Below are 125532 nucleotides of genomic sequence, written 5' to 3'. Positions count from 1 at the left end.
AGTGGTTGTTAGTCTTTCGCGTGGCTCTGCGATGCGCTGGCACTGTGCCCAGAGCATCTCCATGCCTCATGCACGGAAGTCCACTGGGATAGACTCCAGCAACCTCCGTGACCCACGAAGGTGGAAAAGCAGTACGGAAAATCAATGAATGTTCATCAGACGACACCGAGTACCGACCAAATGTTAATGAATTAAATATACCGTATGGATTTACTATTATCATCATGGTGAGTCTCATCAGCTTTGGCCTCTAGACCTGAATGCATCTTAAATCATTATTTAATATCATGTGTAGTGTTGTTGTACCAATTCATTGACTCGAGTAGCAGCAGATGTTCAGTCTAGCTTTTCAGGTAGTCGTGGAGGCGTTTTCATTTGAGCAGCTCATGTTATTGATTACATCTAGAGAATAATATAAATCACAGCATATTGTCATCCACAGTGTTCCTTCACTGTAAAATAGAGTATCTAAAATACAACACAAAAACATATACACACTGAATTTGTGGAGAAAGTGACCTCTTACAGGCTGCAGTAGACTAGTATATAGAAAAACCTACTGTAACAGTTAACTTACTGCTGCAAGGTATTTATCACTAGTCCACTATGGTGCCAAGCCTCTATTGAAGAACAAATATACCACATTAAAAACCTTTAGACTAGACTTTAGTCTCTAAAGGAACTGTGACTGGCATCGTGTTTCTTTTGTATGATTAAGCCACACTGAGCTCCCTGTAACACGATACAGGAAAATTATCATGCAAATACGCTGTGAGCAAAATGGTCATGTTTACATCCGTGAAACCAACTTAAAACAGCCCTATTATCATTTAATAAAAGCAACAACAACCTCAGGGGAAATTTGTGCTAAATCATTTCTTACAGCTGAATAAGTTCACGTACTGTACCATAATATATATAAATATATATAGCATATCCAAAAGAACAACCACGGGAGAATGAGCTCAGACAAGGACAAAGTGTCAGCAAACACCAAAGAGAAGAAAATGAGGTGATCTGACAAAAAATAACATTTGAGTATACAGTATACTGTAATGATTTTTTCATCCATATATATACAGACTGTAACACACACACACACACACACACACACACACACACACACACACACACACACACACACACACACACAAGGGACCAGTAAGTACCCACGAGCAGCTTGTGGTAATCAGTGCCTTGCTCAAAGGCAGCTACATAATTTTTGGTTCATGCTGGTTTTGAATCAGCCACCCTCTGGTCCCCAAGCCAAGACCCGGAGGACTGAGGTGCTGCTGCCCCATATACTCACAATTCATTTATTAACTTTTAATTCTTTCATTGGAGAAATGTCTTTTGACATTTTTAACTCGTTTTTTTTTTTTTAAATTTGATGCATTTAATGTTATTCAGATTGTTGAAATAAATTTGATGCCTTGATCAATGTTATTTTTGAGCCATGACATTAAAAAGTACATACAGTAGTTAAAAAATAAACAATGCAGATAATTTGAAAACTACTAACAGAATACTGCGTATGTGTCTTTGGATATATCATCATCTATCATTAAAATGTCTTGCGCACAAGGTCCCATGTGACCTTTAGCTCTGTGGCCCCCTAGTGGGACAGTGTGGACATGTATAGAGGATTGTGGGACGCCAGGTAATAAACCTGCGATGTGGCTCACACTCGTCTGTTATTCCCACCAGCAGACAGAAGCTGTCAGAGGAACCTTACAGCTGTGCTCCTTTAATGAAACCCTAAGGGAGGGGGTGTCATTTGTCCAGTTGTTCATTTGCACAAAAGCACTCCAGATATCTCAGACTCCAGGGATCAGATTTTGAAAGTGAAGACACCGGGTGTCATTGATTCTGGAGAAACGTTTTCCCAGGACATTAAACACTGATGACCTCTGAATGAGACTTAATCACATATCTGAATTACTGCAGCGCAGAAAGAAAGATGTGTTGCAGACAGCAGGTGACAAATTATACCTTAGAGCATCTTTTAAGATTGTTAAAATGCTGTGTTTGCTTGTGACCAATAGAAGTTGGACAGGTGGCATTGACAGTATTCACATGAACGTCCCATCAACAGGTAAACAGCTGCTGATGACAGTGTTAGGAAACAATGTTAGCCGTATTCGTACTCTGAAGTACAGCTATAGACACACAGAGGACAGACCATGTGTGGAAATAGTCTTGTGTGCGAGCTGTCGTACAGAGCAGATACGATGCATCCCTTCAGATTGTGTTCGACACGTGATCGATGAAATGCACCGGTTTTTGTCACTTTTGACAATAGCAATAAAAAGTTGGGACACAGTGAGAGCCTTGATATAATAAACAGTCATACTTTATTCATGCAAAGATCCCCGGAGAACTTTTAACGACAGGTCTTGAAAAGTGAAAGAATTTTTCTATAATGAATGCCTCTGCAAGGAAAGTCATATTTGACTTGTGTGCGTTCTTAATTTCCCTTTGGGGATCAAACCAGTATATTTAAAAATAAATAAATAAAAAAATAAAAAAATATTTGAATTGATGTAAAAGGAAAGATTGAATCCTGTCAAATGAAGGCAGCACAATCCACACGGCTGAGTTCATACCTCATACTCCTTCTGAGTCATTTTGTTGAATATTGAATGCTAGAAGTCCACAGAGAAACTGTATAATACTGCGAATGACGCCAACGGTCACTCATTCATGTGTTGTAGTTTGCACGATGAGTTAAGGGCTGCAGATCCTCACAGCTTTCATGAACCTTTTAAGTTGCATCACCACTTATGTTATTTCTCCATTGTGCTGCTCTCATCATTTTATGTATAAAAATCCCTTTTCTGCAAAGCATTCATCCACTTGTGCAGCTTGTTCTCTCCGAATTCCAGAGATTTTTATTATCAGACGTGAAAGTTTTTTCAATAAAAGACATAACTTCACCGTTATATATGACCCTGATTCTTACTTTTCAACATTTTATTCAGGTTTTTCAAAGAATCCTGCAGAACATTAAACACATTTCATTGCAACCATTTATTTAACGTTTAGACATGTTCAGTCAGATGTAAGAGCAGTTCAACCTCCCACCAGTCATAGTTTGTGAATTTGTCTGTCATGCATGTCGAAGGACATGCTGTACATTCCTTTCAATTCAGTGTTGAAGGAGAAAAGACCATAACATTCTCTGAGGTTTGATATCAGGAACAATTTTAATATTCGTGAATTTGACTGATTGTACTGTGTTTTTAGGAAAACAGAGTGGCTCAAATCTTCTTACATTACATTACTCTGTGCAGTTTTGCTAAAAGCCTCAGTTACTTTATGATGAAAAGCTCATCTTTCCAGAAGTCACTCAGTAATTCCAGTTCATTTGATGGAGAACTAGAAGGAAGCACTTTCTTGTAGAGTGAAGCATTTTCTTGTCACGACTGAAACGTCGTCTCTGCTTTCGAGTCAGTCTGCCCTTGTTGAAATGGGAAAGGCACAGGAATACAGGTTGCTTTCTTCAATCACAGTAGTAGAGCTGCAGGGTGGGACATATATTCTGTTTTTCATTATTCCTTGTTCTCTTTTCACATCTACATGTATGAATACAGATTAGATAATCTGTCTCATTGACTTTTTACCTCTGTGTGCCTCAGTCTTTTATAAAAGTATCAGTATGTTCATTCCTGTGTGTGTGTGTGTGTTCCTGTGTGTGTGTGTGTGTGTGTGTGTGTGTGTGTGTGTGTGTGTGTGTGTGTGTGTGTGTGTGTGTGTGTGTGTGTGTCTGCATATGTTTGCATGCATGTACGTGAGAGAATGCTTTTGTGTATTTGCAGTCTGCGTCCTCAGATACGTCAGTGCCGTCCATGTCTGCGCCAGCAACAGGCTCCTCCCACCTATTGAGGCCCATCCCACTTCCTGTGTGTCAGTATAAAGCATGGTGTCATCTCTCACACACTCACTCACAGCCTGAATTCTGCAGGAGTGCCACTCAATATCTTCAGACTCGTCCTGTCCTGATCCACAACAAACACTGCAGGTAAGAACAAAAAACTGATTCTGAAATCTGACCTCGTAGACTCGTTGAAAAGGAGGAGAAAACATCAGTAGTATGTTGAAATGAAATGTTTTGTGTGTGAAATTGATGTTAAAGTATTTTTTAAAGGGTGGATTATTATTATTATTATTATTATTATTATTATTATTATTACATTTAAAAGTTGTTTAAAAGAGAAGGCATTATATACATTTTATTTTCGCATGCCCAAACTCTACTTCATTAAAATTTAATTGACCGTTATGATTCAGAAAAAATATTTTAGATAAATGAGACACAGCTGACAGCATATTAGGAAATTTATATTCCAAGAATTTATTTAGTGAATATTGAATGATGGCTGAGTTACAACTAATTTAATGCTATAGGCTGTTGAGAAGCATAATATTTCACTTCATGCCTGTGTAAATAACCAGAATTTGTGACTCCTCGTTTCGATTTGAAGACAAAATTGTATGTAGATGATAAACAGAAACAGGAAAAATTGTAAATCAGTGTTGACAAAGGCCAAAATTCATGTCTACACAGCAAGTGATAATAAAGGTGTTTAAAATAAATGGGTTTTTTTTCCCTTCTGTAGTTATTTTCTTTTTGGAGGAGAGGAAAAGAGGGGAGAGGAGATGAGAGGAGAGGAGAGGAGAGGAGAGGAGAGGAGAGGAGAGGAGAGGAGAGGAGAGGAGAGGAGAGGAGAGGAGAAAAGGAGAGGCTTTCACATACTTTACTGTACCACATCATTACCAGCCCATTGCATAATGAATCAGATTCATTGACCAGCTGATAATTGAATTATATTAGCATCAAGAGAATGACTATTTACGCCAACACTGGGTCAATTTAAAGACAATTATTCAGAGGGACGGTGTTGGGGCTCACATGATTACGTGTGTAGATTCTAGATGTCTCCTTTCTAAACTTGCAGAGCTACGAGGTTTCTCTGAACGTGTGATCCTGAAGAGAGAGATGTTTTTTGTATTTTGTGTTTGGTGAGGGAACACTTCCTAATGTAGTCCAGGCTGCTGAAGGATGAACACACGCTGTTCGGATTCTGCATTTTGCTTTGAGATTGATTCTTTGTGAAGAAAAGGTCAGTTTTTAAAATAGTCTATGCGAGCCCTCCTGTTGGAGCGCAGCGCAGCAAAGCGTCATTCCAAGAAACACCGAGGCAGTCGCAGAGACAGGGGTTGAAATATTGGAGACTGACTTGTTGGTGGTTTTACATAACTGGATGATTTTCTGTGAAAAAATGTTCCAGCCCAAAACATTCATCACAGCTAATAAGTTGAAAGCCTCCAAGATCAATCCGGTGTAAGAAAATTAAGTAATCCCTGTGACAAATGCTGCAGTGTGTAAAGTCTATTTTCTTCTATCACGTACATCGTTGTTCATCACACTTGTGCTGTGCTGATCTTTTCATCTTTTGAGATCTATTGATGATGATATAATAGAGAGACGCAAAGAAGATACAGATTATTATTTGGGATTCACATCCTGTAAATTTAAGTTTCCAGTATGTTCACATTTAGGAGAATTAAAGTGTTATTTTCTCTCTGAGGGTTCTAATGGCAGTAATGAGTCAGAATCTCTAAAGATTATCCGCATGTCCTTGGGGGTGCTCCTAATGCTGACTGTGTACATTTATTATCTTCAACACAAATCAATTCTTCATATATGTGTCATATGGAATTAAATTCTTCTACCACCCAGAAGCAAAGTAATTTTTCAGACAGGCAAAATGAGCTTTGCTTGAGGCCCAGCAGTCAAAGGTTAATCTTGCTTACTACCCACTTTATTGATTTAACATTACTTTGTGCTAAACCTTCATTGTGATTTTTATCCCTGCCAGACGCACACATTTATCACAAGGACGTGAGACGATTAAAAAAAAATTAACAGAGGAAAGAGAGGCGATGAACAGCCGTGGACCAACGAGATACCGTGGAAAATGAAAAAATATATATGTTTTGAAGTTTGTGACATGTTGTATTTCTCCCCTTTTGTCTTGCCAGTCATGAACGTAGTGATCTGTGTGTGTGTTCTATTGGCTGCTTTGTCCAGTGGTTCCTTGAGTCTGCCTTCACTTGTCATGGTGAGACACAAACACATAAACACAAAGCCAAATGATCTTAAATTATATTCACCCCATGTGTAACAGAATGAGTTTAAACTGAACATCTACTTTATACATTTCATGTTATTGAGACGAAAGTTTGTTTCTAATAATATTTAAATGTTCAAAACTTCATACTTTGAGTTTGTTCTCCCTCCTCGCCTTCTTTTTCCTCCCAGTCACAGAGAGCTGAGGGTGAGGCAGGCTCGCCCGACAGCCTGCCCCCCCACCATACGCGCCAGGCCCGCTCAGCTCCAGTGCCCCCCTCAGGAAATCTAGTCAACTACAACCAACCCCAGGAAGCTGTAGATGCTCAGAGCAGCCTGAGTCAGCTGCTGGCCAGACTCATCTCCAGGAAAGGTGAGGATGGAGGTGGAGAGGACCCGAAGCAGGAATCTGGTCTCGTTTGTCACGTTCCTCTTACGTCTTATTTTGCTCCGGGTCGTGTTTTTTCCCCTCCCCTCTCTGACGCCCAGCCTTCTGTAATCAGCCATCACTCGTGCTGCGTCTTCATCCCACCATATGGCATTTCCCACCTCCCTCTAGACTTCTCTTTCCTCTCTGTCTTTCCATGCCTCCTCATTATTCCCCCCTCCACTCGTGTCCTTCCCTCCTGACCTCACCCTCTGCTCTCTCTGCGTGTCACCGTGTATCTCTGTTTCTTTTACGACTGAACACTGTCTGACCGGGACACCAGCTGAGCTCACTGGTCTTACAGGACACACAGACTGGAACAGAAACAGACATGAACACGACTCACCTCAACAGCCTCATTCAGACAGACACCTTTTCATTATTCAGTCAGCTAGAAAAATGGATATCTGATTTATACAAGCAGAAAAAAAAAAGCATCCTTCTGTCCTCATTACATGATAAATGTCATTGTGTACTTTCCAACGTCTCCTCCAGGTTCACCCTACCAGACCAGATCCTCGCTCAGCAGCAGAGCCAGCGGTCTGGCCCCTGGCCACAGGATAAAGGACAGAGATTATGCTGGCTGGATGGACTTTGGCCGACGCAGTGCAGAAGAGTACGAGTACTCCTCCTAGAGGCACTGCTCACATTCACTGAAACCTGAGTTGTAAGCCCTAACCAATAAAAGCCCCTGACAGGATGAGCCCTTTTCACACAGCACTTGCTGTAACTACATCTTGACTTTATCCTAGGATGAGTTTAGCATCTTTAAAGCAGAAGATTACCCTAAAAAATAAATTGAGCTCAGAGCATGACATTAAACCACTGCTCACCTTCTCAAATATAGAACGAAAATTTGAGGGAAAGGAAAAATGCTACATTGTTGCTAATATCAGGAAATCCCATTGAAAATTAACAGTATGTTTGAAACTCTACATCTTACTTCTTTATCTGTGGCGCTCAGTGTCATGATCATGTGGTTCCATTGAAGACATGAATCATAAAATAAAGCTCATAAATATGTAGTATCATTTTTACAAATGATTTGGGATTTAGTTTCAACTGTACGGTTTAGAAACTCAAACAAAAGTTCATTTCTGGGGAACTATTTTCAGCTGAGGACTGACACAGATTATAGTGTTGCTCTAGTGAAGATGTCTTGCAGCAGGATGTGGGATTGGGTCCACATTTATTTGTTATTGAGGAGTAACTGATGTGTGCAAACATGTTGGAGAGCAGTGAAGTGTCCAGAGAAGGTGATCGACGATGATTGGGTGATTTTCATTGGCTAAGTCAATACTTGTGTGTTCATGAGGTTTGTTGATATGAAAATAATAGAAAATGTCAACAAATTTAATAGAAAAAAATAATAGAAAAAAATAATAGAAAATATCAACAAATTTCAAATGAATTTACCGTTTATAGTTTAATGATGTTACGATGGGCTGATCCCAAACACCTTGTGCAACAGCTTCCTGCTTCAACTGCACTAGAAACAGAGAAATAAAAGGCATCCATTCCATCCTTATATTTGAGCGTTTGGTGTCACTCTGCAAACATAAATCAGGATATTTTAGGATTAGCACTTGAAATATTGAGCCTGTCATGTTGCTGTACAAGTGTCATCAAATAATATTGAATTTTAATTAAGTTATACAAAGCAGAAATGATTAATCATTATTAGTACTCTGCTGTTGTTAGTTTCCACAGAAGGTGTTGTAAAGACCAAGGTGATGGGCAATGGGGACACGCCATGACCATTTTTTAACACAATATATGAATTTGGTCCTCCAGGTTAATTAAATTGAATACTGATGAGGAGCAAAGACCAAAATTTTTGACATCAAGTCAAGTGAGGGCTGTTTTAGTTTGAAAATACAGTTTGTCCCTATAAACATAGTTGATCATGTAACTGATGTGATTTTGTAAATTAAATAATGTGTGTGTGATGTCTGATGATCACAGGATAAGAAGACAAAAGTCTTTTCTGTTGTGTTTTCTTTGTGATTTATCGATAACTCTGACTGGGAATGAATAAAATATTATATGAACTAATGAATAAACTGTCTTCACAGACGTTTATATACTGTCAGATTAGCTGTGCTCCACTCTATGCTTAGAAACAGAAACAAATGAACATAGAACTACATATTTCTAATGTTTACAGTGACATGAAATCTGAAATTAAATATGTCTCACTTGGAAGCAAAAGTACCTAACTGTATATTAGCTTATTAGGTAAAATGAATAATTTAACAGCTTCAATAACCTCATCAAAAAAGAACATTCGAAATACATCAGTATAGGAATGACAACTATTTATCTAAACTATAATGGAAACCATCCTTCTATTTTCAAGAAAATGGATGAATGGAAAATGGAAAACCTGCATTTTGTAAAGAGTAAGGAGGATTCCATCAAAATCAAGAAATCCTAAAAAAAAATGACATCTTGTCATCTGAGGAAGATGAACCCGGTGCATCATTCGACATTCTAAGAGGACAATGATCCCAAATTTATCGTAAAGACTTTGTTTCAGAAACAGACTCTGATCATTCTGAAAATGTTATCACCTTTTGTGTTGGAAGTTATAAAAGGTAGTAAACTGGGAACATTCCAGAGCGGGAAGCCTTTGTCCATGCTGCCAGGAGCTGTCGTCTGAATGTGCATCACGTTTGCAGCTGAAGGGTCTCCACTAACAACTACAGGTGATGGTCATTCAGGGGCGAGTAATCTTCAGACTGCAACAATCAGTAAATAATGATTTAGTTGAATTTGGGATAAATAGTTGATGTGTGTTATGTTAATAACTTTAAAGTGAACTTTGATTTGATAGTTGCAGATGACAAATAATATTTTATCAATAACTGTAATATATGATGGGGAATCAGTGTAATCTTTCTTCCAACTGTTTAAACATGTGGATGCAGAATGTCTCTGAGGCATGTGAGTAGACACAACACTGTACACTATTCTCTGGCCATTCCAAATTGCCCGTAGTGTGTGTGTGTGTGTGTGTGTGTGTGTGTGTGTGTGCGCGTCTGTCTCTGTGTGGCTCCGCGGTGCACTGGCCTCACACCCTAAGACACGCGGGATAGGCTCCAGCCGCTCGTGACCCACTACAGTGGATAAAGCAATTTGGAAGATGAATGAATGAATGAATGTCAGCAAGTGTGAATATTACACAAGCACGTTGGTTCATATTTACTCTGCTGATGTTAGAGCGAACAGAGAGGAATAATAGTAAATTTCCACTTCTTCATCTTGTTCACGCTTTGTTCAGGGCAGATCCAGACAGATGGAGCAGACACTACCTAAGGCTGTCAGAGACTGCAACATGAGACACCCCTGAATTCAACATTTTACCCTGACTTACAAATTTTTGTGGGTCTGGTTTCCTGAAAATGTTGCTTTTTGTTTTGTGATTAAATCTCATCAGGTTTCAGACATGTGTGCCTAAAAAGGCATGCAGTGCGAACTCGTTCCTCAGGGGTAATACGTTTCAGGAATCACACGGGATTAACGAATTCCACGATAGAGTGACAAACTATTTATCTTATTATTTACAGTAATTTAAAGGTTTATGAACCCTCCCCATAATGATATTAAACCACCTTCTATCTGTATTACCTTTTCCCACACTCTTATCGACTGTTTAAAGCACTTTTGTGTCTCACAGAAGTCAGACTCACAGAACGTGGAGCACTTCCGGATGCCGTCAGCCAATAGAATGCGATACGGTGTCACGTGACTGCCTACCAAAAATCTGCAATGAGGTGAAGTCGCGAGCGTTGATGCACGAATTCGCACTGTAGGTGAAAAGTAGTAAGGCTGTGTAGTGTGTTTATTAGACGAGAAGAACTTTATTGTCACTATACAATTTTACAACAAAATTGCAAGGTCAGAGTGAGGGTTGGTCGGGCCGCTACACCCCGAGTGCGTTTGCCACTGTCGGCCAACATGGCCTAAGGGTCCTTAGACGCATGTTTTATTGGGGGAAACCAGAGTACCCGGACAAAACACATTGGAAAGGCTGGGGTTTGAACCCATGACCTTCTTGCTGTGAGGTAACAGTGCTAACCACTACGCCATCGTGCTGCAACATTCTATTGCTGCATTCCGACAGACAGGGACGCTGTGACATCAAGCTGAAACACAGGTTGGTCATTCTGGCCTCCAAAAACAGGAACTCCATGCGTTTCATTGTATGATCACACAATTTGCACTTGATTGCACTCATATCTGCAGAAATAAATATCAGGTTTGTATAAAATATTCAATTTTATAAAACATATAAACACAATATTCTGATGTATTAGTTTATTCATTCATTTTAAATACACCGATTGCCATCGTCCACTCACTCTTGGTCCAGTAACACAGGAAAAGAGACATGCAGACAATCACACACACAGTCGAACCCCATGTGTCAAACACATTAAAAAATATACAGGTAGATGACACGACACAACATATCCATGGTATAAAGTTTATAATAGTTTTTAAACATTAAACAATGGTACCGTTTACCCCAAAGCAATCCAAATGTTTGAAAGTGCTAGATGTCAAGAGTCCCTGCTAACAGAACATTCACACACCCCCACTGATACCGGCTCAGCCTTTCTAGTAGACTAGTTGTTAAATATACCAGACGTGTGCAGCTCCTGGTTTACTTTCCAGCTCTTCAATCAGGGATGTGACGGAGCTTGAAAGTGCAACAGAAATATAGACAAGAACAAACATGTATTGCTTTCACCCGACTGGAAGATCTGGGACATCACGTGAATTCAGTACACCCCCACCTGCTGGCATCTCAGTTAAAATACAAACACAACAGTCACACATATATTTACATCAAACCCCCCCAACTGTACTCTAAAACTGTACAAACTCCATCTGTTTAACGTCACAATGACACTTCATTTAGTGCATTCAAAGTGAAGAGGAGCACATCAGTAACAGCATGTCTGCAGTCCTGTTTGAATCATTTGTGTTCAACTGATGTTTGTCACGAATCATATTCACACTGGCTACGCCGCTCTGTTCCACCTGACAACACTGACGGCTTGGTATGGTCTGATTGGCTGATTCAGAGTTAGATCATCTCAAGTTCATCCAGACCAACACAAAATAATGCTCATTTCTACATGGAAGTGACCTAAAAAGTGACTATGAAAAGTAAACACATTGACATGAACTATTGTTTGGTGTTTTCTGACGGCTGCTAAGGGACGGCAGGGAATGTTCCTGCTACAGTTAATGTTCATGAAGAACATGGATCAACACTCGTGGCCTGAAACACAATCTCAGCTTCTGACTGTTGTTGCTGGATAATGAACGCTCTGCACAGGAACGAGACTGACTCCATCCTCTCGTCCTTCAGCTACATCCTTCACACTCCTCTAGAAATCTTAAAATAAACTAAAATCCTGCTCTAGTTTTTGTGACCTCCAATCACACACTTTTAACTGACTTCTCGTGTCTCAATGGATATTTGTAGACGGCAGAGATGAAGCTCAGAGTTGATATATTAATTCGCAGGAGATTTTTAGGAAAATAAAGCACTGAACTGTCTCTAGAGACTAAAACACTGTCACAAAATGCTGGTATGACTGCACACGCATGAACACACTGACAGACACACACATCTACAGTCATGCGAAATGCTCATATTTTAAATGTGCAGTATTGATATCAAATGAAAAGAAATGTGTGTTCTGTTAGCACAGAATACATCCGGTGATTTCACACTGATGCAACGCTAACTGCTACAGACATCTGTGAAGGAAAACAGTTTTTGGTCATTAAAATATTAACACTTCCTTTCAAGTACCATAAGTGAGGATCAAAAGAAGAGAAATAAAGCTGTAAAGGCTCCATTAACCACTGTAAAAGTTGTTCGTATTGATGTGTATGGATGTGTATTATCAGAGTTCACTGTGTTTAGTTTAGGAAGAAAAATAAATCAGGTTCACTTGTAGCTCCAACTCCTTCCTGTTTTGGTCCGTGTTTTGGGTTTAGCCATTATAGCGACTATTAAAAGATGGGCTCAAAACGTTTTGTATACTGTACGTTAATCACAAATGTTACTAATTCCATCACGTTTGGCCTGTAGCGGTGACTTGTGACTAAAGGAAGCACTGACATGTGCATGTGTAGGTGTCTATGTCAGTGGAAATGTCCCATGGCCTCAGCAGCCTTCGCTCTCACTGCAGGATCTGGATCTTGCAGCAGCATCACCAAACCTGAGGAACAGCAGCGACAGTCAAACAAGCAGACAGACAACAAGCCGACACATCTGAAGGAGAGCTGACGTGAATCACCTTTGGTGATGGTCCCCATGTTCAGGTGGGAGAGCTGCTCCTCTGGAAGATTCCCCAGCAAAAATCCTGATTACACACACAGACACACACCTTATAAACAGGTCCCAGACTATAGCTCCACACTGCTTGTTACACAGTTATTAATTCAGTCATCACTGTTTGACTAGTTGTGTGCTTTAAAAGTCAAAGATCACATAAAGGCATCTTAACCCTCTGTCTACTCTTAAGGGATTTACACATTTATGTTCAAAACATGGAACAACGATGCAGTTTGGTCATACCTATAAACATGGCAGCACCTGCTCTGACCTCGGGCCAGTTGCTCTTGAAGAACTGCGTGACTGAGATGTGATAAAAGTTCAACATCCCAGGAAAGTCCTGAATCTGTGAAAGACAAACAATAAATGTCTTTTTTTTTAACTTTTATTCTTAATAAACATATCAAATGTACTCGTGGAAAATAATACATTTCGAACTGAAAACAAGGCAGTCGGCCACGCTAATGTTTGTGCATCTTTACCAGGTACTTTGTGAGGTCATTGATGAACTCTCCGTAATGCAAGCTCTTGTCTTCATGGAGATGGTTCTGGAACATGGTTGTGATCTGTTCCGAACCAACAACAGGGGCACACACTCGCATTGCATACTTACAGGCCTTGATGGAAACAGCGACAAAACACATATCATGACAGTGTAGGGGGCCCGGAGGTGTATCTATGATGGAAAGTACATTGCGTTTGCTTCTATACCTTGACGACCTGTGGATTAGGGTCGACCAGGTGTAACAGCAGGCTGACCAGAACATTGTGGATCTGGTCTTTGAAGACCGGCTCACCGGAGCCAAACTTGGACAGGTTCCCCATCAGATAGATGGAAGCACAACGGATTTCATCGTTCTCCTGTATGAAAGCAGACGGTACTGTTAATGCTATATTTATCTGTGTGCTTCTTCCTTCATCCTCTCACTGAGCTACAGAACAATAACCAATCCACCCTCTGAAAGACATTACATGATCTTTGTGCATGTTTCAATAAGCATCCTGGAATAAGAGGCAGAAGAATCCAGCACAGGCAACATAAAACACATGTTTGGATATCATATAATGTATATAATCATAGTACATCTTTAAAAATCTAAAAGTGAACTCACACTTTCTAAGAATGGTTTAATTCTCATGAAGATGTAGACCACCAGCAAGTGGACATTCTTCTTGTCCAAGTAGAGGAGGACTTTAGAGAGACCTGACATGGCTTCAAGGGTGATCAGCTTACCTGCAGGAAGACCAGAGGAAAGATGTGACAAAGACAGTTTCTGCTAATGACAGCTGACCCAAGAAGAGTGCTGAACACGTGATATGATAAGTGTGATAGATGTGGTGATGGAGAGTGAACCAGTAGACTGTAAGAAATTACTGCAATAAATCAGAAGTCAAACTATTTTAACTTTTCTTCTCTCCACACAGAACTACCTGGATCATCTTTCTCCTCCATTCCTGAGCTCATGGCTGCTAGCAGCTCCTTCGCATATTTATTCACCTGATGGGAGGAAAATGAGGGAGAAGATGTGTCCAAAGAGCCTCCTAAAAGCTTGAGCTATCAGTGATGTTCTACTCATGTGTGTGAGCTTTGTACCTTTTCCGGTGATCCTACAGCTATGTTCCCCAGCCCCCGCACGGCCAACATGCGGACGGTGCAGGATGGCTCTGATATCCTCTCCATCATGTTGTTCATGAGCACATCTATCAACATCAACTCTGTCGCAACGTGATGGTTTAAGAGCTGAGGAGAGAGACACAAGATCATGATGAAGCTGATCTACTTTCAAAAAAGCTGTGACACATATGACAGTTCTTAGACATTTAGATGTGATGGCAGCAGATGGGAATTTTTACTGTTATTTCACTTAGAATGAAAACGGATAAAACGCTGCGCCCTTCTGATAACATTCCACGGTGCTTCACCTCAGAGAAGAAGGCCGTAACAGTGATTCTCTGGGATTCATAGATGTTATTCAAGGAGGGACACAGACACTCCACAATGGCAGGCAACCTTGGACCAGCATGTTTAGACATGGCCCTACAGACAAGACAAACATGTTGAAAATTACAGAATGTACTTTTAGAATAAGTTATTTCCAGCATAAACTGTTATAAGAGGACAAAAGAGGAGATCACATTTAATTATCAAGACAAAAAATAGTGCAAAAAGAAAATTTAGTGGTGTTTGAGTTTAATTTAGTTTTAAACTCCCAGTTTTGGACTCCCAGCCGATGAACACAGAGCCAGTATTTACCCAACCTTCAACCTACATTTCACTGGACTGCACCAAAAATGACCTCATGCAACCTTATGAACAAAATCTCAAAACTGAACCCTCCTGTTTGGCTATGATCTCCCATTCAGGGTTTACCTTTACGGTGCTCTTTATTTTTGCAGTAAAGTGAGATTTTATTTTTAAAGCAGTGGACTCTTTCTTTATCATTCTCTTTATGTATATGTTAGAGACAGAAAAGTCAAAACTAACTCTGAGAGCTGCTTCCTCTATTATGGACTAGTCTATCCAAAGTCACAATATTTTCTCGTCAGCTGAATCAACTCCTCGTCTTCTAAGTTAATCTGTGCGTCACTGTAGCAGAGCGTACCTGGCCAGTAGTGTAACTCCAGCGATGTGTGTATTTGGTTCTTTTATTGCTTCCCAGACCTTATCTTCATCCAGTCTTTTCATCACCTCGTCTAACTGGGCGCGTGCTAGCAATATTCGCAGGGCATCAGCTGCTACCCTAAAACACAAAAACCAATTACATCAAAATTGTGAGTCAACACAGACCTTCAATTTCTGTCTAAAGTAACTACAGAGAGTAAAAGATGCCAACCCTGCCACATGGGTGGGGGCAGCATGTTTATTGTTGTTGCCCTTTGGTGCCGAGACCCCAACACTGGCTCCCAGTCTGACAGTGAGACACGAGAAGAGCTTTGGAAAAAGACTGACTGCCACCTCCTGACTATGACCGTTTAGTAACAGTTCTTTGAGGCCACACGTCATCTGCAACAACAGAAGACAGATAAATGATGTTAACACAGGAGTTGTACCCTGTGTAGTTCACTATTGAGCTGCAACAGAATTAGAGCACTGTGCACGATGTTTACAATCTGCACTTTATGCTTCCATAGTTCTCCTGATGAAATTGCAAAAGACGGAAATAGATTCAACATGTGACTATCTTAAGGGTTACGCTGCACTCAGTGACACGTTTGCCTTTGTGACTCACAGCCAGGGGCTGACTGGTGGCCACTTTCGTTGTTCCTCCTCTGATCATTGACTCCTTCTTGTCTACATAGGGTGCAAGTATGGTAAGCTTCTCAATCACAATCTCAATGATCTCATTGGCTACGATGGGGTCTGCTCCCAGAGCCATCCACATCTCACAGGTCCAGCTGGATAGAAAAAATATGGCAGGTTTCAGCATTTTCAATTGAAAAGAAAAACTGTTGTGAGGAATTCATTAGTCAGTGTTACATAAGTATTTCAGTATTTCGTGTTCATGCAAAGGTAGAATAATATCTACGATTCTAAATTTGAAATACATACCTATCAAAAGGAAGTGGTTGGTTAACTAGAGTGTTGACAACAGTCTGTAGGTGCTGAGAAGCCAGAATCAGGACAGTCTGACACGCTGCCACTCTCACCTAAACACAGGTACAGCAATACAGTTCTTACAGCATCACATGCTAAGTAGGCATACAGTAGATCACAGAGAGATGGATGTAAAATCAGAATCCTTCAGTGATCCCTAGTCTCTATTTCTTCATTATTCAAAAAAATAAAAGAAATATTAAGATGTGTTAAATGATGTAACTATGAATATGACCTGCTCTTCTGTGATGCTCTGTAGACGCACATGTAGGACCTCCAGCATCTCTGGGACCTAACACACATGCACACGCACACGCACACACACACACCATGTTTGTTAATCAGTGCAGTCTTATACATGATGCTTACATAATTATGCACATCAGCAGATGCTACAAAAACTGTGTGTGTGTGTGTGTGTGTGTGTGTGTGTGTGTGTGTGTGTGTGTGTGTGTGTGTGTGTGTGTGTGTGTGTGTGTGTGTGTGTGTGTGTGTGTGTGTGTGTGTGTGTGTGTGTGTGTGTGTGTGTGTGTGTGTGTGTGTGTGTGTGTGTGTGTGTGTGTGTGTGTGTGTGTGTGTGTGTGTGTGTTACCAGCTCTTGTAGTCCCCCTCCTCTGCTCTTGAGCAAAGTATTTAAGATGACAGATGAGGCTCTGCAGCAGTTTGTCTGACTGTCAACAAGCCCTTCAAACAACATGAACACCAAAGTTGTCATCTGTTGCTGAGGGAGACGTTTACTCATCACCTGAAAAAACACAAGTGAGTTTTATAGAAGAGGTCTACAGTATGTCTTCATAAAAGTAACTTCATGTAAACCTTAAAAAACACTGACTGTGTGGCAGCGGCTCAGCGCTAGAGCGGGTTGCCACTCTATCTCCCACTGCATGCTTACAGGCACCCTTGTGTATGTGTGCGGGCTTGTACATACCAATATACATGCATGTGTTCGATTGGCGAAAGAGTAGAGTGTGCTCTTAATTTCCCTTCAGGGATCACACTAGTATATAAAATAAAATAAATAAAAATAACGTTTAAAACAGACTTGATGAGTGATATTAAATGTACCTTTGTAAGGTCAGAGCAGGCTTTATACAGAGCAGAGTGGTCAGGATTTTCTAGTTGGTCTTTCAGGGGAATCAGACTGTCCACAGCTTCATCCTTATGATCAAGGGAAAAACCTATAAACACAGAAAATGACAAATACATGAAAACATAGAAAATTTAAACTTTGTTCGGACTAAATAGGATATGGGATATATTCATGTTGTATAATGCAATAATCACTTGTTATTTGTGGTTAATGCTTTCCAGGACCACCCATGAAAAACGAAACTGCGATATAGCAACAAACTACAGTATTTATTTTGTTAGTTACACTAATTTAAGCGTTTATGAAGCCCCCCCATGCTGATGTTGAACTATCTTATATCTGTATTACCTCTTCCACACTTTTATTGATGTTTAAAGCACTTTTGTATTAAAGACAAGTGTTTCTTTAATACACGGATGTGTGCTGCGTTACGTCAGTCTCAGAACGCAGCACACACACGGAGGCTGTCAGCCAATAGCATGTGCGTACGATATCACATGACTTCTTCTTCTTCTCCTTTCGGCGTTTCCCTTCAGGGGTCGCCACAGTGAATCAGTTGCCTCCATCTAACCCTGTCTTCTGAATCCTCTCCTCTCACACCAACTACCTTCATGTCCTCTTTCACTACATCCATAAACCTCCTCTTTGGTCTTCCTCTAGGCCTCCTGCCTGGCAGTTCAAAACTCAGCATCCTTCTACCAATATATTGACTATCTCTCCTCTGGACATGTCCAAACCATCTCAGTCTTGCCTCTCTGACTTTATCTCCAAAACCTCTAACATGTGCTGTCCCTCTGATGTACTCATTCCTGATCCTATCCTTCCTGGTCACTCCCAGAGAGAACCTCAGCATCTTCATCTCTGCTACCTCCAGCTCTGTCTCCTGTCTTTTCCTCAGTGACACTGTCTCTAGACCAAACTACATCGCTGGTCTCACCACAGTTTTGTACACCTTTCCTTTCATTTTAGCTGAAACTCTTCTATCACACATCACACCTGACACTTTCCTCCACCTGTTCCATCCTGCCTGGACACGCTTCTTCACCTCTTTTCCACACTCTCCATTGCTCTGGACTGTTGACCCTAAGTACTTAAAATCCTCCACCTTCTTGATCTCTTCTCCCTGTAACCTCACTCTTCCACTTGGGTCCCTCTCATTCACACACATGTACTCTGTATTACATCGGCTAACCTTCATTCCTCTCCTTTCCAGGACAAACCTCCACTTCTCTAGCTTCTCCTCCACCTGTTCCCTGCTCTCACTACAGATCACAATGTCATCTGCAAACATCATAGTCCATGGAGATTCCTCTCTAACCTCGTCTGTCAGCCTGTCCATCACCATAGCGAACAAGAAGGGGCTCAGAGCTGATCCCTGATGCAGTCCCACCTCCACCTTGAACTCCTGTCACACCTACAGCACACCTCACCACTGTCTTACAGTCCTCATACATGTCCTGCACCGCTCTAACATACTTCTCTGCCACTCCAGACTTCCTCATACAATACCACAGTTCCTCTCTGGGCACCCTGTCATAAGCTTTCTCCAGATCTACAAAAACACAATGCAGCTCCCTCTGGCTTTCTTACTTCTCTATCAACATCCTCAAAGCAAATACTGCATCTTTAGTACTCTTTTTTGGCATGAAACCATACTGCTGCTAAAAAATGCTCACTTCTGCCCTTAGTCTAGCTTCAACTACTCTTTCCCATAACTTCATTGTATGGCTCATCAGCTTTATTCCTCTGTAGTTGCCACAGCTCTGCACATCTCCCTTCTTCTTAAAAATGGGCACCAGCACACTTCTCCTCCATTCCTCAGGCATCTTCTCACTATCTAAGATCCTATTGAACAACCCAGTCAGAAACTCTACTGCCACCTCTCCTAGACACTTCCATATCTACTTTCCTTTGAGATGACATACCAAGTACTCTCCTACCTGTCTCCCTGATCACATTAGCTGTAGTTGTCCAGTCATCTGGAAGCACCTCCTGACCACCCAGAGCCTGTCTTAACCCCTTCCTAAAAGTCATGCAACACTCTTCCTTTTTCAGCTTCAACCATTTCGTCTTCTGCTCTGCCTTTGCCCTCTTCCTCTTCCTCACCACCAGAGTCTTCCTACACACCACCATCCTATGCTGTTTGGCTACACTCTCACCTACCACTACTTTGCAGTTACCTATCTCCTTCAGATTACACCATCTACACAAGATGTAGTCTACCTGTGTGCTTCTACCACCACTCTTATAGTTCACCCTATGTTTCTGCCTCTTCTGGAAGAAAGTATTCACTACAGCCATTTCCATCCTTTTTGCAAAGTCAACTACCATCTGTCCTTCTGCGTTCCTCTCCTGGATACCAAACCTGCCCATCACCTCCTCATCACCTCTGTTTCCTGCACCAACATGTCCATTGAAGTCTGCACCAATGACAACTCTCTCACTTCTAGGTGTGCTCTGCATCCCATCATCAAAGTCCAACCAGAATTTCTCCTTCTCCTCCAGCTCACATCCTACCTGTGGAGCATACCCACTAACAACATTGAACATCACGCCTTCTATTTCTAGCTTCAGACTCATCATTCTATCCGACACACTTTTTACCTCGAGGACATTCCTAACAAACTCCTCCTTCAAGATAACTCCTACTCCATTTCTCTTCCCATCTACACCATGATAGAACAACTTGAACCCTGCTCCTAAACTTCTAGCCTTGCTACCTTTCCACCTGGTCTCCTGGACACACAGTATGTCTACCTTCCTTCTCTGCATCATGTCAACCAACTCTCTACCTTTTCCTGTCATAGTTCCAACATTCAATCCCTACTCTCAGTCCTATACTCTTGGCGTTCCTCTTTTCTCTCTTCCTACAAGCACAGCTTCCTTCTCTCCTTCTTTGACCAATAGTAATCCAATTTCCACCGGCACCCTGTAGGTCAACAGCACCGATGGTGGTCATCGTTAACGCGGGCCTCGACCGATCCAGTATGGAAGTCGTAGGTTTGATTCGAATGTTTGATTTGGCAAAAGTTTTACGTCGGATGCCCCTCCTGACACAACCCTCTGTATTTATCCGGGCTTGAGACCGGCACAATAACACACTGACTTGTGTCCTCCTGAGGCTACATTACGATATCACATGACAACGTACGTAAATATCTGCAATGTAGTGAAGCCGTGCATCTTGAAGCGCAAATAAACGAGGGATTACTGTAGTTACTAAATAATAAAATGAAATGTCCAAAGTAAAAGGTCTGGGGCTGCATACCTTCATAGCGTAGCTGTATATAAAGCAGTGTATATATACAGTCAACAGCAGCAGGGCGCACAGGAGGATGAGGGTCAGAACAGCGTGGAGACAGTCGACCAAGCAGCGCTCCAAGGTTGTGGAAAGAAACCATGTTCTGAACAAAGACGCACAAAATTTAAAGACAGACACAAGTTGTGATCAGAGTGAAGAAGCAGGAAGGACAGTAACACTGATTCATGAAGACACAACAAAGTGAAGCAAAAACACTAAACTTTAAAAGGCACCGAGTTCCACAGAGGGCACAATTGCATGATGAAAACCACAAGACACCACAAGATGCAGGCGGTTTTCCTTTGTGTGTGTGTGTGTGTGTGTGTGTGTGTGTACCTTGACTGTCAGGTTATCCATGTAGTATGTCAGTATGTTAGCAGTGGCGCTGACTGCTCTCTGCCTCTCGTGGTCCTGTCCAGAACTCAACCATGGTTCAATGTGCTTCAGAGGAAAAGAACAATAGGAGAGTCTCTTAATGAATGTCATATCAGTGAAGCTAATTATTCATAACCAGTCAACTGAATTAACACATGGTGGTGTTCAGATACAGCCTTTTAAAACTTCTCAGGTAGAATAGAAAAAAGCATATACTTATTTGGTAGGGATATCAAAATGATTCATTTTTGGATTGTTTGAAAAGTTCTTTTTTGTAATTCACCTTGAAGACCGTCTGCAGGCCATCAGGCGTTGGATCCTTGGCTAAAACACTTTCCAGAAGTTCCTGCAGTGCAGCTAACGTGTTTCTGTACAGTGCCTGTATATATTTACAACAACATTCAAAAAGTGCCGCTCAAGGATTTCAATGAGAAAAGATATGTGAAATATATAAACAGAAGAGCTGTGATAAACAACTACTGTCAGTAAGTGAATATTCCTGCTTTACTCACCTTTCTTTGCTCAGGTTCCATGATCTCCTCTTCCTTAGTTTTCTCTGGAGTGTGTGTCTCCGGTGGGAGAGAGAACACACTGTTCACACACACCTTTAGCAAGTCAAAGGTGTCATTCTCACTCATAGCAGGATCTAAAGGCCTGAATGATTCAGAGTCAAAGATAAACATGTGTAAACATGTAAACAGAATCTCCAGCTCTCTTCGGTTTGACAGTTATTGTTTGCATTTTTAAACTTTGTTCAGTTTCAAATTACATGTATTTTATTCTGGGTGTCTTTCAGCTATATTTCTGTGATTTACATTAGTTTCATGCGTTGCCATTATTTTTTAAATTTCTAATCCAATTAGGTCCATTTGTTTTCTTTTGCTTTCTTCGGCTGAAGGATACACTAGGTTGGCACAGGTGGTCATCACTAGATGGCGCACTGGAGTCCTCAATGAGTCTGCTGGCTCCGTTTTAATAAAATCCTGAGGAGGGCAGACATACAGGTAGTCATATCAGCTAATAGACATTCATCATTATAATAGAATTTATTTCTGAAAGTTAAAAAAACAAAAAAAACATACTAATGAGTCACTACTCACTAGCATAACGGTAATGAGTTCTTGCTTGCGAGAGAAAAAGTACCCTTGCTTCTTCACACACTCACGGATGGCTTTGGCTATAAGACCGACACTCTGGATCAAACTGAGCTTCATGGTCAGATCCTGAAAGGTGGAAGGACGCAAAATATATCTAAATAACATACTCACATAAGAGGCAATATTCTCAGAAAATTAGGAGAATGAAACTTTCCAGTTTTTCAGGAAGGCAAACGAGACAAACTGCAACCTCATTTAGCAAACGCGACTGTAAGCGAGTGAGCATAAACAAATACAATCCAAAATCATTCCAGAAATATGACAAGCGATCAATCAATGCGCCCCATCATTCAATCAATCCCACAGAGCTATTGAAGATTGATCCTTCATGCCTATGATGGCAAGATGTTTGAAATCAGAGTCTGGTGTTAAAAGGAGATTGGTTCTTCAGCAAATCAGCTGCAAGCTCTAAGAAAAGACAGAAAAGCTCAAGACCTGGAGACACAAAGAGCTGTTAAGATTGAGAAAGAGATTCTAGAGCTCTTTAAAATGGCGAGTCATTAAAGAGTAACCCACAATCAAGAAGTAAGAGAAGGATTGAAGAAGAGGAGTGCAAAATGGTTCTGTGGTCGAAACTCAAACCTTCCCTACCATAAAGCGTTTAAGATGAAACCTCATATTTTAGGAGAGCATCTGTGTCTTTTCTTTCAGGGGCAAACAGGCTACGGTTTCGTGGTGAAACCCATGAGTGTGTTCCACCTCCCCAGTTATGTAACTGCTCTATCAAAATATTGATGCGTTTTGTGTTTATCATCCGGAGGCACAAAAGAATCTTTGGCCTCTGGATGATAAAAATATACCAAAAGGACAATATCTGACAGCCTGGGAACTACAGGGGATGAATCTGAAAAGGAAGGAAATATTTAATTTTATTTGAACATTTTCTCTTAAGCACATTTAACAAAGTGGCAGAAGTAGTTGGCTTTTTGGAATTTTATTTGCATTACATTTAGTTTCAGTGTTAAGCAGCAAAATCTCAGCTGCTTTAAAAAGAGTACATTCATCTAGTATTCATGTCGTTTTTTATTAGTGCACTCGACACGAGTAATAACTCAGCCCTGATCTGGTGTCAAACTCTCACACCCTGCAAAGATGATTGTAAAGCGATTCTAATTTGATCTGAATGCCTTACTTTTCCTCTCAGGACATTCACAGTACAACACGCGATATGGGATATCAGGCTCTCACATGACCTAACTGAAGACACCTTCATTCAAACCTTAAAGGCAGACCGGCTGATGTATGAGAACCTTTTCCATTCATACAGGTCAGCAATAGTTCTCGCCTTGATCTCTGTTAAGCAGGCGGGTGACCTTCATACATTATGTTTCTCACTCCTGCATCCATTGAGGTAAATTCTGTTCCCTGAAGGAGAGAAACGAGGGACATGTCGGGCTGAGCTCAGTGAAGAGTGGCTACTGAACCAAAGGATGATGGTGACGCAGGTATGTACAGTATGTGCAGGTGGGACTTCATATACGCGCGTAACCACAGGTGACCTGCAGGTGAGCCATGAATAGAGGTGTCTCCAGTCATACAGTATGTTGTATCTCGTTATTGTCCAATCAAGGAACAGAAGTTAAAATCATTACATTTTGTTTCGACAGTTTTAATTGGTAAAAAAAAAACAGTCAAAACAAAATAAATAATTAGATTCAAGCCAAGTTCTGCTAAATACCAGCACAGCTCTCATGAAATTGGAAATTTTGACTTACAATCACCTTTTAAGCCTAAATTAGGTCAGCGTTTGAAACAAGAGTTCAAAGGGTGTATCACTTGAAGCTAGATTTCACTGGGAGAGAGCACTTTCACTTCAGTTTAGTGGTTATCTGATTTTATTTCTTACAAGTGTTCCCATTTGATCAAGTTCAAAATTATCTCCCTCCCACGTTGGTCCAGAAGATATTTCCTGCACGTGTTTGAGAAATGCAGTTTTAGTTCATAACTGTCTGCCTTCAGACATGGCCATATTTCTGGTGCTACGCCCCTGTGAAATATAACTGAGATACAATGAAGTAAAAGCTTGAAGAAAAAGTAGTTGCTCTGCTGTATCAAGCTAAAAACAATCATTTAAGATTTTAGTGCCTAAATCCCAACACCAGTGCAGAACAGATGGAAAGATACAGTAAAGAAGGGTCCCTGCTATTCCTGTGAAAATACCTTTGTCTCTACTTTAATCCCCAGAACCTGCATGAAATAAAGGCAAAAGTCATGAGTGTGCATACAAACATAACCTTCTCACCTGTTAGAGTTAGTTTAAGGGCCTAATTTTAATTGTTCAAGTCTGTGTGTGTGTGTGTGGGGGGGGGGTTTCTTGCAGAATTCTGATTTCTCTCATATGTGATTTAAGTAAGGTTAACATAATGGATGTCTTGAGTTTATCAGCGCTGCGGTCTTGCATGCAGTATGACCTGTTTGTGCCTCCTCTTTCTTTTCTGTGCACCATGTGTTCACTGCTGAGCACCAAATTATCACAACCAGACAAGGGAAATTCCCAGAACAGTATTTCAACATTGGTAAGTGGGTTTCTAAGACGGTAAAAGTCAGTTCTGGGCGGAGACCCAGACAGATATCAGTGGGCCCATTTGCTCTTGGTAATGTTGCATAAAACCTACTTTATATAAAAATGAATATAATTTACCTGGAAATATTCAAACAGTGAACTACTAGATGCTAACTGTGATGGATGTAAGTCTGTTGTATATCTTAGTTAAAAAAAACACACTTGTTTCCCCTTTTCATCAGTGTCATTTTTATTTTAAACCTTACCTTCAGTAACAAAGTCACGTTACCTTAGTATTTACTTTACCTTCGTGCTGAAGTGTTTGCTGATGCAGCGAAGGATGTCTTGATCAATGCGGTTCAGAATCTTCTCTGGAGGAGCGTTTAGAGCCACTTGACCATAACACAGGATTAATGTGCTTTTCACCTTCTCCACCTCCACATCATTTCGATCCTCAGAAAAGGAAACAAAAGAAACATCAGGGAACTGAAGCGGAACATTAGTCGTACCTGTCAGAAGAACACCAAGTCATATCATAAATGTTTGTTGTACTTTGAGAAGGTTGAAAATGCTGGGTGACTTCTTGAAGGCATCTGATTTCCCAAACTCATCCAGTTTAGCCAGAGTTCCCTCTAAGTGGCTGTTAGCACACAGACCGACGCCCATTGCAACTCCCTGATTGAGAGAATCAACACAAACCAGATGTTAGTCCATAAGCTAACGTAATGATCAGGTTTAAATCTACACCATTGTGGTCACTGAGAAATGTTTTCAGGTGTTTAAGGTACCTCTCTTTCAATGGCATCATTGTGTCGCGCTGCAAGAAGGATTTCCTGCAGCTGTTTTTTGACCACCTCCTTATTGAAACACTGTTGGAGAGTCACTCCTATGAATCGATAGAGGAAGCTCTAAAAAGGGACAAATACAAATTGCATCATTATCAACTGTTCTCTAAATATGTACTTCTAATATGCACTAAGGACATGGAACACTTTACAAAAGGATATACATTTAGCTGTCCTTGTATCATCTGACAATTTTAAAGTTACAGTCAACCATCGGTTTTCGAACATAATCCGTTCCAGAAGGCCGTTCGAAAAGTGAGATGTTCGAAATCCGAAAGTATTTTTCCCATTATAATTAATGTAAATAATTTTAATCAAAGTCTAAAAAACAACTTTTTCTAAGGTTTTTTTTTTGTACTATTTTACACCATAAACTGCACTGTATACTGTTTACCATAAATAAAAAGGGGTAGAAATAGACACTGTGTTTTATTTTAATAAAAGATATCCAATCGAACTTTGAACACGAATGCGCTACGGAGGAAGCATCCTGGGCATTCGAGTTCGCTCGGCTCCCGCGTGAGTCGCGTTCAGGTACGCTCGGCTTCTTTCGGTTTGGTCGAGAGCCGAATTTTGGTCGAGTTCAGAGACGTAAAATTCTCTGATTTTCTGGTCGAAAACCGATTTGGTCGAGAAGCGTTCGAAAACCGAGGTTTGACTGTATCATGAAAAATGTGGTGAAGGAGAAATGTGCATGTTTTTCTTGAGAGGCCACTATTAATGAATAATCTATTTTTTTATGTGAATGTTTATATAGGATTTGATGCCTTTTAATTCGTGTGATTGGTTGAACAATGGTAAAATGAGTCTATATTGAAGCCAAAACACGTTGCCAGTGTCTGGTGGCTGCTAGCACCATGAGTCATACGCGTAGTTGTAGGGGTGGGTTTAAGCATTTGCCCCTCCATGTGTTTGTTGGCATGGTTGTGAGAGACTAATAACAGCTTGAAACAGCTGCTTGAGTTTAATTCTGAGTATTACGGATCTCTCTGACAGACTTGTTGTAAAAGGGCTCAACAGGTGAACAAACCACAAACCTCTTTTTTTGCCTACTTAACATCACAGGAGTTAATCTACAGTAGCGAAAACAAACACTGCTGTTAGAACTTACCTTCTCCTCTAAGGCGTTGTTGTACGTGGAGAGGTACCTTGTGGCCTCGGCTGCTAACTGACACACCCACTTGTCATCATCCAGAGTAGCCAGGGTTTTAGATAAGAACTGAGGGACAATTTAACAATATTTAGAATGACATCTCACAATATGATGTTCAATTTGAAAATTTCCTACTTTTCATAATACCTCTTTTTTCTATAATTCCTTTACGTTTGTTTTATTTGCATGCAAAATAGTGACAACTTATGTTTAAAATGAAAAACATAAAACCTTCAGTAGCTTTTCAATCCAGATCTTCTTATCGAGACTCTCTGCTGTTGATTCTGGAAACAGAAACAGACATTTAGACCACTCGGCTATTGATAGTTCACAAAATGAGGACCAAACTACTGTAGGTGAGCACTGACAGGAAGGAGAACCAGATATGAAGGTGAAATCTGGAGTCAATAGAGAAAATTATATCCCTTCAGACAAATATATAAAAACATCATGCCATACCTTCTAACATTGAAATCAGAGGAGGAATCTCTTTCTCCCACAGAATCTCTGCATTGGGATGGATGTTGACACTGAGGACTTGAAGCAGAGAGAGAGAAGGAGCTCCATGATTTCTGTGGTTGAATGGGAATGCTGCGTTCACCTGGGTGACAAACACATGCAGACAATCACATACCAGTCATGTCTTGAAGTTCAAGCCCTGTGACTTATTTGAGGACAAGAACATTAGAACTCTTAGATTCGTGCTTAGATGGAGACGAATCAGCACAAAATAATAAACAGATCACAGACTGTGACTGAACCATTAAAGGAAAAACCAGACTTGATATCTGATAAGGATTATTTAACATGACAGACAACTTCATTAACAGTCATTAATTATATCTAATTACCATCTGTTGTTGCTCAAAGTTATTAGACAGGAGCTTTTGTGTCATATTTTAGTTCCACAGTTTGAAGACGTGTTGTAGAGTTGAACTGACTTACCAGTAGTCTGGCCATTAGTGTTTGAGGAGAGGGCAGATTGACTGGTGGAAAGAGATAACACACTTGAGCTGTTGCTACTTATACAGATGATAGAATACACCATGCTAGGAACCACAAGACAGAGACATGGTCAGTTCATATATAGCCTACCCTCCTGTGTAAAATCTATTTTAAAGCTGGGCTCCTGGTTATTCTTCTTCTTGTTGCCCAGATCTATCAGACTCTTGCACAGAGGAGTGGTGGCATTGCTGTACTGTGACTGCGTTAAATAGTAAAGAAGTTTGGGCCACAGCACCTAAAACCAACAAACATTTGTGTGAAGTTTCTGAACAATGTTTAACAGAAAAATGAACCATCAAGCAAACATGGAGTTGCATATCGATGAATCATCAACAGTATAGCACGGCGGATGAGTTAGCAGATAGTCAACACACATCAGCAAGCCGTCCAACAGTGGTGGTCAGGAGATGAAGGGTATTGTCGCACATCTTCCTCAGGGACTCATTGGTCACTTCCTCTGACTCTGAGGGCTTCTCCCCTTTCTGGACGCACACAGACACAGTAACACATTATTCATATTTCACCACCTCAGACATTCTGCTGTAATATGAAATGTTTTATTTTGGAAGTAGTCATGATTCCTTATGAGCTTCTTTCTGTGACTAGCTTTGTTCATCACAATGATGGGATCAATAAAACTAGGCAATACATTGTGTTATAAGCTTCTATACAATCCATTTCTATATAAACGAAGCACGACAGAAGGTGGACCTGATATGTGTCGTGTAAGGCACAGTTTTGGACGATGAATCGAACCAGTAGCTCTCCTCCTTCTAACTCCAGGTAGCCGTGATGAGCCATCGCACTGATCACCTGGACCACACGTTTCTTGACCTGGAGAGTTCACACAGCATTACACAAAACTGGTAAAGATATACTAAACATAAAAAAATTGTTGTGTAGGTATTGTGTGTTTACATGTGTGCTACCTTATTGCTGTGGTCAGCCATCGGTTGTCTGATGCTGGCCAGAATCAGCAGCTTCCTACTTTCCATTATGGAAGCTGCAGCACAACAATTAACACAAATGCTTTGCTCACACATGAATCAATTATTACATTTAAATCACAGAACATTGTATGACTGAGAACTGGCAAATGCCCTCTTTGGGCCAAATGACTCACTGACACATGGACTAAGAGCTCAACATGTATGAGATGTGTAACAATGTTTTGTTTTCTCACTGGTGGAGTTGAGGAGGTGACGAAGGACACCCAGTGAGCCCGCCCTACTGCGTTCATTACCGTTCTCCAATTTCTGCAGTACAAACAAAACCAGCCTGTCTGGGAAGGAGTTTGCTAGAGGGAGAGAAGCAGAAGAAAATAAAATAGGAAACATGTGAACTGGCAGGAAAGTACAAAAACAAGCAAAACAAGTGCTTCTGAAAAAAGCTGGCATTTCAGTCAGGTTTCATAAATGCTGTCAGGGTGTGATATGTCAAAAAATACAGAAGGAGATTTTTGTTTTTTAAATCATAAAAAAATAAGAAGTCAACAAGCCTAACTCTTGTTAGGTTAATGGTAGATCCCATGAACCAAATTATAAACAGTTAAATGTTTATATTTTGTAAAAAAAATTTTTAAAAATGAAACAATTAATTTTCTGTGCCACAATGTGGAAGATTAAGATGGTGAAGATGACCCAATCAGGCTTCAGGACCATGGATAAGGGCCGATCACACAAACATGGCGAGAGGATTTAGCCTAATGAGAACAGTCTGTAAAACATAACATTAAGATTTCATGTTTTGTCAAAATAACTCAGCAAACATAAGAATAAGTGAATAGTGTGTTCTGATGTTGGACTTCATGTATAATTTCCATGTGAACAAATCAATTGACCAATCAGGGAACCAAATTCCAAGGTTCGACTTCATTTCAACTTATTAGAGACCGGCCCCAATGCAAAGTAAAACAAGAAGGTGGAAGGGGAGAAGAAAAACTATTACAGACAAAATGATTATCTTGTGGCAGACAAGATAATCACTAGTGAGTGATCTCATTACTGCTCTTGCAACTACCCCATATTTATTTTAGTCAACACAATTTTTCTCATATGACTGAAAATCAACGTAATGTAATGAGGAGGCAGCAGTAGTCACTTTAACTCTACACCCATAAGCACAAGCAGCAAACGAAGAACTTGAGTACCCAGTAAGCTGAAGCACCGCAGAGCCTCGTTGTGGTTCTTGGCCGTAGGAAGGTTGTTGTAATCAACAGGAGCAGATACCTGAGGGAATAAGAAAACATTACTGAGCACTAACGTGTTCCTCACATGAAAAAATAATACAATCACAGGTCAGGTTCACTGAAACTTCAGAAAAATACTGCCCTTAACATAAGATTGTTGTCCCTTGTTGACTTGAGGTGAGTTTCTGAACTAAAACTAAATAAATGAATCAATCAATAAGAATGTTCTTTAACCACGTTTTTAGTTGCTGCTGATTTAAATCACATGAAATGTTTGCTGTCCATGTCAGGCGATCGCTCTAAAACACACACACACACACACACACACACACACACACACAAAACTAATTTGGTTATGTTGCAATAGCATCAGACAAAACCTTAACTGTGTCACGAGGTTTTGAAAACATGAGACCAAAAAGACTGACAGTCACTTGACACAACCAGGAAACAGCTGAACAGCAGGCGTGTCCTTTCACTGCAGTGAGCTATTTTTCCACAGGTGCTACTGAAAATAATTAAGTGAATTACCTCAAACAGAACTGTGGATTGAGATGTTGTATGTCTTTTAATAGTGTAAATGGAGAATGTTTTAAGGCATCTACAGTACACAAGAAAGTTTATAGAAAAATTAACTCTTTAGACAACTGAATAAATCCAATAGTAACCAATATAATATAATAGTGAGGAAGACTTTTGTTCCAGTTTGTAGTTCTAGTAGTTGTTCAATGCTCTCCAGGACCAAATATAAGCATTTCTGAAGCCTGAAAGAGATTCTTATGATATTTACTTACTACACTCACTACTTATTTAACAGTGCAAAGGAACAAAAACGTAGAAAAAACAGATAAATAATGGACATAAATCAGAGTATTGTACTCAGTAAAGGTGTCTTGATCTACTTGTTGATCCTTATATGCAATATATGCATATGATTTATCTTATTAAACATTAAACAGACCAAAGTGAATAACCCCATGTTTTGAGGTTTTTTTACCAATTATATCAACCAAGGTTATTCAAGGTTCAAGACAAAAACATAAGAAAATAGCTGTATATTATCATATTTTGTGAGTTTACTATCAGATTTTAAAAAATTATAATCTCCTAAATTAAACAATCATAAAATAATATCTAAAAGCCAGGTCAATAATTTCATGATTGGATGGATAGATGGGGATGGAGAACAATTTCTATGACCATACCTATTTCCCACTTCCACTTCTGTATGGGCATCTTTATCATGTGATAGAGGTAAAAGCTGTCGTATTTACTTCAGCCTGTACTTGATGCCTACCTGATGATGTAGTGCATTGAGTAGGCTGTCCAGTTGTGTCTCCAGCACTCTGCTGCCCATGTTGATAGAAGCATCAATGACTTGGCACAGACTCTGCGTGAAGGGAGATGGAAATATATAATATCATCCTGGTGCAGTCTGATCTTTTTTCATTGAAATTACAACTGGTATTAAATCTATAATGAACAACTCACTGCTCTAAGCCCATACTGACCTTACTTATGATATAGTGCTCATTGTTTTTCTTGTACAATGATAACATGGCAGGAATGAGTTTAGGGATGTTCTCCTCCAGCTTATCACTGGCCATTAGATGACACATAGAGCCCAGCGCCTCAGCTACTGTTAGCCTCAACTGGAACACACAGAGAGCAACACAGGCTGTCAGGTGATGGATCAGACAGATTAGTTGACTTTCACTAACACACATCATCAAATTCTGACTATGTGTGGAGAGATCCGTCTAAAGATAATAATGAAAACAACTATGCCTGGTTATGTAGACTGTACTTTATGGCCATGGCATCACTGTTCTCTTCATGTCAGAATTTTGATCCACTAACTTAAATGTTAGTGCATGGATTACACCTTTTGGACTGCACCATCATCATCATCATCATCATCATCATCATCATCTTTGTATCAAAACCCCAAACCAGCAAACTCAATGTAGCTGACCCCAGCTTTCCTTCTTCAATACAACTGTCTTTTAAATATACAGCTTCTCTGTATATTTGGTAAGTTACATACAGTGAAGGACAACTTCACCTTAGACTCCCTGCTTTGTAACCAACTGTTGAAGAGGATGTCAAAAGCAGTAGAGATTTCACTGGAGAATGTGTCTTTTCTGACTGTGGGATCTGGAGCCTTGTCGAGGTTGGCGAGATACTCCAGGATGCTCTCGCTGAAATGACACAGGGCTGGAGGGGCAGAAACAAAGTTTAAAGGACATCAGAGGGAGGAGGAAAATGAAATGACAAATATATCGGAAAACTGTTTGAAAGATGAATAGCTGGAGATTAGGAGATGAGATTAGGAGAGATATCTGCATTACGACAAATATGAGAATGGAAAAAATGCACAATATGGAGGTTCTTACCGGAAGAGAAGACCCACTTCATGTTGTCCTGTTTGGCCATACTCAGCATGGGCAACATAGTGCCCAGAATAGCATTCAGGAAGGGTACCATGCCATAAACTAGAGAAAGGGGGGGATACAGCATGAATGGCATGCTATAAGTTAAAGGTATAAGGTAATGTAAAAAATTAGCACCAATGAAATTTAGAATTAATAATATAGCAAAGAATACGGTCATTTCATCGTATGCATCAAAGAAAATTTTAGTCTGATATGACATGCAGATGTTAAAACGGAGTTCAGTTTGTGCTGCCCTTTAAAACTATATTATATGTGACAATCATGTGTTTTGTTTGCCAATGCAAACCCAAAAAAGCAAACTCAGTGCAGATGTGTCGAGCAGCAGGATAAAGAATTGGCAGGCCCAAACTAATCAATATCAGTTCAGTGGCTCTAGATTTATCAATACAGCAGGTGTAGCTGCTGCAGGTTGACAGCCAACATGACAACAACTTATATTTTCCAAACCACAAAGACTCCTCAACTGGGATGTCAAATAATTTATTGGCCAAATGAAGAATTATTTAACACAAGTGAGGCCAGTACGGAAACTGTAGCAGTAAACACATCCTATGAACAAGTTGCTTATATTGATTGAACATATCCTCTCCAGCAAGAAGAGGAAGGAGGAAGTTGCCAGTGAGTTGCAAGTGAATGACACTAATTTTGTGTCTTGTCCTACCATTGGCGTTTGACAGATTGGCCAGTGTCTGGACAATGAAGAAGTGAGGCAGGAGTCCTGGCTGAAACTTGCTCAGTATCTCTTCCATTATTTCATTGATGTGCTTGTTACCAACGGCAACCAATATGTTACTGGCTGCCTGCTGCCAATCAGGGATGACCTCCTGAGTAAACCAGGAAGAGGGGATTTTAAAAAAAATGAGGATCATTTCTAATTTGCCTTCTGGAAGAATAGAATGGAAGATTAACAGCTAATATTTTACCTTTGATCGTGTCATCTCATCTGAAGCCAAGGAGATGATGCTCTTAATCCTGGGATAACTGACTTTCTCTATCCTGCATTCAATAATCAGCTCAATAGTCTGAAGAATCACAACTCTATGGGTCACCATCAACTTAGAAGAGGAAAAGGAAGAGAGGAAGAACAAGAGAATGAGAAGATGCAAAATAGTAAAAGATACATCTGGTGTATATCAAGACAATTCCTCAGTGCAATGATGTCATCATCTAATAATCACCATCAAGACTCAAGCTGATTCAAAGAAATGTCTCAGGACAAAATGAAAGTGCGCAAAGGATGAAAAATGACATGTCATGAACTTTGTTCAAATCAATTTTCCCATTTAAACACTAATGGTTGTTTGTAAGTACACTGGTTTTACTGTATAAGCTCCTGCTGTAAAAAAGCAGCAGAGATTAAAGTATTTCAAGTAAATACTTCAACAATACTGTAATATAAACATGTTTCAATTCATCTCTCAATACAATGAAATTACATTTAAAAGTAATTCAGCAAAATGTTTACAGGGGGAATAAAATAAATGGGAATATTTGTTGCTAATCAATTACTGTAATTACTATAATTGTTGATAGCTAACAATTATAGTAATTTTACTAATTATACATTCTACATTTCGGAGAAATTGCATTGATTCCCCATTTGCTCACATTAGTAGGCAAATTCATAATTGAGTAATTAATAAATTTATTACTGGTTTACTCATTGCCAATTCATGTTCCTCAAATTTCAAATTCCTGAAGGGCCTCTATAGTGTGAATGGGTCTGACAAATACTGTAGTTGCAGTCTATGTCTGTGTAGGTTCTCAGTTATCCAGGTCATGGTTATCCAAAGCTGTTTAAACCAATCCGCTGGACTTTAGAAAGTTTCTTGAAGACATTTGGTGAAGAACTGAAGAAGCCTCTTGGATGAGAGGCGAAACGCCTTGACTTGGATTGATTTAAACAGCTTTGCATAAGTTGCAGACTACTATTAGAAGGGTTACAGGAGATAAGACGGATGTCTAATACAATCACAGACATTTCCATCATGCATACTGTATCTGCTTTTTAATGATCACTGCACTCTGGCTTAATGTTTAACAGTTTTAAAGGACATTTTCTCCTAATCAGATAAAGGAATGAGACCTATCCCTTCAGCATCAAGTTTACCTTGGTATGATTTGTTAAGTAAACTTCATGCTGGCACTTAGAGAGCTGATTTATAAAATGGATGTGTGTAATTTACCTTTGCATTTTTCAGAAGGTAGTCCTGACACATGGCTAACACTTTGTCAGGCTGTTGTTTTCCCAGGGTTAGTATTGACTTTCTGACCTGCTCCTGGACTTCCAAATCTTTATCAGTAGCAGCATCTAGGAGCGCCAGGGTTACCTCTGAAAGGGGAATCACAGCCGAGCAGAGATTGAGGAGGGTTAAAAGTATAGGCAGCGAGAATGAGACAAAACACAAATAACAAGACAACAAGAAATATGTCCTGGAGAACATAGTTACCCACATAAAGGGGGGAAATTCTGCATGTTAGCAAGCCAGCAAGAAATAAACTTAAGTATTATAAATGTATAATTAAATGCTTAAATATTTATGAGAATTACGCATTCAGGCCATTTGTGAACTTTCATTGAATAATGTCCAGCAGACATGTGGATAGACTACTCCCTGCTATGAACAGACATATGGATACGTAGCCTTACATGCCTACTCTGGCAGAGACTGAACAAACACTGCTAGCTTTGAGACTACTGTATCACTGGAAAGAGATGAGTTTTATGCACAAATGAAAGAAACTGTAACTTGGAATTGGTTGGAAAGTAACTTTGTTTACATACAGTAACTGCATCAGGAGAAATTTATCATGGTTCTGTGTGTACAAAGAGATTCTAAGCATCACAATTTCAACTGTCTTTATTTAGATAATAAAATGTTTTTAAAACATGGACATTTAAAACAGAGCAAAGGCTGAAAAACATGAGAAGAGGCTCACGCTCCACATCTGTCTCCTCCATGGTGGGTAGAGGGATGGTGTCCTGCAGACTGGGGATCAGAATGGAGCTTCCCTCCTAGCGTACAGATACCTGGGGCTAAAGAATAGTCAATATAAATACATAAAAATAAATAAATGCCAACTGTGTTTCAGGATTGTGCAAACTGTCATGATCTCATCCACAGTCAAAACACTTGGAAGACACAAATCGCGCCTGCATACATCAGCCAAAATTAACAAGAAGACAGTCTTTCATATTTCTGCATTCATTCACAAAACTGACACAAGAGCCAATGCGTGAAAACGACGATACCAACATGATGGTTTCCAGCTGACAGTGACAGCTTCACTGCACTGAATAACACCCACACCACGTCGACCGACTTGTGCAATAACTTTTAAAATTACAAAGCCATCTAAAGGTAGCATTGAAACAGTCACAGCACGGAAGGTTAACTGAGTCAAAGCTTTACCTCTGAGCATTTACCAACCAGTGACTCTCTGTCCGTGTAGTTTTAACCTGGATGGAGGGTGATGCTTGAGCAGATATAAAACTACGTTAGCATGCTAACCTAGCAGCTGCTGCTACGGAAGAGCCGCCGCGTTCTCACATCACAGCCTGACAGAAACAAATGCAGCCGCGGTAAGAACGTTACTTACCGGTTTTCAGTCCGGGTAAATAGTAACGACAACGCTGCGTGTTTTCTTGGCTTAAATAAAACACTTCCCTGTCGGTAGCATACTGTGTGTTAGCGCTGCTCGTCACTGCAGGTGTAAACACCCTCGGTCATGTGCTTCTAGTCAGGCAAGGGGCGCGGCTACAACCCACTGACAGCACGTGACCCGCAGAGTTGCTCCTCAGCTGCTGTCGGGTTGACCAGAAACTACATTTCCCACAATGCAGTAATTAAACCCATTTTAATTCTGACAAAAAAAGTTTTGAACAAAGTTAACGTCCTAACTTGCGTTTGATGTTATCTTTCTTTATTCACTTGGATAGTTTGATCCTTAATTGATGGAGTTCTGTGGGTTTAATAACATGACAAATTAAAAGGATTTATGTTATAACAGAGCAACAAACAATTTTTTTTTTCTGTGTAACTGTAATGTTTGTTACTTGAATAATTCTATTATTTGACATTACTCAGTAGTTACATTTATTTTACATTACATTGACTTACATTTAGTTACATTTTTAACTTACATCCGATCCTTTGAGGACAGCTCGCTGAAAATAACACCCCTGCCCTAAGGGGTCAACGATAGTTAGTTAAAGAACGGATCTACTTCACTAATGTGTAACCTCAATGAATGAGCACATATTCAGTTTCAATTCTGGATTTTGATCATCAACAACATACATAGATTAAATTAAATTGAATTAAATCATAACAGACTGGCAGGCAGGTATGTAGGTAGAGACAGGCACAAGACAGACAGATAGATGCTCTTTCTGAATGGAGTTACTGGTTATTATGTATGACTGATGATTGTAAACAATTCACTAAACATAGCGTGAATAGATTTGGTAACTCTTTAAGACTGTCTTGTCTACATCTGTGTCATATTGTGTTGTTTTGTCTGTGTATACTTCCAACCTAGTTATATTCCAGCAGTTAATTTCCACCCATTTTTCAGTCTTCCCCTCATCTGTCTAATGAAAACTGTCTCCACTCTTTACATTTCCACACAAATATTCTGTTATCAATCCTCCCTTCTCCAAGGCATGCTGTCACCTTTCTAAATGTTCCTCCACCTGCTCCCTGGTTTTTCACTGCAGATCACAGTGTCATCTGAAAACATCATGGTTTTGGGGTTGATTCCAGTCTAACTTCATCTGTCAGCCTGTCCATCACCACTGCAAACAGGAAGGGGCTCAGAGCTGATCTCTGATCAGTCCCACCTCCACCTTGAACCCCTCTGTGACACCTGTATTACACCTCACCGCTGTTCTGTTGCCCTCGTGCATATCCTGTATTATTCTATTATACTTCTCTGCCACTCCACACTTCCTCATGCTTTAATACAGTATCTCTCTGGGTACCTTTTCATAGATTTTCTCTATAGCTACAAAGACACAATGAAGCTCCTTCTGACCTTTTCTGCACTGCTCCGTCAACATCCTCAAGGCAAATAATGCATCTACTGTATTGTGTGGCTCTGTGATATGCTGGCGATGTGTCCAGGGTGTACCCCACCTCTTGCCCGTAGCCAGCTGGGATGGGCTCCAGTAACATTTGTAACCCACAAAGTAGATGTGTGACTCTAGATGAGACGATTATGGTCATCATCTACAAGCTACAAGCTTGAATGAACAGTTATGAGGATGGAACACGTAATGCGGATGTATGGTCCATGTATTTATAAAACAAAAAAGTATAACAACAGCATTACGTACAATCATGTTCAATGGTACAACAGTATTAATAAAATTTATTAATATGATCAGGTAAATTGCAAGCACTACAACACTGACCATTGGTCAGTTTTGTTACTTTATACATGTCTTACACCTATTGAAGGAGGATGGTAATAGCAGGTCTATGTGGTCAGTGTAAGTTGCAGATCATATAAAACCTTTTTAACACAAAAAAAGGGAAATCTTTTATAGCCTCGATTTGAAAGCCTCTCAAGATGAATATCACACACATTGTTTAAAAACAATAAATATCAGTGCCTAGTTATTACTGTAGGGAAATTATTAATTTTCATTTAAGTGAAAATTCCCTCTAAATGGTTCAAAATACTGGCTGGTTTCAGGATGTAGTTCTATTTAAACCACAGACACACACACACACACACACACACACACACACACACACACACACACACACACACATACACACACAAATTTTTAACACTATGTAACACACACAAGAGCAGCCGCAATGCAATATTAAAAAAGATAATACAAATAAAACCCTACATGAAATGACGATTAGCAGAGGAAAAATCATTGTAAAAGTCTCTGCATTACACATGATTTTAAATATGAATTCAAAAAGTGTGAAGATAAAATAAGATCTTCTGTGTACAGGAATCAAAATGCAGTAAACATTTGTTGTGAAATATAACAAGCATATAGAACAATTATTTTACCCTGTGAAACGCAGATGTCAAGATTTCCTGCTAGAAGGACAAAAGTCACTGATAAGGTGAATTAATCAAACTGAGGGCAGACAGAGCAACGAAAAGAAGACAATATGACATCATGACCAGCCAGTGGCCTCTGCAGCCCCCGTGTCAAATAGAAGCTGGGTAATGTTCACACTGAGGAGAGAATAGGAGAGGCTCAACATGTGCTTCAGCAGCACAAAACATCTGAACCAGCCCAGTTTGAGCAAACATTGGTGACTTCAGTGTTTTCCTATGCAATTCCCATGGCAGTAGTATCCCTTGCATAGATCACTGCCTGGTATGAGGAAGCAACTGATGAATTTAATATTCTTTTCTTCTCTATACACTAATCACGTGTTGATTCACATGCCAACTTTGTTGTGTCTTCTTTCGCCATTTTTTCTGGAATCATGCATTTGGCACATCTCTACCTGGTTGCATTTTCCTGTGGGAAAAAAAATAACTCAATATAAAAGCATATAATTGTACACTAAGACACAATAGCACTTAAATGATAATTTACTCTGCAGGATATCATGGAACTTCATTTTGATTATATTGCTACGAAGGAAAAGCCATCGTTTTCCTCAATTTTTGGGTCGAATTTATACAAGTGTAAGACTGAAATGGCCAGCATCTTGTGTTTAAGTGGTGTAGGTAAGATAGTTTAATTGCATGGTAATTAATGAACATACTCATGTTTAGTAAGGGAGACTTTGTCGCAGGTGACCTCTGTGAGCTGTCCACCCTCCTTAGCTGGGACCCCCGCCATCTGTATACTGCCCTCCTTTGCTTTCAATTCTCTACAAAAACAAAAATTTAAGACATGATAAATAAAAGCTTGACAATAAATGTCTCCCATTTTTGAAGGTATTTCCACTGCCAACTCACCCATTAGTGGTTCCTTCCACTTCCTCAAGCATTTTCATGCCTGGTATTTTCTTTCCAAAGACTTTCACAGCAATATACATGAGAAGGCCACAGTGATTTCTGTAGCAGCAGGTCAAGTCGACCACAAAGAATACCAGCAAGAAGATGACGATGACGATAGCAGCCACACTGCCTTTGGTCATTTTGCGGCTGGACACTTTGAATGGAGCAGAAAATGAGAAGAAGAAAAAAAAAGACATCCTGTTTGACATGAATGCTCCACTGTGGGTACAACATTTTTTATTTTTTTTATTTTTTTTTGGAGGGGGGTGGACATACCTGGCTGTTCTCCTATGGTGAAATTGAGCATAGCAGGAAGAGAGGAGCCATTAGCATTGACTGCCGTGACCTCTAGTTGGTAGCCTAAGCTGAAAGACAGGTCTTCAAGGGAGATAAAGTTGGCATCGGATGGCAGCTGTGTCTCCTCCCACTTAGTTCCCTCCTTATCCTGAGGAGGCACAGAGGAACGCTGGAGGTCACAAAGGAGCGATCGATTCCCATATAGAAGCAGATTGGCAGCGTTGCCTACCTGTCTGTATTTCAGCTTGTATTGCTGCAGAGGACTTCCACCATTATTCATCAGTTTAAGAGGCACAGAGAAGGAGTTCTTCTCCACTTTCATCTTGTCAACTGACAAAATGGGCCTGTCTGGTTCTCCTGCCATCAGAAGGCAGAGAGGGAGGAAAGAACTGGTGACCACACATTCATGTTCAAAAATTAACTCGTCATGTTTGGATTGAGATACTTGTCTTGGTTACGTATGGATTTATAAGACAAAGCAATGATTCATTGTTTAGAAAGTAACCGTGTCTACTTTACCATCTGAGGATGGATGACAATGTAAACACACGGTGTCATCAGTAGCCAAAGATGCCGAAGATGATGATGTCATCAGACGGATTGGAGGATAAAAGATGGAAGAGAAAAAAAGTAGTACAAAAGTGGGGGTCTTGCTCAGACACACCGCATTTACCAAACAGACTGGAACACACACTCATTCATTATCTATGAGTTTGGTGTGTTGTCAGGTTGTCAGTGTGTGTGTGTGTGTGTGTGTGTGTGTGTGTGTGTGTGTGTGTGTGTGTGTGTGTGTGTGTGTGTGTGTGTGTGTGTGTGTGTGTGTGTGTGTGTGTGTGTGTGTGTGTGGTACTTACATTTTGCCCGAGTGCGGACAGCGCTTGTATCTGAGAACTGTCCCACTCCCACTGCATTCAAGGCAGCCATACGCACTGTGTACATCGTGTATGGCTCCAGGCCAGTGATAGATAGAGGATCTACAAATCAATTGCACACACAGAGAGAAAGAGTCAGCGGTAGTTCTTTGCTTGACTAAATGTTATTAGTGATTTTAGAATGAAGTTAATTATAAATCCAATAAATAAAAAGAACAGAATCACCAAACTGAAGAGGTAAAACCTCTCCAAAAAACTTTCTTGAAGTCCCGTGGACTTAAACAACTCTGGATAACAGAATCACAGGTTTTCTCCTCAGTCAAGTTTTACAACTGTAAAGAGCCCATAAAGAGTATTTTACCTGATGATGGGATTGTGATCTCTTCCCACTGCTCTGCAGGACATCGCCTCCACTGCAGGACAAAACTTGTGACTGGCGTTCCTCCATTGATGGGTAGCGTTTTGAGGGAGAAGATGACTGAGGTGGGGCCAGGCAAGACCGACAGGTAGAGGGGCAAACCGGGCTGGGCTGTGGGTCAGGAGGGAGTCAGGGAGGCGGAATTTAAAATTAAAAAATATTGGGATTGTAAAAAGTTGATTATGATTATGAGTAAAGGTCAAATGTTAAGAAGACCTCTTACTGTATATTGCAACATCTCTTGATGCATTTCCAGAGGGGCTAACAGCCATGCAGGAATACAGACCACCATCAGAGGGCATCATCTCCTCAATCACCAATGCACCATCAGCAACATGGACTCGGCCAGAGGTAGAGTCCTGTATGGGGGGGGGGCATATAAATGTAGACATTGAGGCTGTTGGAGCAGCTGGACAACGAAGCATCAACAGGTGACTGGAGCCATGGCCTTCACATCACGTGTGTGTATCCACCCTCTCACCAGTGTCTGGCCGTTGTGCTTGTTGAGCCAGTGTAACTGAGGATGAGGATGACCAGAAACATTACAGGATACGGATACTCTCTCATTCAGCAATACACTCTGCTGCTCTGCCGATACAAAAACCTCTGGGGCTTCTGAAATAAATAAAATAGAACCCCATTAAGATTTAGAGAAATCCTGAAAACGAAACATGCTAATGTGTAATTATAGCAGAACTGGATGCATTAATGTGTTATGATGCAACAATGTGATAATAAAGAACCCATAACATTATGGTGTGGATCAGGATCGAGGGACAGATCCAGGAATTATTTTACCCTTTCTTTAACGTTGAGAGATGCACATTTATACAAATATTTCATAACCATGTATGCTTTGTAACAGCAATTCTATGTTGAACGAACCGAAAACATGTAGCATGATGGTAGCACTGCTCTCAGAGATCTTGTTGATAGCGGTGCAGATGTATTCTCCATAGTCGGCCCGGGCAACAGACTTGATAGTGAGCTGACTACGGTCGGAGTTAAACAGATGATGTGAAGGGTCGAATCTCATCGGCCTAGAAATTAGAGAACAACATATAGACTGGTAATGTTAGGATTAATGTCCATCTAAAATAAAGGCAAACCATCCCAACATTTGCAAACACAACTTAGAAAAAGTTCAAACAGTGCAGAAAATATTATGTTTTAATAATGTATTATTTATGATAAACATCTCAATCAAACAAAATAAAGGAAACAATGAACATCCTAATTAATTACATTTTTCGAAATATTGAAAAACTGATGCATAATATGTCTAAACTGAATTCATGGAGATACAAAACAGATGCACCCGTCTCCTCAGATCAGGACTTACATGGTCCAGTTGATGCTGGGCTTTGGAAGTCCATCCACCAAACAAAGAAAAGTAACGTGGGTTTGTGGTCCGGCCAACACTGTTTTCTCCTCTTGTTTCAGTTGCACAGTCGGAGGAGCTGCAATGAAATAACCACATTTCAAACTATATTTAATAAATTTAACAAATTTATTATTAAGACTACAGTATGCTATGAAAGGGACCTAGCAAAAATGACATCCATGGTAACAGTCACTGGTAATGATCAGACACTGAATAAAGTTTTGCTTGAATTACAATGATCTTTGTGCCATTCAGATCACAAAGCACTCTTTAATGTTAATACAAAAATACTGACCATTTACAACCACAGAGATGGAGAGTTCCTGATAGATGGGTCGTCCTCTGATCTGGGCCCGACACAGGTAGATCCCAGCATCTTCTCTTTTCACTTTTTCAATAATGACTGTGTTATCAACAAGCTGACGCACACGCATACCCTCTGGAGTGAAAAAAAAGCAGACACATAATGAAAGACAGGGTGATGCTGAGGCACAGTGAATAATGGGAAGAGGTTTCATTGTTATCTTTCAAAAGCAGACAAACTTGCATTAATGTTAAGATGACCAGATGACACAAGTGACAGATGCTTGAGCCAAAGACCAAGTACTGGCCCCGGTTGTTGGTCCTACCATTAGCTGGGATTGCTTGCTTGTCTCTGATCCAGTGAACTTCCACCGCTGGCTGGCCGGTCACCACACAAGGCACTGCACCATCGGTGCCCTCCAGAAACTCGTGGTAGGTGGAGGTCTGACCGAATGATGGACCCTCTGAAGGCAGTTAAGATGCGGAATTATAAATGATCTGTAATTAATTGAAAGACCTGTCTCTGTAAACAAGCTAAATGTTAACATACCATAAACATACAGCTGCTTCGCAGTGTTGTCACTGTGTCCGCTGTCGAACTCACACAGGCAGATGTACCTGCCTGCATCCTCCATGGCAGCATTCTTAATGTACAGTTTGGAGGAGGTCTCATCCACCTTTGATACCTTATCTTCATCATAGATTTCTTCGTCATCCTTTTTCCATGTTATATCTCCGTCTCCCCCAGCTAGGACAAGAGATATGGAGAAAGAAGGAAGAGACGGAGGGGAAATAATCATGCAGACCGGTGCTGTGGTTCAGAATCAGTCGTTTACAGCCAAGAATTTGAATTGCCTCACCTTTACACAGCAGCAAAATCTCTTCTCCCACCAGCACATCTTGTTTACTTGTAATGATCTCCATTTTTGCATCTATAGGAGGACAAGAAGAGTCTTTTTTAGCACTGCTTTTTACAACATGTCCAGGAAACAACACCTGAACTTTAATGAAGAAAAATGTTTTCTTATGATAATCCTAATTCCAATCTAAGAAGACACATTATACGTAGTGATAAAGGTATTTATTGAAGAGAATTAACAGTTTTATTTATTTAGTTATTTTCCCAGTTAGATTTAGCATCACAGCAAAAAATATATATATTTAGATAAAACAGATAAATATATTTAGATGAATGATTATTAAATTGTAAACATAAAAAAACATTATAAATGTTCAAGGTTTTTATTATACAGTTTTATATGTCAGATTTTTACAGGTTTTATTTTTATTTTATAGGTCAGACTTTCCAACATTTTATGGTCCATCATATTACTTAATAACCTTTTATAGCCCATAAAAATTTACCTCATCTTTAGCTTTTACAGTAAAATCCTGCTGAAAGGTGTTGTCTGCAATTCATTGGATTCAATGTTATTGATTTAAAGAGGCGTAAACTTAATCTAAAGCTTATTCTCATATTTTTGACAACAAATGTCAGTTTGATTTGAAGATACACAAGACTTACTTTTCTTTAGTTTCAGCCATGTGATAATTATCAAAACATTACTTAACATTGCTAAAACTGAATAATATCTTACCTGTCCTGCATATCATCATCACCATCAGCAGCAGCAGCAGAGCCATTCTGAGACTGTCTTGGTTCATGTTCACCAAGCTGCTGTCGGTCCTATATCACTTAAATCAAACTTCTATAGGCTTTATTTTCAGTGTTATGGCTTTCTAGTCCTCATACAACGCTGAGCAGAATGTCAAAATAAGTTTTCAAGATTAAATGACAATAAGCTGCAAACAACAAAATGTCCAATATTTATGACTCTAAGTCACATAACTTTGTTAAGATAAGTGTCTGTGTCAGGGGTTATATAGAGGCTCATTTGTGATGAGAGGAAATGAGAAAGGGGTGGAGGGAAAGACAGAGCGAGAGTATCACTCTCATCCCTGTTTTAGCCACCCCAGAGTTACTGTGAGTCATTAAAGAAGACAAATGTAGGATGTTGAGGGATGGACATCGTCCCGCTCTCACGTCTTACATGACTCCGTCAAACCGCATTCGTCCATACCTATCCCATGTTTGTTTTTCTTTTTCTTGGCTATTATTTCTCTCTACCCCCCCCCCCCCCTCCAGGCTACCAGATGAAAGCAGGACAGGACGTGTCCCAGGGGAATAAGAGATGCAGGAAGCTGTTTTTATCTATCCATCCTTTCCTCCTCTTACAGTTTGCAAGAGTTGCACTCATCTCGAGCACATGGATTGTGAATATTGAAAAGAAATGGTTGTGGAGGGAAGTGTTCTTAGTAAAAAAAATTGCCACAATATCACACTGGTGAAGTCCTGCATGAAGAAAAGTTCTATTGTAAAAACAGATTATTAGAGCATATCCTCCGTCTATTTTGTTGACGATGAGATGACCGTAGCTATCTGGATTCTCAGGTGTCACTGGAGACTATCCCAGCCTGCTACAGGTGGGTACACCCCAGGTGGGAGGCCACATGAAGGAAAAACACACTTACTTACACTCACACCTACAGAAAATTTGGAACTGATCAGTTCACCTAAACTGCATGTTTTTGGAGGTGGGAGGAAACCAGAGGACCCAGAGAGAACCCAATGCTGAGGGCATTTTATTATTAAATAAGTTCTTCTTCTTTTTTTTAAAACTAAAATCAGGAAAGCAGAAGTAGCTACTGAGAAATAAGATTTCCTGTTGTTTGTGGTTGTCAATAGGAAAGAAAAATGTAAAAGTATTTTATATGCAATGAAATGAGTAAATATAGCTGTTTTGCATAAGTTTTGATTTTAAAGAAATTGTAACACTCAAGTAATGAACAAAACCAGGGCAGTGGTGAAAGTGAAACCCATGTACAGAAGCTGTGGTCTTCACATAATGGCTGTGGGCCCAGGTCTGGCTGACATCCACATGTCTACCACTCACTCTCTCCCACATCGTGTCACACATTGTCTGTTGTTCTGTCCTTTAAAGATGAAATGCCCCAAAAAATAATGTTTATAAAAAGTGATGAACACATACATGAGGTTTTTATTTATTAAGAACTGAACTTTCTTTTCCTTATTTCCTGTCCCTGACAGTGTTCACATAGGCTGAAACAAATTCCTTCAATTCAAATGCATAACCTCAATGTACCTCAACAGACCTCCGTTGGAGCAGTTCTTCTGTTAAAACAGCCATTTCCTTCACTTTGAAGCTGTTTGTCTGTGATTGCAAAAGGAACCAAATTAGACAGTCTTTAACTACATCTCGTGCATTTAATCATCTTATTCCAAACACATATGTTTGAATGAGTAGTGGTGAGATAAAAATACATTAAAGGCTTTAATCAAAGTCTGAATGAAAGCTTCCCCCCTGGAGCACAAAAATAGATGCTCAAAGTTTCTGATTACCCTCTCATGGACAGTCAGTCATAGTACACATGAGGCTTTTACTGTAGACTTATGGACATGTCCTAATAGGAAAAACAAGTGTAAATAACAGGATAATGTTTTGGCTGCCTTACTTTCAGGGTTCTGGATTTTTGCATGTGTATTGCTGTCCCACTGTTATACATTTTAACGTCTGGGCACCCCTCCTGTCAAAATAAATTTTGGGGTTTTTTTCATCCCTCTGGAAACACTGTGAACATTGTTTTTTCTTAGCACTACCTAATGCTTCTCTCACTGTGTTCTGACGAGCAGAACGTAAATCCATCAGTACACATTAATACAGGATTTGAATTAAGGTGGGTTACAAATAACTTAAAGGATACAATGTTCTTTCAATAAAAAAACACTGGACCTGCCCTTTATTTGGGAAACAGAAACTACCGATCAAAGACGGTGTGTGATTGGATCGGAAAGGACCATCATAATACTTATGTCATACTAACTGTATGTCAGTGAACAGAACAGAACTCTACTTTTAAGCTGAAACTTTTTAATGTGAAGTGGGATTCTGTTTTATTCTGTTTGATTGTGTTTCATAACTACTTTTCAGTACGAGACATTGTGTCAAAATTTGCATTTGTGTCCTTGGGATCACAGCTTGGCTATCTCGTCTTCACTTCTTGAATACTGTCTGTGGGCCCATCAGGAGATTCTATCCATCAGTCTCGGTCTTGACCCTGTCCTATACCATGTTCCTTTAAGTGAAGATGTGACCAAATGAACCACTTACACAGCTTTTTCATCTGCTGATGATTCTTTCCTCTGAGTCCTATCACGTCTATGGGCCAACAGCCAGACTGCCACTCCCTCCTACCCCACAACAGCCTATCGGTGTCTCTACAGTGTAGTCCAGCAAGTCAATCCAACGGTACAAAGTCCAATAGGACCACCTATCAGAGTGATAATCGGGATGTTATTACAACTCTTTAGAAGAGGAGTGTGCTCATAATGAGTGCTGTTAGGGAGGGCCAATATCAACAGTGGAAAGAAGTAACTGAGCACAATTTTTCATGTTTATTCTTTTAACTAAAAAATTAACAAAAACTGTTTTTCCCTTAACACTGCAGTCTGTAATGGGGGGAAGCAGGCCTAAACAAGGAAATGTGAGTATAGTAAAATGTTTTTATGAAATGACAGGGAAGACATCCGGCTCATACAGACTTTAAACTAGCACACCGTCAGTGCTCAGATTAATTGATATCCCCAAACTGCTACGTTAGTCATTGTTGTTGTTTTTAGGTCCATTGGGGACCAGAAATGGCATTCAGGTTCCATACAATACGTCAACATTACAAGCTAAATAACAAGAACCAAGGCAGTCAGAGACTGCAACATCCCGTGACACACATCCATCCATCCATCCATCCATCCATCCATCCATCCATCCATCCATCCATCCATTTTCTTCCACTTTATCCGCCGCAGCGGGTCACGGGGAGCTGGAGCCTATCCCAGCTGGCGTAGGGAGTGCCAGTGCACCGCGGAGCCACACACAAAGACAGAGAACCACGCACACACACACTCACTCCTATGGGCAATTTGGGACCAGCCAATTAACGCGAAGCGCATTTTGGAGGTGGGAGGAAGCCGGAGAACCCGGAGAGAACCCATGCAGACACGGGGGGAGCACCGCCTTGTTGTGCAGTGACAGCACTACCCAATGCGCCACCGTGCCACCGCAACACCCCTGAATTCTAAATTTTTCCTTGACTTACTTGCATAGGTCAAAGATCAAAGCTAGTGATCTGACCTACTTTCTTAGATCAAAGCACTAGCTTTGATCTATGGTCTTACTCACACTGGCCTTCTCCCTCTATCTATCTTATTCAGTTCCTGAGTGTATAAAAGTTAAAATTTGACCTTGACCTAGTTTTCTCAAGGTCAAGGTCATCATCTCATTTTCATCCCCTTTGCCGCCCGAGTAATGTTCTTTTTTTTTTTCATCTTTCTATCTGCAACGGTTAAGGAGATATTTGGTGGACAAACTAACGGACGGATGAACGGACAGACAAACACACAAACGCTGACAATTACAAGACATCGCTTTGAAGCGGGATGTAATGATGATCAAAGAGACGCCATCAGCGTCATGGGTTCAGCCCTCTAGAGTGGAGGAAGAATGTGAAAAGTTAAAATTCTCCATAGCTAATTGTTACACTGGAGGTGCATGGTAAACCAATCAGTGACGGTAAACTTCTGGCGACAGCCACCGTCTGTGAAGACATCAATTTCCACCTCAGTAACAATTCATTTGCATCCTGGGGAAATTGAGGACATGGAATCTGAGCTGCCACTAGACCATGTTTAAAGGCTCGATTGTTGAGGTAGGCACCAGTGGTGAAGAGAAAATGAAGTCACAGAAAGAGGCATTTGAGGTCTGGCTAGTCCAGGAGTCTCCTGAAGGAGAGACGGGTCCCAGGAGGGCAGAACGGCTGGCTGCTAATGAGCATGACTGTTTGCATCACACGTCTACCCTAATACAATTGCTGTCTCAAATTCTTGAGCCAATGAAGGTTATTTAAAAAATGTGAAACTGAGTCACTTCAATCCCAAATGGACCATTTCCTTGACCGAGTACAGATTCATTGTTGTTCTGAGACTGACTGAAGTTGGGTCAGGTCAACAACTGACACAGATTCGCAGTCTCAGTGTCAGATTAATAAACTTAATCAGGGAAGAAAATATCAGGATTACAAACTACAAAATTTACACCGAATCACAGTTTACAAAAATTAAATACTAACTGAAACTAAAGTACGAAATAGAGTCATGCCATCATTCCCTCTACACAGCTTACACCCCAATCTATAGTATGACTGCATCATTATGATGCAGGATACTGAATGCTCAAGCACAAAGATCATAATCAGTTCTTATCTGCTCAAGAAGGAGCTGTGCATGTGTGTGTGCATACAGTGCCGTCATACATACTTTAGTCTGTGTGTCAGTAGTCAAGTGCTTACGTCAATGACTAGGTCTGGAAAAAATGCTATGGAATTAGAAATATTAAGTCTAATGTAAATTTATGCTTAATTTGTTAAAAACTCAAAAGAGTTTATTGTGTTTTTCTCACCTTCTCCACTTTTATATAAATGGGGAACACATTAAACTAATTAAAAGAAAGGGTCCCAAATAAAAGTTTTTAAAAATCAACCATTGATGTGACAGTTCATTGGTTTTTCATTCTCAATCACCTGTGCCTACAATAAGACAGGAGCATTCTTATATTTATACCAATGTAGTTAAAAATCCTTTTTTCATGATCCAACAATCAAGTTGAAGAACATTTTATGATAATCGGTTTGTAAAATATCCTGTTTTCACACGACTTTGGCCTTCGTTCTCAGCATATGCAAACTTTGATTAAAATAATTTAGTCATTTCTTCACAGTGGGCCTATATAATTATTGAACACAACTTTATACTGTATTAATATTTGAATAAAAGATTGATTGCTTCATGTGTACTTTCAAGAATTCTTTTCATCTTTTTCTACTAAATACACAGAATTGAATACAGTATATTCTGTTGTAAATATACTTTTAAAATACCTTAAGACAAGTAAACAACTACAGTATTACACAGAAGGAAAACATTTGCTTTACTGCTTCTTTCTTGTAGTCAAATTCAGAAAACATTATTTGTCCCTCAAGGAGCAATTAAAGGCACGTAAAAGAGACAGAGAGCTAATGCCAACAATAATTACATTATTTCAATGACTATTGTCTCTTAGCAGTGACGTGAGGTGAGATTCATGGCTGGTGAGGCACTGATCTCATCATAATCAGATTTATAAACACACTAACCTATAGTGTAGCTTATTCACCATTTAATTATCAACAGTGAGTGGGTTATTTTTTGTCTCATTGCAGAATTATTTAAACATACAAACTGTAACACAGAAATAAGCAGATTTGATTAAAAATCTTATGTTGTTACCTACACGTTTTTTATGTTATGTTTACTTATAAATGAAGTCTATGCACCGCTCCTTCTGAACAAAAGCATTGAAAAAAATTTTGGGTTGAGATATTTAACCCTTCATTTTTATAGGAAGGCACTTGACTCAATGACTATAGATTGTAGTTTGCTGTCACTTCTTTTGCAGCCGAGGAAGAAGAATCCCCGGCCGAATTCCTGGGATCACCAGCGCCCCCTACCATGAGGCAGGAGAACTGCATGACTCACTTCGTGTCTTCTTCCAGCGATTTCAGGACCGCTCAACTCAAGAAAGACGTTACACACATGCAGTTGTTGACAAAAAACACCGTACATTATATACATTAGCTAAACTACGAGAATTTAGTTCATAGAGCAAACGTGTTTGAACATTTTAATAGCATCATATGGAGAGATAACATTACGGTCTCATTGTTTAGCTGCCAGCACAGCTAGTCGAGCCATTGTGCAATCCGTGGTGAGGCTCGGCTGGCTGGTGCCTCACCGCAGGTCTCTGCTCCATATTTCAGTGGTAAATGTGAAAATTCAGCGATTTTGAGTAAAAATAATCAAAAATTGGTGACGATAAATTGGAAAATAACTTTAAAATAAACATCACTGGATAAATGTAACCATTTAATTTATTTTTTCCTTTTTTCCATTTTTTTCTTTTATGATGGCAGGTGAAGCCATGCCTCACCTGCCTCCCCTGACCGCACGTCTCTGCCTCTTAGATAATGGACCTACAACACTGCAGCAGTGCGTACCGTGTATTATCATAACTACTGACTTGTACACCTGTGGATTGTGCATATCCTGAACATCATCACATTGCTAAAATAGCAGCAAATCTGTCTCTAAACTAAGAACTGATCCCCTCCTCTTCCTCTGCTCGGTCCATTGTTATCAGTCTGTAAGTGACTTCTGCTTCTATAATTACCTGACATATTTATGCAAAGAAAAGAAAGTAGAGAGGTCCTTTGAGGTCAACCTCTGTGTAGGCCAACCATTGTTGTTTCATAAACAACTAACAGACAAACACAGCTCCCCTCCTGTACACCGCAGTGCGTGCATTGTGAGTATTTTCACTGATTTTGCGTTTATCCTGGACAAGTCCAGCGTTTAGTCAAGCTCCTGCGGCTCCGCATGTCTTCAACTGATAATAGGAGTAACTTGCATCATTTCCTGCTCCATGCTGTTCTTTTCCTGACTTCTTGCCATACAGGAAACCCATCGTAGATCTGTCTCGTGAAAACACAGACAGGTGGCGGACATGGTCATCTCACAGGTGATCGCTTGACTTTCTTTGAGCATGTGGATTTTAAAAAGCAACATTGGTTTGTGACGAGTGAGCATTATTAGCCATTTTATACCAAGTGTTGTAACAGAGAGAAATGAGACCCACATAAAGGCATGTCAGGGATGAAGAAAGGGCTTTAAGTTCTTATCATCAGATCTTTTTTCAATGTATAACAACATAACAAGGTCTGGAAAAATACTAAAATTCACCATGAGGTATTCTAAACCCATCTGTCATTCAGCTCATCATGGATCTGTCATCTGGAGCCACTCTACATGATCCAGAGGATCTGTCAACGTTACAAGGCATCACTGAAATACAAAATACAATCAGCAACAACAATAGGAGGAAGACAGACGGTAGGCTGGTCTGCAGTCAACTTGTCTACAAAAAGCATCTGTGCATGTGAGCAGAATAATCATGTGTCTATTTTAGACATACAAAGCAGAATAGCTAAAGAGACATTGTGTCTGCTACTCCTCACTCTAGCCTTGGTTTTGCTGTAAAATGTGACATCATTATAATCCTCACTGACAGGATTGTGATGATTTAATCTTCCATTAAATTATTTACTGAACATTACATAAATAGTAAATCTCTGTTTCGGTGGCGCACGTCAGTTTACATTTCCATTTAAAACTGAAAGGGAAGTTGTTGACTCCATCCAAGATTAGAAACACAAACAGTATTTTACCAGAAAGGACCCATGTTTATTTGACCCATAGTTTATTTTGCAAGCTTTGGTACGAAGAATGAATTCATGTCCAAACATTGCAGCAGCCTGTGAGCAGTTTCCCTATAGCTGATATTTGAGAAGAACTTCCGTTAAGGATGCTTTATTCCAAACACTTTCTAAATTTACAGAGGTTAAAACTGGCTGTTTTAAATAACTGTTATGCTTTGGATTGATCTAGACACAATGGGGAAATCAAAATAATCTTTATGAATCAATGTTTATCTAGTAGAATAGAGAGTTCATATGCAACACATCAGTCAGTGCAGAGCCGACAGCGCTTCTGAATGTGGGTGATGTTTGGTGAGCATGTAAGCTCTCCGTGCTGCATTAGTTCAAGTAATTTCTTCGAAAGTCTGATCTTATCCCCTTGTGTTGGCTTAGAGCTTTCCTTTTGTTGAGTTTATGCGTTGGGAACGTGGTGATGGGAAAAGGAAAGATTTTCAATACAACAATGTGCAGCAAAGCCTTTCTTTCTGTCTACACGTAGAAAACAGCCAGAAACCACCCAAATCTGGACCTCCAGACTGAGAGAGTCGTTGGTTTGTCAGAGCCCTTGGAGGATTACAGTATTAGATTAGATACCTTCACATTTCACATTTTAAATGCATCCTTGGCCTCAGTGCTGCTCAGTGTCTCAGTGTCAGTGTTCCTCACAGAAGTCCAGAGGTTTTGTGTTGTTTATAAAATGTCCATTAGCTCGTTCCACTAGGTCTTAGACTGAGAACCGGAGGGTGGCAAGTTTAAGACTCGCCCATGGACTAAAACTTTGGAGTGTGAACTGGTAGCAGGAGAGGTGCCAGTTCACCTCCTGAGCACCCTGAGGTGCCCTTGAGCAAAACACCATCCCCAAAACAAGTTGTTCACAGGTTGCACCGTGAAGGAGTTGCCCTTCGCTCTGCCATCATCCTCTGCTTTGCAAGCCTACATGCCCGTGCGTGCATGCGTGCGTGTGTGTGTGTGTGTGTGTGTGTGTGTGTGTGTGTGTGTGTGTGTGTGTGTGTGTGTGTGTGTGCACTAGAGCCTGTATACCTATGTGTGTCAACATATTAAAAAGAGTGGAAAAATAATTCCCCTACGGGGATTATTCAAGAATCTTAATCTTAATCTTAATCTTAATCTTAATCTTAATCTTAATCTTAATCTTAATCTTAATCTTAATCTTAATCTTAATCTTAATATTAATCTCATTCTCATTATTATTCCTATTCTTATTCTTATAGTCTTTTCTTGCTGTGCAGGCACCATAATAGAATAAATATTTTTCAACAACACAGAAATTCTTGGAATACTGTACAGTATATCAGCTTTATACCAGTAATTCAAATTGCTGATTCAACCGATGACATTTGGTTAAACATAGATTTCACAGAATGAAGGACATAACTGTTCTCTCCACCACATTAGGATAGAAAGAGTGACCAATCCCCAGCCAGTAGAGATGGAGGGATGATGACTAAATATGGGTGAATATGGTGTATTCTGCATATATTGGAATGTGTTTTGTGGGACTGTACTGTACGTGAAACTTTACAAAGCCAAAATGTTCATACACACATTCTAATCAGAGACACAGAGTGACTCTGAATGCTCCACCTGTCTCTGGGAACCGTTTAGACCTCCGTGACTGTTGATATTCCGGTGCCTCATTCAGGGATTTCTGCTGTTTATTTTGTTTGAGCTTTTCTGGGCCAGTTTCTCCATATGCCATTAAAGTCGACGTTGCTCTCCATGCCATCACCAGTGTTGACCACCCAAATCACACCCATTCTTAGGAATGAAGGAAGAGAGACGCGCTGCTTAAACAATAGAGAGACACAGTGACGTCAACAAGTGGCTCCAGTACGTGTAAGTCGTGCAGAGGAATGATCTGAGTTTATTCACTTCTGATTAATGCTTAATTAATTGTTTATTAATGTTTTATCCTGGGCATCTCTGGTCTTGATGATTATCTAAAGAATCAGATATTCACTGATTCACCATTTTTGTTTGTTTAGCAAATTAAACTCATATTACTTCCTGGGCTCCTTGAAGTCTGACTTAAGATGAAGCCCAGCAGGTAAGCGCTGAGGAAATCATGTCAGGTCATTTGTCTCCTGGTCTGCCTCCTCATACCCCCCCTTGCAGCCTACTTGTCTGACTTTGTGTCTACATTCCTACGTGACTGGTCCAGGGTCTGGCAGTGCCAGTGGAGGCCGCCATGGCAGCAGATAACACTAACTAGCTTCCTGCCATTACTGCTAATTGCCCAATGGCCCGGAAGTGTGCAGACACCCTGGGTGGGGTGTGACTGAGAATAGTGCGTGTCTATGTGTGTGTGTGTGTGTGTGTGTTATTCATATTTATATTATTAACATGTCTACAAATATGACATGCATGTAGCACCATACCTGTCTGACTTTATCGTTAAATGTGTCTTCAGTCGTGGAGCGTGCTGTAATTATAATCGTGAGAGTCAATAGAAGGGGTTAAGGGTGAGTAGACAGTGAGGAGATGGATGGGAAAGATGGTATGCAGCCAGGAAGAGTGTGTCGTTTATCTATGTGTGTCATAAAGCAGAAGAGGAAGCTCCATCATCAAACTGGGTAAACAGCTCTGAGCTGGTTGACAGAGGCTGACTTCAATATTAGAAAATCAGAGGTATTTCAGGGCAGGTCTGTGTGTGTTTGAGCATTCTATGAATAAAAGTCACACAGACTATCCGGTATTTATTTAACAAAATGGAATTTGGGGAAAAAACAGCGGTTGAGTAAATAAGAAAGTAATTTTTGTTGCGTCATGTATGTTACAAATTATGAATAAGGAGACTGAGACACACAATCCTGTACACAATAATGTCATTTATTAAACATTACAGGAAGGCATGTGAAAGTGCATCAGCTTTCAATTCACTTTGTTTAAATTGTGCTAAATCACAAAAAACCAGGGCATGTTCCTGATGACGTCACTGTGACATACATAAAGGGGAGGGATGATGTTTAGACGTTTTTCTGCCTGTCTATCTGCTGATGTCCACAGCAGATGATATGACTATGGGGAGGATGGCAGTCCACTGTATGAAACCAACAACGTCAATTGTGGACAATTTACATTAGCTTTGCAAAGGCATGAGAAGTAAGTTTGACAAAAAAATCTAAGCACTGCAGTTTCACATTAAAAAGGTCAACCTCTGACCCACAGGTCTTTATTTATTCATTCACTTATTTATCTCTTTCATTTAACCACGAAGTCCCATGAAATTACGAATCTCTTTTACAAGACACACCTTTGTTTATGATGGTGAAGAAACTAGTTTTCACTTGTTTCAGTTTTGCTAGATGTCCTTATTTACTCTGTGGCAACAAGATGACAGGTTGGCACTTATTTTCAACCCACGCTGAACAACACAACACTTCTATGTACATTTTTTGTCATGTCCTGAGTTTACACTCTTGACTTAGACTGAATGGAATCAGCCAGGGATATATAGTCTGCACAGCAGCTGCTAACATCCAGCTTCAAACACACTTCTAATGATCATCAGTCATGGACAAACTTAATGTTCCTCCATGGCTTAATGTGGGAAAAGGCTGATGGAAATAAGTAAGTGGAGCTCAATAATGCAGCCAAGGAGGTAGAACATGTCCTCACGTTGGGGTACTTCTCCTTTGTGAGTAGTTCTAGAATTGTCCATGAGCTCTGGACTTCAGCTGAATGTCGGCTTGTAGAGTACACATCTCATCTTCCACTCCAGAACAGTTCAGGTGAAACAGTGCTGCAATTTTTGTGAATGAATCAACTCCAAAATCTTCCAGAACAGGATAACACATGAATGTAGCAACTGACTCATGCAAAGTCTTGAAACCATTGGTCAAACTCTGACAAACATCTATCAATCTGTTCTGTGTAGCATCGACCGTCAGGTCACACACAGGCCTCCCCTCACAGGGTCTAGAAGTTCACCAAATCACGGTGCTGCAGCTGAGAGGAGAGATGTTGCATCTTCCATTTGAACTCATTGACTATTTAACTAACTGTTAGATTCTTCAACAAATGCCTTCTTTGACCATCTCTCTTCTCTCTTGAAAGAGCTTCTCTTGTTAACAATGAGGTGGCTCACAGTTAAAAATAATCCCCTTTGGGTTTGAGATTCATGGGAAAACTCTCCAGTCTAATTAAATTAAGTTTGATTGTCCTTTACTGGAGTTTTAATGGCTAAATGTGAGCACTGCTGAGGGCTGAGGAAGTCAACTCACTTAAGAAGCCTTGGCTGACTGAGCGTAATAGACTTTAAAAGATTACAGGATCCTGTGTGGAGTTTCTGACTATCTTGTGTGAGCGTGCATGTCTGCAGTGTGTTGATCAGAAGAGGGCATCAAAGCAGACCAGCATCCTGTGGGCAGCCCAGGGCAGGACCAGTGGGCACACGGCGGCAGCGATGTGGGTGTCCTCAAGCAGGCACCACACCGTCTGCCTAAACACACACACACACGCACGCACGCACGCACGCGCACACACACACACACACACACACACACAATGCCCCTCCTGGGCACAAAAGGCCACCATGTAATTGAAGTAGTGTCAGAACTCATGGGACAGAGATATTGGAGGGTGGAGGAGCTTTTCTACAGCATTAACCATCATAATTGAGAAGCTAATGTTATACTTACAGTGACGTGTACAATTCAAAAACATGACAAAGAAATGCTTTACACGCCTTTGATGGTTGCAGTTAAATGAATGAAGATTCAAATATACTGTATATAGATATATAAGTTTGGACTTGTTCTACATGACTGTGTGTGCACTCAGAAACCTGACAGAAGACCATTTGTTTTAAGTATAAGTATACAGTATAGTCAATGTGTGTTTTAGAGTAGGACACAACAGATCTTTTAGCATCAACAACATGGTAGTGTCTTTGGTTCACTACATGACTGTTAACAGCATGTCTGACTCACCAATGTCTATAAACAACCTGACACAAGGGAATCTGCGTGTTTGGTATAGATACATGTATTTATAACATTGGTTTTTAAAAATATCCTGTATACATCTTGAAGTGTTGATGCCTGTCATGATAGTTGTCTCTGTTTTTGCAACATTTATTTCATGTTTACCCATTCTAGAGACAGGAATCCTTCATATGTGGTCTCTTTTTTTTAATTGAGGTTTTTCCTCACCCAGTTGGAAAGTTTGAGGATACTGCGTACAGATTGAAAGCCCTCAGATTATTACAGATTATGTTTGAATTTTTGGTATACAAGTTAAATTTGATTGACAGATTTGAATGTTAATGTTTATTTGTATAAAACAAGTATAATTCTCAAATGTTGGTTCGTTCATGATAAAAATCTCTTCTCTACATCCGTAGCTGAAATGAATTTACAATATAATTCTATTGTGAGTACTGAATTAGTATGTTTTTTACGGAATTCACATTTTTTTCTAACGCTGATGGAAACTGAATGGTCATTTTGCTCCTAAAATCTACTGTAAGCACAGAGACATTTGTAACATGATTCATATTTGTCAAAGTTTCATGATTACTGATACTGTCAGGCTTTCAAACCTAATGTCAATTTATTATATGTATGTCAGCAGTTAAAACGGTTCACCGCTTTGCAATCATCAATCTATTCTACTAAGAAAGAAAGACAGAAAGAAAGAAACGCACTTTATTGTCCCTCTTATCTTTTCACTCTTACTGTATACATTTTTGAACATGCATTTTTATATGTTTGTACAGGCCCTTGAACGTTTACACCAGTAAGCATGCAATTTAATAGACAGTGGGAAGCAGAGCGACAGGCAGTGACTTCTTGGTGCGCCCTGAAATGAGCAGCTTGTAGGGGGGGGCGGCGCCTTGCTCAAGGGCGCCTCGGCAGTGCTCGGGAGGTGAGCTGACACCACCCACTGTCAGCTCACACTCTGAAGGTGACTGGACGGGAGCGGTGCCGCTCTACCACTGAGCCACTGCTGCCCCCGATTTAATTTAGATACCAAATCAAGGTTAAGGAAAAATAAGAAATATTACTTAGTTTATATAACATTAATCAGGTTATAAGGATAAAAACTACTGTGAACATCAAGTGTGATGAATAATCTCATAAAACCTCACATCTAAGCCTCTGATTTACATCTTATTTGTTGCCATCATTGTTTTAGAACTAGACGCCATGTTTCAACTGCCTAATTTCAAAATTAAGTGTTTAAATGGTCTAATTCTGAAACAGCAGCAGCACCATACAGTACACGTGGACTATTATGATGTTGTGATGATGTTTGCTGCCACCTATTGGTTAAATCAAACAAATTGTTCTGCTGAAACAGACATTTGACTTGTTGCAGTTTTGAGCAGGCAGGGTGAACCCGAAAGCATGGGAGTAGAAGTAAGTCCAAATCCAGAGTTTAATTTAAATCAGTGTGTCCAGTTAATCAAAAGAGTTAAACAAATCCAATAAGGAGCAGGGGAACAGGCAGAATCCAGGAAACAAACAGAATCAGAGCACAGTGGTCACATAGAACAGGAAAACTGGATAGTAGAATAAGTCACTAACAATCTGAGAGCTGAGTGCTGAATACAGTATATGTAGAGTGGAGCTTGACTGGATGATGAAGAGTAGGTGGCTGAGCAACACAAGTGACAGGATTGATCTGATCGCAAGCAGGAGGGTGGAGAAGGCTCTGGAAAATACAGCCAGGAGAGTTAATGACAGAAAGACACTGGTGTGGGTGGAATCAATGAATGAACTCAAGTCCTGACAGGAGTTCTGACAGAAACCACACAAGCCCTTCAGTAACTTTCTGCCAGAACAATGACTCTCCAAACATGTTTGTGTGCGTAGAATCGTCCATCTAGGCACGTAAGACACGGGAGACAGGATGTCTGTGTGGGTCTTTGTGGTCTGAAGAATTTATTCATTCATTCAGCCGCCTTCACACTCATAACAAAAGCACAGAAAATATTTTAAATCAACTGACTCCTGAAAAACTCAGCTGGAGTTTGGCACAATTCAGAATAGGTTTATAGTATGTCAAAGCACTTTGTACCGTCTGCCCTGAGGATATTATAAGGTGTTTATGGTGACAGACAACTTATCTGAACTGTGCTGGAAAAGAATGTGAGGGGAATTCTATTTTATCTTTTTATTATGGTGGCTGAAAACCCACTTATGATTGTTATATATTTTTCCACTGACCACACTAATAATTTCTTTTAAAAAAAATTCAAGTCCAATATTTTCAGGTAAATTGCTTTTTCTTGGGTTACAGTTTGTTATGCTGGTCTAATAGCTTTCTTTCAGCAGTGTTTGCAAAATTAACTTCCTGATTTTTACCACAAGACAATGTGGTAACAATTACAATTACAGAGCTTTAGTTAGTAGCGTGTTATAGCCAGGTGTTAACTACAATCACATGTTGTTCCTGGTTTAGGTGATGTTAAGCCTAGTATGCTACTGCTGAAAATTTTACGCAACCACTGTGAAATTTTTATTTTGTTAACCAGGCATCATACCGTTATAACACTGCTACATTTCCTTATGTTACAAGACAACTTTTCCATGACCGTGGTGTATTTGGAAAATGTTGAGGTTCACACAAAGTACTCGTTTATATATCATATTGCTCAAGGGTTTTACAGTACCAGGTAATTTAAAAAGTCAGTTGTATAAAACTTGTAATTACTTCAAGTTAAGAACAAGACATAGTGATACTTGTAACCACTTAACAGTTACACAGGAATGAGTGGGGACGAAATTACAGCCAGGAAGTACAGCCAGTTATGCTGTTTGTACGTAGTTATATTACTCTTTTCATCATGTTTAATAGTGGAAGTAAAAAAAAGAAGTATTAATAGAGTATAGAGGTGTAGAATATTCACTCAAATGACTCAAACGATCAGTGTGGAAGTAGAATTTCTTTATTGCCACAATCAAAGGTTTTTTGTTTGTTTATACGTGTAAAATGTACATACTGGATAGCATGAGCCACAAAATAATTATTCACTGGTAGAAATTGTCACGTAAAAAACAATGATATCATTAAACTAGCTATAAATCATATGATATGCTTTCACTTTAATTCTACACCTCTTTCACGCTACACCTTTTCTTTCTCTGTTGTTCAATCCAAACTCCAAGGCAGAGAAAAAGTCTCATTCTCCATCTCTTTGCGAAGGACGGATGTGAATGTAGCCAGTTGTTCTGAGGTGAAATGGTTTTTCCAGTCTCCAACAACACCTAATACAATACACACACACACACACACACACACACACACACACACACACACACACACACACACACACACACACATACTCACTTATACTACCTTACCGGGTCTCACTCATCTTTGCTACTTTGTGGGGTCCACCCTTTCCACTGGTGCTACAACTTTGTAAAAAATCAGGCAAGCTGGAAAAAAAATCTATTTCACAAATATCACTTGAGTTTAACATATTTCCAAACTTTTGTCTCCAAGTAAGTTTTTTGCTGCATTGTGAGGCCCAATTTCTAGCATTTACTACCTTAGACGTCCTTTTTTACACACCTGCACACACATTTCTAGCTTTTATATCGTAGCGTGGTACAAGACATGTGACAAAGACATGAATGCTTTACATTAACCCAACTTTATCAACAAACAAGAAAAAACTTCAATAAATATGGCCTCATCACAACAAAATGCAAAATAAAAAACAGGCAGTGACAAAAACATACAAAACCTTACTGCCTTGCTCTCCACTGGGTTTTTTTTTCCAAAAAGGCCTTCTTTTGAGCTTAGATCACCATAACTTTATAAAAGAAAAAACAAGTGGGCTTCATTTCAAAAATATAAAATCAAAAACAGGCAGTGAAAAACATAAAACAAAAACTTTCTACCCTGAGGCCTTCTTTTAGCCTTAGTTCAATTAAAAAAAAAAAAAAACTTAAAGAAAGATAACTTTATAAAAGAAAAAACTGAAAATAAAGTGGGCCACATCTCCATCCATCCATTTTCTGCCACTGTGTCCACCGTGGCGGGTCACAGGGTGCTGAAGCCTATCCCATGCTGGCGTAGGGCGTGAGGCGGGGGACACTGCGGCTGTTGGAGTGGGAGGCTGCTTGTTTATCACCTATGAATTCAGATCAAAACAATCATTTGCAAGCTGGTAAAGATAAAATCTGCTATTTTTAGATATTTCTGTCTTAAAAGCACTAGTTCAGGTGAAAGCAGCTTCTGAAATGACATGTAAACTCAAAAATAACAGCATTGTTCAGTCTATTCCAGAGGAACAAGGAAATAAAACAACAAATGAAGGAGTAACATGGGTTACATTCAACATAGCCATGTCAAACCTCTAATACTTAATAAAGTGCTATTTTATGACAGTAATGACTTGACTTGGTTGTTGACAGGTGTTGCAAATTGTTTATAAAGTAATATATTATAAGTTACAGACGGAAGGGCCCCACAAGGATAAGACTAGAAACGGAGTGTGTAAAGTTAACTGGCTGCAACAAAAGAGAAAACTGTGTGTCCAGGATTTCAAGACCCCACAAGGACAAGACCAGGGACACATGAGTGTGTAAATGCATAGAGGTGAATGTAGACAGAACTAGAAATATGACTAAGGTCAAGTCTGTTACTTCAAATAAGACACAAATCCAGGCAGTAACCATTAGTGAAACACAAGCAGCACTAGCCCTTCTTATTCTGGTTAATGTACAAGTTAAAATAACTGAGAATGATGGCTTCTGCATTGCTACTTTACCTGTTTGTTGTCACAGGCGCTGATGTAATCAGTCTGAGATTGTAGATCCAAGGGTACCATCTCTGGTGCGGATGTTGGAATGGGAGGCTGCTTGTTTATCACCTGTGAATTCAGATCAAAACAATCGTTTGCAAGCTGGTAAAGATAAAACCTGCTATTTGTAGATATTTCTGTCTTAAAAGCACTAGTTCAAGTGAAAGCAGCTTCTGAAATGACATGTAAACTCAAAAATAACAGCATTGTTCAGTCTATACCTGAGGAACAAGGAAATAAAACAACAAATGAAGGAGTAACATGGGTTACATTCAACATAGCCATGTCAAACCTCTAATACTTAATAAAGTGCTATTTTATGACAGTAATGACTTGACTTGGTTGTTGACAGGTGTTGCAAATTGTTTATAAAGTAATATATTATAAGTTACAGACGGAAGGGCCCCACAAGGATAAGACTAGAAACGGAGTGTGTAAAGTTAACTGGCTGCAACAAAAGAGAAAACTGTGTGTCCAGGATTTCAAGACCCCACAAGGACAAGACCAGGGACACATGAGTGTGTAAATGCATAGAGGTGAATGTAGACAGAACTAGAAATATGACTAAGGTCAAGTCTGTTACTTCAAATAGGACACAAATCCAGGCAGTAACCATTAGTGAAACACAAGCAGCACTAGCCCTTCTTATTCTGGTTAATGTACAAGTTAAAATAACTGAGAATGATGGCTTCTGCATTGCTACTTTACCTGTTTGTTGTCACAGGCGCTGATGTAATCAGTCTGAGATTGTAGATCCAAGGGTACCATCTCTGGTGCGGATGTTGGAATGGGAGGCTGCTTGTTTATCACCTGTGAATTCAGATCAAAACAATCGTTTGCAAGCTGGTAAAGATAAAACCTGCTATTTGTAGATATTTCTGTCTTAAAAGCACTAGTTCAAGTGAAAGCAGCTTCTGAAATGACATGTAAACTCAAAAATAACAGCATTGTTCAGTCTATACCTGAGGAACAAGGAAATAAAACAACAAATGAAGGAGTAACATGGGTTACATTCAACATAGCCATGTCAAACCTCTAATACTTAATAAAGTGCTATTTTATGACAGTAATGACTTGACTTGGTTGTTGACAGGTGTTGCCAATTGTTTATTAAGTAATATATTATAAGTTACAGACGGAAGGGCCCCACAAGGATAAGACTAGAAACGGAGTGTGTAAAGTTAACTGGCTGCAACAAAAGAGAAAACTGTGTGTCCAGGATTTCAAGACCCCACAAGGACAAGACCAGGGACACATGAGTGTGTAAATGCATAGAAGTGAATGTAGACAGAACTAGAAATATGACTAAGGTCAAGTCTGTTACTTCAAATAGGACACAAATCCAGGCAGTAACCATTAGTGAAACACAAGCAGCACTAGCCCTTCTTATTCTGGTTAATGTACAAGTTAAAATAACTGGGAATGATGGCTTCAGCATTGCTACTTTACCTGTATGCTGTCACAGGCGCTGATGTAATCAGTCTGAGATTGTAGATCCAAGGGTACCATCTCTGGTGCGGATGTTGGAATGGGAGGCTGCTTGTTTATCACCTGTGAATTCAGATCAAAACAATCGTTTGCAAGCTGGTAAACATAAAACCTGCTATTTGTAGATATTTCTGTCTTAAAAGCACTAGTTCAAGTGAAAGCAGCTTCTGAAATGACATGTAAACTCAAAAATAACAGCATTGTTCAGTCTATGCTAGAGGAACAAGGAAATAAAACAACAAATGAAGGAGTAACATGGGTTACATTCAACATAGCCATGTCAAATCTCTAATACTTAATAAAGTGCTATTTTATGACAGTAATGACTTGACTTGGTTGTTGACAGGTGTTGCCAATTGTTTATAAAGTAATATATTATAAGTTACAGACGGAAGGGCCCCACAAGGATAAGACTAGAAACGGAGTGTGTAAAGTTAACTGGCTGCAACAAAAGAGAAAACTGTGTGACCAGGATTTCAAGACCCCACAAGGACAAGACCAGGGACACATGAGTGTGTAAATGCATAGAAGTGAATGTAGACAGAACTAGAAATATGACTAAGGTCAAGTCTGTTACTTCAAATAGGACACAAATCCAGGCAGTAACCATTAGTGAAACACAAGCAGCACTAGCCCTTCTTATTCTGGTTAATGTACAAGTTAAAATAACTGGGAATGATGGCTTCAGCATTGCTACTTTACCTGTATGCTGTCACAGGCGCTGATGTAATCAGTCTGAGATTGTAGATCCAAGGGTACCATCTCTGGTGCGGATGTTGGAATGGGAGGCTGCTTGTTTATCACCTGTGAATTCAGATCAAAACAATCGTTTGCAAGCTGGTAAACATAAAACCTGCTATTTGTAGATATTTCTGTCTTAAAAGCACTAGTTCAAGTGAAAGCAGCTTCTGAAATGACATGTAAACTCAAAAATAACAGCATTGTTCAGTCTATACTAGTGGAACAAGGAAATAAAACAACAAATGAAGGAGTAACATGGGTTACATTCAACATAGCCATGTCAAATCTCTAATACTTAATAAAGTGCTATTTTATGACAGTAATGACTTGACTTGGTTGTTGACAGGTGTTGCCAATTGTTTATAAAGTAATATATTATAAGTTACAGACGGAAGGGCCCCACAAGGATAAGACTAGAAACGGAGTGTGTAAAGTTAACTGGCTGCAACAAAAGAGAAAACTGTGTGACCAGGATTTCAAGACCCCACAAGGACAAGACCAGGGACACATGAGTGTGTAAATGCATAGAGGTGAATGTAGACAGAACTAGAAATATGACTAAGGTCAAGTCTGTTACATCAAATAGGACACAAATCCAGACAGTAACCATTAGTGAAACACAAGCAGCACTAGCCCTTCTTATTCTGGTTAATGTACAAGTTAAAATAACTGGGAATGATGGCTTCTGCATTGCTACTTTACCTGTTTGTTGTCACAGGCGCTGATGTAATCAGTCTGAGATTGTAGATCCAAGGGTACCAATTTCAGGTGCGGCTGGTGGAATGGGAGGCTGCTTGTTTATCACCTGTGAATTCAGATCAAAACAATCGTTTGCAAGCTGGTAAAGATAAAACCTGCTATTTGTAGATATTTCTGTGTTAAAAGCACTAGTTCGAGTGAAAGCAGCTTCTGAAATGACATGTGAACTCAAAAATAACAGCATTGTTCAGTCTATGCTAGAGGAACAAGGAAATAAAACAACAAATGAAAGAGTAACATGGGTTACATTCAACATAGCCATGTCAAACCTCTAATACTTAATAAAGTGCTATTTTATGACAGTAATGACTTGACTTGGTTGTTGACAGGTGTTGCCAATTGTTATAAAGTAATATATTATAAGTTACAGACGGAAGGGCCCCACAAGGATAAGACTAGAAACGGAGTGTGTAAAGTTAACTGGCTGCAACAAAAGAGAAAACTGTGTGTCCAGGATTTCAAGACCCCACAAGGACAAGACCAGGGACACATGAGTGTGTAAATGCATAGAGGTGAATGTAGACAGAACTAGAAATATGACTAAGGTCAAGTCTGTTACTTCAAATAGGACACAAATCCAGGCAGTAACCATTAGTGAAACACAAGCAGCACTAGCCCTTCTTATTCTGGTTAATGTACAAGTTAAAATAACTGAGAATGATGGCTTCTGCATTGCTACTTTACCTGTATGCTGTCACAGGCGCTGATGTAATCAGTCTGAGATTGTAGATCCAAGGGTACCATCTCTGGTGCGGATGTTGGAATGGGAGGCTGCTTGTTTATCACCTGTGAATTCAGATCAAAACAATCGTTTGCAAGCTGGTAAAGATAAAACCTGCTATTTGTAGATATTTCTGTCTTAAAAGCACTAGTTCAAGTGAAAGCAGCTTCTGAAATGACATGTAAACTCAAAAATAACAGCATTGTTCAGTCTATACTAGTGGAACAAGGAAATAAAACAACAAATGAAGGAGTAACATGGGTTACATTCAACATAGCCATGTCAAATCTCTAATACTTAATAAAGTGCTATTTTATGACAGTAATGACTTGACTTGGTTGTTGACAGGTGTTGCCAATTGTTTATAAAGTAATATATTATAAGTTACAGACGGAAGGGCCCCACAAGGATAAGACTAGAAACGGAGTGTGTAAAGTTAACTGGCTGCAACAAAAGAGAAAACTGTGTGACCAGGATTTCAAGACCCCACAAGGACAAGACCAGGGACACATGAGTGTGTAAATGCATAGAGGTGAATGTAGACAGAACTAGAAATATGACTGTAAGGTAAAGAACTTAATTATTTTACATTGAATAATTAGCAGTTGAAATGAAGTTTGTTCCCAAAGATATGTTTTTGCTATGCATCCTAAATATCAACTTTATAACAGTGTATTGTGCACCCAAATAATGCCCTGTACCTTTATTGGCGTCAATATGTCATTCAATAAATGCTGGTTTGTCCCTCGCAGACAGAATGTATGATTTTGCATCATCTGCAGGCCCTAATCCTGGTTCTCCTTGTTGACATTAGGCCTCTGTGAAAATATTGTTAAATTGTTTCAAATGTATCCAACAACACAAACAACATCCTTCCAAACTAATAACTGATTTAAAGACATATTCATAATCATAGTTCATAATCATCTGGAATAGTCATGTTGATGTATACTTGGAAGTTGCACAAATTTTAAGGTACTGTGATAGAGCCAGCCTGTCCTTACCACAATTTTTTCCAATCTCCTACATTCATTACTATTAGTTTAGTGTATTCTAATTCATTTGAACATTTTTTATATCAACATGACCTTGTATTACAACGCGTACACTACAACATCCAATTTAAGTCCTAATTATTTCAGTAGGTTGCTCCACATGGTCAGCACCTCACCAAACATTTGTTTGCTCCACATGGCACACCCTGAACATTTGATGCTGCTAGGCCAGTTATGTATTACATTTTTTTCAGTTTGTCCCAATTTTTATTATGTTACAGGTATACCAAAGTATACCTGGCCCTCATCAAAAGAACTTTACAGGCACTGTCCTTTATAATGGTTAAATATCTGTTTTGTCAAGGTGCACACACAGGGAGACACAAATGTAAACACATTCCAGCTTCAATAGATCAATATTCAGAACTGGATTCACTCAACCCATAACCAGATATAGTACATTCCCTGATAAACATTTCTACTTATCCCCCAAAAGAGAAGGCAATACATAAAGTACAGTTAGAGAAAAGTCAGCTATATATATAATCAAATGATGTCATTCAAAAAGCATTCGTAAGTTGAGAAGTGCTCCTTTGGGGTAAAAACATGCATGTAGAAGGGTTGCTGAATCAACCATTCTGAAATCACCACAAACTCAAATTTACATTTCTGCAGTTTGTATGATGGGCTGTATCACACACAAATGGACAGTATCCAAACACCCTGAATGCATCACTAACATTGCATACGGCCTCAAGTCAGTAAATTAAATTACTACAATCACTTTCTGCATATCTCCAAGAAACTACAGATGTATCCAGTAGGATCAGTCACCTGAACATCAGCCTCAGACTCTGGATGAGTGTGAGCTACGTTGACACGCCTTCCAAAACGAGCGTTACATGCATGCTAGCATATACGTGCACGACACGTGCACGCAGGTTAAATATATAAAAATAGCATTAATATTTGTATTATTCTGGCTATCAGTCAAAAATAATGTGTAATTACACACATATACGACCAAATACCACACACAAAAACTTTTAAAACGTGATTTACGCACACGGGTACATACAGTCATCGCGCACAAAAACTAGCATCAGTACTGGTTATTATTCTTGCTGTCAAAAACCGTGCAGTGACGCATCGCCTGTCTGACAACTTTCTGTTAAAGCCATGTTAGATTCGTGACGTATTAACACACTTACCTCGGATTTCACCACAGGAATGTGCTTTCAGCCTCAACAGAAACAGAACTTCCGTGTCCGCTGCTCTTCATCCAACTTCTCTCCGTGACTCTAATGAGATGCGGACGTCTGAGGAGTTGACTGGCAGCGCCGGCAGAGCGTCACGTGCCTGTCACGTGTCAGGGGACTGTCTCCCTGCAGCCACACTGATCACGTGACAGCGGACCGGCTCCCTGCAGCCACACTGATCACGTGACAGCGGACTGGCTCCCTGCAGCCACACTGATCACGTGACAGCGGACTGGCTCCCTGCAGCCACACTGACGCCTTGAATATATGAAGGAGTTCAGGAGGGAAACCAGGTCTGGTAGCCCAACAGCTACATGACCTCTGAATGTATGCTCACAAATTAAATGCGGTCTTGTGGTCTGTGTAATATTGTAAATTCTGTGATTGTATGACAGCAGATAGTAGATAATTTCTGCCCAGGATTAATAAAGTAAATTTATATACTTTATTAATCCCTGTAGGAAAATTATTAGTAGCACAGTATAGACCCCACTATTAGTTCTGGTGTTATGCATACAGGCCCGTAACACTCAGAGACACACAAGGGGCCTTCCTGCATTCAGTGACATCTCCCGCCGTCAGCTCACACTCAGAAGTGACCGCCAGTCTCTCACAGCGGAGGGGGGGGGTGGAGCGGGGGTGGGGGAGGGGCGGCGGCAGCTCCACACAGCAGGTCAGGACAGCAGAGTCAGGGGAGGGCAGACAGAGGAGCAACAGGGAGGGACAAGGATATTCCTAAACACGGTAAAAAGTAGTGCTGTCAGGCGATTACAAAAATAATCTCATTAATACCAGGATTTGTAATTAATCTAATTAATCACATTTTAATCTCATACCTGCTAAAGGCCCCCAAATAAAGAATTTGAATTCTAGGACATTACAAAATTGTAGCGCATGACTAATCAATAGAATACACCAAGAAGAGATGACGTGTACAACATTCCAAGCATGAAAACCCTCTCTCAAAAAAATCATCCCTGCAAGAGAGGGTTAATAAAGCCCTCTCTAACAACCAACAGCTGGACATCCTGAACCCCCACATCCTTCTCGTCAGTTACCTGTCATTTTATTGAAGACGATAAAATGGTGTCCTGCCTTCTGAATTGTTTTGTGTTCAGTGACAGACACACATCTGAGAACTTAGCAGGGGAACTGCTCAGAGTGGCAAAAGAGTGGAATGTTATCAACAAAGTAGGTGGTTGTGTTATTGACAATGCAGCGAACATAACCAAAGCAGTTAAAACCCTGAAATGAACCCAGCACAATTATGAAATGTCTTGCACACACAATTAACCTGATTGTGAGAGATGCTCTGAAGGTGATGAAGCCTGCTGTGGAGAAAGTCAATAGTGGAATATTTCCACAGGAGCACAACAGCCACACACAGGCTCAAAATAACACAACGACAGATGGACATGCCTGAGCTGAAGCTCAGAGAAGATTGTATGATAAGGTGGAACTCCACCTTTCATATGATAAAACGGATTCTGGAGTCCAAGGATGCAGTCATCTCTAACCTAGCTGTTATCAATGTACCGGTCGATCCTCCGAGCCAAGAGGAATGGGAGGTACTGCAGGAGGCATGCACTGTTCTGGAGCAATTTGAGGAGGTCGCTGTGGAGATCAGTGCAGACAGGTGCAGTATACAAATGTTGTTACATTATTATTAGTATTATTATTAGTAGTAGTAGTAATTGTTGTTGCATTACTGGAATAAAAGGCTGAGTATACATGAAATAATTTTAATACACCTGCACATAAAACAAAGCGTAATATTAACACCCATTGTTTATTCTTTTTCAGCTATGTTACAGCCTCCAAAATGTTAATCCTGCGCAGGGTTCTGCAGAGAGTGACAGCTCAGAACCAGACCAGCGTAACCACAGCATGTGAAAGAGCTAGTAGAGGCTCCCTGTGCATCCATGGACAGAAAGTTCCATAGAATGGAATATAACACTGTTCTGTCAGAAACCAACATTCTTTATCCAAGATTCAAGAAACTGACCTTCAATGACACTAAAGCAGTTGATGAAGCTATTCAGAGAATAACTGCAGCAGCAGCAAGGTTCAACCAGCCAACTCCACTTCCAGGGGGCCAAGATGGAGCAGAGGATGAGCAAGAGGGGCCACAAGCATCTGCTGTTTGGAGATTCTTTGAAGAAAGAGCAAGTGAAGACACTACAAGAAGGAAGCCTTCAGCAGATGCAATACTGGAAGTGAGACCCTACCTTGAGGAGCCCCTTTGCCAGTTACGTGCAGATCCACTAAACTGGTGGGAAAACAAGGCTTCACTTTGCCCACACCTCACACACGTGATGACATGGAGACTGTGCATTGGTGCAACGTCATTTCCCTCCCAGAGAATTTTCTCCAAAACCAGGCAGATCATGACTGACAGAAGAAGCCGAATCAGTCCCTCAAAGCGGACACACATGGTGTTTCTGAATGCCAATCTTCACTAAACACATTATTTGGATGCTGATCTTTTTCTTTTGTTTTACATATTTTCATTTATATTTTGTTGTGTTACGAGTTTTTAAGGGATTCTGTGTTGTTTGACTGTCGATTTGTTTTATATAAAATAAGTTTTAAGTTTAAATTCATTTAAAGTGCACTGTAGAGTGAAAAAAATAAAGGCATACTTATATAATAAACATATATAAATAAAAAGTATAACGAGATTTTTACATTATTAATTCATTTGTACATAATTTTACATTATAATTTTATATTATTGGTATAATATATTGATGAAAGCAACAAAAAAAGAGCTGGAATTCCCATCACTTAAAGGGACAGTAAAGTTAATTTTAAGTGACATATATGTTATTCATCATTATGAAAAATAGAAGAACATTTTTTATATCTGTATCATCATCCGTTTGGTCAAAAAAAGCTTAAAATCTGCACTCCAGCAGCTTCCGCATTCAGTGGTCACGTGGGCGTCATACGTCACTGGGGCCAAACATAGCTTAGCAGCCATAAGAAACAATGCAATCCACGTCGCGATTAACTCCAAAAATATCATGGTTACCTGCATGGTGAACGGTTGTGTCAACAGACTTGACACAACAGACGCGACTTTCGAATAAATTCACTGTGGAATGAATAACAACTAGAGTTGTTATTCATTCCACACAGTCCAATAGTAATAAATGCAGTTAGCTCAATGCTATCATAATATGTACAATCTCATTGATGGGCTAGCGCATTAGCATTTTTAGCGCGATACCTTCCCAGAAGGTATTCTAAAGAACGACAGGTCCTTGTCTTCGCGTCTTTTTGCTGTTCTGTTGACACAACTGTTCACTGCGCAGGTAATCATGATATTTTTGGAGTTAACCGCGACGTGGATTGTATTGTTTCTTATGGCCGCTAAGCTATGTTTGGCCCCAGTGACGCCCACGTGACCACTGAATGCGGAAGCTGCTGCGGTGCAGATTTTAAGCTTTTTTGACCAAACTGATGATGCTACACATTTAAAATTTATTTTTTCTTCTATTTTTCATTATGATAAATAACATATATGTCATTTAAAATTAACTTTACTGTCCTTTAATAACTTTCATTTTCTGGCGCTGGTTGTGAGCTCTTATAAGTTGACACTAGTTTAACAAGTTAAGAAAGTTTTAAATATTGAAACAGCAAAATTATAACTTCTAACCATTAATGTACCTGCAGCGTTTGTCTTTCTCCCCATGTCCCCTCTCGCGTTGCCCGACTGACTTTCTGTAACACCACTTTAGGGAGACAGATAGGCTGCGTGCGGTTCACAGATAGGCTGTGCGCCTATTTACAATCAGGTCCTTTCGAAACTCCAAAAAAGATTGTCTCAGCAGATTAACCCAGGTGATGTGTCTCATGCTAATGACCCTCAATAGCATACAAAGGCTCGGTGAAACTAGCATTTCAACATTTTTGTTTATTTATCATCTATCTATCCATCTATCCATCCATTGGTCTGTGTCTGTTTCAACAATGTCTGCATTTTATATAAAACCACTGCGGAGGATTTATTATTAGACAACAGTTGTCCTGGCAACATTAACAATTATCGAGCAAATGAAGACCGGTCTGTGAAAATATTGTCTTAGATGAAACCGGTCAGTGGCGCAAAAAAGGTTGGGGACCGCTGCTCTAAAGCATAAGCAAGAGATCCATGTATTGTGGTTTTGGGGCAGCAGTTGCTCAGTGGTAAAGCAAGCGGTAGAGCGGGTCGTCCAATGTTCTGAGATGGGGGTTCAGATTCCCGCTCGTGCCCAAAAACACCCAAAGTGTGAGCTGATGGTGGGAGGTGTTAGCTCACGTCTGGAGCACTGCTGAGGTGCCTTTGAGCAAGGCGCCATCATCTTAGAAGTTGTGCATTGGATGCGCACCACGACGGAGCTGCCCGCCACTCTACCTCCCTCTCACCTGCATGCCCAAAGGCCCCTTGTGTGTGTTACAGGCCTGTACACACTATTTAGATGCATGTAACTACTAACCTGTGTGTAGAGTGGAGTCTTAATTTCCCTTTGGGGATTAATACACTTAATAAAAACTTTTTTTTTTTAATTAAAATGAAAACCTTTTCATGAGAGTTCTAATGAAACATTCAACCAGCTATCCACCCATCTATCTATCATCTGCCCATTTATCTATAATCCATTCATCCATCCATGTATGTGTTTTAAAAATCATGATCATCATGCCCGGCAGTTAACAAAAGAAAGCGAGCCAACCTTAGCTTGTAGCTAGCTAAAAAGCTCTGAAGCACAGGCAATAGATCCATTTGAAGTTGTGGTTAAACATGTGCTGCAGAGGTTTATTGAAATATCCATCCATCAATCCATCCATCTGTCTATCATTGTCATTTAACAATCATCATCATGACCAGCAGTTAGCAATACAAGCTAATGCTAACGCTAGCTAACGTTAGTTAACATTAGCTAACATTAACATTTGCTTCAGAGTTGGATTAAACACAATGGCATAGAAAAACTATCAATGTACAAATGTCATCCATCCATTCATCCATCTTCTGTTTATCTATCATCCATCCATCTATCAATCCATCCATCCATTCATCCATCCATCCAATGATCATCAAGACCAGCAGTTAACAATAGAGTGCTAACACTAGCTTGTAGCTAGCTAACATAAAGCACAAACAAGAGATCCATGTATTGTGGTTAAAACATTTGCATGAGAGTTCTATTGAAATGTACATCCATCTTTCCACCCATCCATCTCTACATTTCTACTGAAATATCCATCCATCTGTTTATTTTTATGTCATTTAACTATCATCATTATGACCAGCAGTTAGCAATAAAAGCTAATACTAATGTTAGCTATTTCTAGCTAACGCTAACGCTAGCTAACGCTAACGCTAGCTAACGTTATTTAACGCTAACGCTAGCGCTAGCTAACGCTCGTTAGCTAGCGTTAGCATTAATGTTGGCGTTAGCTACCGTTAGCATTAGCTAACATTATCTAACATTAACATTTGCTGTAGAGTTGGATTAAACACAATGGCATTGAAAAAATATGTCCATATATGCAGCTCAGCAGCACTTCCTGCTTTTCCTGCTCTTGCAGGAAGTTGGGATACACACTTCCTGGAGTGTGTGTGCGATGCAGTACCATTTCCTACCACCAGGGTGAAAATGCACACACACCTGTACCCAACTTTTGCTACCTTATGGGACATGTAAAAAAAAAGGCAGGGGGCATATCAGGAGTGTCCCCTGAGCCTTTTGCAATGAAAAACCTTGTGGGGCCCACCATTTTGGGGTGCCTAAGGTCTTTGGGCCCCACAACGTTGGTCTAATCCAGGTCTGAAATCACCCTAAGGTAATATAAGTTAGTTCACACACACACACACACACACACACACACACACAAACACACACGCACACAGCAAGGTAGTCACATGAACAAGACTTATCTCTGATGAAAGAGAAGACAAAATGTTGAGTACAAATCTAATAAATCAAATCATATCTGACCACGCTAACTCCTGTGGTTCAATCTGAATACCGAGTTGTACTGAACTGATCTGGTTGGCTTCTACTACGTTTATATATTAACTATGTGAAAAGTTCAATGTACTCCACAATGAACTGATAAAACCTGATGGATAAAATGTGAAAAAAAAAGAAGACTCACCTTTCCTAAGGAACGGAGATTTGTCGCTGTCCATCAGTTCCTTAGGAACCAGTTTGAAGTTGGACATGTCGTTGCCCTTCATGGCCTTGAAGGAGCAATGCTCTGCGATCTTCTGGATGACTTCTGCACTCAGATTACGACCCAGGAAATCTGACATGCGCCTAAGAGCTGCAGGAAGGTCCTGCAACAACGGGGACACACGGACAAACTTACTCTCAAGTATTCTAAAGGGGATTCTCAAATGAAGAGCTCTTTGTGAAACTCTTTATAATGAGTTCAAGTTTAACAGGTCTAATTTAAGAAGCACGGAATTGTTGTGGCTTCAGCAGGACAACACAAGAGGAATTCAAGCTATGTTTTTTTTCAACTATCAACCAACTAGAAATACCTGTTTTGTATTTGATTTGAATCTACTGGATGTAGTCCGAAAGTAACAAGCAGACATTTAGGCACAGACCAATAGAAGAGAATGGATCCCGCTCTCTGGAACTGTAGTACACACAGACGACTGCCGTTACTGCAGTTTGTTTTTTGAACAAGATTCATCCATCTCACCTGAGACATGTCTTCATATGTGATGAACATTATTCTGTCTCCCAGCTCTGCGTTCTTCCAACCCTTCACGTGGTCTGTCCATTTCCCAAACAGCACTACAGACAAACCACATTATAAAAAAAACATGTTCTACATTGGCAGCAAAGACAAGAACTATGCCAACATTCACAACTTGTTTACATGGAACGAGCTATTCTCCCAATGATTATTTTGTCTATAAGAGATGAAACTTCTGACCTTTGCCTTCCAAAAAATCGGCCATGAACTCGTCAAACGTCCCTGGATCATGGAGGAAGGATGCCATCTGGTGAAAGTAGTATGAAGACACCAGGACGTCCTTAGGGTTCCTCATGACATAGATCACCTGCATCAATTACACACACGCACGCACGCACACACACACACACACACACACACACACACACATTTTATCACAACAGAAACACAGATGGGCCAAAAAATGGAACAATAAACTTCTTCATGGTTTTCCAGCAGATGTTGACCCAGCGACCCAGCGGTTAAGGAGGATTTCACCTGTGTCTTCTGATGCAGTAATATAATATTTGGGCTGCTGATAGTATACATGCAAAAAAAGACCTGAAATGATAATATCTCACAAAGCATCCTCCCTTTTACCTTGGCTTTGGAAGCGTGGAAGGAGGGTGGCATAAGGTGGTAAGGAAAATGTGACACCATCGCTCGTGGGGAGGTCATCTTATCCACAACCACTGCCAGTCGTTTCTCCTCAAGCCAGGGGACCCGATCCCAGTTAGGAATGGTGTGGATTGGAGTGAGATCCCCACCATTCAGCACCAGTGGGAGGATCTCCTGCATCCAGCTTGTGCCTGAAGACCAACATAGAAATAGATTATTATTATTATTATTATTATTATTATTAGATTAAGACTCCAACTAGCTATTACTTCAGTGAGTAGCAGAACACTAAAGCACTATTGGTCTAAATCGTCAGTGTCTGACATTACAGGTCCCTCTTCAGATCCAAGTCATTACTTTGGTATTTCTAAAGAATTAAAAATATGACCATCAGGTCATCAAGTTTTTTTTTGGGGGGGGGGGTTTGTGCCTTATTCTATTTCTATGCAAATGGCTGTTAATCCACAGTGACATCAAGGGTAATACTACCGAGCCGCTGTCCTGAGTCTGAGGGTAAAATACGGTTTTTAATACACTTTATTATTAATTATTATTATTTAGCATAGTGAAAGAGGACATGAAGGTAGTTGGTGTGAGAGAAGAGGATGCAGAAGACAGGGTTAGATGGAGGCAGCTGATCCTCTGTGGTGACCCCTGAAGGGAAAAGCCGAAAGAAAAGAAGAAGATTAATTATTATTAAGCATAAATACTATTAAACACAAAAGTTCAGAGGGAAATAACATTTTAGGACCAATGCTCTAACGGTCTTAAAAAGGGAAAATTAAATTGGAAAGTTGTTGTTTTTACCACCGTGGTTACGTACTGTGGATTTTTGCTGTATCCTGAGACAAACTCAGCTCTCGTGATTCTTATTGGGAATAATGACGTATGGAATCACATGGAGGGTAACAGCAGATTCCATTGATGGGCCACACAACACCAGGGCTGGTGTTACCCTAATCAGGTTACACCCCATGGAAACAATTCTCAGACTGCAACATTTCTGTTTTTGTTTATCTGGCTTTTTTTTTTTGTGAGCACATACTAACAGCTACACGTTTCTATTCCGTGCAAGTAAACCCGTCTTCAAACTTTAAACTAATTTTTTAAAACTGACTTTAAAATTACCACTAGGAACAATCTGTGTTGCTCTCCAAGGATTTTCACATGCATGGAATGCTTCTCGAGATTACAAACAAATAAAAATCACATTGCTGAGTTTCATTGGATTTAAGCATAAAGAGTACTCCCATTCATTCTCCTCCATGCTGGAAGTGAATAAAGCAAGAGTTGATGCAGTGGACTCGATTCTGAAGGACACGACAGTCTGAGGAGAGTCTAATTACATGAAGCATGTTGTTTGTATGTTCTCCCCGTGTCTGTGTGTGTTCTCTCCAGGTCCTACGGGTTCCTCCCACCTCCAGAAACATGCACCTGATGTGAAATGATCAGTCCAGATTGTCCGTAGGTGACAACTGAGTGAGTTCTTTGTGTTTCATGTAGCGCGAGGAGCTGGCACCTCGTCTGGGGTGTACCCCGCCTGTTGAACATGACCAACTGAGATAGGCTCCAGCTGAGCGACCTGCAAGGCGAACAAGCGGCCGTACAAGAAGCAGGATGGATGTACAAGTTAATGATTTATCCTTTACTGAAATAATGGGGGGGGGGGGGGTTCTGTGACTGCAGTCTTGTATGTGAAAGAACAATCGTGCACACCAAAAACCGATGAAGCCCTGGTGATGCTTGAGAACGTCGGTCTGACATCATGTCAATATGGATGCTTACAAAAAACTCAGACCAATCCGATCACAGCAACAGTCACATTAATAAAAGATAAAAATAAAAAAATAACATTAAAAAAGAGTTAAAGTACAGGTTCAAAACTATTCTGTAACTAGACCTGTACCCCCTACTGGCAGCTGGTGCCCACTGGTTCCACTGGCCCTGGTCCTCATGTAGTCTTAGACCAGCACTGGTAGGACTGGTAGGACTGGTGGGGACTAAAACATAGAACCTCATCTAATAAATATGTCTTGTCGGAGAGGAGCGACGAATATTAAACTTGGATCATTCATCGGGTGACCCAGACACACGGGGGTGTCCACGGACTGACCTGACTTCGGGTAGGTGACCCCCACCACGTCCGGGTCCCTGAACGGGAACCCCTGCACGAAGTCCAGGCTCTCTGCGGAGTGGGTTTCTTTGGGGAACAGCAGACCCTGTCTCTGCAGATAAATGTCTTCGATCGACATGTTCCGTGTAGCTTCAGGCGCCGGTGTGTGTGTGTGTGTGTGTGTGTGTGTGAAGTGTGTGTGAAGTGTGTGTGAAGTGTGTGTAGAGTGTGTGTAAAGGTTCTTTTTTTTTTTACTCATTTGGTGCTTTTACGGGCCGCTAAAATTTAAGTACAAACTTAAACTTAAACTTACTTGGGTATTAAATCACCGCCTCACAGCTCTATTGCATCTTTTCAAAGAACAGCTGGTCATTAAAATGTTTGCTTTATTGCTATTATGAACGAGAAAATCAAACTGGCTGCACAATAACCACAATAGCTAACAGTAAATATTTAACTGGGATTGCAAATTTCCGAGGCAACATGAAGGCAACGCACCACTTCCTTCTACGTGGTTCCGAATGGAGGATTTCTGAACCTAAAGGCAGCTCTTCCATGTCCCATCTCATTACTGACACACACTAAAACAATGAACACTGGAGTCATTGTTACCAGAAGACAATAAAAGGAAAATTAAAGTTCTGTCTTATAAGAACTTTTCTTTTTTTTAACTTCTGGATGCAGATCAAGATGCGGCTCATTTGTTTGGTAAGACTCCTCCTCTCCCAAGATGTTCTTTAAAATGAGTTCATAACTTTGAGTCAGTCAGAACAAACAAGCCAGGACCTGCAAAAAGCACCCTGATGAAGAATGACAAGCTTAAGATGCAAGCTTGTCTAGTTTATTGGTCTCTGATTTTTCTAGTTTTTCAGGCAATAAAACATGTCAGCTGGTGTGATGTATTCAACCTGCAGTCTTTTGCATCATGGTAAGTAAATAAGGTGAACACATAAACCAGACAACACCCCTCAGGGATAAGAAAACACAAAAGAGAGTTTATGCACCTTACCTGACTTGGGGTAAGTCACAGCAAACACATCAGTGTCTTCCACAGGGAAATTCTGGGCAAACTCCAAGCTCTCCATGTCGTGAGCCACATGGGGAATAATAATGTCACGGTAGTGAATGTACTCACAGGAAGACATGACTGATCGGTCTGGCTCAGGGCTTTCAAACTGTGGCAGGATGTCGTGTCTCCCTGAGGTGTAGGTCCGGTTACACAGTCCTTTTGTCCTTGAGTTCTTTCTTATTTGCCACTGCAGCTGGTAGGTTTCAGGATTGAGCCCAAAATATTGTGAAGTGCACATTACCTGCAGGGCCACAGCTGAGACAACCCTGTTGTTAGTCACACCCTCTGGTTGTCTGTCACAAGATCAGGCTGATGTTCATCGCTCAATACAGTCGTCTAACAGAGAAGCGTGAATCTTTTCTCAGCAACAACAACAAACAAGTAAGAGCGGTGTAAACGGAGGAGTGTGTGCCCATTGTGGAATCTGAATAATGAGAGCTTTGTTTGACTCGAGAGGCCCCGGCCGAGGAGCCAGAGAGGCAGAAAATACAGTGACCTGGACTCATCGCAGGGAAAACCAGGAGGTTTGAACACTGTGGAGGTGTGGTTTGTGACGTTATGGTCGGATGATACAGTCGAGTAGGTCACAGGTGCATATAAGTTTTTTTTAATTTTTGACCTGAACCCTCATGTGTGATGGAATGATGGGATATTGTTGTGCCACTATGCTGAAATAAGCTGCCACACGTTTGGTGTGCAAACAGTGGCACGCAGTTACATTCCCTTCACATCACTCACTATCAGTTTAGATTCTTGCAGAAGTTTCTTCTGTTGAGAAGTTCTCCTAATCTGATAATTGTAAGTTTTGTTGAAAGAAGGTCAAAACTTAAAAACCGGAGGAAAAACGTTTCATCATCACTGCAAAGAAAAGTATGTGGTTTTTGAATTTAAATTGAAATAAAAATGCTAGTTTCAAATGTCTTTGTTTTTATGTTTTTATGATCATAATACCCCCCCCCCCCAACATCACCACCACCAAAACTAATCCCTTTAACTACATTCAGGTTGTTTCCTTCCTGTCTTATTAAATTTCAATTTCAACAACACTTTGTCCAGTGTAACATTAGGAGCCTGGGATCACAGAGGAAATGAATGCACCTTGTTGGACTTACTGGAGGTAATGTACAACAGGAACAACAAGTCGGCTTGTATTAATAGTGTAGCATGGGCTTTTAGAAGTGGGTGTGTTGAAGATCCATTTTCAGGACATTACCCTCAGCAGGTTGTGTTAAGCAGACCCACATTCAGAAGAACAGCAGGACTATTGGTGCAGGAATCTAAGAATGCATCACAGTATTAGAGACTCAGATAACGTTCTACTGAGAAACGGAAGCTGTACAACCTTAGAAATAGATAGATGAAAATGGATGGATGGACTTCCAGATATTAGCCTTTGTCCCAGATATAACCTAGAGCATAACCATGTTTACATTCTTTCTAGGAACAAAAAGGTTTGTTAACATGATAGTCAAAACAAGTTGACCTTGCCAGTGTTCACAACAAGAATATAATGATCTTATTAACCTCACTTAGCAGACAAAGTGTTTAAACAACAGTTAACCCATTTGTCACAGACACTAACAGTTACACATTCTATTATATTGTCAGCAGATGTCAACATGCTCTTTAAAGTCTCAAACTTGATGTTATCCCTCCAAGCAGAAATACATGTCTTTGTTTTTGTTAATCCATGTTTTTGACATTGATGTTGAATTGTTTTTCAGCAGTTATGGAATCCTTGATGTGTCCAGAATTGGTGTAGAGCTCCCACTATTTAAGTGATTCTTTTGTACTGATCTTTGGTGTTATAACAACTCTTGTCCATCTTTATTGCTCATATTTCACCAACCCCTCTGCACTCTGGATCATCGTTGTTTTAATTTGCCCTGGAGAAAGCCCCTTTGTTTTGAAGATCCTGCAGTTGTCCGTCCGGGTGTTGTCGATCATCCCATTTTTATTCATTGTTATTCATGGTTTTTTTGTTGTTGTTCATTAGTCCATGTTTCTGACATCAATGGTGTTGGATTTTTTCAACTGTTCCATGAAATACTTCACGTGTCCAAAATCGTAGAGCTCCCAACATTGAAGTGACTCTGTTGTACTGATCTTTGGTGTAGTAACAATTCTTGTCCATCTGCAGGTGGTCTCCTACCTCCAGATGGTAATGGGTGACATATCTCAATCTGGTCCTGCTCGATGTTAATCTCCAGGTTCCTCAGTTGAGTAATCACCTGTTGTTCCACCGACTCAAAATCAGTGCTGTGTTCAGTTTCCACTCCTCTGGTCACGGCATGATGCCGGTGATGATCACATCATTTATTCGAACGCTTTGTTCGAATTCCTCCATTCTTTGTTGCCCTTACTCCGCTCCTTTCTGCATTTTTTCCATGTCCTCCTCCACTCTTTGAATGTGGTTATTTAACGGTTTCAGCTTTTCTTCCAGCCTCTTATCAAGTTCCCTGTTGAACTTCATAAGAGCAATCTTTTGCTAATAGTTGTAGAATTTTGTCAACGCTGCAGGTGGTCTTCTACCTCCAGATGGTAACGAATAACATGACTCAATTATGGAACCTAGTAGAATTGACCTAGGCTGCAACACCTGTTGACCTTTGCCAGAAGTTGATCGACTCCATGCACCACATACAGTATACTGTATGTAGTTGTCAAAAATTGTGGTTATGCAACAAAATATTCAAAATATTAGATTGAGATATTCAGTTTTTTCAAGAATTTCTTAGTTTAGACTGTACATTTTTGAGTTTCGACATGACATTTCTTGACTTTCTGTGAAATAAAAAAAAATATTTTTCCAATTTTCTTGCTTTGAAATAAAACGGGCAGTGTCCCCAATGTATTTGTGTTCAATAAAGTACAATTTGACATATTTTGACATTTACTCACCTTTTTAAAGACACTGCTATTAGAGCATTACTGTACCTTCAACCTTGCTTCATTTCCTACTTGTTAAAAATGCTAACAGAAGGTTTCTTCATTTCCCCAAAGCCTGAACCCAACCCTCCATTAATGATAGTCTTTGTCTTTCACAATGAAAGTTAATAAATGCTCTAAGATGTTCACTAATCAGCGTCAAACACAGTAACTCCAAACTTTTGTCTACAACAGGCCTACATTAACTTTTTGATCTTGAGCCAATTTTACAGTCTCTTAGGTGTCAAGAAAATGCTGAGTTAAAACAATGACTTTATTGTCAATATCACAGATGCTTAAAAGTCAACATCTTAGCCATGGTGCTGAGTGTTAACAGCATTCAGTTTCATACAGTTTCACCAACAGTTCTAAAGGTCCTCCTATGATTGTTTTAACTACTGTACTTGTTATATTCATTTGCATATAAATAAACTGCTCAAATGTGCAGCACAATGAACCATTTGTTTTAAATTCACTTAATATAATCTAATCATCCACGCTAAGCTAACACATAGAAAAAAAGATGGAATTAAATCAATTCTTGCACGGTTGCACTGATACAACATTTACTCTTTAACAAAACCAAAACAGCTTAGATAAGCTAATTACTTATGAAAGCCATTGATGTCCAAACTCCTCCTCTAGTTTTAACCTGGACTGATAGAAATCAAAGCTTCAACCTTACTACATGTTTCCATACAGGCCAGTCAAACCCTGAGTCATGGTCGCTCATCCATCAGCCTGCTTAGTCCATCAGATCAGTCCAACTACTAGAGTTTCTCAGCTGTTTTTGGTGTGACAGCAAGATGGAAATGGTATTAGGAGTCTTTTCTGATTTGTGATGACCCCGGTCCCATCTGACCCAGACAGACTGTTGAAGGCTGAACCAGGGTGTTGAGTTTTAATTAGTTGCTGTGGACGAGTGTGACAAAGAGAAACAGGGAGCAGAGAGAGATGGCACCGGTCAGTACAGCCTTCACCAACAGCACCGTCCAACTGCCCAATACAAAGACATGGACAAATAACCTGGAGACACAGAGGGAAGCACACAAGGAAAATATTAACAGCCAAATAAGGGAAGCATGAAACATCAGAGCCCCAGATTTATGTCAATTTAATTACATACTTGGATATAGAGCAGACACCTGCATTGTCAAAACAACAACCTCTTATTTGGGTCATGTGACTGCAGACATGGACGCCCATGCCCCTTTCTGCTGCAACCCTCGCCAAGCAGCACCACTCCACATGAGCATCTCCATCACTCACCTCCTCTTCTTTACAAAGTAAATGTTTTATCTTATTCAGAGGTTTTCAAATTGAAGTGAATTTGTCCTGAAAAAGCAGTTTAGTATTTTGGAAATTCACTTGCCAATTTTGTTCCTGAAAGTTATGATAGACTATAAGTTTAAAAAAATATCTTCTTGGACCATCAGTTATAAACTACATCTATATGGTCAGCCCAACTTAGCAGGAAGAAAAAAACATCAAGCCTTGCTCTGCTGAAATGAAACACACACCTCTAATGCTCCATGATTAAATCATCACCTTTTTTGACTATTTCTATTACTGCAGTTAATTTAAGCACGAAAAAGCTACAGTGTGTCTGTACTGTAGTGAGTGTAGGAGCGCGAGTAAAATCAGACTTACTCCATTAAGAAGGCCTTGTAGACACACAGAGCCAACAGCACAGTAACAGGAAGCCTGAAGCTCTTAGGAAGGTCATATCGTGTGAACATCCACACTACTGCTGCCATGGCAATATAATGGACCTGTCAACATTCAAGAATAATAAACATAAAGATAATTGCTGGTCTTAAATTGTTCAATCTTCATTCCATCAAACATGTATATTACCGTTGTGATGGTAATGTAATAAAAAGGCATAAATTAAATTAAAAATGAAGCATTTTAAAAATCATTTTTTTGAGTGAAAAAGAGGAAAAAATATAATGCAATTCTGAAAAAATAATGGAGGGAGGCGATTTGGAAAATACTTCAGTAAATGACAACAGACAGAAATTCAGAACAGGAAACTCACAACCGTTGCAAATGAGGCCAACAACGTACCAAACTTATGTTAGAGTCAAAGCTCATCTGGATGTATTTCCAGTCAAACTCAATGCCTCTGGCTCCCACCCAGAGAGGAAGACACCTATAGATCAGCAGAACACAAGCAGTGCCGGTCAGCATTCATTTGTACAAAGTAGAACAATTATTACTTCTGCAGGAATATTATTACTGCTTACCTTGACATGACGAGTTCTGCTGTTGCCCAACCCATGGCAGCCACCATAATCTTGTACTCTCCTTTACCAGCATTGCGAGACATGACAAGATGGAGACCCAACAGGTCTGCCAGGTCCACTGTTGCTTTCATAAACTCCTGGGACACACACACACACATACAGCATTACAGCTGCCTATGGAGGATGGCATCGATAACTGTCGAAGTCTGACAAAGCATGTCTTTCTTTCTTTCTGATGCAGTGATCCCTCATTCCTCGCGGTTAATGCGTTCCTGGACCACCCTTGAAAAACGAAATTCCACGATATAGCGACGAACTATTTTATCATTTACAGTAATTTGAACGTTTATGAACCCACCCTGTACTGACATTAAACCACCCTCTATTAATTTTTCTCACACTTTAAAACACTTTTGTATTAAAGAAAACTTTAATACCTGGAAGTGTGCTGCGTTCCATGAGTCTCGGAACGCAGTGCACACACGGATGCTGTCAGCTAATAGCATGCACGTATGGTATCACGTGACCTACTACAAATCCTCAATGTAGTAAAGCTGTGCATCTTGAAGCACGAATAAACGAGGGATTACTGTAATCGTAAAATGAAAAAATACTCACCCCTACAAAGTCATAAATTCCAGCTCCTCCCTCCCATGTGGGGAAAAATGTAGCCAAGAATAGCATCTGAAAGAAAAGACAGAAACTGTGGCTAAACACTTTGAAATACAAGGACGCTACTGGCATCAGAATGACATCAGCCTTCATATAACTATTATATATTATCAGCATATATAATTAGCAAAAATCACTGACCTTACAAAGCTGGACAAAGAGGTAGGTCGCTCCAGCCTGAACACATCTCCAGAAAGCATTGTACTCTGATCTACATGTCAAACACAGTCCATAGGTAAAATGTTAAAGGTGATGCCAAATTCACTAGTCAGCCCCCTCCAAAACCTCTGAAAGTACTAAGCTGATTATTAACAGACTTCTTTGAGCCTAGCATACGCTGCTCTAGTAGAGGAATAAGAAAGAAAACTGCTACTAATGTCAAAATACAAAATAGCTTTACAAAAACTAAATAAAAAAAAATATTACTTCACTGCCAATGATTGGTCAGATAATCACACAACATATATATTTATAGACTGATTCAAACAGACACTTACAGGCCACTGCACTTGTATGTTATGAAGTAGGGGAAATATGCCAGGGCAAAGCAGTTCCCAAAGTGAAACAGTGTCATGATGCCAAAAGGTCAGCTTCCTGTTGAAAAAGAGACAGAGTTGGAAAAACAGAGCAATAAAATATCAGCCAACCTCAGCAGATTATCAAACCCTTCCCATTCAGAGGCCAAATTGACACTTTGAATTTTGTCCTTTCAATAGCTGCAAATAGGACCTTAAATTCCCCCCCAAAAAACAGTAAATATTTTAGAAGCTAAAGACTTAAATCAAAATATATTTATCCAGATCATATTCATAGTGATTCTAGATTTTACATGTTTGTTTCAATGAAAGCTGTAGTCATTAGAAGTATAAACCAACGTAACCGGCTAACATCTTCAACGCAACAAGTCCACCATCGACAATTAAAATGGCAAACGTGTGTAATTTGTCACCTCTTTAATTATATACAGTATACAGCCATTAAATAAATTAATTCAATAATCTGCATGCTAGCTTGTTTAGCTAGTATGCCGTCTCAAGTGCAGACACGCTAGTTTGTCTTTAACGGGGTGATAACTGATTTCTGTCGACTTTTAGCATAGAGCGGACTCCCGTAAAGTTGGAAAATAAAACACAATAAGATTATAAGTAACACAGAACCTTCCAGTATCAGCTCTAGCGGCCCGACGAGCTGTGGAGAAGCAGATGGTTGACTCGCTAAATGACAAACGGAAGTAGATTTAGTACAACCTCGAAATGTCTCCGATTACTTCCGACTAGGTTCTCGGTAGGAACCTGTGATAGTATTTACGGAATTAATTTAAGGTAACACGTGATAACTATTTTTATACAGTAATTGATTTCATTCATCTTCAGTACCCGCTTCTTCCGCTGTCACAAACCTATTTTTATACCACTGTTTATAGCCCTGGTTAATTTACATGTTGAAGACGATCTTCCATGTTTCATTAAGACGCTGTCCCTCCGGCGCCTCCAGTCCAGCGTCCACACCTGACGAGAAATAAAAGGAAAGTACGTGGGGAATAGTGAGCGATATTCCCATACATTAACGTCAAAAGGTGTCTAATAATTATAATGACATTAAAAAAGGAATGAAAACAAATTTAAAATAATCAGCCTGTGTTGAAATAAAATCCATGTTAAAAATAATTAACTCTGATTATTTCTCCGAAAACAGTACTAAAATAAATATAAATACTGTAGTACGAAAATTGTACTATTTTTTGAATTGGCATTTTTACAGATTTTTGTAGTGTATTCATATATTTTGAATTTGTGAACGTTCTCACCCGTGGTCAGCTGGGATTGGCTCCAACGTGACCCCTGACCCGATAAGAGGCTGAAGACCAGACGATTACCACGACCTGGAACCACAGTCCTGAACTAAAGAAGTCTCTTTGATGAAAGGTGAACCAGCTCTCAACTTTGACTCAAGTCCAGTGACTTATTGACCTGGATGACAGAGAATCTACACAGACTTCATTTGTGGTCTTATTCTCAGTAATTGATCAAGTCTGAGGGAAGTACCTGTTCTGCAAAAACAAACAAAATGTGTGTTATTGCAGAACAGATACTTCTTCAATTTGCTTTTGTCACCCGTACTCATGGAGATGTTGAAGTACACTAATCTTTGTTGTGAGGGACAGAATTTTTGATGAGTTAGAAACTTCAGCTCACTCCAATCCAGGGACACAAAACCAATTATTTTATTGATAATAACTAACTTCTAAATTAAGACCATCATAATTTGCTCTAGTTAATTTAAGTTTCTGTTGTACCACAGCGTCCAGCAAATAGGAAGAGATATAATAACATGACTTGAAAAATCAGGTGAAAAGTAAATGACAGTAACAAAAGACTAGGTAATGCAGGGACTCTATAGATTTTCCTAGATAGTTTTGTGAAGTGGTGAAGTTGATAGACTGACTCGTCCACCTTGAATCACGGCCACAGTTCTTTTCTGAATGTGACAATTAAACATGGTCACCTCACAACTGGATAAGTCTTCGACCCCAATGTAAAACAGCTGGAAAAGCAAAACATTTCCACAGTGGTATTTAGATGATGATCGCACTTAATTTTATTTCTTCAAGATTAACTGCAAGGGAAGGGAACATACAGTAACTGTGGTTGAACTGTTTGATATATCACCCAGTACAATTGACCTTATTTGTCAATGTGGAAAAAGCCAGCACACATTTTCAGACTTTTCCAGCTGTAGATCCTGATATTTACATTGCAAGTGGAGTTTTGGCCGGGGATCAGGAGGTGAGGTTTCTATGGGCCTGAAGGATCCAGAAGTTTCCTCCTCTCTGCAGTGGTGCAGTGCCCCCTGTCTTGTTCTCATTTTCTACACCAGCTGTCATCAGAAAACCAGCTCAAAGTCTTTAGAACTCATTTTGCTGTTGCACTTTGAAGTGATCTCAAAATACTGTATGACTTTTCCAGCTATCTTAGTGCCTATTATATTTTGTCTGGTGATCAATACTACACATTGAACCAACTAATAATCTTTGTTGTGTCACCTTCTCAGCTCCCATCTCTATTTCTGAAACAAACCCGCTGCTTAGCAACAGTATATGTATTTCAAGATGATGAAAGCAACCTAAAATTATTTGTCAGTGACCAACTTTATATTAATTCCACCACCAGACACATTTATTACAAATGGACAAAACCAATCACTGCCTTCAACACAACCAAGTCCATGTGGTGCTTCTGGCAGTAGCTTTGCCTCTGTCCAGTTTATCAGTGATGAAACCTTACATTTCTCTACAGTGAAGACAGTTTGAAAGCCGAAATCAGCCATGAGACGGAGGAATCTGGTCATCTTGAGGTTGTTTTTCCCTTTGACCGGCCAGAGAACCCGGAGAGAACCCACACAGACACGGGTAGAACATGTAAACTCCACACAGAGCGTGATTTGAACCCGGACCTGCCTTGCTGTGTGGCGACAGCGCTACTGTTCCACCCAAGATTAAATTTTTATTTTTTTTTAAACTTCATTCGATGTGATGGTTTCTGAAAGAATGCAGACGATACGATTGGGTTTTTCATGAAAGCTGTGCGGATTACAACTTTAATTCCAATGATGAAAAAAATAAATTGTAGCTGTCTGAACTTGTCTACATTCACTGATAGAAGAACATTACAAGTCTGAACTTGGAGGGTTATTTTTAATCTGCCGCCACGTATGAACCACAGTATTCACAGCACAGCACATTCTCCCATTGAAACTATTTAACTATTTGTTTGTGTTCAGCTGTTCGGTATTTATTGTTCACATTTCTTTATTATCGATAATACTGACATGTCTATCCTTTACTTTATCACAGTAATTTTGTTTATCTCTGAAGTTATTTCTCTTCTAGCCTTAAATCTTTTTTTCTACCCAATAGAATGTTCTTGCAACAGAATAGCTGAAGTACATAATAGCATGTTATATTAAAGCTGAGTCACATTTGAACTTGAAACACTCAGAAGGGGAACTTATATGTGAGTCAAACTTAAGTCAGCTTTAAGTTGCATTAACAAGTACTTTTTTTCAGGACAGATGAAATAAGGAAGGATAAAGTTGGTTCAAATCCACCATGTGTGGTGCAGTGAAAGCCTCAGTTCCTCTGCAGCAGATTCCAATGTTTCCCATTTAAACAGTCTACTCTCCATGCTTGGGTGGACAAATCAGTTAACAGGCAAATGGTCTCAATCGATGCTTACAGGCGATCCAGTATAAAACCTGTTCCAACGGTTTGCAGTGCTCCACAGCAGTACACTAGGTGGCGCTGCATCAAAAATCACTCCATGGCAGTTTCTCTTAGAGAAAAGCAGCCATGGCAGGAAGCAGCTGAGGGGGAATTATCTCTATATTAGGAAGTCGTGTGCAGTCTGAATCTTACTGTAGCCGCTGGTGAGCGCTGGCTGCGGTCAGACTGCTTCATCTTTTCCTGCCAGCGTCTGAGCAGAAACTACACGGGGCTCAGAGGACTCACTTCATCACCTCTCCTAGGAGACCAGTTACACTTTTCCCTTTGAGTCTCATCCTCCTGCTGCAGGTGGTGTTAAAAGGACCAAGGTTATTCTGCTGTGTCTGCTACCCAGATACCTTCATGTAATAATTTCAAAGGACTTTTTCTGTCCACAAATTATGTCTGTAGGTTCTGTTATCCAGGTCATGGTTAAACAAAGCTGCTTAAATCAATCCACTGGACTTTAAGAAAGTTTCTTGAAGACGCTTCGCCTCTCATCCAAGAGGCTACTTCAGTTCTGAAAAGCTTTAAACAGCTTTGTTTGTCCATAAATTAGTTTCTGGTCTTTTAAATTATGACCTTTATAACAAAACACTACCAAAAAGTATCAATGTTAATTGATAATATATGTTCTGATGTTTCTGGTTATATTTTGATTTGTCTTTTCATACGTTGCTTTGCACAACATAGTAATCATAAAAAGATGACAACATGACCATAAGTGGTTTTTCAAATTTTATTTTTTTAATTTCCTTACTCTTGAAGTAGCTCTACCTCTCAGCCTCCTCTTTCCACTGGTGATTGAGCCTTTGAAACACAGCAACAAGATGGATACAGTAGTTTCAACAGTACTGAGCAACATCAACACATCTAAAGTGGCAGTGGAAGGTGGAGAGGGGCACACGGACACAAATACTGTCACTGACCGATCGTCTCGTCATAAAAGGAAAAAGCAGATAAACTCGGAGCACTCGCACAACTGTTGCTGCTGCCTACATATACGGTAGTAGAGCTAAGGACTGTGATGCTATGGATAGGACTTATGTGTAAAAGAAGGTGTGGGAGGATGGTTGCGTGGTCCCTTTGCTGGCATCCTCTTGGGACAGGAATTGTCTACTCCTGTCTGAACATGTGAGTAATCAGGTCAACAACACGGTGGCTGTACCCAAACTCATTGTCATACCTGGTGAGAGAAAGAAAGATAGTTCAGATTTGGAATGAACAATTCCTTTTTCCTTTTCACTTTCACACAGATGTTGAAAACCAACCAGGAAATGAGTTTGACGAAGTTATCGTTCAGGGCGATGCCAGCACGAGCATCAAAGATGGAGGAGTGGGTGTCACTGATGAAGTCGGTGGACACCACCTGCGGAACACAAACCACACCCGTCAGATGTGCTGCAGTGTAACACGGTACTGCTGAAACCACAGTCCACACTAAATTCAAATGAAGGATTTCCATCCAAATGAATCCCAGTGGCTTCACAACATGAACAGCAAATACTCCAGCCCAGGGCTGTTTACGCCACCACCACCATTCCAACTACAGTAATCCTTTGCTTATTTGTGCTTCGATATGCACGGCTTCACTACATCGCAGATTTTTAGTAGGTAGTCACGTGATACCGTACGCGCATGCTATTGGCTGACAGCATCTGTGTCTGAGCTGCGTTCTGAGTCATGGAATGTGGTGCACTTCCGTGTATTAAAGAAAACAGTTTCTTTAATACAAAAGTGTCTATAAGAGTGTGGGAAAAGGTAATACAGATATAAGGTGGTCTGGGACGCATTAACTGAGAGTAATGAGGGATTGCTGTATCTTACACAGGAATCGCAGTGTATGTGATGAAAAGGGTAGGAGAAGTAACTTGGACCATTACCTGGTCCTCAGTGTAACCCAACACTCCCTTCAGCGGCCCTTCTGCAGCCTTCTTCACAGCAGTTTTAATGTCGTCATAAGATGCAGGCTTAGACAGACGGCAGGTCAGGTCCACGACTGACACATCAGCAACGGGCACCCTGAACGCCATGCCGGTCAGCTTACTAGAGAGAGAGAAAAAAACAACAGTTGTACAAAAAGCTTTTCGTACAAAGTGTTCAGTTGACTGTCACATTTAGTTGTCAGGCTGGTAATGAATGTGTTACCCATTGAGCTCAGGAATGACTTTCCCCACAGCCTTGGCAGCGCCAGTGGAGGCTGGAATAATGTTCTGGTGGGCGCCACGGCCATCGCGCCAGTTCTTGGCACTGGGGCCATCCACAGTCTTTTGGGTGGCTGTGTATGCATGGACTGTAGTCTAGAGAGAGGAGGAACACGTTACACACTCTTCTTAACTGACTAACAGAGGTTGAAGGCTAAAAAAAACAAAAACAATCATCATAGCAGTATTCAAAAGCTTCAGTGTTCTGTTTGGATTCTGATGATGCGCTTTAGATCCTGTGTAACTCACCATGAGAGCCTCCTCAATGCCATAGTTATCATGAATGACTTTGGCCAGAGGGGCCAAGCAGTTGGTGGTGCAAGAGGCGTTGCTGTGAAGAAAAAACCCCACACAAACAGATTCATTTCTGTTCACATCCATAAGCATGCTCTGGAATTGGTACATGTAAATCTAGAAACCAACTGTGAGACTAAGATGTGTTTTATCAATTACTCTCTGGACCAAAACTGTGTTACCTGACAACCTTCATAGTGGACGCGTCGTATTTGTCCTCATTAACTCCAATGACAAACATTGGGGCATCGGGGGAGGGCGCGGACACAACCACACGCTCAGCTCCAGCCTTCAGGTGAGCCTGATGAAAAAACAGAAGGACAAACCAGACAGTTATACCAGTGTGTGTGTGTGTGCACCCACAAAGGTTTGGCAACAAACATATGACTGGTGAGTGTGAGGGGACATACAGAGGCCTTCTCTATGGACAGGAAGACTCCAGTGGATTCCACAACATACTTGGCTTTAACTTTGCCCCAGGGGATATCTGATGGCTTCATACTGGACAAATAAAACAATTGGTCAAGAAAAATTTACATAACATAGGCAAAAGTACACATTGTTAGGAAGTTATAGAATATATGCTACGCTACATCTTGTACTTTCTCGTTTACTGCGTAGAGCCTCTTTTTGAGTGTCTCAAATGAACCTTTGCTAAAAGAGCAGGAATGTCTGACCACATGACGATGTTGGCCTTTCATCCTGATAAAAAATACTGAATAGACTAAAACAACAGCTGTCAGAACAGAGCAGTCGCTACACAGCTGAGGCCTGTAACACATGGATGAGCCCAGGAAGTCCCTAAAAAACGTGTGAATTTCATTCAGGTCTTGGGGAGATGTGCAGAGACCAGTGCCTGGTTACTGCATAGTAAATAAAACAAAGACCTGTCTAGATCCTAATGCTCAACATCAGCTTTGGACTAACCCCAAAACAATTAACACATACCACTGGAAGACAGAAATTTTCTGTCCATCGATGACCAGCTTGTCGCCTTCACAACAAACTTCACCATGGTGACGACCGTGGGTGGAGTCGTACTTGAACATGTAGACCTAAAAGGCAAGAGGATGATGATGATGATGACGCAGTGGTAATGACAAAGGTTTTTAAGGTACATGTAACTTTTATTTGAACATTATCTGCATCCACTATGGATTCTCTCACCACACGACTCTCAGACTTTTTGCGGTCAATACCAAATAATTGATAGCGTAATATTTTATGTGATTCTTTCACAATCCAGAGTCCTAATGTTGAACGCCTGTTTTTCCCCCCAATGTTTAAAACATTGACTTCACAAAGATCACATTGCAAATGCACCACTGAAATTTAAACAACTAATTTTCCTCACCATGTACTCCACGTCAATGAAGGGGTCATTGATGGCCACCACCTTGATGCCTTTCTGAAGGCAAGCCCTCAAGACCAGACGGCCGATACGACCGAAGCTGTGAGGAGGGAGACGGAGATTAATCGGGTTTATTTTGTGCTAAACGGTAAACTTTCTCAGAATGTCAAACTACTCGAGGAGCCACACACAAATGTTTAACCAAGTCCCAAACTGCAACACCATGGCATAATAGAACTTTCTGCAGTTTTCCACCATAAAGAAATTGCAGGAAAAAACTCACCCATTGATTCCAACAGTGAGGTTTTCCATGGTTGCTGTTAGGTTGGGGTTGTATCTGTTGACAGAGGAAAAACAATCATCAGATGAAAGTAACAGACAACCAATCAGTAAAAGAGCACAACAAAATGTGACAAAATGCCTTCCGTTTAAAGGACATTCAAGATCACCACACCAGGAGTACAATCCCCAACTCAAATGCATGTAACTGGACACGGACGCAGAGTGAGGTGGCTTTAAACCAGTTACCTTAACCACTGACAACAACCTGTGTGTGTGTGTGTGTGTGTGTGTGTTTGTGTGTCAATCTAATGTCAATCTGCACACTGTGCTGTGGTCGCCTCACAGCACAGTGTGCAGGAGGGGCGACACATCAGCACCCATAGGGGGAAAGGAAAACCTAAGTGTGTGCTGTGGCTGAAGCCAGAAGAACAGGTTGTAACTGTGGGTGTGACTGTTTGTTGTTGGTGAAACAAGTATGGAGTACGGAGACGTCGGCATGCATGAACAGGTTTAGTCATCAGAGTCGTGTGACAGGGAGAGACTTGTCTGCTGACTGAACAGACATCTGGCTTTAGTTCAACTATGTATCCTCCCTTTAAACTCTACTGTTCTGCTTCCACCTCTCCACGCTTCCTCTTTACCCTCCTCCCACTCTCCCAGCCCATATCTTTTTCTAGGAAATGACCTTCTCCATCTTCTCACTAGCTCCGCCTCTTCCTCTCCGTTGCTGTCCTTGTCCGTCTATGCACTTTGATGTCAAGAGTCGTTCATCTATACAGTCATGTGAACCCTGCTAGTGGCTCAGGAAAATAACTGCATTTATGTTTTCTTACGTGTGAATTACTGTGTATTCAGGACTCTGGAATATACTTTGACTTTTTCTACACGTTTTGAACCCTGCCGTTTAAACAATGATGCTGCCTCCAGGGGGCGCTCCAGCAGGAAGTACAAGATTGAGAAGGACAGGTGGAAGAGAGAACATGCTACCCTAGTTTGATTGTTCAAAAAACAGACATTTAGCACATCATGCACAACCCTTATGATGGAAACATGTGAAAAAACTCACATGATGCAGCTTTTAAGTTAAAGACAACTGATCTGGATGTCAAAGTAAGAAATAGAGCTACTGGACGTTAGCTTGGTATCAATGAAGGGACTATCAATGAAGTCTCTCAGAGGTTATTAAACTTCAGGCTGTACCACATCCCCAGTCAAACGGCTCAGTAGCACTCACCAGGATGCTGGTCAGACCTGCAGCTAATGTGTGTCTGCTATGACAGGCACAGGTAACACAAGAAGAGGCAATGTGATGGCCTTGAAACTCATTGGTTGTCTAAGACTACAGTAATCCCCTGATCTGAGTGTGCGTGTGTGTGTGTGTGTTTATGAGCTTATACATGCAAATCAGTAGGGCGCATTTATGACGGGAAGAACATATGAACCGGTCTAAACGAACAACCAGATGAGGATGAATGAAGCCATGACTCCATCTATCGCACACTCTAACAGGACGATAAGTCGATCAACTTGGATCCATTTTCACATGGAACTCATTCACTAGTCATTGTGCTCTGTTCACTTGCAGCAGTGACTTTGATGCAGTGGAAATAAATGTTTGTCTTTCCTCTCATGGCTGCAATCACACTTGTCCAGTCGCCTGAAGGTATCGAGGCTGTGACCCCTCCACCTGTGAGTGTTCATGGTGTACACACAGGACAATGTGGTCATTGACTTAGAAGGTAGAGCTCTGCTGCTTGTCTCCAAAACAAGGTTACTAAAGGTGAAGGAGTTATAGACAGAACAGGGGTGTGAATGAAGTATCACCATGGTGATCTTGTGTGTCTGCCTTCAGTTTATACTTGGTTCTCACCGTTACCCATTGTGCACGCGCACACACACACACACACACACACACACACACACACACACACACCTCCTTCCTCTCCTCTGATCTCTCCTTCCTGTTGCCAAGTAGCATTCTTCCTCTAATTCTCTCACTAAACAGAATTGTAGTCCTTGAACTTCCAAAGAAAAGTGGCTGCTCAATTGACAAACAATGGGTGGGCTGTGGAGCCACATGAGGGCTTTGGTGGGTGGGACACAAACCGGCGAGGTGACATTAACTGAGGGATTTAAAAGTTTAATAACTTCGATGTGTGCAGAAAGTATTTTATATAAGTTGTAGCTGTGAAAATTTGAGTATGACTTCAGGATGTATTGAAAACCTGTATACGAGCCAGGTGGATATGTGTATGTCTACCTGTATGCAAGTATTTAACATACTGTGGCCTAGCAACTCTGTGGGGCATTGGTCAATGGCAGACAGAGACTTAATTTTCTTAACAGAAAACAAATACGAGATTCAAACCCATGTTTGAGCTATAGTTTCTGCCTTAGTGTCTTCCAAGACAGATTTAGCATCAAACACTCAACACCTTCACAGTCAGCAACTCTATCAATGTTTTAGGACAATCCTGCCACCAGACGACAGACCAGTACGCTCTGGTTTTGGTATCGGGGAGGCCGAAAGGTAGCCAGATAACCGTAATAAGATTCCTTCATTGGATTGAAGCGTTACCAGCACACATATTTTTCCAATCCTCCCATCTCCTTTACCACCAGCCTTAGATTACTGCCCCCTGAGAATCACACGACAAGGGAGGTGCAACCAAATCCTTCTCCGATTGGTTCAAATAAAGGAACAACCAGCCAGACAGAAGCTTGAACAGTTTCATCCTCATTAATGAGGAACTGCAAGCAGCTACTCACTTATCCAACCCCCCATCATGTCTATGTTTCCACCACTTAGCCATCCATCCCGACTTCTTTCCTCTGGTTCACTCACTTTTTTTCATCCACCAGACCTCTTCTACCTCAACCTACCATCATTCTTCCCTCAGTGTATCCAGAGCTTTCTCACCCCAGCTTTTCTCCCCTCCCCTTGCTTCCCTCGACCTAAACTACTGATTAAAATTCAACCCCCTCCATCCTTCGATTTGTCTGTCCTCGCAACTCTTTGTCTACCCACTCTCATTTAACACAGGCCAACCCTCCCTCTGTGCCGCGACCCATTTTCCTTGCATGGGATAGGGCAAGAACAGGACTGCCTGAGCATCATAGAGACCACTGTGTGGAAAATAACCCACAACCAGTTAACCAGAGAGACTGTTGACAAAACCTCTGATAGGACACTGCTGGTAAAACAAACACCTCACCACATAAACACATTTTTCCTCTCTATGACACCAAGAACATTTTGACAATGAAGACTTAGTTTGGAGGAACACAGATTAACTACTGCACAGTATTATAGCTCTCTTATGGACATATAGTTACATAATTGGTTCCAAATGACTTCTTTTCCCATATGCACACCTTCTATTCATATTATATTCAGGTCTTAATTTAACTTACGGTCAGTCATTGAGTTTTTTTATTCTCCAACATATCCTGTCCCTGCACCTCCTGCTCACTCCTCCTGCCCTTCCCCTTTTCACTCACCCCTTCTCCCTCCTCTCCTTAGTATTTTTCCAGTGCAGCTGGCAGGCAGCCTAACCAATTACATAATCTTTTCTCTTCTGGCCCGCCTCTCCGATCCAAATAAATTAAATAGTTTCGAGTCCAAACAAAAAATACCATTCATACAGCCTCACACCAGTTAAATATAATCAAACATTTTGTGCTAACTACAAAATTTCTTTTACTCAGCTTTTATTTAGCTGTATGCAGGCATTTCATTGTGTCATGATGGGAGCAATGTCACTTTGCTGCAGTGAACTAGTCAGTTAAACGTTCGTCGAAATTGCATCACCTGTTAGACACATGCAAAACCACAAAGTGTAACTGCATGCAGACAATCTCAATAGGGAGAGACGGAAAAGAGGTTCACTTCCCATTATAGCTTTCCATTGTGCTTCAGCATTGCATTAGTACGAACACCAACAACCCATCATGAATTAATAAATGGTGTGCTGTAACTGCAGATGACTCCGTGGGAGAGGCATGTGACTTCTCTGCGGGAGATATAATGAAACACACACACACACACACTACGGCTGTGTGTTTGTGTGTGTGCTTATGTCAGCACACATGAAGCATATCTTCCTTTCCTCCCTCAAGTTACAGAGCAGTACTCAGGTGTCATGCTGTGTTTGCAACTTTTCTCAAATCCTACATCTGCACCATAATTGACCTTATTTCTGTAAAACATGTCCTTCTTTTGACATTCACATCTAAGAAAAAAACAAAACTACTTTTTTTAAAGCAGGGACCCCTGATGCTGCAGTGATGTGTCCTACCGCGTGGCGTAGTTCTTTGGGTGCAGAGTGCTGAGTCACTCTGGTGTTCCCTGTCTCAGATACATCCTGGACATGATGGCCCTTTATAATAGGTTAGGGACAATACAACTAGTCCTTAGCAGACTACGCAAACAAAATCTGTTCACTGAAGTTCAAATGGCTGAGGGCTGTGAGTTAATTAGTCTAATGACCGACTTAGTAGCAATGATTGTTAACCAACTACGTGACGTAGAAAACTAAACTGCTGATTTTGAACCAGGTAGTGTAATCTGAAACGTGTAGAGGGAAGAGTAAAATAATCTTATCATGACCAACATGAGTAACAGACACAAGTCCAATATAACTATTTTCAATTCATGGAGCAAATACAAGAATGCAGTCCACATCCATTCCTGGTGTCACAGAAAACCCATGATCCCTCATTCTCTAATGGCTCGGTGTCCTTTTTAGGTTGGAATAACAGTCATGGGTGTTCTCTAGCTGAACTCATTATTTCAATCCCTCGCTTAACAAAGCGACATGATGTTTACAGTCTCACTCATATTTATTGTTCAAGATGTTTTACATATCATCATGGCAAGCAAAATCTCAGACAGCTAAATTAATTGTGGGCTACATGAAAAGCATGTAACTGCTGTGCATCAAGCAATGACTTCCTGTTCCTGTGTGTAGTAAAAAGGGAAAATGTATGGTTCTGATTGCCTTTCACTGTACAGTATATTTAGCATTTAGGTATTGTGAATGCTTTGATCACAGAAATCAATCCCGAATTTGGTTATAATCACCGGAATTAAAAATACTGAAACTATTATCTGCTAATGCATATCATTTTTTCTTCCACAATTATGACTGTAGTGGCTAATGTTCAGCAACGCAACTCTTTTGAAAGACGAACATGAAGTCCAGCATCTTTAAGGTATCAGATGGGCCGGCTGTGACCTTCATCAGCTGTGTGATGACCTTGACCTGAGAAACAACCTGTACATGCATCTGCAAGAGCATAGTAATGCAACAACACAACTGTAATTTGATTTTTGCATTGATTGTGTGGCTTTTTTTAAAAATCATTTTGTCGTGGCTCTACTTATGCAACGTATGTCTGGTGACGTAATTCGAGCTGGAGATGAAAAACCACGTCATCGGGTCTTTTTGGTCTGGAGTCAAACTGCGACATAATCATGCGACTCGACACGACGCGGCCTGTGTCCTTCAAAAGCATCCTGAGGAGACTTCAGGACTGATATTCAGTCATTCGTGTCTTGCGTCAGTGAACCGCTGCTTCCTCCATTCATCCGTTACATTAAATTGCGTAACAGCCAGACTTCATCACGAGCAGCAGGTCGGGCACGTAGCCTCCCCTCCGCCCACGTCTCATCCATCCCTCCACTTCCACGCGTTCATTTCACACGTAAAACACCTTTAGCAGTCAGGTTTGACAGCAAATCCACTTGAACACTGATAGGTTACGAGGATTTCCCTCGGATAGTCGCGTTTACGCAGTTTTGCGCTAGTTTACGTAAGAGACGCTAATCCACTTCCGCAATGATGCAGCAGTCGGGTCGACAATGTCAGGACGCGCGCCCCGCCCCGCAGCCCCGCGCTGATGTGTCACGTGACGGCTAATGCCGCGCTTTATAGGGCGAGTTTTACCGACAAAACGCTGCAAATCCGCGACGTTACAGGCCTTCGTTTTGGTAGATTTCACTGTGAACATTTCCACGCACGTAGAGAAGCGACTCGATCGAGATGCGTTACACAACGTCCAGCCTCCTTCCTGAAGGCCATCCTCCCCGCCCATCCTCCACGATCCCTTTTTACAGCGCGGATCCTGCACCGATCACATCCGTCATCTGACGGTTCACTCTGTTCTAGCTCCTAACCTACAGCATGTGTCCTCATGGACTTGTGCCACTTTACGCAAATACACGACCGATTCGAAATAAATCAGGAAATTCACCTCTGAGACTGCAAAGTAGTCCCGGTTTCAGCAAGTCGTTGATGGTTTTAAGAAATGAACGACTCACAAAAAATCTGCTTCAAGGTCGTCCATGGAGCAGGATTATATTTTTAAGAACTTGGTTAGCTAGCAAACACGGCTGATTTAATTAATCGAAGGATGTCTTTGTCGTTGGATTAAACTGAATTGAGGTGCAAAAGTGAATATTATGAAATAATTCAAATGTTCTTAACTTAAATAAATTTCTCTTATTGATTAAATGTCGTTACCGGGGCCCCCTGCACGCTAAGTCAATCTGAAGCTTACCTCTCGGCCGACGCTTCTTCAGTCTGTGTGCGAGGCGAACAGGGTCGCCTTCCGCTTTTATACAGGACACGTGCCTTCACCGGTTGTCATGGAGACGTGACGTCACGGCATCCTCCGCCGCCTGCAGGAATCCATTCAGAGCGAGGAACTAGTCACGGTCTCACTGCGGATGTCGTTGTAGGTAGAGGAGTAGAAACGTGTTTGAGTCCGTCACAGTTCAAACTCACTAGTCACATGCATGAGATGTCGTTTCATTAGAAATAACAGATGGACAACACGTGTTGTCATCCGTATCAGGCACAGATGATCAGGCTTTACAACGGACGACACGACACCTCTCTGCTGCATAATGCTTCATAACTCCACTGCTCCATGCGCATTAATTTATAACCGACCGCAGGCTGGAGTGACTATGGATTCAGTGTGTTTATAATCTATTTATGTATTCTGTATGAGTGTGTGTGAAAATGCAACAACATTATGTAAGAGGCCGTGAGGCGAACGTGCAGGTCTGTACACAGAAACACGCTGTTCCCTTGCTAGATGTCACGATGAATTAAATGGTGAAATCCTCTCGTCTCCTCCTCTCTAAAGTCACAGCAGCGTGGGGGGGCTACGTGAGAGAGTGTGTGTACATAGGGTGTGATGGGAAATCCCTGTAGTGCAACATGTCAGGAACACAGTGCACCCTTACTGCATTGTGAATCTATCAATCTATCTAGCAGGTTGCAGTTTCCTCAGCGAGTTTTTCACCCTCTACACAATGTACTTCAAGCATGACTCGGATACACGCCACATACAGAAGTACTCTGATGACACTGCAACTGTGGCATGTATCCGGGAGGGTGATGAGGGGGAGTACAGGGTGTTGGTGGCTGATCTATCTATCTATCTATCTATCTATCTATCTATCTATCTATCTATCTATCTATCTATCTATCTATCTATCTATCTATCTATCTATCTATCTATCTATCTATCTATCTATCTATCTATCTATCTATCTATCTATCTATCTATCTATCTATCTATCCACGCATCCATCCATCCGTCCATTAATCCATCCATCCATCCATCCATCCATCCATCCATCCATCCATCCATCCATCCATCTATCTCCCCACCTATATATTTGAATAAGCTCACTTAAAAAAGTCTCACGCTGTCACCAACTCTGCCCACCACCTGTCAATCAAGCGCCCAACCAATCACGGCGCATCTGCCAGAAGGAATCACGTGAACAACATGGCTTCAGGCATCTGCTATGTTGGAAGAAATAAGTATACATGGACTTCCCAGTTAACATAATTTTAGAATGTTATAACTATTCCAACAATTTTCATGTTTTTGAGCAGAAGGTCCAAACAGCAGGAACGACACAGAAAAACTACAACGAATTCTGAGTGAAACTCCGACTGAAAGACAGGAAAGGATTGCGTCACGAAAAGAAAAGTACTACTTAGCCAGAGCCAATGAATGCCAAGCACAAAGGAAAATTGCCAAGAAAAAGAAAGGTGGGGTATTCAAAAAGTATGCTATACATTCAGTGGTTTAAAGCCTATCAACCAAAGGTGTCTGTCATTAGTTATCAAATAAATAAATACATGAATTAATGCTGCTCCCAGTCATTATTTACTATCTGTCTTGCTCCATAGAACAAGGTAGCTATTTATTCTTTTCTTATGTTAGGTATGAAGTCTGATATTATTGTTTTATAGTAGAATTTCCATGGGTTCCCGCTAGTCTATCTATAATTAAAGGAACAAGGTAATGTCATGTCATTATCTAGACTACACTTGAACTATAGAATATAGAACTATAGAACTATAGCGCCATCTACTGGATGAGCATCTCTGTACTACAAGGTCATCCGTCATCAATAAACTAATTTGTACTGTATGGAGAAGTGTTAACATTACTTTTATGGTTATTGGAAAACCAACCCATTTAACATTACTATTTCAGCGGACTGTTTGTTTAGAAGGCATCAGCTGTAGCAATGAACAGTAAACCTGAGATGAGGCAGATTTCACTGAAATGGATCGAGTCTCTACTGTAGCGACAAAGAGCTCTGTACAAGTTTGGGAAGGTGAAGGAAGGAAGTTTGGAGCTGTAAATGTTGGACTGAATAAATTGTCTCACCCTTTGAAGAGACATTTCCTGTCAGAGCAATTATATACTGTATTGTTCTACTTTAAGTGAAAAGTATTCACAGGAGGTTGAACTTCAGAAGGGTTCTTTATTTTAACACCACAACATTTCCACTTGCTCTGTGACATCAGAGTACAATGTCACAGAGGAGTGATCCTGTGATGAACTGGGACTTGTTCAGAGTGTACCCCGCCTCTCGCCCGCTGTCAGCTGCCATATGCACAAGAAGATGAATGAATGAATGAATGCGTGGATGAATGAATGAATGAAGTGATCCTGTTTGAGATCCGGTTTATTAAAAGTTACCCAGTTTTTCTTTGGGCAGCAGGGGGCGTACTAGCTCTTATAATAACACTGTAATACTCTAAAGACAACCGATGCAACTTTAACATGATATGTAGTTAAAAAATAACAAGGATGGATATAAAGATGTATAAATAACAAACCAATGTTTTATGAATATATGAAATCAATAATGTGTCAAGACAATAAATATGTTCACTTTACTAAATTTCTGATGAGACGTCAACGCTGATCTCTACAATAAGAGGCTGATTCATTCCACTGGTTGAGCTCTTTTTTATCCCGTCTTTCTACCTACCTATATTAATTCACAAGAGGACATAAAAATTCTTTCCATTACGTTTTTCTCCACACCTCAGCGGAAAGAGCCAGTGCAGCAGAACAAACTATTTATTGATATTTAAAATGTTTTACATAAACTGTCAGATGAAATTATCCACTAGCTTAATGGCAAATCTTTGAATCTCCTACCGCTTCTTAACAGGAGCTTCAGCTTTGAGGAGCAGAGTGTGGAGGTAAATGTGAACATAGGAGCACTCAGGTTTTCTCACAGAACATTGAAAAAACAAACCATTTGTCATTACAATCCAAATTTATTATTAATAATTTCCACATGTTCCCCTCATGTCAGTGTGTTAATAGCTGTAGAATTGTTCCCATTTTTCACGTTTGCATTAGTCTATACACCTTTCATTAAGCTATATCTTGTATAGTGTTTCTTCACATTCTCAACCCACTGGAAGTGATTTAAGGCAACTCTAATGCTGCAAGCTTGAACAGTTCAACACGCTGAGCCCATGGTACCATTAAAACAACCTCCTGACCCCCTCAGGCAGAAAGCTGGCCCTCTCTGATAATATTTTCATAGACCGTGAATTATAAGTGTTTAAAGGGGCACTAATCGTAGAGTTACACTCATGCCAAGAGCTGCTTAGCATCAGTAAACCACAAAGTCTGGATAGAGGGCCTGGTGGGCTAGGTTTTAGACAAAGTTAAAACATCCATTATAACAATTATATTTTATAGTGTATTTGCCTTTTAATAAAGTATACAGTGGAAAATAAAAGAAATGATGTGGAGGACAGGGGATAAGAAACAGAAAAGCCAACCCTTAGTCAGATTTAAACCGTTGACACTACTTACTCGTAGCATGTGCATGGGTGGCAGTATTTCCGGAGGTTTACAAACTTTCTGGCATACTCAGAAAATGTGGAAGGCAATTGTTTGAAAGTACGAGCACTGGCTCGAGTGTTCCTCCTGAATGAAGTAGCTGGGAAAAGTCCTGACACCTGTTCAAGATATTTTTGTGCAAGAAATATCTTTATAGTTCACCATTCTGAATGGCAGGTATGGATAATGGAAAGGTGTCTTTGTTGTAACTGGAGGCAAACATCAGTAGTAGTGACAAAGCTGAACTGTGAGTTTACCACTGACAAAATATAATGGCAACAATGACATGCTGTCATATTAAGTGTCTCTGAGGGATCAACCCACAAATGTAAAGACTGTCTGAAAAGACGACCTCAGCTTGGATTACAAAGCAAACTGCATGTTGGATTCAAAAGAACTAGAAGGATACTTGTGTTTCAAGAAAATGAAGATTAAAAAAGATTATTAAGGATACAGAACTGAAAAATATAATAATAATAATAATAATAATAATAATTATTATTATTATTATTATTATTAATAATAATAATAATAATAAATTGTTATTTATTGTTGCAATGATGATCCCAGGATACATCACTGAAGATGAGTCCCAGTGCATTCATAAGATGTACAGTATTTTACATTATTCATTTATTATTTGTTTGTTTGTTTATGACTGAATGACTGAATGAATGAATGACTGACTGACTGACTGACTGACTGACTGACTGACTGACTGACTGACTGAATGAATTAATGAATGAATGAATGAATGGTAATTTTGTGAGCCCCCCCCCACTCTGTCTGTGATTGGTGCTACTATGACATTCCTCCTGTAGCCTCTCACTCAGAGAACTTGGTCTATGTTCTAAACATCATCATGTCCATCAGACGCGGAGGAACACGACTTGTGACCATAGTAGGAATTGATTGTTGGAGGTATGCACTTTCAAAGTCCTCTGGTTTAATTTACCACATTATCTGTTATTATAAAGACATTCATAAAGTTCAATAATATCTTTAAAGTAAAAATTAATTCCATGCAGTTCTTGTGTTTGATTTTCAGCATTAACACACACTGAGATTAGAGGCAGATCCATCAACACCTCCATTCCTCCTCTGTCTCCTACGTACCTGTCTCTCTCTGCTCTACATATCTCCTCCGCTTCCTCTTTCATTCCTCTGTGTTTTCTTTGGCTTGGCACAGAGGGACTGGAAGTGTCACCTCATCACCGTAGAGTTTTGTTTCCCTTAGAGACTAGAGGAGGATGTCTGTTAATAAGATCTGAAATCCTCACGCTAGAATTGGCAGCTTCCTACAAACAGAGTTGGCTGTTGACGATAGACCGCCTGCAACAACTCCACCGTCCGTCTCAACGCTGTGAAACTGTGCCAGCTTTACAGCTTTCCTCACTTTGGTCATATTTTACAGTGGAGACAAATAAGGTGTTTTGCGATATTAAACTGCCCTCACATCCCACCGACCTGTCACCATCATTCATCTACCATTCAGGTAGTCTGATTATCTGTTGTACATATCCTACAGCAGCCCTGCTCTTCACTGTCAAAACCTCCACATGAATGCTTGAGGCGTAAGAGCCGGTCGTACTTTCACGTTTATGACCAAATGATTCTTGTTCTGTCAGAACGAGACACTGGGTTACGTTACGGTGACCTGAGATTAATGGTGTTTGTTAGCTGCCATTTATGTTACACCTGTTCACAGCTTTTGGACATGTGAGAAACGTATGTGATAACCTCTGCTCAGAGAGCCAGCTGTGTGATGATCTGAGAATGAAAAGTATCAGGGCGAGCTACACAAACAACTGAGCTTATCAGAGCTCTCTATACAACTACACAGACATCCAAGTGTACTGGGGGAGTTGCTTTGTGGTTAACGCAGCCGTCAGGTTTTGTCAGGAAGGTGCGTGTGATTAAAAAAACAAACAGTGTCTCCTCATTTGCTTTTATTCTTGACATGTCTGCTGTCAGCAGGGCTGTATTGAGAGCGAAGTTGAATCACTTTTAATCGCTTTTTCCTCATCATTTGTTTGAAATATTGAAGAGGCTGAACGATGACCCATATCGTCCCATATTGACCCATGACATTTTCCCACATCGATCATATCTGTCTTTCATTTTTTTTCTGCTTCTATTTGATCAATTTTCTATTAGCATTATTATTTTGTCATATTTTCACAGTTCATTATAATTTAGACAGATTTGAATAAGTCATGGGGATCATTAGTATTAAATTGTGGCATTAAAGCTCATCACACAGCTTCCATGTCTTTGCAGAGGCAAAATGCATCTCTGTGTCTGGTCATATTAATGTAACAAGGTGATGTGAATACACAGTTTTCTGTTTTGTGTGAGTGTGTGTGTGTGTGTGTGTGTGTGTGTGTGTGTGTGTGTGTGTGTGTGTGTGTGTGTGTGTGTGTGTGTAGACATGGTGAGGTTAGGACAACATTCTTGAGAGTACAGCGTGTCTCTTCTCTTTTGCTCACCTTCTGTCAAAAGCATCAGGTGTGGGGGTGGGGGGTCTCGGGGGGGATGAGCAAGCCTTCTTGGAGGAATAGAGCAGGATAGAGACAAGAGCAGTGAGCGAGTCAGAGAACAGGCAGAGCTGGGACAACTCTTACCAGAATACATAATGACTCTGCTCCTGCATAACAGCTAATTTTAGCCTGAAAGTAACCAGCAGCTCACACATCCAGTAAACCAACCCAACTGATGTGGATTTTGCAATAGTCTTATGACCAAAACGAACAGAGCACAAACGAGAAAGCCCTCAGGGAGCATTTACCTCCACCAAGGCCAAAACAGTGAAGATATATGTGCCATCAGAAGGACTGTCCTTGGGGTTCCCACAATGTTAAAGACAATGGAAAAATATATAGGTGAAATAAAAACTTCTTTTTACGGATTTAATGCACTGCTTCCGTCTTTGGGTCAATGATCACTTTTCCACACAGTATCATGGTAGTCAAAAATAGTTTAAAAAAAAATTTTTTTAAAAAGAAAACAAAAAAGGAAAAGCAGTTTAAAACATGCATATGTAAATAACACGTTATTACTACTATACCATTTACAGTCCCGTACAAGGTGAGGCACACAAAACACAGATAATCCTTCCAGAAAATTAACGTATTAATTCACTATATATTTTTTTATTTTTTTGTGTTCTTTTCTTTTGTTCAAATGCTGCATGCAATAACATTATACGTATGAAAACAAGGAAAATGCATCACTTTAGTTTTCCACACAGGAAACCACTTATATGAGCTTAAAATGTAAAATAAATATAAGAAGTAGATTTAAAAAAAGGATTTATAACACAAATGATATGTTACCAACCATAGAGAAGTGGGGGGGTTGTGTCAGATTGTTGTCATCTAGACACTAATGGTCTGCTTGTGTTGTAACAATGACTTGACAATGATTTTGGTTGTGTAACGAAAGGAAAATGCACAACTGTCATCCTTTTGGAGAAAGACACACCTTAGTGTGATTAAAAATTTCTTAATGTGCTCAGTAGACAATAACAAAGCTCACATGAACACATAATAAAGCACAGCAGAATGTTTAAACAGCTGCTAAGTCAAGTTCTTCTTAAGTCAGCAGCTCATGTCTTCTTTCCTCCTGCGCTTAGTTGCACATTTAGTCTGTCTCCTTCCTGTTTCCTTCCACTATATCTTTGACTTTTTCTTTCAGTATCAGGATCTACATGACACCTGCAGTGTTAACACTTCCACTTTACTCATCCTCCTCTCTCGTCTCATCCCGTCTTCATGTATCATCACCCGGTCCTGCGTGTGACCCTTCTCCTCTGTTTCACTCCTCATCCCCCTCATGCTGCACACATCGGCCATCTGCTGGCCACCCAAGAAACACAGTCAAGCGCTTTCTCTCTTTTCAAGTTACTTAGTAGTTTTTATCTCTATTGCTTTTCCCTCATTCTAATTTTTCTTCCTCTCTTTCACTTAACTTGGATTATTTATTATTAGGGTTCCCTAACTGTTAGCCTCACACTTCATCTCTCAGTCTCTTTCAACACTGGTTTCTCTCTCTGTCTCTCTCTCTCTTTCTCTCTCTGTATGCTGATGTCATGTGTTTTCATTGGGCTCTTCGTCACTCTGACATTTATGTGGACCAAAACACATGATAATGCGCAGTCAGACATATTAGTTAATTGGCTGTTCAAATGTCCAAACACAATAATTCACACTTTTTTTGGACGCGACTGTTGAAACTGTCCAGATCTCTGCCCTTGAAACTTTCCAAAGCAGCCAACATGATAAGTGAGGATGGAGATACCCTGATGGATGCTCGATCTTTGTTCAACTAAGAAATGGATTTTCATGGGAAAACACAGTAGCATGTTGAATTTGACGTGGGTCCCGGTGCCCCCTCTTCATTATTTTTAGTCACACATCACGCTCCGTCAAACACACTCCAGATCAGTCTGTTTTGGTGTGATGAAGGTTGACAAGCCTGCTGTGTCTGGCAGGAATCAGACCTTGACCACCAGTATACATTTCTACCACTAAACCACAATAACAAACATGAAAATGGGAGTTTTTTCCATCAGCATGGAAGATTAAAATTACCTGTATCACTGACGGCAAATTATGGTCAAATTATTGGTCCCCCTGACTTTCTGTGATCGAGAGGCAGTAATTTAGTGGACCTCTGTTATACATCGAGTGCACTTTACAGTTAAAACAAAGAGCATCTAAATTAAATCTGAACACATGCAGCCATAGAACGGTGTCTAACTTCTTCTTTTATGCTTACAGTATATTCCTCTTCATATTGTCATGCTGTCATATTTTACATTTTATTAATCTCGTAAGATTTCAAATCCCTAGTGCGAGTATTTGTCTAATTAAATGAAATGTAAATGTAATATCATCTTACTCAGTGAACTTTGCGACTCGATCTTTTTTAGCCCAATCCAAATGTCACAATCTTCCTATCGGCAGTCTATCACTAACTGTGTTACACTGCGAGTGGGGACGGTGAGGTAACTGGCTGCGAGCCGAGCTTAAACTGCTGTTGTTGCCAGAACACGGCCTCCATCCATGGAGCCACACATCATCTTGTTAGTCTTGATTTCAGATTCTGACCCAAACCTGGAAGTTCAATCTGTGTCTTTCACTCCAAGGTTGGCTGCAAGATCAGGTTGCCCCTCTGTGTGTGTGTGTGTGTGTTGGGGGGATTGGCGGGGGGTGTGGTGGTGGTGGGGTGGTTGACTGACCTTGACCTTAACTTAGGGTTAGCGTTAAAATAAATCTCCAGGACATAAATGTAAATCTATTTAAGTTACTGATGTGAATGTGTGTTTTTTCAGCATACACATTGCCTGTGTCTGTTTGTGTGCATATTTGTACATGTGTGTCAATATGTAGTGTGTGTGTGTGTGTGTGTGTGTGTGTGTGTGTGTGTGTGTGTGTGTGTGTGTGTGTGTGTGTGTGTGTGTGTGTGTGTGTACTGAATGAGGGCCAGGTATGGGTTGAGGAGACGGATTGATAGTCCTGGAGGGACTCGGCAGCTGGAACAGAGAACACCAGACGGACGGACGGACGGATGGAGGGAATCCGGGGAATAAATCAGACAGAAAGAGGGGAAAAAGAGAAGGTGGCTGGAAGCGTGGAGCCCTCAGACTAAGGAAGAGGACAGGAGAAGAAAAGGAGATGAGGAGGAGGAGATCATATAAAAAAATTTTTTTGTCCAGACAAAAAACTGCAAATTCTTCAGAAATGATGTTATGCAAAATTTTAATAATAGCCCTACAGGCTTCACGATGTGCCGTCATTTAGAAATGCCAGGAGACCATAGGAAATATCATATAATACTAATATATCTGACCGCAACCATCTTTGACTCTGAACAGACACACACACACACACACACACACACACACACACACACACACACACACACACACACACACACACACACACACACACACACACACACACACACACACACACACACACACACACACTCTATAGGCCTCTCTCTCTCTTGACCACATCCCCTCCTCTCTCCTCTCCTCCCAACCTCAGGTCGTGTGGTAATGAGTGTGTGATGGAGCCTCGTGGCTACCAGACTGGCAGAAGTATTTTTAGCACTTCTGGTGGTTTCCATCGCCAAAAGCTCCAACTTCATATTTCAAGATTGAAAGCAACCTCAAAGGGAGTTTGTTGTAGTTAGTTTAAACTATTAGACATTGCAGTTAAATGTAGCAGGGAGATTTGTGGATTAATATAATTGGTGATAACTGAAAAAAATGATATTGTGGCATTGGATTAAACAAAAGTTAAAAGGAACACAGACATTGGTCTGACAAGAAACTAAAAGTTACATTACCTCAGTGCTACAGTTATGTACTGAGAGAAAATAATGAGTGGAAACCATCATCACAATCAATCAAGCACAGCAAAGAATTTTCCTGAGTATGGCAGTAACTTTTATTTTAAATAGCTGTAATATATTCCTTTTGTGACTCTTATCCAATGAACCTAGCAGAAGCCCTTTACCTCTCCATAAATATGTATAAAAATATGTACCTGCTCTTACAATCAGAATACATACATTAGGTGAGATGAAATGACACCAGGAACAGCAGCCTGGTGGGGTTATGGCACCGGTCCTGCAGCAGATGAGTAACACCGCCATGGGCATTTGAGAACAACAACAGTCATCTATCACACAATCACCATCGCTGCACATAAAAAGTCACCCACAGGGGATTAATCGAGACGAAGGTCAGTTTTTCCCGGGAATTTCTTTCTTTCATTCGTTTTCTATAGCCACTTCATCTGCCGGAGCCTATCCCAGCCAACGGGGGGTGTGAAGCAGGGTACACTCCGGGTGCGACACCAGTCCGCCGCAGAGCCATATAGAGACAGACAAGCAAACATTCACTCACACACACATACCTACGGTCAATATGGAACCGGCCAATTAACATGAACATGCTTTTGGAGGTGGGAGGAAGTCGGAGATCCCGGAGAGAACCCACGCAGACACGAGGAGAACATGCAAACTCCTCTACCTACTGCACCGCCGTGCCGCCCTGTGAGTTTTTGCTGTTTGTTCACTAATTGTTTCTTCCTTTGTGCCTCAGTGTTTCCTGTACCAGCTGCGTTCACCTGCCTGCCTCACCACCACCATCTTCTCCAGCTTCACTCCGGTTCTCCAGCCATCGGACTATCCTCACCCTGCTGTCCTCAGCCTCAAGCTCTGCCTATTTTCAATGAATCCCCTTTAATCCTACGTTCTGCGTGCTGCTTTGGGTACACTTGTTGCCTTACTCTTAACAAGGTCATCCATTGCTCACTTTGTTTCCATCAAGACAAGTCAGCTGCACTCGCCGCTAAACAGTATATTTAACACTCACTCAGCAGAAACTCCCCTCACATAGCCAATTTGTTCCCAACAGCCCGACTGCAAACTTTCCTCCACTACTTTTTCCACTGTTGTGTTTAACTGTTTGTAGGTTTTATCATGAAACCGCAGTGATAATCATCCAAGTAGTCAATGATGAAATGTGAAATTTTGTGCAGTTTTTGCGCAAATGACTTTCATAGTTTCTATTTTTGACAGCAGGTTCTATTCATGGTTGAAGTTGTGTGACTTCATTAATTTATCAAACAGGTCAATGCTAAGAGATGCTAATGTCTGAAGGGTAATACAATCCATCCTGGTTTTATGTTCATGTGGTTAAAAGACATATTTAGTCTTTTTATATGTATTATAATACAGTACATTTTAGTGTTACTTGTATTCTTTTCTTTCTTTCATTCTTATTAACTTTTACATCTTTGCCTTTGCTTCCTGGTATTAGTTAAACATAAGTTTGGAAAATCAGAATACAACTATTCTGGCTAAGTTGAAATTTCATAAACACTTCTCTTACTTTTATAACTCTTGAGTAACTAATTGATAAAATTGTAAATTTTTGGTTAACAGCTGCTCAGCATTCTAAATATGTGGAACAGTGCCATACCCATAATTTTACCAGGCATAGTAGTGGTTAGTAGTTGCACTGTACACAATTACCTCCACCACAGCGGTTATGTTTTCACCATTTGTTTTTCTGTTTATAATTTACTGAGTTGAAGCGTAAAACATAAAGTTTGTGGGGAAAAGACATTAGATGTTGTGATGGATTTAGCTAAAGAGGTGTTCATTGCTTTTTTTGGATGTTAAGTTTAACTGATGTTTCATGTTGAGACTGATGATTCACTGCAATCATTTGTAATCACAGCAGATCAGAAAGATCCATCTGTTATCATTCGATTATTGACTATCAATTTCTCTAACTCTGCTAAGCTATTGCTTTGTGCACTCTATGCGTATTCTTTTCTCTCTCAGTCCACGGCTTTCCTTTGAAGAAAAGTTTTAGAAATATCATCTGTGCATTCTTTTACAGATTTATATTGCAGGAAGAACTACTGTAGTGTGTATTTTTTTTTCTGTCCGGTCACCTCTACAGACTTGATTTTTTCTTGTCAAATTTTTAGAGCCATTTTCATGCATATTGTGGCCTGTTTTCTTTGGTTTGTCAAACACAGTAGAGAAACATACCGACTGATAGTCAAAGGACCCACACAGCTAGACTGAGCTGACCTTGTTTTGCCTATCTATGCAGACAAAAGTTAAAAATATCTTTTTTCCCATTATGTCAAAAAGCTTCCAGCTGGAAGCCTGGTTCTTTGGGTTTGGGCCGGGACTAACAGTTGGTGACAAACCTTTTCTGTTTTCTAAGGCAAGAATAGCTGCGGGTTAAACTACAAATATTTTTTAATGTTTATTTTAACTCATATTTCATTGGCAATAAGAAAACTAACCTCAATCTTTTTCACTATCAGGCCAGTTTTTGTTTTTTCTTTGCTTCTTTTTTACAAATAGGAAGAGAATTCTTAGTTGATCATGACTCAGGAGAATAGCAATCCAATTCTTTCTTTCATTTGTAAGTTCAGTTTCCTCCATCTTTATTTCTGTTGGCAGGCTCCACTCAATCTGCCTGGACATCGTTCTCTTTGTCTGTTGAGGGGAAGATTGCTTCGGGGTTCAAACAGAGACAAGTGGCAGAAGCACATATGTTTGCGTTACTTGACTGCTGCAGTCAATCCTTTTAAGTCTTGTCCGTACGGAGTGTAAACTCTTTCTGTTTTCACTGTATTCTCATGTTCCCAAACATAATCACAGTCTTTCAATAGCAGCACCGAATTGTGGAGAAAAACCACATCCCAGAATGAGACAGACATCTTCATTCATCTTCAGGTTTTATACTGGAGCTTCTTTCATTCATTATGTCTGTGTGGTTCTGGCTCTGCTTTCTGTCCATCTGACCTCCCTTCGTTTCCCTGCCTGTCTTGTCTGTCTATCATATCAGTCTGTGCAAGAGACTTCTTAAGCCTTCTGGGAAATAGAGTTTTGAAGGCTCTACAACTTTTTACATAAACCACAGCTTTATCTTCTATGTCTGTGCTTGTGTGTCTGTGCACTGACGACACGATAATGTTTCATGGCCTACTAGGATGAAAAAAAAAAAAGAAGTAATAAAGCCTAGTAAAATAAATTGAATCATATGTCTCATAAATGTATGCAGTATGCTGCTAGCTTCTGGCCAAACTCATCCATCCTGGGGGAGGCTGATGTGGATGCAGTGCTGAAATATACAGGAGCAACGCTAGATTATCAGAACCAGACTATTCTGTTCTCACAGAACAGCAGAGCTCAACAGGAACACATCCATCAGCAGGACCAACGCCAGTACAACAGACACAGTGGCTCTACGCTGGAATATCATTTCAGCCTTCCACTATATAGAGATACTTCAAGAAGACTTCAAAACACAGACAAATATACAGACAAATTTATAGACAAATTTACACACCAGTGGATCAGCCTGTTTACAGGCACCCTGTCACTACGTTATCACTGTCTCAAGTAGACTCTTTGTCTATTAATGGCTGTTGTTTAGGAGTCCCCCCCCCCTACATAGTTACTTGACCATGACTCTCCCCCCATGAGAAAGAGAAATGCTGAAAACAACGCTAAAACAAAATATGTCCTTGATCATTGGTATTTGTTGTTTCTTGAATACAAGTATTCCCCTCAGCTTGATATAATCTCACGTGAACATGACGTGAGGCTCCATCGGTGATACATAGTATGTTAGTCAATGGCATGAAATGACGTCAGTCACATGACAGAAGGACAGAATCTACCACGGATTGATATCAATATTTTGGGTTGTTCCATTTTTTCCTTCATTCTGTCAGACTTGTTTCCCCACAGGGATGACCAGTGTGTGGCGACCTCCGCCCTGACCACAAAACTTTGCAGTAGCTCCACGGTTAAATTGCTTCTGGACGTAACTTAAAATCCGTGGTACCCAAATTCAACAGGGCGTATCCTGCTGCAGCTCACTGCTGCTGCTTCTTTTACACACATTTGTGTCATTTCTTACGTCATCTAAGTGCAAAGCGAGCCCGGTGCAGACTGGACGGTAGTCTTCCTGAGAGCAAGTAGTTTCTCTGTGCTGATATGCCTGAATAAATTTAATTTTGCACCTCCTTGGTTTTATGGGCACTTGTAACAAAATCTAATCATCAGGCTCTTTAAATCATGTTATGTATTTAGTACTGCAATTCTATTACAAGATAATTTTCTTATTTCTGTGTATCTGTTATTGAGCAGCTTAGGGTGGAAGTCATAGCGTTGGCATTGTTATTCATGTAAATAGATGGCATGTCATATTATTTTTGTTGTGTGTTTGTATTGTCTATTTGACACCATAGTAAAAAGATACAGAATCTATGCAGACAAAATGCATTTTATGCAGTAGTTTTCAAAGTTGGGTTCAGTGACTGCCAGGTGTCATAACATCATATATGGCTATAGGTTTTCATTAACCTTTTGCAATAAGACCTCTAAAAACAACATTCTTATCAGGTGTGGGACAGTCACATGACTTTAAGTGCATTGCATGTAAGATGCACTTCCCTGTAAAGAAGCAAAAACAACAAACAACAACAAAACAATCTCATCTAGTTATAATTTATAACTCAAGTTGGGATTTTAGACAATCACAATCTGTCCCTAAACCGATGACATACCACATCCTATTTTTAAAATACTGTCATTTGGTGACATAGAGATAGAATTGCAGTGCCTTTAAAAACCAAGTGCTCACAGCTGTAGCTTAATTCCAAAAAATGTTCCTTTACATCAGCAACTCTGAAATCAGACACTGTACTAACCTGAACCTTTTCTACCTATTGGCAGTGTGTGTAGCCTAACTAATCCCTTAAATCTGTATCCAGGGCAAGTTTATTTCATACACAAGCACACAGGAATCTGGACTGGCTAAAGAGCAAAAGTTTGGAGACGAGGGAACCTTTTCCACAGAGCCAATCACCAACAATTCCAACCTCTGAATATACATGAACAATAAGAAAAAGAGACTCAGGGTCCATTTATCCATCCGGTAGAATGACCAGAATGACCACAGCACAGTGAGTAAAAAAAATCCTCCGTTTATTGTGTATGTTACGTTTCCAACCACACTCGCGACAGATGGCCTTTTTTCTGTTATCAGTCCACAATCTAAATGTTACTTGAAAAAGGAGCTATGATGCCTGTAATGATTCATAATATAATTTTAATACCTAAAACGGACGGTCTCTGATTTGTTGCACAAATAAATGTTGGCAGAAACTGGGTCACAGATTTCTTGCCTTTAAACTATAGTGCAGATATTCAGGAGATTTTTATTTGGCTCCATGTTTGGGTTGTTTATATACCTACGCTGTCAGGCCACAAAGAATCATCAATACAACACCGGTTACTTCAGAAACACATTGAAATCTAAATTTGGCAAAACCTGTGGAGCAGAGCCGCATGCAGAATGAGCTGTTCAAATTATTTGAAGAAGTGCTTTGACTCCTGTGCCTTGCGCAGATGAACTGAGGATAATTTTATGTGCATCAATAAACTTCTAGAAACACATGTCACAAACCACAAAAACAAAACACATGCAAGGTTCTCCTTGTGATAGGATCTCAGTGTGATTCATAAAAATACAACTTTCAGGTCAAATCATGCATCTTAATAACTAATTTTTATGAGAAAGATGAGTGTATGAGTGATAACAACACTTATAAGTTATGACTACTTTTAATATATAATTAGTAACTGGTTAAAAAAATATCAATTTCTTTTCACAGATTGCATTGATGCACGTTTACTATTTAACTCCGTTTTGCCACTGTGATATTTACAATGATTATTTTACAATGTATTTTACAATGATTAATGAAGGTCTGATGATTTGAAACAGGGTTAGGAAATAAAACAATTTAGATTAATCTTTAAAATCAGACACACTGTCAAAACCAAGGCAGAGTCCAAAGCTCAGCTGAACTGACAATGTAGACGAGGTCTCGACAATTTCATCCCTCTCATATTTCTAATTCTGTGATATGGAACCAGTGCAATTTAGAAAAGTAAGAAAAGATTGAAGAAATTGCTGTTTCCAGATGTGCAAAAGTGAAATTATTCAAAAGCCGTAGTTGGTACCAAAGGGTTCGACCGATTTTCTCATCAAATTCAGAGAGAAGAATATTTGGCTGAGCTGTTCATGCTATTGCATTATTATCTGTTATAATAACACATATATCATGTTGTAAGCCATCTGCTGTTGATCAAAGTGTTAAAGCTGCAATCTTCAATATTTGTTTTGTTAAGAATCAATCAAATTAAATCTAATAACACGATATGTATTTCACTTTGTAATCAACAACCATTCCTAATGAATCGAAGAGTTCAGTTGTACTGATTATAGTCTCCAAGAAGATACTTTCCTCCTTGATGTGATAAATTAACACTGAAAGGCCTCGACATTGTTTATTTTGTCTCATTCCTTTTTTAATTGGCTCCAGACACGGACTCGTCCAAAGGTATACATTTTAAGAATTTGCTCAGCCAGGTTTGCATTTGGAGGCAGACGCTGACAGTGGTGAGTGGTGGGATTCATATGGAACCTATTGTCGCACTTATGAGCAGTGGAGGCCGTCCAGCTGCCTACAGAGCAAGAAATATGCAGGATCATATGGTCAGAAACCACAGCGTTGTTACTCTCCACAAGTTAAACCTCACCTCGCTCCCTCACTCAGACACACACACACACACACACACACACACACACACACACACACACACACACACACACACACACACACACACACACACACACACACACACACACACACACACACACACACACACACACACACACACACACACACATTTGACTCACCCTCACCCTGCACATAAAAAAGTGGATGCACACAAGGACACCCAGCAGGCACACACACAAACACATAAACACACAAACACACAGACACACACACATACACACACATGCACACAACAATCAGAAAGACATACGCACACAATTAATGCTGATATAAATCAACCGGACAATTTTTATTTTTTATTTTTTGGAGAGCAGACAATTTTTTTCACCCCAAAATTCCACAAAATGATCAGCAGTAATTTATGGAGTGTTTTTCACCGAGGGGAGTGATACTGGGTTCTGGGCAGTAAACGTTGCTCTGCCATGTTTATTTTCATTTCATTTTGTTCTGCCTCTACTAACACTTTACTTCTGTGATTTAAAGAGGCTAAGAGTGGTTTTGGAACAAAACCAGCTGGCAGTGAGCATGCGTTTGTGTGTGTGTATGTGTGTGTGTGTGTGTGTGTGTGTGTGTGTGTGTATGTGTGTGTGTGTGTGTGTGTGTCTGTGTTACATCTTTTACAATATCATCCTTCTGGACTCCTGTTTCACTTCTCTTCTCTGTTCTACAGTTTGGGACGAGGGGACACCTGTACTCTGCACCTGTCTACTTAGCATGTGCTGTTTTATCAAAATATTGTCATTTGAAAAAAAGAATGTGATTACACAACCTATTTTGAGAATAAATCCACATTAAACATCCAAAACAGGCCGTGTAAGCTTTAATTCTTTTGCAGTATGGTATCTGTTATTACTGTGTTCATGCTGATTTTGCTATAATTTCCTCATGTCATTATTAAACATTATTTGCTTTTTCTTTCTCATGTGAAGCTGCTTCCTCACAAACTACACATTTATTTCATCTTAATAAAATGTAATATTTAATATGATTATAATAAATTTTACTTCACATGTACTCTGTATGTGAATTTTCCAAATTACTATAATGACTCTTGAATGAAATGACAACCTCCTAACCTGTCCAATTTCCCACCGAACCCAACCATTCATGTGTGTTGATTCATCTTATGAATATGCTCAGTTTTTTTTAAGGAGCTTGTCTCTGTAGAGGACATAATATTTCTAGCGACTATTATCAGAGGTGGATAAATACACATGTTTTGCTCCGATGATTATTCATGGCCTAGGGATAGTGAGCATTAATAAAAAGAGGAATAAAAAGAAGAGGAACCTTCATTCTATCTGCCCAGATGGTATTAGTTGTACCATCAGCTCATTGTTGGTTTCTTTACCATGTAGTTTGCTTGTAGGACTGAATGACAATTTAAATTTGAAATTTAGGTTTGAATTTGGAAAAATGTCCAAATCAATGACGTTCAATGAGTAAAACTAAGGCTGCATTCAACTCAAACTAAATTAATTAGAAATAAAATTCAAGACAAATTCTGTTGTCTGTTGTTTCCAAAAATAAAAATGTGAAGTTCTTATCATTTTGCTGTGGACATCCTATGAGTCACAGACTCCTGCTGCACCTGAGCGAGGAACCAGTGATGCCTGTAAAGTATGATTAATTGTTGAAAATGTAGGGTTCACAGCCCCACGATAAGCAATATCGTTTAGATGGACGTGAGACATTGATGCTGACAGACTAGAAGTCCTCTCAGGACCACAGCAAATTATTTGAAGGACTTTTTCTTGGTTCAACAGGTAACACAAAGAGTTCATTAATCTCACTGTATGATGCCAACCGCCACTCAGTCAGGCAGTGACTCCTGCTCATCAGTCAGCCAGTCAATCCTTCATTCTGTCAGACGCGTTAGCCAGCTTGTCAGCACCCAACTAGCTCATCGGCTAGTCAGTTAATGTAACACTCAGGAGGAAAAAAAGAAAACAGCCTTGCAGCCAGTCAGTCAAACCAGATTCTATCATGCTGGTTAAGACGAGTTTTCCTCGAGGAAATCTGATTAAACACAAAATCGAAAGCGAGAGAAACGGGAGGATGCACGAACCCTGTCTGAGGCCTACACACACAAATGAGTCTGCGACTGAATCAAGGAAGATCTGTATCTGTGTGTGCGTGTGTGTGTGTGTGTGTGTGTGTGTGTGTGTGTGTGTCCGCCGATCCAGGAGTTATTTTCTGTAATACCCCCAGTTTCATTTCAGGTTTGGTTTGGGTCCAGGTGGTTGGCTCTAATGCAGTCCAGATGGGAGATGCAGGGCGGAGAGTGGCCAGATTTTTCCAGAGTTTCGGTCGAACCAGAGCTTTGCTAATAAAAGCAGAGGAGATTTTCACAGTTCTGCAGACAAAACCTCGCATTCAAATTCTCCAGAGGGAACGGAGAGCGAGCGAGACCGCAATGTTATACTTTGTTTTTATTAAAGGAGGTGATTGACAGCTGGGGGAGAATTTTCCAGCTTTAAACCAGGGGTCTTATTGGAGCGGACAGAGCAGAGAGCACAGGGACCTGGCGAAGAAGCAACACTCTGGCAAGGTGCTACTGACTGAAGACTGGCTTTTGTTCCTGTTCTTTTTCTTTACCATCAACTCCTTTCTATTGTCTCTAGAACTGAGGAAAAGGCATTTGAAAACACTACCTGCTCCTCCTTCATGTCCATCCCTCTTTTCCCCATCCTCATGTCAACTTCCTCCTCTCTACTCTCTCTCTCTCTCTCTCTCTCTCTCTCTCTCTCTCTCTCTCTATCTATCTATCTATCTATCTATATATATATATATATTTATATATATATATACATATACACAGTATAATATATATATATATATATATATATATATATATATATATATATATATATATATATATATATATATATATATATATATATATCTCAAACCCATAAACACTCCCAGCCCTGTGTGTGTGTGTGTGTGTGTGTGTGTGTGTGTGTGTGTGTGTGTGTGTGTGTGTGTGTGTGTGCACGCGTGCGTGCGTGTGTGTGCCGTCCTTCATTAACCCGGGCCACCACAGGGTGTGTCTCAACCGTAATTCTCGTTATTCATGTTTCTCTGGCCCTGATCAAGCAGAAAGCCCTGCACAGGTCATCCGGTGTTTCTCATCGCTGACATCTTAATGCAGAAATGGAAGAAGAGCTGTTTTCTTATGGTTGCTAAAATTTCATTCGTCCCCTTTGATTGGCAGCTAGCGGTCACTGAGCCTGTACTTGGTTAAGCCCTGGCTCTGTTTTCCATCCCTGACAGCCCAGAGCTGTTATGTCAATGTTATATAAAATCTTTATCACTGTATTATATTCCAATGTACATAAAACATTAATTTGTTTTACCTAATATATTATTTCCTCTTTACCATACTATAGTTAGGAAAATGGTGTTTTTAAAGGACTGAGTGTGTAAATCACCTCCACCAAGGAGGTGATGCTTCACTCATGTCTGTTTGTTGAATTAATTTTTAGCAGGACTGTAAAAAATATAGGTTTTTAAAAATCTCTACAAAACTCGGTGTGAAGGTGGGTTTTGAATTAGGAAACAGACCATTAAAGTATGGAAACGACGGGGATAGAGGATTTTTTTTCCCCCCGTTTTCATTCACGCTGTGATGAATTTTTCATCTTTTCCCCTAATTATACAAAAACTATGGGACTAATGATCATGATAGTTCATAGATGGACATGAGCCAATCCGTCTGAACAAATGTTCAGTATTTTTAAAAGTTCTACTGAATGCCATATTTCTTAGATGTCTTTGCTGAAGAGCCAGTGTGACATGTTGATATATCCTTGTGAATGAATCTCGAGCTCAATGACAGGAGAGAGGGTAGTGTAGGGGTGGCTCAGTGAATGTGATCAGGGGAAGAGAGATAATTATTCCAAGTGATTTGTGTTGAAATAATTGATTTATATGAACGGTACTCTTCATCAGACAACATGAAATGCACAATATTCAGTATTTATTGAAATCTACACTTTAAGTTTAAGTCTGAGTATGTATGTGCAATAAATAAGCTTTATTTGATAGCAAACTGGGAAAAAGAAGCTTTGGCGCTAGTTTAACATTTGACCACTAAAATATTCCATCTCCTGGTGGAGCATAACAAGCCCAGACAACATCAGTGAGTGCAATTTATATTACAGTTTATATGCATTTGTGCCTTTAAAGGAGAAGACAGCAGAGAAGGTTCTTAGTAACAGAAGAGAGATAAATTGTGATTCAATTCACTTTCCATAGTTGAGCAATCAATTGGAATAAAACCTGTGTGTGCACGTGTGCAGCCAGAGGCATGGTTTCTTCATTGACTGTAGGTTTAATGCTCACATGGAGTTTGAAAGCCTGTAATGACTCCCCCTCTGGATCATACACAAAGGTTCCAGCGTGGGTCGCTTCACCATTCATTTTCCTCATTCCCCGAGAAAAAGAGATTCTATTGAACAGTTTATGAAAAGGGGCATCAAGTTCAAGTTAAATTGTGGCAAACTGAACACGTTCATAGTCTAGTGTGTGTGTGTGTGTGTGTGTGTGTGTGTGTGTGTGTGTGTGTGTGTGTGTGTGTGTGTGTGTGTGTGTGTGTGGTTCCTTGTTTTAAAAAAGATCATTTTTATCATCCCCTGCTCCAGAACAACGTTTGAATCATACACTCGTGTGTCGGAAGAACCTTGAGTAAGAATGACCCTCAAGGCCAGATCACAATTAAAAATGTAAAATTTCCCTACTTTTATTACTTTATGTAATTTACTTGTGTGGTTATTGTGGCTAATTAGAATGGTTCTTCCCTTGTTGGAATGTCAGTAGTTCACTCTTTTGCCCCTACAGTCTCCATGTCCAAGTGTCCTTAAGCAAGCCGCTGTAGCCCTGTTTGCTCCCAGTGGTTGTTCCATCTGTGAGAAAAGCATATTATATATGCAGTCAAAGTAAAAGTTGTGAATGTCAGACTTCTACTTGTACTGGAGAACAATCTACTTGTTTTCATAATGTGGGATTATATTTTGTGAACAATCTCAATAAACACACATACATTTACTGTAGGATCTGATATGCATTGAGTACAGTGGTACCGTGACTCATGAGCTTAATTCTTGAATGGGCTTCAACAGGAAAGCCACGTGAAGTCCGACATCAGAACAAACTGCTCATTTACTCTTATATTTGCTGAGTTATTTTGACTGATATGTGAAATTATAATCTATGAGGCTTTAATGTTACACTGCTACAATAGTCGGACAAGGCGGTAGGTGGTTGCTCGTAACCACGTACCGGATGCCCATATCTACCTGTGTAGCCAGACAAGGCAGACAGAACCCATGCAGACATGAAGAGAACATGCAAACTCATCACAGAAAGGCTCCAGGTGGAACTGAACTGAGGAATTTCTTGCTGTGAGATGGCTGCTGTCCCATTCTACAGATGAACAAGTCTTCAAACAAAAATGATCCATCCTTTGGTAGGTGAAACATTTTGGTTCGTGTTTGGCAGACTAATGAACAAACCTGTCCTGGGTTCATAAGATGTTGTCTTGAGAAACATCATGTCACTCAATAATTAATCAATTACTGCTGCATATGGTCATGATGAGAATTTGGGTTGTTGGGAGAAACTATGAAACTAGAAGTAATGGTCATGTCACAGTATCAACAAAGGAGTCTTTGAAAAATGAAGGAAGACATGAATGTTAATTGAAAGAATACTATTAGAACTAGAAGTATGTTTAATGGAGCACATACCTCTGCCAGGGCCCAACACTGCTGTTCAATTACATTAAACTGTCTTCGACATCCCAATGAGACACATGCACAATTAACATGGCAGCCATTGATAGTGTCAGTTAAAGTAGATTTTAAAAGAAAATGATTCAACTCTTTCTCCTGTCAGATCAACCTCTAAATGCAATGGTTAAGCTTTTGGCATGGGTCACACTCTTCCACTACATTTCATGGGAATCTGTTTAATAGCTTATGTGTACTTAGCTAAAAACAGTTACAAAAAGCCTGGAAAATGGTCAAAATGGCCCTAAAAGAAAAACATACATTTTGTTCAGTTCAGTTTAGTTCATCAGAGCCTGGATATGAGAATACACAGGAGTCAAAAACATGGGTGAAATATAAACATTCGTTATATTCACATTATTTTTAGAAAAATTATCTGCCATTAAATGCAAACAAATGTCAGTTTTATTACTCCTTATTTCATACAGTAAGACTCAGACTCAGACTCTGGCAGGTCTTTTCTTTGTACAACTGCTGCTGCCACCTAATAAAAACTCCCTGTAACATTTCTGGAATATTTACTCTGCCAAGGAGGTCATGATTTCTGTCCAGTGTGTTGGGGCCTTTAAAGAATCCATTAATGTTGTTATGGATCTAAATCATGAGGCAGATTCACAAATTAAGTCATTAGTTAAGTATTCAGTTTCAGCTGAAAATGGTGAAACAGTCACCAGCTCAGGACAAAACGTCAGCTTCCATTTCTGGCCAGACACCCTCACAACCTTCAACTGAAGATGCCAGACAGGAGGGCCTGATGGGAAACAACTGGTCTAAGTCACAACATACACAGAAGGTGTTTCTCTTCAGAGTGTTTCTGGTTATGTGGAGTCAACTGAGTGAATGTAATTAATAATTAAAGGTCAGCTGCAGATTCACATCAAGACTCTACAACCTTACCAGGGTGTGCATTTGTCTCACAGGCCTTTACATATAACACAGTGGCTTCCATGGTGGTATCTTCACAAGCAGGAAATGTCTTTTTAACAACCAATTAAAGATGACCTACGCTGCCAGCTTACAAGAGGAACCATTACATGGAGGAGACGGAGAGAAAAGAAGGAGAAAGATTCATCGTTGGGGAGAGAAGAGAGAGATTGAAGAACAGCAGAGGAAGGAAGCAGGCTGGAGAGTTGAACAAGGTAGAGTCCAGCATTTGGCACGTTCACAGGTGTGCACAATGGGGGGTTTGAGGAGGAAACCATTTGTGTACATGTGTGTGTTAGTCGCAGTGTGTGCATGAGTGTGCAGGGCTGCCAACCCGGCCACCTGTCTTTCCCTCGTTGTAGTTTTAGTGTTTCCTTTCATCCGGCCCTCAGCAGCACAGCTCCCACTCGGAGCAGTGAGCCTCCCGCCGAGCGGCTGTGTGCAACTGTGTGTGTCTGTGTGAGTGTGCATGCACATGTCTGTGCTGTTTAGGTCCCAGTTGGGCTAGAAAGACTAATGTTCCTAAAGGCGCATTTCACTCTTTCCTCCACATTTATATCTTTGTTCTTTATGTTTTATAGAGACAGTTGGAGTGGAGGCAGGAAGTTGGCCGACAGGCCTACAGAGCAGGAGAGGACACCAGAGGAAACTTCTGCTCCAATGTCAACAGGAGGTCAGGCTTCAGGAAAAGCACTGCTACCTATCCATCTTTAATTAATAGGCCTTATTCATCTGGGTACCATCTGAGCGCAAAAACATGGATGAGTTGGAAAAAACAGGAACCGCTCCTGTCTCCTTCACTGATTTTCATGTTTTGACAGTTGAAAAATGTAGAACTTACTCGTTCATGCCCATGAGAGTAAGTCAAGAATTGGTTGTCTAGACTGCTTGTAAAAACGGGTGGTCACAAGAACCACATTTGATTTGAGTACAAACATCAGATTCAGTTCCACACTCACCGCTGACTGAGTCTATTGGAGGAGGGGTATAAATCATCTAAAGAAACCAAACTTTTACCAAACACCATTTAAACATTCTGTGCCTTCTTCACAAAATAATTAACACTTCACAAAATACCAGTCCGAACTGGAGAACCCGCTTGGATGAGAGGTGAAACATCTTCAATCCACCTTATGCAAGACCAGTTGATTCATTTCTTTTTGTTTTTCCTGATTTACCTTGACCTGGATGGCTGAGAACCTGCCCAGACACAAAGTAGTAGATTTACATTAATAATGTCTCAAAGACTTATCATTTGATTCTGCAGGTCTCTACTATTACATATTGAGCGACATGCCATCCATCCATCCATCCATCCATCCATCCATCCATCCATCCATCCGTCCGTCCATCCATCCATCCATCCATCCATCCATCCATCCATCCGTCCGTCCGTCCATCCATCCATCCATCCATCCATCTGCTCATCTGTGGCCAGGACATGGAAGCAACAGTCTGAACAGGGATGCCCAGACTTCCCCCACCCCAGCTCCTCCTGGGTATTCCACGGCCTTTACAGGCCAGTCGAGAGACATATATTTACCTGTCTGTCTGTCTGTCCGTCCGTCCATCTACGTAGCTATCGCTCTTCTTCTTCTTCTTCTTTTCCTTTCGGCTTTTCTCTTCAGGGGTCGCCACAGCGAATCAGTTGCCTCCATCTAACCCTGTCTTCTGCATCCTCTTCTCTCACACCAACTACCTTCATGTCCTCTTTCACTACATCCATAAACCTCCTCTTTGGTCTTCCTCTAGTCCTCCTGTCTGGCAGTTCAAAACTCAGCATCCCTCTACCAATATATTCACTATCTCTCCTCTGGACATGTCCAAACCATCTCAGTCTGGCCTCTTTGACTTTATCCCCAAAACCTCATTCTTTATTACTCATTCCTACTCATTCCTGATCCTATCCTTCCTGGTCACTCCCAGAGAGAACCTCAGCATCTTCATCTCTGCTACCTCCAGCTCTGTCTCCTGTCTTTTCCTCAGTGACACTGTCTCTAGACCAAACAACATCGCTGGTCTCACCACAGTTTTGTACACCTTTCCTTTCATTTTAGCTGAAACTGTTCTATCACACATCACACCTGACACTTTCCTCCACCCGTTCCATCCTGCCTGTACACGCTTCTTCACCTCTTTTCCACACTCTCCATTGCTCTGGACTGTTGACCCTAGATACTTAAAATCCTACACCTTCTTAATCTCTTCTCCCTGTAACCTCACTCTTCCACTTGGGTCCCTCTCATTCACACACATTATGTAGTCTACCTGTGTGCTCCTACCACCACTCTTATAGGTCACCCTATGTTCCTGCCTCTTCTGGAAGAAAGTATTCACTATAGCCATTTCCATCCTTTTTGCAAAGTCAACTACCATCTGTCCTTCTGCGGGACATTTTTTTTCTTGAATAAGGTGTTTGTTATGAACAAACTGTGACTAGCACAGAAGTCCAACAAAAGAATACCACTCGTGCTCAAATCAGGGAGGTCTTGTATCCCAATCACTCCACTCCAGGTCATCCTGTCATTGCCCACGTGGTTTTTGAAGTGCCTCAGAAAAACAACGGAGTCCCTAGTTGGAGCACTGTCTAGTACCCATACCAGGGACTCCAAGAAGGCTGAGTTCTC

General features: G+C 40.3%; 5 protein-coding genes and 1 long non-coding RNA gene across 9 annotated transcripts; 2 read left to right on the top strand and 4 right to left on the bottom strand.

The window, feature by feature from the left end:
• Positions 1 to 3949: 3949 nt before the first annotated feature.
• Positions 3950 to 8584, top strand: LOC137601738 (cholecystokinin-like). Its single transcript, XM_068324104.1, has 4 exons — positions 3950 to 4021; positions 6046 to 6125; positions 6326 to 6506; positions 7056 to 8584. Exons 2-4 carry the CDS (start codon positions 6048 to 6050, stop codon positions 7193 to 7195), a joined length of 399 nt encoding a protein of 132 aa, XP_068180205.1. The 5' UTR covers positions 3950 to 4021; positions 6046 to 6047; the 3' UTR covers positions 7196 to 8584.
• Positions 8585 to 10865: 2281 nt separating this feature from the next.
• Positions 10866 to 36330, bottom strand: mroh1 (maestro heat-like repeat family member 1). Of its 4 annotated transcripts, none has more exons than XM_068323794.1 (45): positions 36190 to 36330; positions 35530 to 35626; positions 34776 to 34921; positions 33513 to 33644; positions 33251 to 33413; positions 32530 to 32628; positions 32199 to 32350; positions 31645 to 31785; positions 31431 to 31523; positions 30095 to 30173; positions 29129 to 29242; positions 28875 to 28948; positions 28657 to 28779; positions 28320 to 28427; positions 28036 to 28180; positions 27886 to 27926; positions 27400 to 27541; positions 27172 to 27224; positions 26899 to 27006; positions 25731 to 25850; positions 25495 to 25617; positions 25249 to 25428; positions 24600 to 24626; positions 22383 to 22505; positions 22186 to 22265; positions 21795 to 21936; positions 21566 to 21661; positions 21244 to 21348; positions 20875 to 21010; positions 17582 to 17694; positions 17109 to 17261; positions 16752 to 16808; positions 16472 to 16569; positions 16152 to 16317; positions 15756 to 15925; positions 15525 to 15662; positions 14845 to 14959; positions 14516 to 14662; positions 14353 to 14419; positions 14034 to 14155; positions 13633 to 13782; positions 13404 to 13538; positions 13165 to 13267; positions 12884 to 12949; positions 10866 to 12805 (listed from the first exon to the last, which is right to left on the bottom strand). In XM_068323794.1, the coding sequence occupies exons 2-45, from the start codon at positions 35549 to 35551 to the stop codon at positions 12729 to 12731; spliced, it is 4944 nt and encodes a 1647-aa protein (XP_068179895.1). In that variant the 5' UTR covers positions 35552 to 35626; positions 36190 to 36330; the 3' UTR covers positions 10866 to 12728. The 4 variants fall into 4 exon arrangements, with proteins under 4 accessions (XP_068179895.1, XP_068179897.1, XP_068179896.1 ...); XM_068323796.1 differs by having other exon boundaries at positions 25249 to 25395; XM_068323795.1 differs by lacking the exon at positions 24600 to 24626.
• Positions 36331 to 37868: 1538 nt separating this feature from the next.
• On the bottom strand, positions 37869 to 78987 carry ncam3 (neural cell adhesion molecule 3). Its single transcript, XM_068323588.1, has 20 exons — positions 78502 to 78987; positions 75362 to 75570; positions 74963 to 75089; positions 74726 to 74820; positions 74171 to 74351; positions 43714 to 43785; positions 43404 to 43601; positions 43180 to 43317; positions 42846 to 42989; positions 42509 to 42626; positions 42052 to 42206; positions 41648 to 41781; positions 41390 to 41525; positions 41110 to 41277; positions 40731 to 40850; positions 40106 to 40320; positions 39856 to 40024; positions 39538 to 39733; positions 39342 to 39449; positions 37869 to 39091 (listed from the first exon to the last, which is right to left on the bottom strand). Exons 1-20 carry the CDS (start codon positions 78797 to 78799, stop codon positions 39055 to 39057), a joined length of 3018 nt encoding a protein of 1005 aa, XP_068179689.1. The 5' UTR covers positions 78800 to 78987; the 3' UTR covers positions 37869 to 39054.
• On the top strand, positions 68287 to 70705 carry LOC137600938 (uncharacterized). The gene is made up of 2 exons (XR_011037010.1): positions 68287 to 69656; positions 69824 to 70705. It is a non-coding gene; the product is annotated as an uncharacterized lncRNA (long non-coding RNA).
• Positions 78988 to 81749: 2762 nt separating the features above from the next.
• On the bottom strand, positions 81750 to 85637 carry tmem147 (transmembrane protein 147). Its single transcript, XM_068323763.1, has 8 exons — positions 85568 to 85637; positions 84908 to 85004; positions 84552 to 84621; positions 84357 to 84422; positions 83739 to 83875; positions 83560 to 83644; positions 83140 to 83261; positions 81750 to 82515 (listed from the first exon to the last, which is right to left on the bottom strand). The coding sequence occupies exons 2-8, from the start codon at positions 84982 to 84984 to the stop codon at positions 82395 to 82397; spliced, it is 678 nt and encodes a 225-aa protein (XP_068179864.1). The 5' UTR covers positions 84985 to 85004; positions 85568 to 85637; the 3' UTR covers positions 81750 to 82394.
• Positions 85638 to 89396: 3759 nt separating this feature from the next.
• Positions 89397 to 99449, bottom strand: gapdhs (glyceraldehyde-3-phosphate dehydrogenase, spermatogenic). Its single transcript, XM_068322826.1, has 11 exons — positions 99364 to 99449; positions 92804 to 92857; positions 92524 to 92620; positions 92118 to 92224; positions 91580 to 91670; positions 91352 to 91470; positions 91125 to 91206; positions 90820 to 90971; positions 90555 to 90717; positions 89943 to 90040; positions 89397 to 89857 (listed from the first exon to the last, which is right to left on the bottom strand). The coding sequence occupies exons 2-11, from the start codon at positions 92830 to 92832 to the stop codon at positions 89788 to 89790; spliced, it is 1008 nt and encodes a 335-aa protein (XP_068178927.1). The 5' UTR covers positions 92833 to 92857; positions 99364 to 99449; the 3' UTR covers positions 89397 to 89787.
• Between the last annotated feature and the right edge of the window lie 26083 nt (positions 99450 to 125532).

The sequence above is a fragment of the Antennarius striatus genome, chromosome 9 (genome assembly GCF_040054535.1).
Source record: "Antennarius striatus isolate MH-2024 chromosome 9, ASM4005453v1, whole genome shotgun sequence".
Classification (NCBI taxonomy): Eukaryota; Metazoa; Chordata; class Actinopteri; order Lophiiformes; family Antennariidae; genus Antennarius; species Antennarius striatus.
This window is presented reverse-complemented; position numbering and strand designations above follow the sequence as displayed.

What these genes read in the sequence shown, in the direction of transcription:
- LOC137601738 (XM_068324104.1), top strand. Translation starts at nt 6,048, where the DNA reads ATGAACGTAGTGATCTGTGTGTGTGTTCTATTGGCTGCTTTGTCCAGT. An exon ending in GTCTGCCTTCACTTGTCATG is followed by an intron (nt 6,126 to 6,325) that starts GTGAGACACAAA and finishes TTTTCCTCCCAG; the next exon opens with TCACAGAGAGCTGAGGGTGA. An exon ending in CAGACTCATCTCCAGGAAAG is followed by an intron (nt 6,507 to 7,055) that starts GTGAGGATGGAG and finishes CGTCTCCTCCAG; the next exon opens with GTTCACCCTACCAGACCAGA.
- mroh1 (XM_068323794.1), bottom strand. Translation starts at nt 35,551, where the DNA reads ATGGAGGAGACAGATGTGGAGC. An exon ending in TCAATGCACTACATCATCAG is followed by an intron (nt 30,174 to 31,430) that starts GTAGGCATCAAG and finishes TTATTCCCTCAG; the next exon opens with GTATCTGCTCCTGTTGATTA. An exon ending in GCGGTGCTTCAGCTTACTGG is followed by an intron (nt 29,243 to 30,094) that starts GTACTCAAGTTC and finishes CTCTCCCTCTAG; the next exon opens with CAAACTCCTTCCCAGACAGG.
- ncam3 (XM_068323588.1), bottom strand. Translation starts at nt 78,799, where the DNA reads ATGTGCACTTCACAATATTTTGGGCTCAATCCTGAAACCTACCAGCTG. An exon ending in CATCTCTGTGGTTGTAAATG is followed by an intron (nt 42,627 to 42,845) that starts GTCAGTATTTTT and finishes ATTTCATTGCAG; the next exon opens with CTCCTCCGACTGTGCAACTG. An exon ending in CACCATAGGAGAACAGCCAG is followed by an intron (nt 39,734 to 39,855) that starts GTATGTCCACCC and finishes CTCCATTCAAAG; the next exon opens with TGTCCAGCCGCAAAATGACC.
- tmem147 (XM_068323763.1), bottom strand. Translation starts at nt 84,984, where the DNA reads ATGACACTGTTTCACTTTGGGAACTGCTTTGCCCTGGCATATTTCCCC. An exon ending in GCAGAACTCGTCATGTCAAG is followed by an intron (nt 83,645 to 83,738) that starts GTAAGCAGTAAT and finishes GCTGATCTATAG; the next exon opens with GTGTCTTCCTCTCTGGGTGG. An exon ending in TACAAGGCCTTCTTAATGGA is followed by an intron (nt 82,516 to 83,139) that starts GTAAGTCTGATT and finishes CTGTGTCTCCAG; the next exon opens with GTTATTTGTCCATGTCTTTG.
- gapdhs (XM_068322826.1), bottom strand. Translation starts at nt 92,832, where the DNA reads ATGGAAAACCTCACTGTTGGAATCAATGG. An exon ending in GTCATTCCTGAGCTCAATGG is followed by an intron (nt 90,718 to 90,819) that starts GTAACACATTCA and finishes CTCTCTCTCTAG; the next exon opens with TAAGCTGACCGGCATGGCGT. An exon ending in TGGGTTACACTGAGGACCAG is followed by an intron (nt 90,041 to 90,554) that starts GTAATGGTCCAA and finishes TGTGTTCCGCAG; the next exon opens with GTGGTGTCCACCGACTTCAT.